Here is a 144,179-nt window from a genome sequence, read left to right as displayed (position 1 = left end):
TGTCCGATTGGGAGTATTCCTTAATTTTCAGCATGTACTCCCTAGCATTGTTTGTTCTGGGCATTGATGGCTTAACATTTTCAGCCACTGTCATCCTCATTAAGTTCAAACTTAGCCTGTTAGACCGCTCCCAAGCCTCATAATGGGACTTGTCAGCTTCAATACTGGTCTCTGTAATGGTTGTGCTGGCTTTTCAGATACTAATGCCAGATGCAAGTCTAAAACTCCTAATTGATAATGGATTTGTTCGGACCAATCAGCATAGTTCAATCCATTGAACTTAATCAACCCAGTGCCCATAGCAAACATGTTAAAAGAAGCTGCAACATTATACATATACTCATATGTTAATACCTTGAGTAAACATAAATGGATTCAAACAAATAACAATCTTAAATTATGCATTTAAAATTACCTTTGGGTAATATTTAAAAGCATAGCTTTAATCAATAATGATGCCAAGAAGAAAAATACTTTAACAAACTTTCATTGAGGTGGAGCAACTTGCGATCATTTATGAAAGTTAGAGAGAAGCACGCCCGTGCTTCACTATGGCAGGCCTAGTGCTTCACTCTGGAAGTCAAGGCACGCCTGTGCTCATTGCAGCACGCCCCGTGCTTCTCTCTAGAAGTCAGGGCACGCCCGTGCTCAATGCAGCACGCCCCGTGCTTCTCTGTGGAAGTCAGTTACGTTTTTTTTTTTCTTTTTTTATTCCTTTCAACTTTTCAATGATGCTCCATACAATATGCATGTTATCTTTGGATATACATTCATATTAATTAGTACAACGATGAGTCTATTTAATGCCATTGATTATAATTAATGTTCTACCTTTGGGTAACCTAACAAGTTATAATCAATGATCTCAATTGTTCAATTTTAACTTTCATGTCATTTAACGGCATCACACAAACATGAACAATTGAAAGCTGCATAATCAATGTCTAAACTAATCCAAACAAGGCCACTTTAGGGACTAACAAGTTTTCCATTCGTTAAACATTGATTTATGCAAAACTTTTATGAGATTGAATTAAGATCTCAAAACTTTAACAACATAACACAATAAGATGTCATAACCTTGCTTTATAAATAACAGCAGAATAATTTAAAAGTATAAAGAAAACAAACAGTTTCTAATCCCAATAATTTTGGCTTCGTTTATACCAGATTAATCAACTTCACAATACGAAATCAATTTCCATTAATTAAGCCAAATAAAAGACTATCAAAAAAATCTAGAACAGAAACAGGCTCTGATACAACATGTTGAATAAACTTTAATATAGCCTAGATCTTATAGTTCATAGAATTTGTTCAATAAGAATACACAATAAGCGGAAGCGTACCTTGATCCATAACAGCAGATCTATGTTATGGATTACCTCGTTGTGGCAATTTGATTCTCACTGTAACAGTAGATCTATGTTTCTTCACTCTGGCCTTTTGTCCGTAAGTGCTCTCTTAATGGTTAAAGAATTATCAACAGCTCGAAAGTTTTCTTTTCACGCTCTCTCAAACAACCTATCACCGTATGTGTTTGAGGTAGCCGTCACACTCTCTTAACTTACGCTGTTGATTTCTTTAATCTTTTATAAGGCAGAGGAAGGGTATTAAAGCCCTAACGGGTCCTTATCCATTAAGCCCAATAACCATCATCTTGGGCCACCTTAATTAGAACCAACCCTTTAATCACATGGGCCACTCAGATTATTAAAATAATCTAACAGATGACATAAACGAAGTGGTTACAAGGGGTTGGATTAAAGGCAGAACAGGGTCTGTGTTAGACAAAATTTGACATTGCACTCAGGTACTATCAACTTGGGGTCGATTCCATCACAGAGAAATAAGAGAGAAGAAACTTCTTCTTCGACACTTGTTGGGTGAGAATCAAGAATCGTGGGCCTATCTGAGGTGGATCGGTTACAATTAGAATGAGAATTAACATTAGAGCAAGAAGAGATTGAGAAACATCAACAATCGAAAAGTTTCTGGTTACATTTTGGTGATCGTAACATTTCATGGCGTTATCAAGGGAAGATGTAGAATTAATAGAATCCATGGTTTGCAGGAAGTGTAGTTGAGGTCGGTGATGTTATTTGGTTAGTTGGCAGACAAGTCAGTGCTGAGGATAATCATTTTCTGTTATAGCCATTTACAAATGAGGAATTCAAGTTGGCATTATTTAAAATGAATGTGAATAAATCTTCAGGCCCTGATAGACTGATTCTGGGTTTTTCCCAACAATTTTGGCATGTGGTGAGGGATGATGTAAGCAATAATTGTAGACAATGGCTTACTGAAGGTATTTTTCCAAATACTCTTTCTTATACTCTAATTGTGTTTATTCTAAAAATTCACAATCCTGAATATTTGAAAGATTTTAGACCCATAGCCTTGTTTAATGTTTTGTATTAGATCATGTCTAAGGCTCTGGCTAATCGGCTAAAAAAAATGTTTTCCCGAATTGTGTCCTCTAGTTAGTCGGCTTTTGCTAAGTAGATTGATCCAGGATAATGTTCTAGTAGCCTTTGAAATCCTTCATAATCTTAAGAGGAAAACAAAAGGTAACTTAGGGGTGGTAGCTCTTAAAATAGATATATCCAAAGCTTATGACCGAGTTAAATGGCAGTTCATTCATGTTGTGATGAAGGGGTTGGGTTTTCATGTTAAATGGGTAAACTGGATGATGCTTTGTATTTCTAGTGTCAAATATTTTGTGCTTTGTAATGGTGAACCGGTGGGGCCTATTATTCTTGAGCGAGTAAGGGGATCCCCTATCTTTCTATCATTATATCCTATGTGCAGAAGGTCTATCTCTTCTTTTTTTCTAAAGCTTGAAAGGCGGGGTCATATCCATGGTTGTAGAGTGGGTAGCAGGTGGCCAAGGGTTTGCCACCTTCTTTTTTCAGATGACTCCATTTTCTTTTTCAAAGCAACATATAAGGAGGATAGTAATATTTAAAATAGAGAAAATTATAATTATACTCATATGTTTAACTAAATTTATTACTCTAGCTTTGTATTTTAGAAATACACTACTATGCACCCATGATTTAGGTTCATTACACTAGCATGTGTTTTCGTCCAATTTTTGCATTTTCAAATGTTAAAATCCTATGAAATGACAATGTCAATCCTAAATAAAAAAACAAAATAAAAAACAACTTAGTTAGGAGGGAAGTGGCAACACAAACTGCCTCTCATTATTATCTATCATTTTAAAAGAAAAAAGAAAATTCAGAGAAAACGCAAGAAATTTTCATGGATTAGAGGAAGTAGTTGATAGCAAAAGGGGTATTCTTGACATTTATTTCATTCTCTCTCATTGGATTGTTAATAGTTTATTGACTTGCACTTTAAAAATAAAAAAAAAAGGATGGAAGCATATGTCAGTTTAACAGACCTAAACCATGGGTGTATAGTAGTGTATTTTCTAAAATGTAAGAGTAGAGTAGTTAATTTATTTAAAACATATGGGTACGGTTATTTTTTCCTTAAAAATATTCTTAGGAAATATGAGCAAGCTTCTAGTTAGGCAGTCAACTTTTAGAAGTCGGGAATTATGTTTAGCCGTAATGTGTCTGACAATATTAAGACCTCAGTTTCGAAAGTGTTGGGTGTCCATAATCTTGTTAGTAATGGAAAATATCTGGGATTGCCTTCTATGATAGGACAAAAAAAGAAGCAGATTTTTAGTTTCTTGAAAGATAAGCTTTGAAGTCATATTAATTGTTGGAATAATAGATTTTTATCTAGATCGGAAAAAAATTCTCTTGAAGTCGGTGGCTTAGACCATTCCTTCTTATTGTATGAGCATTTTCTCGTTACATGTTACCTTATATAACGAATTCAACATATTATAAATGCTTTCTAGTGGGAATCCAAAGGGGGTAAGGGTAAAGGAATTCATTGGTTATCATGGAATTGAATGTGTCAAAGCAAGTGGGATTGAGATAAAGGGTTTAGGGATCTTTGTTGTTTTAACATAGCTATGCTAGGAAATCTAGGGTGGTGATTAATTTCAAAGCCCGAAACTCTTTTGTTTCGTATTCTTAAAGCTAAATATTTTCCGGGTGTAGATTTTTATCGGCAGCTTCACTTGAAGAAGTGTATTGTTTTCTAAGAATATGTTAAAACAGGGAGTGCGGTGGAGGGTAGGTGATGGAGAGAAAATTTTAGTTAGATTTGATCCATGGCTTCCTAAGCACGAAAATTTTCGGGTTGAGGATGGCTTACACTTTATAGATGAGATCATGAGGGTAAGAGATCTGTTAAGGGAGAATAAAAGGAGTTTGGGATTTGGACAAAATTATAGAGCTTTTAGTGTTTATGATACAAGGGCGATTTTTAAAATTCCTTTGGGTTTGACTCTTAGAGAAGATTGCTTGATTTGGCAATATGAGAGGAGAGGGATTTATAGTGTTAAAACTGAGTATTTTTTGTATCTTCGAGTTTATGGTAAGGGGGGAGAGGATGGAGGGTAAGTGGTGGCATAAGTTAGTGAAATTTGAGTATACCCGCAAAAATTAAAGAACTTCTTTAGAGGGCTCTTAGGGGTATCCTATCCACAAGGGTCAAGAAGTTGTTTAGTAGAGGGGTGACGATCGAAAAGAGATGCTGTTATTATGATCTTGAGGAGGACGTTGATTATGTCCTTTGGAAATGCCATAAAGCGGAGGAACTTTGGAGAAATAATGGTTTTACTCGAGCTAAAAATGTTGTGTCTTTTAAAACCTTCTTTGTACAAGTATTAATGATGCATCCCAATAATAGGGCAAACCAAGTTGCTGTTCTTGTATGGGGATTGTGGGAGGCTCGAAACAAAATGGTCTAACACGACTCGTTCTTTTCCATCTCTTAGCTGACTCGGTGTCGAGTATCCTTTATGATTAGCGGCAGTAGGAGCTCATACCACCAATGATCGGGTTAACCAAATTGCAATTGCGACAAATCGACAAGTTCAAGGTGTTGTAATTGACATTTAGAGTGCAATTGGACCCTAAAAATAAATTAGGTGTAATTACGACTAGGTTGATAAGTTTAGGGTGCCCAGGGTACAAAAGTTGATTTAGAGTGAAATTATAACTGTTTAAAAAGTTCGGGATAAAATTGAAGGTTAGACCAATGAAATTATGTATTCTGCAATCATATTTATTTTATTTAAATATAAACTTACAATTATTTAGATAATTAATTTCTCTCCTCTAGTATAAAATAGAAACAATTAAGACAAGAAAATTAAAAAAATTAATTAAGATGCATCCAATCGTTATTTGAATTAAATACCCATCAATTGTCATATTTTTCCTTGCCTTATCACATGAGAAATTTATTGTTTGTGGAAAGATTTATTTACATTCAAAATTCAAAATATATATTATTTAGTAACAAAAATGGATATAAATGAGAGTATAAATATTTCATCATTAAAAAAATGAAATAATAATAATAACAATAATAAATAAGTTAGTCCCAAAAAGATAATCCACTTTCTATTTTCACAGATTAAAAAAGCAGCAAGTATTATGGTTAAAAGATAATTTTATGTATATAACTTTTTTATTATGCCCATCTTAAATAATACATGAGTAATTATTATATTAAAATAATAAGAATTAATGAAAGTTATTAAAAATAAGATAAAATTTAATAAGGGTAAATTTAAGGATTAACTACAATAAAAAAAGAAAAGTTGGCTATATTTTGAGACAAAATACAAAAAAAAAGATAAAATATTTTTTTAGTACGGATGAAGTATATACTTTTAGGGTTTTACTTTGAACTTAAATTAATTATGGTAAGATTTTAAATTAATGGTAATCTATTTAATTTCTTTAAAGAAAAAGAAAGAAAAATAGACAAGCAACTAACGCCGTTAGAAGCTTCTGGTATATGCGTCTTAGTTTACGTATGCAAGTGCGAGTCCCACGACGTAGAAGAGGATGAAATGCAAAGTCTAAAAGGCCGCTTCTAGATCTTCTCTTTTCCCAATTTTAATTTTGACTTTTTTTTTACATATGGAAGGTTTAATCTTTAATAGACCAAAATAATAATTTGAGCTAGATAAATGGAACCCTGTTTTCATTTTAATAAAATTCACTAAACTAATAATATTTTTTTTTGACTTTTTTCTGTAAAATTAGCTGTTAATTTATGTGTTATCTGTTTGAATAGCTTTTTATAAAATGCTAAAAAATTAAATGTTACATAGTTTAAATTTTTATAAAATGCTATTTTAACCTCTAAAAGATGGTATAAACGCTATGTTACTGAATAATGTATAATTTTTAAATTTTGACTTCAAAAACTGTTACTGAACACAACCTTAATTGACTAATTAAAGATTAATATTAATTACTGTACATAATTATGAATGCTAATGGTAATGCAGGAGATTTGCTTTGTTGAGAGAATATATTATGAGATCTGGACTCCGCCAGACATGAGGTAAGGGTTGACATATCTACAATAGTATACATTCTTATTATTAATTATTGTTTGATTTGTAGGATTATTTATTTTTATTTGCTTTAATCAATGATAGCTTGTGACAGCAAATATTCACGGATTCTAAACAAATTCCATTCATTTATTTTTTATTCTTACAACAACAAATTAAGCTAAAGATGCAGCCACCACCAGCTTCCTCTCTCTCTCTCTCTCTCTCTCTCCCTCTCTCTCATGCAATTAAAGATATTCCTTTCAGTCTTGTTTGTTTATTATTCCTTTTTAGGATGTATTTATAAAATTTTTAAATTTATACATTTAAACAATTGCTTTTTCCATAATAATTTTTATGATTGTTCATTAAATAAAGGACTTTTATTAATATCTTAATGAATTAAGGGTAAAAAATATAAAATAATTTTTATTGACTAAATTCTTAATATGCGTGTTTTGTCAAATCATGTGAACATTTTGAGACAGAGGAAGTATTATGTTTTTATATATACTACTGATATCCGGACCTTATTACCAGAGACTGCCTAATCCGGCTCAGAGTTTAGTCACAGTTAAGATTTTTCATCCCTTTTTGCAGGTGTGTTTAGTGCGAATCGAACCTGAGAGCTCCGTAGAAGGTAAATATTTTTTTTATACGTAAAGAGCGAGAAAAATATCAAAATAATAAAGAAAATCTGCACTATTTTTCTTTAACTTATAAACATTAAAATCTTTTCATAAATTTGGGTGCGTTAATTTTTTTCCTATTATTTTCTTTAATCTAGTATTTTATTTCTCCCTTTCCAAATGAAGGGAATAAAGTTCTTAATGCGTATAAGGGGCCATCATCCCACCATTTTTAAAGAATAAAGAGGTATTATGATTTGAAAAAATATTTTATGGCCATGATCGTTCATGTGTTGCCCATCAATCTTTTCAAATATAAGGACCAACAATAACAATTATATTAAAAAGAGACCATAATTTTAACATTAAAAGAAGTCTATACAAAAATAAAAAAGATAAGACTTCTTAACTTAATATCTTAAACATCCTTATGCTCAAAAACAAAAATATCTTTAAAACATCCTTAAAAGTCAGAAGGAACATATTACACATATTTGTATATTAGCAACATACCTCCCTTAAGTATCTATTACATGATAATCCCTCCATCTACAAATATAAGTTTTTTAAAGTTTTTGCACCGTGATTAAGGAATCAATTAATTCTTTTATAATATAATAAAAAGCTTATTAATTCGATTAAATTACCCTTTATTTAACATCATTAATCATTAATGTGTTTAATATATGTAAAGCTAAAATCGAAAAAAAAATCATTAATTACTCTTTAATATTCTCAAAATAATTTCTATTTGCACACAAAAAAAAAAAAAAAAGAAGAAAAAAATTATAATGATCCCCTACCTTAAAATTCTAAAATTAACTACTTTGTCCACGTGTTTTATAAAATACACTACATTGTCCTCCTATTTTAGTCCCGTTACACAATAATGCACTTTCGTCCTACTTAGTTCATTTTGGATGTTAACTGGGAAGGAAAGGACACAAAAACCCTCGTAAAATTGTAAGAAAAAGAAAAATGTTTGGGCGAATTGGTTGGACAGTGAGAGAGTAACAAAAATTTTGGTCATTATGTTTATGAACATATATTTGAAAATGTTCAAGAGTTGATGTAAATGAGGGAAATTAAAAATTTCACACTACAAGTTATAATTTGGAAAAGTTTGAATTTTAAGAGTTAACGCCAATATCTATCCCATTCCTTCCTTTTTCGACTGCAAATCCCCAAATTAATGTGCCATTGAGAGTCTCATTGCATGAGTTGGCTCTCTTTCAATTAATTGACCAATTAAAATTGATATCTTAATTCATGTGCAAAACCAGTTTTTTCTATATAAATAGAATAAAGGGAGTACTCTAAAGGATTTGTATTTGTGAACAGAGAGAATATATGACTTGTGATATTGCAAAGTATTCATACTATTAAAACCTATGCATAAATTATAATGTAATTTAGCAAAAACTATAACTTGGACACTACTAAAACCCAACCATTTTTATATATGTCTTTGGAGAACTTGAAGCTTATGGGTCTGTTCGGCAATACTAGCTAGTTGTTAGCTGTTTTAGTAGCTGTTAGCAGTTTTAGTAGCCGTTAGCTATTTTAGTAGCTGTTAGCTAGTAGATGTTAGCAGCTAGCTATTAGCTATTTAAATAGTGGTTGAAAGCGAAAGTGTTCGATGAAAACAGCTGTTTGATTGACAATAAATTTAAAATGACAAAAAAGGAGATTGAAATATTCACGTAGAATTTTCAATTAAAAATTCATTATAAAAAATAATTTTACTATACATAAATTTTCAAAATTTAAGGGAGTAAAAATTGAAAAGTTCACTATTTTATAAATAAAATGGAAAATTTTTAATATTTTAAAGGATTGACATTTTTAATTTTTAATATTTGTTTGAGTTTAGATACAAATATATAAATAATATATTTTTTTTCTTTTACAACCAAATATAAAGATAATAAAACAAGTACTGTAATAACAGAATAATTTTATATTAATTAAGGATAAGGATAAGATTGTAAAAAAAATTTTAGTAAAAAAAAAGTGAAACACTACATATTAGATAAGATAACATTTTAAAAAACACCCATAAACCTCGGAAAGCTTACTTTGCATTTCACTATTTAAAGAGTTAGTGCGGAATACGGTCTTAATCGCTTTTCCAAGGCATATTTCCCACTATTATTCCACGCTGATGGGAAGAAAGTGCGAGCAATCAAGGATTTACAATAATTTTCCAACACTAACTATCGCCTATTGCGACATCCAACTTTGACAAACTAACGCAACCTCATTATTAGCTTTTTGGAAATTTGAAGAATCATAAAAACCTTTCGTACCTTTTTCTAAATAACATTTTTCTTTCTTTCAAAAGAGCATTCGGTTCAGGTCAACTTTAACAATGGCATTTTTCTTTTGAGTTTTTCCATAAAAATTAAATCAAATTAAAAAAATAAATTGTTCAGAGGCATATATTATTAATCGAAACCAAACCGATCATTAAAAATTAAATTGGATCAAATCAAACTATTATTTTATATTATTTACTAAATATTTATCTTTCCTAATAGCAAATAGTTATAAACTTAACCCAACTTTGATGACTTTTCATTTCACCTATCACTATTACGATTATTTTTCCACTGATTGCTATATGGAGGAAAACTTTAGTTAGTTCAGACACGAAAGTTTAAACAGTTAAAAAAAATTTCTTTTATAATAAAATAAATTATTCAAATATAGCAAAACAATTGAATAAAAATATTAAACATCTCACCTCACTGACTTATGCGCTATTTTTATATAATTTAAAATTAGTGTTAGAATCCGCGCGATACCTGAAGTAATATTAGAGGATGAAATAATATTTATAACATTATTTTAAAATAACAAAATTGTATAATAAAAGAATCCTGAAATGCATTACAAAATTGTATCTTATTAAGATATGCTAAAAAAAAGTTGCAATGCTAAGATGTATCTTCTTAAGTATCATACGAAACCTTTTATCAAAGTACGCAATAGTAAAAGTCATGCATGGTATGACCTAATGATGTCCAAATGCATTCGCATGTCAGATTCGACATAAATTCATCTAACATACAACACGATTAGAGTCAACACGAACACAACACGAAAATTAGGCAAGTGATATAAACACGATACGTTTAACCCGCCTAATATTGTAAACAGTTTAAGTGGGTCGTGTTGGCCTATTACAACTCGTGTAACTCTTTTAATATCATAACCAAGTTAAGTAGGTCGTGTTGACCTGTATACGACCTACTTAACCTCCTTATAAAATTTTTAAATTTTAACCTATTTAACTCCAACCATATTTAAAAATAAATTTTCATACATAAAATGCATAAATTCTTCGAGATTCATAACTAAAATAAAAAATAATATAATAATAAAATATAAATAGATTTTAGTTGGAGTATTTATGTCTAACACAAAAATTACTTCTTTACTTTCAAATAAACGGATCACTCGACTAACCTGCGTGTCAACCCATGACACAACATGTTTATATTCGTCTCATAAACGAGTGATTCGTTTATGAAATGAACCTATTTAATTACAACTCTAACACATTTATTTCACATGTCAGACGAATCGTATTCATGTCTCATGACCCATTTTGACACTCGTAGTATGACTTGCATAAAAAATGCATACACACTATTAATTTATTTTTCAATAGTGATAATAATTTTAAATTTTTAACTAATTATATTGAAATAAGAAATTAAGTACTTTTTATTTGATATTTATGATTTATTATAAATGATTGTTTATTTATTTCAAATATTAATGTATTATACTTACTTAGATCGTGTGGATGTTCTACTTTTTTAAAAATTATCGTATCGCATGCGTTCCCTTATCTTATGTCTTGTGTCCGTGCAACCTAACTCCTAGTATATGAGATTACTCCATATACCAAACTAATCAACCAAGGTTTTTTTTTTATTACGAAGAAAAAATAAAGTGTTTCTTTAAATTTGTTTTTGTGTCTTTTCTTTATTAACAAATGATTAGAAAAAGTAAGAAGGAACTATTTTTTTTCCGAAAAATTTATGTTATTTTTTTAGATATAAAAGAAAAATAAAATTAATAGAGAAAAGAAAATGCAGAGAGTAAAGAGTTAGGGTTAGAAGTCAATTTCTTCCAATGATCAATTTTCGTTGACGCGTAACTCTAAACAAGAGAGATAGTTTATTGGATTAAAAAAAACTCATGAACAGGGAACAAGAAAAATTAGATCTGGCTAATTCATTGAATACTAATATTTTTTGGAACTAAATTTAAGAAAAAATAAGAAAGAACTAATTTTTTTTCGAAAAAAACTTACGCTATTTTTTTGGATAAGAAAAAAATAAAAATAAATTTTTCTCTATAAATTTATTTTTATCGTTTTTTATTTTCCTTCTAATTTGATGAGAAAATTATCGGAATTATTTTCCCATATATTCCTTTCTTATTTTGAAATAAAATAGTTTTTGTTTATTAATATTAGTTTTCTTTTCTTTTCTTTTTCCTCCTACATGACATTATCTGAAAATATAAAACAACTTATCTTCTTACCATTGATGTCATTACAACTTATCTTCTTACAATTAGAGTAAAGAGTTGAGATTAAAAGTCATTTCATGATCAATTTTCGTCAAAGCTAAAAGGGAGGGAGAATTTATTAGATTAAAAAACTCACGAACAGGGAATAGAAAAATTATGTCTGGCCAATTCATTAAATACTGACATTTTTCGGAATTAAATTTAAGAAAAAATAAGAAAAAACTAAAATTTCTTTCGGAGTAACTTTTTAGATATAAAAGAAAAATAAAATTAATTTTTTTCTATAAATTTATTTTTATGACCTTTAATTTTTTTGTAGAAAAAATTATGGGAATTCTCTTCCCTTATATTCCTTTCTTATTTTCAAATAAAATAATTTTTGATTATTAATATTAGTTTTCTTTTCTTTTCTTTTATCCTCTTATATGATATTATCTGAAAATATAAAATAATTTATTTTCTTACAATTATGCTAAATAACTGCTCTCCTTACACTTGACAATTTGAGAGATTTACATTTAGTTGTCATTTAAGATGGATCTCTCTTCTTTCATATATTATATATATTATATAGGTTATATCTTAAAATGATCTATTTATAATTTGTATATTCATTATGCATTTTGTTCCGCATGTAAGACACTGTTGATATATATATATATATATATATATATATATTAAAATAATATATATTTTACTATATGAACTAATAGTTTTTACACAAATATATAATCAAAATAATGAGGTACCTTATGATTCTTAATTTATTTTAATTATTTTTTTTTACAATTAAGTTAAACCTGTTATGATTTTTTTTACTTAGCTTAGATTTGATTTACAAATTAAAACACATACTATTTGAATTTAATAAAAAATAAAAAAGATTACTTTTTGCCATTAAAATTAAAATAGAACTAATAATATAAAATATTAAAATGAATCAAGCAGAAACGAATCCTTTCTGTTTCATATTTGGATTTTTCTGAACTATATTTAGTCTAAAGTTAAATTTGGATTAAACAGGATATCTAATAAAAATTTAGAAGTCAACTTGCATGTTTAACCTGAGGAAAAAAAAAGTTTAATAAAATTAGAATGATTAAAAGGATAAAATTGAAATAAGATATACCTAAATTTAAGTTGACATATATTACATGTGTTCTATATTACTTGTCACATTTAGAATTTCACGCCTCTTAAAAAAAGATTAAATTTATCTAAATTATAATAAATTATTGAGTGAATTAACTATATCACCTTTAATTTAATACTAATTTTTTAAAAATAACATTAAATTAAAGTAATAATTATTAATAATATATAAATGATAAATATGAAAAAAATTTTATTATTTTTTAAGATAATAAATGATTTTAAAATAAAATTTTTTCAAATATCACGGCTATTATGACGGGAGACCGTATAACATTAGAGAAATGACTTGGTGACGTGTTAGTCCAAACCAATTTTGCGTTTTCTTTTGTTTTATGAAGAAAAGTAAGAAAAGTCTATCAGAACGACATGTGTCCCTCTCCAAACCAAATGGCAAGTGCACTTACAATTACAATTTAAGTCGGTGTTCCGATTTCTGTATTCTTGACCAGTGTCCATTCCCCATACTGAAAATTCGGTCAATATTCCAATTCCATTTAGCTTTTAGTCAATCAAAATTAAATTTCGCTTCGTATTCATTTATTTTGGTAAAATAATTTATAGATAAATATTTTTATAATTTTTTGTTATCTCAAGCGTTTAGAAAAATAAGTTGATGGAATAATTTTTTCTGTCAAAAGAAAATTAAGTCATTTTAAAAAAAAATAATTTCTCATTTTTTAAAGAGTAAAATATTTTTTAAACTCCTATAAATTTATATTTTTTAATTTATTAATTATTACAGTCACTACTACCAGTTACTATTTACCACCGATCATTTTCGTTGGTCACTAGCGGCTAGAACCATCAGCCAACGACGACTGTCATAATTTACATTTTTTTGCATTATTCTCATATTTAAAAATAAAAATTTTTAAATTATTAAATTTCTATTATTGTATAATATTTTTTATATTCTTATGAGACAAATACTTTAATATTTTTAACTAATTTTCAATATTACAACAAAATAATATAAAATAAATCATTTAAAAAATATTTTTCAATAAATTATTTTCCTGTAAATTATTTTACAGAAATAAGTGGAGCATCAATTCCTTACCATTTACAAGTTATGACTCACCAATGAATTAATAACTCAATTTTTCATTTTCATTTGGGAAAATTATTAGTATTTATAAAAATACAAATTTTTCTCTCTATTTTTTTTTACTTCCATAACACTGATATATTTTTTACTATCATTTTTTTTATATTTTTTCCACAAAATATAATGATATGTTAATTAATTATGACAAAATAGTCAATAATATGCTGAAAAATTAATTAATTTTGTTAAATACAAAAATAAAATAGTAATTATGTAATGAGAAAGTACAAAAAAATTGACAGAAATATAAAATAAAACAACATGGGTAAAAATTAAAGATAAAACTATATATGGTTTAAAATACATGAGGATGTTACATATTAGGGCAAAATATTAATATAAAATCATAAATTTTCCTTTTTTCATGGAGCAGCCCTTGTGCAGGGCATTGGGAGCAGTGTATTTTCTAACGAGTGCCATCATTACTGCATTTACTAAAGAATATCAAAATTAAGAATAAAAAACCAGAGAGATGCCAGTTTGAGTTCTTGTTGACAAACTGTGGCGTTCCCTTACATAGACAGACACTCGTTACTTGGACAATCCTCCTCTTGATTTCAACATTATTGATATTATTTTTCAATTTTCACCACAGTTGTTCAATTTAATTTTTGTTGTCTTTTGAGCGTTTGCTCCCCTTACATTTAAAAAAAAAAAAAGTGAAAAAGAAAGAGTTATTTTTTTAATTGTAATTGCCATTATTCAAGTGATAGATCAACACCATTTCTACTTTAAAATAAACAAAAAATATTTTAAAATAGAAAACAAATCCTGTTGCTGAAGATGGTAGAGAAAAAATGAGAAAAATATCCCATTATATTTAAATTTGAAAAATTATTCTATTGAATACTCGAATTTGTAAAATTACATCGATTAAATATCTATAAATAGTCAAAAATGTGAAGTTATTATTCAAAATATTATACTTCTTCTATTCCACTTTAATTGCAACATTTGATCTTGTCACAAATATTAAGAAAATGATTGAAATATATTGATTTTCTAAATATATTATAAAATGTATAAATTAACTTCTTAAAATTAAAAACTTCGCTATTAAATTTTGGTGCAAAACACCTACCACTTTCGTTTCATAATATTTGTCAAATTTGAAAAAATAATTTGTTCTAAAATACTTATCACATTTGTAGTTTGAATGACTAATAAATTTTTTTTTTTCATATTCACCCTTTGCATATAATCAATAATTATTACTTTAATTTAATACTTTCTTAGAGAATTAGTATTAATTTAAGGGTAATATAGTCAATTTACTCAATAATTTATTGTAACTTAGATAAATTTAATATTTTTTTAAGGGGCCTAAAATTTCGTGAAATTTCAAATAAGATAAGTATTACAGAACACAGGGAGTAATAAATAAGGAAAAATAAAAAAAAAATTAATATATTTTCAAAATCCTAAATGAATGTTTAAAGTGGAACATATAAAATACATATTTATTGCTATTAAAGTGAAATGGAGGGAGTTCTAATTATACATCAAATGAAATATTTTACATGTAAATACTAAAACACCAAAAAAAACTTTTACTGCTGATATGAAGAGTGATGCAATATGATCAAAATTCATAATTTTAAGGATGTCTTCGTAAAATTTAAATTGGTAGAAGTAAAATTTGACATATTAAAAGGTTATATTTAAAATAGGACATATCTAAACGGATTTGACATAACATTAGAGAATTGACAAGGATTACATGCATGGGTTCATACGCGACTTGATCACCAATTTTGTGTTTGTTTGTTTTTGTTTTTTATAGACAAAAGTCATTAATGACACATCTCTCTCTCTCTCTCTCTCTCTCTCTCACCAAGTGCCTTACAATTTATATTGGTCTTTTGATTTATTATATTTTAATAGGATTAATTATATGTGGTATCTGAACATTTCAAATTTTTTATAGACAACAGTCATTCGCCACTACAGATAGAAGTCGGCAGATTTTCGTGGGTCTCCGATCTGTAAAAACTCATTTAAAACGGGTTTGGGTATTTGATTAAATGGGTCAAGTATTACATCGAAGATAAGATGTTGATGAGAATGAGGTCTTAGGGAAAGTAACGACAATGAGGTGTTAAATGACGGCAATCTGGTCTTTTCTACGTTAAAAGTCATAAGTAACCCATGTTATCTGACCAAGCTGAAGTATATTTATTTTTTATTAGTTAAATAGCAAACAAACAATTAATGCACACACATGGATATTCTATAAAAAGTTTTATTTATATTTATAAATAAATTTTATATATGTTTAATTCATTTATTCCAAATGAATAATATGCTTTATTCAAATTAATCATTCACAATCAGATATTAATCTAATGGTGATAGATCTCCGTCTCGCTAATGACATGGGCTAAAAAGAGATTAAAACTATGGACCAGAATTTTGAGAGAAATGGGCTCTTTGGGCCCAATCACCGTTAAAGCACACATAAATCAAGTCATTTCAGTTTTATTCACATTTCACCGTTTTAACAAGGCAAAATGAAAACTTTGGTGATTAAACTTTTCGGTTTTTTTTATTTTGGTGTCTCGCTGAAATCTTTTGCAGTCGAGTGTCTGTACCTATTAAAATGTGCAATTAAGTGGTTGTGGCCGGTTTGGGTAGCCGGAAAGCTGAGTCACTCAATGTGGGATCTGTTTTTAATGTGTTGGCAGCTTATGTGGATGTGTTTAATCCACTTCATCCATTTTGTCATATAATCTTCCACTTTTGCCTTTATTTACACAGCTACCATAGTTGAAGGGATTTGTTCCTCAATCGGAGATTTCTGCATGATCAACCACATGTAAGTTTCTTTCTCATTGCAAAAAGGCACTCCTTTTATAGAAAAAAAAAAAAAAATCAATTCTCTAAGCAATGTCGTGGCTCATCTTTGTATTTTTCTTCGTCAATATAATAATAATAATAATAATAATAATAATAATAATAATAATTGTCAGTGTGTAAATAAATCTACATTCCATTGAAGAATTATTGCTTGATGACTGCATACCTTTCAGTAATAAAGGTAGTGAAAAAAATTTATTCCTTCAACAAAATATTGCCATATCTACAAAAAGATTACCATCCTCATAGAAAAGCAAAACAATCAGTTGTGGCAACCCTCTGAATTTCACACCGCTTTGAATGGGAAGAACAACAATGTTATTTGGAACATTTTTTCATAAAAGCTATTGCATTCATAAATCACAGTTCTCATACTAAAAATGAAGTCACAGGCTTATCTTTAGAATAATGAGAAATTTCAAAAATAAACTAAACTAACACTAGAGGACCACCATGATAGTTAATAAAGAGATGGATATCTTCGTTTGGGGTGGTGTCCAAACTTGGAGAGTTAGGGTTTTAGAGGCTTTGGGTGGCGAAGGTTTTTAGAGGAGATTGAAATTGAAAGAGGTGAGGATTTAGAGAGACAGAGAGAGAAGAACGGGTCTGAGAAAGAAAGTTCCAGGAGAAGGAGAAGAGAGCAATAACATGTCTATGTGGTGTTTGGGTAATTAATGGAGGGCTAAAGGGGAGATTATATGACAAAAAGGGGTGGAGTGAACTAAATATGTCCACATAACCTGCCAGCACATTAAAAATCGGTCTTAATTGCATATTTTAACAAGTAGAGGCACTTGATTGCAACTATTTTCGATGACACACTAAAATAGAAAAAAAATGAGAAGATCAAGTCACTGTCCGATCGGCTCATCCTGATTTAAAACACCTTGATAGGGAGTACGACCCCTGAGCACTGACAGGAAACACTGCCTCCTAGAGGAGAGACGCTGGCAGAGTCAATATGTAGATATCATACTTAATAGGATACTGTCATGGAGGATTGAATCTGAATCAAGCAGGCAGATGATCAACGTTTTTATCATCAGCCCACCACCTCAGGTGATAGCAACAATTCATTAATGGCTTCCTGACTCTCAAAAAAAAAAAAAAAAAAAAACTAACCATTGATTGGCTCAGTGAAAATGAACTTTGTATCTCAAGCGAATTTTACCAATAGTGCTCTCATTTCGAGTATGGAATGCGTATTTCAGACCAATAAATATACAAATAAAAGAAACTCCTCTAAAAAGAAAGCAAAGTTAATATTAAATTTCAATAATAGTATGACCCTAAGATTATCTTAAATGAAATCAAGGTTATATATGTTAAAAAAGAAAAGTAAATTCCTATTCCATCAAGTATTAAGGGTAAACCGAACTAATTTAAATAAAATAAATAAAAGCTTTTATAACAAACAGTAAATCGATTAATTTTTCAAAATGAACTGAATTAATTTGGTTTAATTTTTAAAAATTTGTCATTTACTTCAAAATTTAGTCTTATCTAAAATTGAACTGAAATTATCAAAAAACCGAACACAACTGAACGTATGAATGAACTGAAATAAATTCCTAAATTAAGGTGGTTCAGTTTGGTATTTCATTAAAAACTGAATAGTATTTGTTGAAGGCTATGTTCGACAACAGCTTTTTATGTAACCAATCAAAATGCTATTTTTTTTTTATGGTTATAGCATTTGAACTAAATTTTAGAGGTTAAGGTAGCGTTCGGTGAAAAGTTAATTTATGTAATGTTTAATTTTTTAGCGTTTCATAAAAAGCTACTAAAACAGCTAATAGTTAAACGCTACTAAAACAGTTAATAACTATCAAAATAGCTAATTTTGTCCAATAGATCAGAAATCAATAGTATATAGTATATGAGTGTGAGTTCCTAATTTCTATCAAGTAATAAAATATCATCAAATGGGAGACAACCACATTTACTCAACCAAATGTTTCCTTCCTTAATTATCTATCTTCCCTATATAGATAAAGAACTTCACTGATTTTAAAACTAACTAGCTAGAGTGCACATTTTTGGGTCAATGTTTGTAGAGTAGTTGAGACACGAAAGACTAGCTAACCAAAATAGATGAAATACTCTTATATAAGGTAGTTAGGGTTTTGTACGCCATCTTAGCTCATGCAATATGCCCCTTCCATCATAAAAGGCCCAAATTATATATACTTAATTATTCTAATTACACATATCTCCACTACGTTTCTCAAATTTTACATCCCTAATTTTCAACCATTGATTTAAAGTGATCCAACGATTCCTGTTCTTATAATTCTACCTACCTTGTATTATAAAGACTATCCATCCACTTCTTGTACATTTAGCACTGCTCATATATAATCTTCCTCATGCAAGCACTGCAGTTTACCTACCAGATATAAACTCCATCACAGATGCATAAAAAGAGAAAGTTTTAGGAATAATAATATATATATTAGGGGAAAAAGGTAAATTTTTCTATCTTTCTTTTGTTAAAGAAACCCTAAAATAAAAGAAAACATATAAGATGCTGAGGTATGATGATTTGGGTCTAATCTTCTGTTGGAAGATGCTGCAGTTAACCGTAGCTATCATTTGAAGTTCATATTCATCATTTCTTTAGTTTTTCTTGCTTAAGTTTGTTTGGTTGAAAAGGGAGATATCTTTATCGGTAGGTAATTACAGGTGAAATCATAGATTTAACGCTCAAATCTTTTTCATATTTCAGTATTTTTTTTTTCAGTATAAGAATAACGGATTCATTCTAGAGTTCATAATTGCCGCTACTTATAAATATTTTTCTATATATCAAACTCTGACTTTATAGAAAGTGCATTATCGTTTTAGTATATTTTAGATAAATAAAATTGTGTGCTTTGTAATGGATATTAGTATACATACGTATGTTTGTCTTGTTTGTTAATAATTATATAGCATATGGCTTTAACCAATAATTGTTTGCAGGTAAATATTACATCATGAATGTATTTCAAAGCCTCATAGAAAGACTAAGGCCTCTTGTGGGTTTGAAAGGCTGGGATTATTGTGTTCTTTGGATATTTAGTGATGACCAAAGGTTAGAAAAATACTAATTTATATTATAAATTACATAATCAAATTCTCTCTCTTATTTTTTTTTTTCAATTTTTTTTGTAGGTTTCTCGAATGGATGGAGTGTTGCTGTGGTGGAACTGAGGACATAAAAAATGGTGGAGATGAAGTTCAATTTCCTCTTTCTTCTTCTTGTTGTAGGGATTTAATCTTTCAACACCAAAGAACTAAATCTTGTGAACTTCTTGCACAACTGCCCACTTCAATCCCATTAGACTCTGGGTATAAGTTTTGTATATTAATTTATTCTCCGTTTAACCTTCCTTAACTATTAGTTATTAGTTTATCATTACATGAAGACTGCTTTGTATTTGTTCTCTCTATCTCTTTTAATAGGATTCATGCACAGACCTTGATATCAAACCAACCCAGATGGCTAAATTTTTCTAGTTGTTCAGATTCAAGTGTTCTTGAAGTGAGTGAGTTTAATTTCCTTTAATTCTTTCTATATAAATAAATTACAATCCCTAATTTTCAAATTAATATTAATTATTATTAATTCAGGGAACAGTTGGAACTAGGGCTTTGATACCAGTTCCTGGAGGACTATTAGAGCTGTTTGTTACTAAACAAGTAAAGTGACAACCCTTTTCAATGATCAATACAAATATTAGGTTTTCTTTAATTAATTAAAGTTCAAAAATGATCTTTACATGATAAATATAAAATTATTTATTAACTAATTATTGTTTTAATTACAGGTATCTGAAGATCAACAATTAATAGATTTTGTAACATCTCAATGTAGCATTATAAGGGAGCAAGAAGCCATTATAAACTCAACCAACATGGAAGCAAGTTTTGCAAATAATATGAACATGAACAGTGAACAACAATCTTCGAAACCATTTCTAGCTGTTGATCAAGATCATGATCATCACCATCACCCTCAAATTAATCAATTCCAGCTGGCACATCAAGCATTAGAGGATTTGAATAACTTAGCATATGATATCTCCGGAAACCGAGTCCCTCTATGCAGTCCTCCAATGAATTTCTTGCAGCAATTTAATTATAATGAGGATAATAAGAACTACAAGACTAAAAATTGTGATGATACTTTCTTCGAAGGCGCTGTTCATGGAGTTGAAGATATTCAGAAATCAGTAATAAGTGATAGTAATAATAAAGAAGAGAAGCAATGGGATGATAAAGAGTGTATTAAACAGGAGAAAGGGAAATCGGATTCGATGGACTGTAATTATGATGAACTTGATGACGAAAATGATGCTAAATATATGAGAAGAACAGGAAGAAAACCTGAAGCTAAAAATCTTCATGCTGAAAGAAAGAGAAGGAAAAGGCTTAATGGGAGACTCTATGATCTACGTGCCTTGGTTCCCAAAATTTCTAATGTAATTATGTCTTCTTCTACCTTTTAATTATTGATGTTTTTATGTATATTTATGTGTAATGTTGTGTTTTTGTGATCAGCTGAACAAGGCTGCCATACTTGGAGATGCAATTGAATTTGTGAAGGAGTTGCAGCAGCAAGAAAAAGAACTGCAAGATGAGCTTAAAGAGCATTCAGATGATGAAGATGGCAAAAATGGGAATCAAAGCAATATTCCATCAGAAACTCTAAGCCAAAATGGAGGTCTTGGAAATGGGTTTCAGGCGGGAGCATCAGAAGTTAGCTGCCCAAAATTGAATCAGCAAAAGTCAGAAAATTTTCATGATAAGGGACAACAAATGGAGGTAATTAATTAGATAAATCCCATGTTTAATAACTCATTTCTTAATTAATTAATTAATTAGTTAATGAAACAATTGCAGGTCCAAGTAGAAGTGGCTCAAATAGATGGAAATGAGTTCTTTGTAAAGGTATTTTGTGAGCATAAGGCAGGTGGGTTTGTGAGATTAATGGAGGCATTGGATTCTCTTGGCTTAGAAGTTACCAACGTCAATGTAACAAGCTGCAGAGGCCTTGTCTCAAATGTTTTCAAAGTAGAGGTTAGAGCTTTAAGCCGTTCCTTGTCCTGCACATGTATGTATCAAATTGAGTTTAATTATCTTTGATTTATTTATTTATTTATTTTTTTTTGGCAGAAGAAGGATAGTGAAATGGTTCAAGCAGATTATGTGAGGAACTCTTTGTTAGAGCTAACAAGAGACCATCCAAGAGGATGGCCAGCTTCAGATAATGGTAACGGCATGGACTATCACCACCACCACCATCACCACCTCCACAATGGCCATGTCACTTCCAATCACCACCACCTCCACAACCTTCATGGTTGAGTATAATTAATTTCGGAACAAGTTTCTGTTACATTTTAATTACTAACGTTGTTGCTACTTTAATTAATTATATTTTCTATTTAATATATGGACAAGATAACCATATTTCAATATATAATTATTAATTAATTAGGCTCAAAGGAGATACTATATATATATATATATATATATGCATGTGATCAACTTAAAATTTGGTGGATTTCCTCAAAATAAATAAATAACTTAAAGGTTGGTGATAGAATTTTTATTTTTAGCATGGATACTAAATTCAAGAGACAAACTTAATGCAGTGCATAGAAGCTAGTTAACCCATGATATTATTTTATTGCAAAATAAAAGAAAAAAAATCTCAATTTTTTTTTTTTTTTGTATTACCCCATTGTTAATTTGGAATTTGGAACAGATGAATTCCATGAAATTTTATAGAATTCATTTAAAAGTCTATATTTTTGTGTTTGAAATGAAAAAAAAATATAGATTTCAATTCTATGGAATTGAACATAACTATACTAAATTCCATAAAAATAGTTGGAATTTCTAAATGAATTTCACAAAACTAAGCCATCCAACTTTTTATGACAAAATTACCAATTTTTTTCTACAAAGTCAATTTTTCAATTTTTTACTTATTTAATTTATTTATTTTATCAAATTTGACCAAAATCATTTAAAATTTTTATTTTTTCAGAAAAATAATTTCTTATTATTGTATTTTTTAAATATTTTTCATCTTTTATTTTAATAGTTTTTTATTATTAAGGAGAGAGATTCAAGTTATATATATTACTAAATTAAATGCAATAATTTTATTAATATTATTTTTATTTTATATATTTATTTTTAATAAAAATATGAAAATTATATAGCACAACATAAATATAATTGATATTTATTATTTATTTTTGTGAAATTATTATTTTAAGGGTACTTTAGTAAACAAGAGCAATTGAATTTTTCCATTATAAATTTATTCCATACATAGTTATGTGGAATTCAATTGAATTATCTGTTTTAAATTAATCATGAAAATTCATTCACAAATGAATTATATTAGAATTTATTTACAAATAAATTTCATAATTTTGAATTCATTCATACCAAACGGAGTGTATAACCATTGAACTATAACTAAATCACTACAAAAAAATCGCCAATTTGCGACCGCCTAAAATCGGTCGCAATTTTGCAACCGAATTGCAACCTATAGACAAACAGTCGCTAATTGTAGCGCTAAAAATTCCCGCGAGTTTGTTTTTCAGTTTGCGACAAGTGTACTATGGATTTGCGACCGATTTTGCGACCGATTTGCGACAACGTTTTTTCCGTCGCAAAATTGCGCGCTTCAAAATTAGGAATAAGTTCTGAGACCGATTTGCGACCGACAGGTTGAGTCGCAAATCGGTCGCAATTTTATTGCGAAGTAAAACGACGTCGCTGAGTTAAAAAATTGCGACCGATATTAATGAGATTTGCGACCGACCAGTCGGTCGCAAATTTTAGGGCTTTAAACGCTAGACGCCCTCCCTCTTCTTTCTTCTTCTTTCTTTCTTCTTCTCCTCCTCTCCTCTCCTCTGTTCGCAGCGCCGCTCAAGTCCTTCCTGACGCCGCTGGTGATTTTATCGGCAATTTCTCTATTCATGCCATAGGGCGGGCCAGTCAGATTCATGGTCTCAGGGGTTTTTGTGATTTAGGCAACTAGGGCTTGCACGAATCTACTGGTAGCAGTGGCTGATGGAGGAGAAGAACATCGTGGATTGATTGCGTACGCTTGTTTCTTGATTTACACTCTGTTTTCGTTGCTTGTTATATTTTAGTGAGAATAACGTATGACGGTAAAATTGATATTGCATTTTTTTGGATTTTGTAGTTCAAAGATATTGTAGTTTGGATTTGTTTTTTCGCTGTTGCAGGTCATCTTGAATCTAATGGACGTTGACGTAATTTTTGTGGTCAAATGGTATATATAGAGATGATTATACCTGTAAATTGACATAGTAATGTGTTTAGATTGAATTTTTCTTTCTCTTGACACTGGTATTAAGTTGTGAAATTACTGTGTGAGGAACAACAATTTTAAAGAGTACTAGAAGCAGATGTTGATTGTTTATGCTTTAGTGGTTTGAAATTTTTTTATTTTTTACATTCGGGTAATTCTGCAAGGTGGAGTTATTAACTAACTGAATAAATGCTTCAATTCACTATTTTTATAAATTATGTGATGAACTGCTCTCCTTACTGGAAGAATGCTGTGTTTGGTTCATGCTAGGCAGGGTTTTTGTCAAGCGTCTGCGTTTGTATGAATGATTTATTTTGCTTAATTTTCATGACGTGGAGCAGCAAAAAAATTAGATGTGTAACTTTTATCCAATAGACCATTGCAAGGTTGCCCGTCGGTGTACTGAATACTGTTCCTTGTTTTAACTCGCTAAGTGAGCTTATAAGCTCAGGAATCTGAGACATGTTGGATGCCAAATTTGGGGATGCCTTACTTATATTTTGCGCATATGTGCTTATAATTTGCCTTAATTGTACAATCACAGATCACAAAATACTGTAATGAGTTTTGCATGTTAATATTCTGTGAAGGAAAATGCTCTATGCATGATATTTTAGTCCAAATACTGGTGCTGATGTGCACAATTTGTTTACCTAGGAATGCTCATTGATCGATATGTATGGAGTTAAGGTCATTTTCATTTCTGGTTGATTTTGCTTCTTCCTCGCCGCCTTGTTTGCATGATTGAGCTTCTATCTTTAGCTTGCCATATATGGCCTTGCATAAGTTGCCTTCTTTTCTGATAGTAAATGCCTGTCTTTATACAATTTCCTTGTTTATATTTGTTTAAGTGTAAGTTTATTGGCCTTTAGGCTTGTTTTGATAGTAAGATTTCCTGGATTTTATAATAATATTTATTTTTTTAAAATTTTTTTTAATTTTGCGACCGATTTGCGACTGACTTGCAACAGAATTTTCTGCGACCAATTTGCGACCGCTTTTTCCAACTGAAAAAACGACCAAAATTTGCGACCGATTTTTTTCGATTTTGATCGGTCGCTAATTTGCGACTAACGAAAAATCAGTCGCAAAATATTTTGCGACGAGCATATTTGCGACCGATATTTGTCGGTCGCAAATTGGTCGCTAATTGAATTTAGCGACCGATTGGTCGGTAGCAAAATGCCGTTTTTTTTGTAGTGAATCCTACCCGCTTTAATTCTAGATTTATGTCTCATTCTATTCTATAACCAAACAAATAGCTAAAAAATGTTTTAATTAAAATAAAATTCACAATTATTTACTAATAAACATATTCACAATTTTTATTATTAACTAATAAAAATTAATGTAACAAAATCATTTGATCAAGATTAATTAGTTTGCAGCATTGATTGATAAAATTACAAGGAGTGGCCATATTTGATAAAAACGTTAAAGTTGAGGCTTTTTTCTTTAATATACATGGATATATGACTTGGTGCTGACATTGGATGTTGTAGTGCATACTTGTGAGAGATAATTATCACATTAGCATGAAATTGATGAAAGACAAATGGAGGCTAGAATTGATACAAAAAATTAAATACGCGGTATTGATTTATAAAATTAAAAGAACCGGCTAGAATTGATAAAAATGTTAAAGTTCAGGCTTTTTTTTGTCTGGCCTAAAATTAAATAGGACTAGTTATATACTCCCTCTGTTTAAAAAGATAGTCGATATTTCCTTTTTGGTTTGTTCCAAAATATAGTCTACTTTCATTTTTTGCATTATATTTAATCCTTGAATTGTCTATTATACATTTATTAAAGTTTATCTTATTCTTAATAACCTTCATTAATTCTTACTTATTATTTCAATATAATAATTGCTCATGTATTATTTAAGATGCGCATAATAGGAAAGTTATATAAATAAAATTGTCTTTTAACCATTATAATTACTACTTTCTTAATCTGTGTGAAAATAGAAAGTGGACTACTCCCTCTGTCCCAAAATATAAATGTTTTTGAGTGATAATTTTGTCCCAAAATATAACTTTAAATATTTTAAGAAATAATAAATGATGTTTTTCCATTTTTACCCTGATTTACATTAGATAGAATAACTACATTCACAAGTGACTCTTGGTTTTAAGATAGAGGGTAATTTAGTCAAATTACTCTTGACTTTTTTATATTTTAGGAGAATTAATTGCTTCCTTAATCTCCACGTAAAAACTTTAAACGACTTATATTTTGGGACAAAATGAGTATCTTTTTTGGATGGAAGGAGTATACAATACTATTTCATCCGTACCATTTTAATAGCAACAAATGGACATTTTAGTTTGTTCCACTTTAAATGCTTATTTAGGATTTTAAGGATGTATTAATTATTTTTTTCAATTTTATCCATATTTATTAAGTGTTTTATAGCAAAATTGACGATAAGTTTTTAATTTTAAAAAGGTCAATTTAGATATTTTATTATATATTTTTAAAAAATTAATATGTTCAATCATTTTTTTAATACTTATGAAAAGATCAAATATTGTTATTAAAATGAAAAATGAATCTAGCAAAACCAAAACGATTTTGTTTCATAGTTGGACTTTCTAAGTTATATTTAGTCTAAAGTTCAATTTGAATTAAACAGGATATCTAATAAAAATTTAAGAGCAAAATTGAATGTTTAACCTGAGGAAAAAAAAAGTTTAATAAAATTAGAAGGATTAAAAGGGTAAAATTGAAAAAGATACATCTAAATGAAAGTTGACATAGATAACATAACGTTAGAGAAATGACAAATTAGTGACTTGTCTTGGTCCAAACACAACACACCAATTTTGCGTTTTCTTGTTTTTTTTTTTTACGAAGAAAAGTCTATAGAATGCCATGTGTCCCTCTCCAAACCAAATGCCGTTACAATTTAAGTCGGTGCTTTGATTTCTATAGTCTTGACCAGCGTTCATTATCCAGACTGAAAATTCGGTCAATATTCCAATTTTTAAATTTCATTCTGTTTCTCAGCATTTATAAAAGTTAGGACTCACGAATGACTTAATGGGTTTGGTGGGCAAAAATTTAATTATTTTTATAATTACTAACTGTTAAATTTTTATAAAATATTAAAAATTAAATATTATATGAGTTAATTTTTTATCAAATGCTATATAAACTTTTAAAAGCTAATTCAAATGCTATGTTAATCAACACTATAAAAAAATAATATTTAACCTTTTGACTACTTAAAAAGCCATTACCAAATACAGCCAATAACTTAATCTTCTATTTTCTTTCAGAAGAATTATTATTATTTTTAAAAATAATTTCTTTTTCTTATTTTTTTCTTCTATAGCACTGTTATACCTTCATGTCAATTTTTTTTTATTTTTTTCCATAAAATATAATAACACGTTAATTAATTTTGACAAAATAGTTAATAATACAGTGAAAAATTAATTAATTTTGCTAAAATACAGAAACAAAATAGTAATTATGTAACGAGATAGTGCAAAATGATTGACAAAGGTATAAAATAACATAACAGAGGCAAAAACTATACATTGTTAAAAATAAATGAGATGTTATATATTAGAGCAAAATATTAATATAAAATTATAATTTTCCTTTCTCATTTTAGGGAAAATAATTATTTCGTTCTTGAGGTTTTACAAAATTAATTAACTCATTCTTGTATTTTTGTGTATTAGTTATTTAGTCCTCGAGATTTGATTCTGTCACATTAAATGGTCATTCCGTCCAATTTTAATAATTTTTGCCTTTAAATATCTAGTAAAAGACTAAAATATCCTTATAAAGCGCTATCTTTCGTCCTTTTCTTCTTCACCTCTCCAAGTCCCCATTCCTGCAACTATAGAAACTCAAATAATAAATAAATTTAAACAAGTTGAAAGATTGGGTTAATAAATGGTTAAATTAAAAATCATTCATATGAAAGATATAACTCTCTTCCACGAAATCATATAGACATATTTATGTTAGATTATTTAATAATCTATATGTGACTCATGTAATTAAAGGACTGGTTCTAATTAAGGTGACCCAAGATGATGATTATTAGGTTTAATGGATAAGAGCTAGTTAGGGTTTTAATCTCATTCCTCTGCCTTATAAAAGTAAAAGAAATCGACAGCTTAGGGTGAACACAGAAAAGAAAACAAAATAGAGAGTGTGACGGCTGCCTCAAACAGATACAGCGATAGCTTGTTTGAGAGAGCTCATAAAAGAAACTCCCATAGCTATTGATTATTCTCTGACCATTGAGAGAAAACTTACAGACAAAAGGCCAGAGGAAGAAACGCAGATCTGCTGTTACGGTGAGAATCGAATTGCCGCAACGAGGTAACCCATAACATAGATATGTGGTTATGGATCAAGGTACGCTTCCGATTATTGTATATTCTAGTCAAATAAATTCTATGAACAATAGATCTGGGCTATATTAAAGATTGTTTAACATGTGGTATCAGAGCCTATACCTGTTCTAGATTTGTTTGATAGTGTTTTATTTGGCTTAATTAATGAAAATTAATTTCGTATTGTGAAGTTGATTTTTCTGATATAAGCGAAGCCAAAAATTATAGGAATTGAAAAACTGTTTGTTTTCTTTATACTCTATAACTGATTAGGCTGTTATTTATAGAGAATGGTTATGACCTATTATTGGGTTATGTCGTTAAAGTTTTGATATCTTAATTCAATCTCATAAAAGTTTTGCATAAATCAATGTTTAATGAATGGAAAACTTGTTAGTCATCAAAGTGGTCTTATTTTGATTAGTTTAGACATTAATTATGCAGCTTTCAATTGTTCATGATTGTGTGATGCCTTAAATGACATAAAAGTTAAAATTGAACAATTCAAATCATTGATTATAATTTGTTAGGTTACCCAAAGATAGACCATTAATTATAATCAATGGCATTAAATAGACTTATCATTGGACTAATTAATATGAATGTATATCCAAAGATAACATGCATATTGTATGGAGCATTATTGAATAGTTGAAAGGAATAAAAAAAAAAAACGTAACTGGATTTCAGAATGGAGCACTGGCGTGCTGCAATGAGCACGAGCGTGCTATGGACTTCCAGAGAGAAGCACGGGGCGTGCTGTAATGTAGCACGGACGTGCTTCTCTCTGACTTGCATAAAGGCTCACAAGTTGCTCCACAATGAAAGTCTATTAAAGTATTTTTCTTCTTGGCATTATTATTGATGAAAGCTATGCATTTAAATATTACCCAAAGGTGAATCTAGATGCATAATTAAAGTTGTTATTTGTTTGAATCCATTTTATGTTTACTCAAAGCATTAACGTACGAGTATATGTGTAATGTTGCAGTTTCCTTTAACATGTTTGCTATGGGCACTTTGTTGACTAAGTTCAATGGATTGAACTATGCTGATTGGTGCGAACAAATCCATTATCAGTTAAGAGTTCTGGACTTGGATCTAACATTAGTCTCTGAAAAGCTAGCAGCCATTACAGAGACTAGCACTGAAGCTGACAAGTCTCATTATGAGGCTTGGGAGTGGTCTAACAGGCTAAGCTTGAACTTAATAAGGATGACAACGAATGAAAATGTTAAGCCATCAATGCCCAGAACAGATAATGCGAGAGAGTATATGCTGAAAATTAAGGAATACTCCCAATCGGACATAGCTGACAAGTCCATCGTAGGATCCTTGATGAATGAGCTGACGACCAAGAAGTTTGATTGGTCACAATCCATTCATGATCATGTGACTGGCATGCAAAATTTGGCAGCCAAACTAAAATCAATGGGAATAGATGTGAGTGAATCCTTTTTAGTTCAATTTATTATTAACTCACTTCCTCTTGAGTTTGGTCAGTTCCAGGTGAATTACAACACCCTTAAGGAAAAATAGAACATTCAGGAAATCAAGGCCATGTTGATACAAGAGGAAGGGAGATTAACGAAATTGAAGGAATACTCTATCAATATCACATTTCATAATGGAGCTAGTAGTAGCAATAACAAATCACGGAAGAAAGGCAAGAAAAGGAATAGTGCCCCAATGAAGGTTAATGAGGGCCAAATCCAAAAGGATTTGAAGTGCTACTTCTATAAGAAGAATGTTCACTTCAAGAAGGACTGTCCTAAAAGGAAGATTTGGTTTGAAAAGAAAGGTATACTTTATGTTTCAGTATGTTTTGAATCAAATCTTATTGAAGTGCCTAATAATACCTGGTGGTTAGATTCAGGTGCAACTACTCGTCTGTCTCATATTATACAGGGATTTCTTTCGATCCAACCCATAAACGAAACTGAAAAGTTCCTATTCATGGGAAACAGAATGAAGGCACGAATAGAAGGAATTTGGACTTATAGATTGATCCTGGACACTGGTTGTTATTTGGATCTTGAAAAGTGTCTCTATGTTCTTGAATGTGCTAGAAATCTAGTTTCTGTTGGGAGGTTGGATAATGTTGGTTTCAGTTTTAAGATTTGTAATGATGTTTTTTCATTATACAAACTTAAGTACTATTATGGTTCTGGTACTTTGATTGATGGTTTGTATCGATTTAATCTTGATGCTGAATTTATTGAATCCCTGTTTAATGTTGAACACAATATAGGTATTAAATGTAGTGCACATAATGAATGTTCTGCTTTCTTGTGGCATCAAAGGTTAGGTCACATATCAAAAGAAAGGATTTTGAGGTTAGTGAAAGGTGGAATCTTACCTCAATTGGATTTCACTGACTGGGATGTGTGTATAGATTGCATTAAAGGTAAGCAAACTAAGCACACATTAAAGAATCCAGCCACAAGAAGCAGCGAATTGCTTGAACTTATACACACTGATATATGTGGTCCTTTTGATGTTCCCTCTTGGGGTGGTGAAAAATATTTTATTACCTTTATCGATGATTTCTCACGGTACGGTTATGTATATTTGCTGCATGAAAAGTCTCAATCAGTGGATATCCTTGAGATATTCATTAATGAGGTAGAAAGGCAGTTAAATAGAAAAGTTAAAGTGGTGAGATCTGATAGAGGTGGTGAATATTATAGTAAATTTAATGAAAATGGACAATGTCCAGGTCCATTTGCAAAGTTCCTTGAAAGTCATGGCATTTGTGTGCAATACACAATGCCAAGTACACCTCAACAGAATGGTGTAGTTGAAAGGCGGAATCGTACTCTTATGGAAATGGTTAGGAGTATGCTAAATAATTGCACTGTACCTTTATCATTATGGATGCATGCATTAAAGACTGCAGCATATTTACTTAATAGGGTTCCTAGTAAGGCAATTCCTAAGACCCCTTATGAACTGTGGACGGGAAGGAAACCTAGTCTGAGGCATCTTCATGTTTGGGGTTGCCCAGCGGAAGTAAGGATATATAATCCATATGAAAAGAAGCTTAATGCTAGAACGGTTAGTGGATTTTTCATAGGATATCCTGAAAAGTCAAAAGGGTACAGATTTTATTGTCCTAACCATAGTACGAGAATTGTTGAGTCTGGTAATTCTCGGTTTATTGAAAATGGCCAAATTAGTGGGAGCAGTAAACCACATAAGGTGAATGTACAAAAGATTCAGATTGAAAATCCAACTCAGATGGATTTTCCTAATGTCTCTTCTTCGGTTTTTGTTCCACTTGTTGTATCATGGTTTAACAACATGATTGAACAACAATGCAACATTCCGAACCCATAAAATGACCATACAAATGATGAACTAGCAAATAATGAACAATTCACGAACGATCAAGTTGTTTCACAAAAAATAGCATTACGGAGGTCATAAAGGCAAAGAAGGCCAGCTATTTCTAGTGATTATGTGGTTTACTCACTTGAGCATGAATGTGAATTGAGCATTGATAAGGATCCAGTCTCTTTCCAGAAAGCCATGGAATGTGATAATTCTGAAAAGTGGTTTAATGGCATGAAGGAAGAAATGCAATCAATGAGTGATAATCAAGTCTGGGATTTAGTCGAGTTGCCTGAGGGGTCCAAACAAGTTGGTTGTAAATGGGTTTTTAAGACCAAACGGGACTCTAAGGGTAACATTGATTTTGAAGAGACCTTTTCTCCAGTTTCCAAAAAGGACTCTTTAAGAATTATTTTAGCTTTGGTGGCTCATTATGATCTAGAGCTTCACTAAATGGATGTAAAGACAACTTTTCTTAATGGTGACTTAGAGGAGGAAGTATATATGGACCAACCAGAGGGGTTTGTGGTCACAGGAAAGGAAAACTTGGTGTGTAAGTTAAAGAAGTCAATATATGGACTGAAGCAAGCTTCCCGTCAATGGTATCTTAAGTTCAATAATACCATCACTTCATATGGTTTTATAGAAGACACTGTTGATCGGTGTATTTATATGAAGGTCAGCGGGAGCAAGCTCATTATGTTAGTCCTATATACTGATGACATTCTTCTTGCTGCGAATGATGTTGGGTTGTTGCATGATGTAAAGGGTTTTCTCTCTGTGAACTTTGAAATGAAAGATATGGTAGACGCATCCTTTATGATTGGAATAGAAATATTTCGTGATAGATCACAAGGACTGTTAGGATTGTCTCAAAGAGCTTACATTGATAAGGTATTAGAGAGATTCAGAATGGAAAAATGCTCCACAGGAATAGTTTCAATTCAAAAAGGAGATAGGTTCAGCGAAATGCAATGTCCTAAAAATGATTTGGAACGTAAAGAGATGGAGTCTATTCCATATGCGTCGGTGGTTGGGAGCTTAATGTATGTTCAGACATGTACTCAACTGGATATTAGTTTCGCCGTACGAATGTTAGGGCGATATCAAAGAAATCTCGGGATGGACCATTGGAAAGCTGCAAAGAAAGTACTTAGATATTTACAAGGCACTAAGGATCATATACTCACTTATAGAAAGTCCAGCCATCTAGAAGTGGTGGGATACTCGGATTCAGACTATGCCGGTTGTGTAGATTCGAGAAAGTCTACATTTGGCTACTTGTTTCTTCTAGCTGGAGGAGCAGTATCATGGAAAAGTGGAAAGCAGTCTGTCATTGCTACTTTCACTATGGAGGCTGAATTTGTGGCATGTTTTGAGGCCACTGTTCATGCATTGTGGTTGCGGAACTTTGTCTCAGGTCTAGGCATTGTCGACAGTATAGCTAGACCGTTGAGAATTTACTGTGATAATTCCGCAGCTGTCTTTTTCTCTAAGAATGACAGGTACTCTAAGAGTGCAAAGCACATGGATTTAAAGTACCTATCTGTGAAAGAAGAAGTGCAAAAACACAAAGTGTCAATTGAGCATATCGGTACTGATCTGATGATAGCGGATCCGCTAACTAAAGGCTTACCGCCTAAAATCTGCACTGACCATGTTGATAGGATGGGCGTTATAGATAAGTCCTTGTTAGCATGATGTTTAAACTTGTATATATATATACATATGGTTGTTTTGCTCATATTATTGTGATACTTGGGAATTCAATTAAAGATGTGTTTTTGCTTATTTATGTGTTATCCACATTATAGATGTATACAATGATGGTTTGAGTGAGATAACAATAACACCTGATTGTGACAATGTATTGTTTGTTGAAAGGTTTCTTTATTAAAGTTTTATGAATTAAAGTGGTCTGTGATATATGGAAGGAATCATGTCGATTAATAACTTGTGACCGCCATAATCCAATCATCTTAATTCTAATTAAAGTAAACATGATAGATTCAAGAAATGCACATGGGCCAAGTGGGAGATTGTTAGATTATTTAATAATCTATATGTGGCCCATGTGATTAAAGGGCTGGTTATACTTAAAGTGGCCCAAGATGATAGTTATTGGGCTTAATGGATAAGAGTCAGTTAGGGTTTTAATACCCTTCCTTTGCCTTATAAAAGTAAAAGGAATCGACAGCTTAGGGTGAACATAGAAAAGAAAATAAAATAGAGAGTGTGACGGCTGCCTCAAGCACATACGGTGATAGCTTGTTTGAGAGAGCTCATAAAAGAAATTCCCATAGCTGTCTGACCATTGAGAGAAAACTTACGGACAAAAGGCCAGAGAAAGAAATGTAGATCTGATGTTATGGTGAGAATCGAATTGCCGCAACGAGGTAACCCATAACATAGATATGCGGTTATGGATCAAGGTACGCTTCTGATTATTGTATATTCTAGTCAAACAAATTCTATGAATAATAGATCTGGGCTATATTAAAGATTATTTAACAATTTACTCATATTTATATATAATGTACATGGGCAAATATAATATACATTTGCTGAGATGATTCAAATCTCAAATTGAGGAAACCCAATGGCATTTGAGATAGAAATTGAAAACAATATATGATTTCCAAATATGGAACAAAACCAACGTCAAAGATAATGTCTGCTCAATGAATGAAAGTACAAAGAGATATGTGAAAAAGCGAGGGATTTGGAGGTGAAAAAATGGAACAGGTAACTCAAAGGACTCACCTGACCCACTTCGTTCCCCTTTCCTCCTCCGTCAAGATCTGAACCTAAAATCAACTGCATCGACTACCACCGGCTTCAAGCTCCTTCATCTTGACCACCACCGGCTATTGCTGTTGTTTCGCCGAAGCAAACCTTTGAAAAAAATAGTGTAGTTTCAGAAGTGGGATTTAAGAGAGATGTCGTTAAAACAATATTTTTGAAAAAAGTAATGGTTGGAGAGATGCTGTGAGATACAACAACTTTAAATGGTTGGAGAGATGTATGGAGATACAACAATAATAATTTTTTTAAATTTATTTATTTATTTATTTAAGTTTGTGTAGTTGCAGAAGTGGGGATTTTAGAGAGATGAAGATGAAGAAGGATAGTGTTTAAATTTTTGTCTTATCGTAAGGGTATTTTTGTTATATCATAAGGGTATTTTAGTCTTTTAATAGATATTTATTAAAATTGGCCGGAATGACCATTTAATACGACGGAATCAATTCTCAAAGACTAAATATCTGATATATAAAAATACGAGGATAAATTAATTAATTTAGTAAAATCTCAGTAACCAAATAATTACTTTTCCTTCATTTTATAGTCAACTTGGACGGTCGGCCCTTTTGCAGGGCATTGGGAGCGGTGTATTTTCTACGGAAATCGGCAGTTGAGCTTGCACCCAATATTCAATTTCCTCATTTTTTATCTTTTTTTTTTATAAACCATCGGTATTTGGACCCCATTGTTAAGGACCACTTAATCCGGTTCGGAGTTTATTCACAGTTTAAGCTCCTCACCCCTCCCTACAAGGGCATTTAGTGGGTATCGAATCCGAGACTTCTTTCCACGTATTCAGCCTACGTTACCAACATAGTCACAACCTGTAGGTTCATTTTTCATATTTTTTTATTTCAAAAACTCGTTAAATCGCAGCAATCAGACCAATTTACTCATTTTTTGACTTGGGTCTTGCGTGTAAATAACAGCACAAGAGGCGTGTGGCACAATTATCTTAAGCTAAGAAAAAAAAATTTAAAAAGGCTTATAGTAACCCCTCAGCTTTGGTACTGACATCACGAATACCAAGCAATGATTTCTCGCATCACCAAGAAAAAGAGATCAAAGAAGAAGAACAAACTGAAAACTGGCATAATTGCTCTCAATATATCGTCCTCAACGAAGATTTATCCAATCGAACTCTTAGAATTTTTTTCAGCTAGAGCCTCTTACAATTTTCCCGCTAGAGGGTTGTGATAAATCTAGCAAATCTACCACTCATTTTTTATTTTTCATTCTCTTCTAATTTCTGTGAATTTATGGGTCATGTTTATGAAGTATAATTTATGTACTTGATTTACTAATAGTTTTCTTCTTTGTTTTTTTGTTAGCATCTCTATTTCTTGAGTGCATAGTCATGTTTGTATATAAAGAGTGAAGGTTTAATAATGGAAAACACAGAAATAAGACAAAGTTTCTTTATAAACAAAGGGAATATTGAAAGTGAAAGAAAAGAAATATTGATGTAAAGGTGATATTTCATTCATAAGAATCCTTTACATTTATAGTGATGAAATGAACTGAAAATAGAAATTGACGCAAACACGACGCCACAATAGCAGCAACTGAAGTAGTGCTTGATAGCACGAAAAAAAAAAACTGCAGATTCCTAAAGACTCTATCTAAAACTTTTAGGAAAATAAATAAGTAAAAGACACATGACAAGCACGTGAGTTTGAAGTAACAGAAGCAAAAAACTAATACTCCTCCTTGCTTTTGTTACTGCAAACTCCAATTTTCTGCCGTAGAAGCTCAAACTTGTTAACTGGAAGAGATTTTGTGAACAGGTCTGCTATTTGATCTTCAGTTTTGCAGTAAACCAGAGTTGCTCCTCCATTTTCTTGTATCTCTCTCAAGAAGAACAGTTTGATGTTGAAATGCTTTATTTTTCCATGAAAAACTGGATTGTTAGAGATTGCAATTATTGCTTGATTGTCAACAAAAATCTCAACACCACTTTTCTGCTCCATATTCAGATCACACATAAGCTTCTTTATCCATAAAACTTGATTGACTGCTGCTGTTGCTGCAATAAACTCAGCTTCTGCAGTAGATTGTGCAACAATCTCTTGCTTCTTTGAGCACCAAGAGAAGAAACCTGAACCAAAACTGAAACAATAGCCTAATGTACTTTCATGTCATCAACAGAGCCAGCCCAATCACTATTCGAGAATCCACATAGTTTGAAATCATAACTTTTTCCAAACTTGACACCATAACTGATTGTACCTTTAATATACCTTAAACACTCTCTTTGCTGCAATTAAATGTAACTCACTAGCACAATGCATAAAGCGGGATAAGAGATTTACAACAAATAAAATGTCAGGTCTGGTGGCAGTAAGGTACATAAGGCATCCAACCAAGCTTCTGTAGTAGCCTTCATCAACTTTCTCGGTTCCATCTCCTTTGCTCAGCTTCTCCTTTTGATTCATGGGTGTAACAACAGCTTTGCATTCCTCCATTTGGAATTTCTTCAGAATTTCTTTGGCATATTTCTTCTAACAAATGAATACTTCATTCTGGCTTTGTGTAATTTCCATTCCAAGAAAATAGTTCATGAGACCAAGATCTGTCATTTCAAAAACCTGCTCCATTTCTTGTTTGAATTTTTCAATCAGCAAGGCATTATTTCCTGTCACCAAGATATCATCAACATAAAGAGAAACTATAAGAACATTATTGTCCTTATGTTTAATATAAAGAGTTGCCTCTGATAAGCTTTTTTTGAAGCCTAAGCTTTGTAGATAATCATCTATCTTGCTGTACCAGGCCCTGGGTGCCTGTTTCAAACCATAAAGAGCCTTTTTGAGCAAGTAGACTTTATCTTCTTCACCTTGCATGATAAAACCAGCAGGCTGCTCCACATATATTTCTTCCTGCAGAACACCATTTAAAAATGCAGATTTGACATCTAATTGAAATACTTTCCAACCTTTTTGAGTGGCAATGGCTAGAAGCATTCTGATTGTGTCCAATCGAGCCACAGGAGCAAAGGTGTCTGAGTAATCAACACCAAAAATCTGGGCATAACCCTTAACAACAAGTCTAGCCTTGTAACATCCTACTGAATCGAATCGTTGCATATACATGAGTCGAGTCGGGTTGAACTAGAAACCGGTTAACGCCAGAGTGGGGTAAAATGGGATGTACCATAAATAAGTAAAAGAAGTGGACTTACTTGAATGAAACAAAAAGATCAAAGTATAAGGAGTAGGACTTACTTGCACTAAAATAGAAAGTTTAGGTATTAAAACGTAACATATGGAAAATTTAGGTACTATTTGGTAATTTTTAACACACAATCAAAGATATATTTGGACTACACGAGACTTCCATTTCAGTTTGCTTTCTTCATTTTCTTCATCTTCATCTTCATCGTCTTCTTCTTCATCTCCATCTTTCTCTTCATCTCCTCTTATCTTTCTCTTCATCTCCTTCCTTTCTCCATCACTTTTCATGTGATTTAAACACTAAATTCAACCTAGAACTCTATCCAAGTAAGTAGCCTTTCTTAAATTTCATACTTTTGTGATATTTTAGATGATTTATAAGAGTTATGATGTATAGGAGAGGGGAGCTCAAAGTTGGAGGAAAAGGAAGCTAATAAGAAGATTTAAAGCTCTTTTGGTTGAAGGTTTGATATCTCTTTTAGTTTTTCACATTTTCTTGCATGAACACTTTTGTAGTGTGTGGATAAAGCAAAGATATGTTGCTGAATGTTGAATTAGAGGTCTGTAAATGGTGATAAAGCATGGGATGAATTGAATGAATGAAGTAGACATTGAATTCATGCTGAACCAGGTTTGTTGGATCACTGACCAGTAACTTAACCCTGATTTTGACTCTATTTAACGATGGAATTAGGGAGTGTTATAGAAGAGTTATTTGTTCCTCTATGTTTTAGCTGTCCATGAGTTTTTGAATCACCTAAATTGGAGTTATAAATTGAGAGATATGACCAAAATAGTACAGACTAGGCAGGCTGGAAACCACCAGTTTGGGCGGACTGGACGTTGCTCATTTAGGTAAATATTTGACTACCTTACCAACGTCATTAAGAGATGTGGTAGAAGAAAAATTTGTACCCTAATGTGTTAGCTAACCATAGAATTTAGAATCACTTAAATTTGAGTTATAAATTGAGATCTGTGACCAAAATAGTATAACCTGTGCAGGCTGGAACCCAACAGCAGGGCAGACTGACAGTTACTACTTGAGCTCAATGTTTGACTACCTTACCAACGTAATTAAGAGATGTGGTAGAAGACAAATTTGTAGCCTAATGTGTTAGCTAACCATAGAATGTAGAATCACCTAAATTGGAGTTATAAATTGAGAGATATGACCAAAATAGTATAAACTGGGCAGGCTGGAAACCAACAGCAGGGCAGACTGGCAGTTGCTACTTGAGCTCAATATGTGACTACCTTGCCAACGTAATTAAGAGAATTCACCAAACTCAGCAGGTATAGTGACCGGATAGTGGCTACAGAGGTAGAGAGGTGTAAAAAGTTTCAGGAGGGCCTGAATGATGAGATTCAGATGGGAGTGGTAGCTTCCAGATTTAGAGAGTTCTCAGCTTTGGTAGAGGCAGCTCAGGAGATAGAGCGAATTCAGGCCAGTCAGCGTACCAGACGCCAGCGGTCTCAGCAGAAGAGAGATCAGACTCAGAGTGCACCCAGTACATATCAGTCGGAGAGCAAGAGATTCAGAGGTGGTAGTACTTCAGCTGGTCCTAGGCATCCTTTTAGCCACGGCACAGCTAGGGGTGCTCATGCGCCAGCGGCATCAGTTGTGGCTAGTTCTGCCGGTGGTGGTCGAGGTTCAGGCAGAGGAGCTGGTAGAGGCACCAGTAGAGGCACAGGGTCCGATGGTTATACTTTTCCACCTTGTGAGCATTGTGGCAGACGACATGGTGGAGATTGTTGGATGGTGACAGGTAGATGCATGATATGTGGCACATCAGACCATCAGAAGAAGGACTGTCCTAAGAGGGCAGAAGTTTCTACACAGTTCATAGCAGGCAGAGGTAGAGGTCGGAGTAGAGTCGAGAGCTCCGGAGGGCAGAGACAGCAGTCAGAGACTGTGGACAGACCTGATACCAGAATTCCAACCAGGGTCTATGCTATGCGAGCCAAGGAAGATGAGGAAGCTCCAGATGTCATAGTCGGTGCGTTTTCTTTATTTGATCATACAGTTTATGCTTTAATTGATCTTGGATCATCACATTCATACATTAGCGTACCTAAACACTGGGTTAAAGGGTTAGCAATTGAGCATGTGAGTCAGGGTATTTTGGTTACTAATCCATTAGGAGATACAGTAAAAACTCATATAGTAGTCAAAGGGTGTCCAGTTGTTATTCATGGAAAGGAGTTTCCAGGAGATCTTATGGAGTTGCCATTCAAAGAATTTGATGTTATTCTGGGTATGGATTGGCTCTCCAGACATCAGGCTATAGTTGATTGTGCAAAGAAAAGGGTGACATTATATACAGCAGCAGGAGAAGAGATTACAGTCGTCGGGAAGCGGCGAGATTTTCTGGGTAATGTGATATCAGCCATGGCAGCAAAGAGATTAATTCAGAAGGGTTGTGAAGCATACTTGGTTTGTGCATTGAAAGCAGAGAAAGAAAAGTTAAAAGTACAAGACATACCAACAGTGTGTGATTATCCAGACGTATTTCCAGAAGAGTTACCAGGGTTACCACCAAAGAGGGAAGTGAAGTTTACCATAGATGTCTATCCTGGAGTAGCGCCAGTATCAATTGCACCTTACAGAATGGCACCAGTAGAGCTAAAAGAGTTAAAGATTCAACTGCAGGAGTTATTAGACAAAGGCTTTATCAGACCCAGTGTATCACCTTGGGGAGCACCGGTGTTATTCGTTAAGAAGAAAGATGGATCACTCAGACTGTGTGTTGATTACAGACAGCTGAACAAGCTGACAATCAAGAATAAGTATCCATTGCCTCGCATCGACGATTTGTTTGATCAGCTAAAGGGTGCAGGCATGTTTTCTAAGATCGATCTCAGGTCAGGATACCATCAGTTGCGGATAAAGGAAGAAGATATCTCTAAGACAGCATTCAGGACCTGATATGGTCACTATGAATTTTTAGTAATGCCATTCGGTCTCACTAATGCACCGGCGGTTTTCATGGATCTTATGAACCGTGTGTTTCATTCATATCTGGATCAGTTCATGGTGGTGTTTATAGATGACATTTTGGTCTACTCTAGAGACAGGGTTGAACATGATAAACATTTGCGGATTGTACTTCAGACACTGAGGGATAAACAGCTGTATGCCAAGCTCAGTAAATGTGAATTTTGGCTAGAAGAAGTTTCTTTCTTAGGACATGTGGTGTCATCAGAGGGTATCAGAGTGGATCCTAAGAAGATCGAAGCTATTATTGATTGGAGACCACCCAGGAATGTTACAGAAGTTCGAAGTTTTCTGGGTTTAGCCGGCTATTACAGAAAGTTCGTAAAGGGATTCTCCATCATTGCATCACCTTTAACAAGATTATTGAAGAAAGAGGTTGTATTCCAATGGGATGATAGGTGTCAGCAGAGTTTTGAAACTTTGAAGAAAATGTTGACTGAAGCACCAGTGTTGACCCAACCAGTGTCAGGTAAAGAATTTGAGATTTACAGTGATGCCTCTCATACTGGGTTAGGATGTGTACTCATGCAAGACAGTAAAGTGGTAGCTTATGTCTCCAGACAATTGAAGCCACATGAATTGAATTATCCAACCCATGATTTAGAACTGGCAGCCATTATTCTAGCGTTCAAAGTATGGAGGCATTATCTATACGGTGAAAAATGTTACATTTACACTGATCATCAGAGTTTAAAGTATTTACCGACACAGAAAGACTTGAATTCAAGACAACGGAAGTGGATGCAGATTCTGGCTAATTATGATTACGTCATTAATTACCATCTGGGTAAAGCTAATGTGGTAGCTGATGCCCTTAGTCGAAAACCATTGTATGCTTTGAGAGCAATGAGAATCAGCATGGAGTTGCAACGGCAGGGAGCTATTCTAGCACAGATGCAAGTACAACCATCTTGGGCTCAGGAAGTTGCAGAAGCACAGAAGAAAGATGAGCAAATAGCAATCTGGGTTAAACAAGTACAGGAAGACCATGGTGGGAAATTCAAATTGGATAACAGTGGAGTATTGTTCTATGAAGACAGAGTTGTTGTACCACAAGGGGAAATCAGACAGAAGATTCTGCATGAAGCTCATAACAGTCCATATACAATGCATCCAGGCAGTACTAAGATGTATCAAGATTTGAAGAAAGGCTATTGGTGGCCGGGCATGAAGAAAGACATTGGCAATTTTGTAACAAGATGTTTGACATGTCAACAAGTAAAAGCAGAACATCAATTGCCAGCTGGGTTGCTTCATCCAATAACAGTGCCAACATGGAAATGGGATCAGATCACGATGGATTTTGTTACCGGATTACCTCAGACGCAGCGGAAGCATGATGCAGTATGGGTAATTGTTGATAGATTAACCAAGTCTGCGCACTTTCTACCAGTTAGGATGGACTATTCTCTGGACAAGTTAGCAGAAATTTATGTTAGAGAAATAGTTCGACTACATGGAGTTCCATCATCCATTATATCTGATCGTGATCCAAGGTTTACAACTGCTGTAGTTCATCTGTGGAAGACTCAGTCTTCAGGGTAGCTACTCATTTTGATATTTTGATTCTGTCTATCCTTATCATGGCATGTACAGGGCACACAGTTGGGCCCATTTCATTTTGAAAATTAGTATCATGTCTTGTAAATATTAAGTACATATCTATATTTTCCTAATGTAAAAAGTAACAGCTTGACATCATATTCAGCATACAACATGATATTAGCATGAAAGGACATAGGTTTAACCAGATTGTAGCATCTCAGCTCGGTTCATTTGAGTTAACGGGTGGACTGGGAAGGGATGTTGCAAGCCTTGTGTTTATTGATGGAGCTATCTGCATTTAATTTTGTTCTGAACACCCACTTCACTCCTATGATTTTTCTGTCAGCAGGTTTGTCGACTAACTCCCATGTTTTATTCTTTTGAATCATCGACATCTCCTCCTCCATTGCTTTTTTCCATTTTGGATCTCTAAGAGCTTCTTCATGTCCTGCCGGCTCATAGACTGCCATATTACAACTTTGATAAATTTCAGAGAGTGACCTGGTTCCTCTAACTGGTGAATCATCAATGTTTTCCTCTAGCCATTTGTCTTTCAACTGCTTTTCGGAAAGAAGTCCTGGTGAGTCATTCCAATCCCATTGCTCCTCTTCATTAAAGTGAACATCTCTGGTAATAGTCATCTTTCCAGTTTGTGGATGATAGACTTTGTAAGCTTTGGAGACTAAGCTGTAACCGACAAAAATACCAGGAATGGCTTTTTTGTCTAGTTTGTCACGCTTATTCTGTGGAACATGAACAAAACAAAAACTTCCGAACACTTTAAGAAATTTCAATGAAGGCTTAAAACCATACCAGGCCTCAAATGGTGTTTGATCCTTCAATGCCTTGCTTGGAAGTCGATTTTGAAGAAATACGGCTGTGTTGGCAGCCTCTGCCCAAAAAACTTTAGGCAAATTCTTCTCATGCAATAAACATCTCACCATCTCCATCACATATATGTTCCTCCTCTCACTGACTCCGTTTTGTTGCGGCGTGTAAGGTGCTGTGAATTGATGTTCAATGCCAGCTTCTTCACACAAGGAATTAAATTGAGAAGAGGTGTATTCCGTCCCATTATCAGACCTTACAGCTTGAATTTTGCAGCCACTTTGGTTCTCCACCATATTTTTGAACTTCCAGAAAACTTCAGCCACTTCTGACTTGTATTTCAAGAAGAAAATCCAACACATTCTTGTAAAATCATCAATAAACAGAATAAAGTAGAGGCTACCTTGGAGAGATGGAGTTCTTTGTGGTCCAGCAACATCTGTATGAATTAATTGTAACTTCTGTGAAGTTCTCCAGGTTGATTTTGGAAAGGGCAATCTGGTTTGTTTACCAAATTGACAAGCATCGCAGTTTGGCAATTGTTCAGTAAGCATCGGCAAGTCTCTTATCATATCTTTCTTTTTCATCTCCAACATGCGTTGAATATGACAATGGCCAAGTCTCTTATGCCAAATCTCGGTGATGTTAGTTTCTGCAGAAAAGACAGCTTGCTCCTCTGCTGTTGGATCGAAAAAAAAACTTCTACCCCGTATTTTAACTCGCAGAACCTGCTCCCCTTTTGCATCATAAATGGCACAATATCGATCTTCAAATGTTACTTTGAATCCTTTTTCAACAAGTTGGCCCACACTCAACAAATTTTGGTCAATGTCAGGCACAAAAAGAACATCAGAAATTATTTTTATACCTGACGTTGTTGTAATTACAATGGTTCCTTTCCCTTTTGTTGGAATATAGACACCATTTCCAATTCTAACTTTAGTGATCTTAGTAGGATTCAATTCCTTAAATAGAGTTATGTCATAACTCATGTGGTTTGTACAACCACTGTCGATCAACCAACTTTCAGATGTGCACTTGGTGGAAAAACATGTTGCCACAAAAATTTGATCTTCTTCATCCTGATCAACAACTTGGGCATTAGCTTCTTGATTCTTGCTTTTGCAAATTATAGCTTCATGTCCAAGCTGATTGCATTTCTTACTTTGGCATCTGGTCTTCTCCAACATTTGAATGGTGCATGACCTGTTTTGCCACACTGTTTGCAAGGAGGATATTCTTTTGAGCCTCCACCTTTGCCACGATTGTGATTAGCTATGATTTGCTCATCATTTGAACCAGCTTGCTTTCTCTGAAAGTCCTTTTCTTCATGATGTCTGACTGGGAGAGCTCCCTCAACAAAACCATTCTGCCTCATAGATCTCCTCTGTTCCTGAGCCTGAAACGAGTTTAATAACTCTACCAAGGTGATTGTGGATAAATCCCTTGTATTCTCCAAAGTGGTAATGGATGCTTCATATTTTTTAGGAGCAGTAACTAAAATTTTTTGAACAATTCTCGAATCGTCAAAAGTAGTGCCAAGTAACCTTACTTTATTGACAATATCGAGCAGCCTTTCAGAGTATTCTTTGGCTGTCTCTGACTCCTTCATTCTTTGCAATTCAAACTCTCTTATGTAATTGAGAGCTTTCATACCACGAATCCTATCATCACCGGCATACTCCTCCTTCAAATAATCCCAAACTTGCTTAGCTGTTTTGAGAGACATAATTCTGGTGAAAATAGTGTTTGAAACAGCGGAAAACAAACAATTTTTCGCCTTTGATTTTCTGGTTTTCCTCTCCTTATGGTTTTTGATCTGGGCCATGGTGGGATTTGCAGGCAGCGGAACAACTTCATAATCCTCTTCCACAGCTTCCCAAAGATCAAGAGCATCCAAGTGGGCTTCCATTCTGATTGCCCAAATTTCATAGTTTTCTCCGTCAAAGATGATTGGAGCATTTGGAGAAAAATTCCCTTCAGATTCCATCACACAAGTCCCTTAAGAATAGGGCTCTGATACCAGTTGAAGGTTTAATAATGGAAAACACAGAAATAAGACAAAGTTTCTTTATAAACAAAGGGAATACTGAAAGTGAAAGAAAAGAAATATTGATGTAAAGGTGATATTTCATTCATAAGAATCCTTTACATTTATAGTGATGAACTGAACTGAAAATAGAAATTGACGCAAACACGACGCCACAATAGCAGCAACTGAAGTAGTGCTTGATAGCACGAAAAAAAAAAAACTGCAGATTCCTAAAGACTCTATCTAAAACTTTTAGGAAAATAAATAAATAAAAGACACATGACAAGCACGTGAGTTTGAAGTAACAGAAGCAAAAAACTAATAAAGAGATATCTAGTTAGTTAAAATGAGCCATGAAATATAATCAAGCCCAATATCTTGACAATGATGCTGAGTACCACTTATCTATTGTCTTTTCAAATTATCTTTGCTTTATGATTTATTTTTTCTTTTTCCTTTTTTTTTTTTTACTGGCATTTTGTACGGTCATCATGTTTGAACTATTGTTTGCCAGGACATGATATTAAAAGATGATGCATTTGGCTATGGGAGATGGTGGAAGTAAACCTTTGTTCTACTTACTACCCGTCCCATCTTATTCTCTTCCTGCATTGGGTATCTAGATTACCAAACAATTTTTTGTTTTTCTAGGAAGGACCATTGGTGCTATTGACCAACTCTTTAAAAGGAGATGATCTTATGAAAATTATATGAATAGGTATGGAGCTGACATGGGTAATGGAAGAGCAGGTTTGGAAGAAGAACATTTAAAAGTCGAGGTTAACGTGAGTTTTTTTATTGATTGAGAGAATAATATTTTTTTTTTTCTTTGACCGCGTGGAGTTCATTGCTTGGCCCAAGCTAAAAAATAAGTAATTGGATCCAACTGTTACGATTTAATGAGTTTTTTTTTTTTTTTTTTTGGCCAAAAAGGTGGAAAATGGGTAAATTGAATATTGGGTACAAGTTCAAATGGGCAATTTGAGCATTTTTCCTATTTTCTAATGAGTGGCATCATTGCATTTATTAAAGAATATAAAAAAAAATTAAGTATTTGACATATTAAGAATAAAAAACAGAGAGACTCCAGTTTGAGTTCTTGGTTGACAAACTGTAGCTTTTCCCTTGTATAGACAGACACTCTTTTTTTTTTATCAGTAAATTTAATTTATTTTATTAATATGCAGGAAAAAACTTAATTTATCTAGACAACTAATCCAAGTCAATAGGCTTCCCAATACACCCAAACTTAATCTGAAAAAGTTAAGTGAAAAAAACCTAGAAGAAATATATAATAATAGATCAAAAAGCATAAATAATAGTGTTTCTTCTTGAGATAAGAATAAAAACAACTAGATCAACATCCCAATGGAAAAGCACAAAAGCTATAAACTTAAACCCATGCCACAAAAGGTTCCACAGCATCAATACCCTTTTTAGCTAAATAATTTGCAAATTGATTGCATTCTCTGTTTACATGCTTAAAATCACTTTGACAAAAGAATATATTACAGATCAAACTTATTAAAACAAATCCACTATTGCCAAGATCGTTTATCTATCTGAGAAACCCACAAAATGACATTTTAGAGTCAGATTCAATAATTTAAGGTAGCGAATTATAGTTAGAATAACAAAATAACTCAATTGCCTTCAAAATTACTAATAGTTCAGCTTCAGTGTGTAAAAATTCCCACCTATTGATAGAAAATATAACTAACCAAGCCAAGAGAATTTCTCAAAACCCCACCAATACTAGCTGGACCTAGTTTTCCTCTCGCAGCCCCATCAACGTTAAACTTCAGAACATTTCGGGTGGACAATTCCAAAACCTAAGCAAAAATAAAACTCTTCCACTTCTGTTATGCATATTACTCTTACATACCAAGATAGAAAAGAAAAACTAGTCATAGAGGCTAAAAGGCAAAGAGGGAAATTTTACTTTAAAAATCTCAAAACTTCTAAATTTAATATCATCAATTTCCTTTTCTTTCTGATACCCGAAATCAATAGTATATAGTACATGAGTATAAGTTCCTATTTTCCGTCAGCTAATAAAATATCATCAAATGGAGACAACCAAATTTACTCAACAAAGTATTTCCTTCCTTAATTATCTATCTTCTCTACATAGATAAAGAACTTTACAGATTTTAAAACTAATTAGCTAGAGTGCACATTTTTGGCTTAATGTTTGTAGAGTAGTTGAGACACGAAAGACTAGTCAACCAAAATAGATGAAATACTCTTATATAAGGTAGTTAGGGTTTTGCACGCCATCTTAGCTCATGCAATATGCCCCTTCCATCATAAAAGGCCACAAATTATATATATTAATTATTCTAATTACACATATCTCCACTTACGTTCTCAAGTTTTACATCCCTAATTTTCAACCGTTGGTTTGAAATGATCCAACGATTCCTCTTCTTATAATTCTGCCTACCTTGTGTTATAAAGACTATCCATGCACTTCTTGTACATTTAGCACTGCTCATATATAATCTTCCTCATGCAAGCACTGCAGTTCACCTACCAGATATAAACTCCATCACAGATATATAACAAGAGAGAGTTTTACGAAAAATAATAATAATAATAATATATATATATATATATATATATATACACACATCAGAGGAAAAAGGTAAATTTTTCTTTGTTTCTTTTGTTAAAGAAACCCTAAAATAAAAGAAAACATATAAAATGCTGAGGTATGATGATTTGGGTCTAATCTTCTGTTGTAAGATGCTGCAGTTAACCGTATCTATCATTTGAAGTTCATATTCATCATTTCTTTAGTTTTTCTTGCTTAAGTTTGTTTGGTTGAAAAGGGAGATATCTTTATCGGTAGGTAATTACCGGTGAATTCATATGTTTAACGTTCAAATCCTTCTCATATTTCAGTATTCTTTTTCAGTATAAGAATAACGGATTCATTCTAGAGTTCACAATTGCCGCTTCTTATAAATATTTTTCCATATATCAAACTCTGACTTTATAGAAAGTGCATGATCGTTTTAGTATATTTTGGATAAATAAAATTGTGTGCTTTGTAATGGATATTAGTATACATACGTATGTTTGTCTTGTTTGTTAATAATTATATAGCATATGGCTTTAACCAATAATTGTTTGCAGGTAAATATGACATCATGAATGTACTTCAAAGCCTCATAGAAAGACTAAGGCCTCTTGTGGGTTTGAAAGGCTGGGATTATTGTGTTCTTTGGATATTTAGTGATGACCAAAGGTTAGAAAAATACTAATTTATATTATAAATTGCATAATCAAATTCTCTCTCTTATTTTTTTTTTTTCAATTTTTTTGTAGGTTTCTCGAATGGATGGAGTGTTGCTGTGGTGGAACTGAGGACATACAAAATGGTGGAGATGACGTTCAATTTCCTCTTTCTTCTTCTTGTTGTAGGGATTTAATCTTTCAACACCAAAGAACTAAATCTTGTGAACTTCTTGCACAACTGCCCACTTCAATCCCATTAGACTCTGGGTATAAGTTTTGTATATTAATTTATTCTCTGTTTAACCTTCCTTAACTATTAGTTATTAGTTTATCATTACATGAAGACTGCTTTGTATTTGTTCTCTCTATCTCTTTTAATAGATTCATGCACAGACCTTGATATCAAACCAACCCAGATGGCTAAATTTTTCTAGTTGTTCAGATTCAAGTGTTCCTGAAATGAGTGAGTTTAATTTCCTTTAATTCTTTCTATATAAATAAATTACAATCCCTAATTTTCAAATTAATGTTAATTATTATTAATAATTCAGGGAACAGTTGGAACTAGGGCTTTGATACCAGTTCCTGGAGGACTATTAGAGCTGTTTGTTACTAAACAAGTAAAGTGACAACCCTTTTTCATGATCAATACAAATATTAGGTTTTCTTTAATTAATTAGAGTACAAAAATGATCTTGACATGATAAATATAAAATTATTTATTAGCTAATTATTGTTTTAATTACAGGTATCTGAAGATCAACAATTAATAGATTTTGTAACATCTCAATGTAGCATTATAAGGGAGCAAGAAGCCATTATAAACTAAACCAACATGGAAGCAAGTTTTGCAATTAATATGAACATGATCAGTGAACAACAATCTTCGAAACCATTTCTAGCTGTTGATCAAGATCATGATCATCACCATCACCCTCAAATTAATCAATTCCAGGCACATCAAGCATTAGAGAATTTGAATAACTTAGCATATGATATCTCCGGAAACCGAGTCCCTCTATGCAGTCCTCCAATGAATTTCTTGCAGCAATTTAATTATAATGAGGATAATAAGAACTACAAGACTAAAAATGGTGATGATACTTTCTTCGAAGGCGCGGTTGATGGAGTTGAAGATATTCAGAAATCAGTAATAAGTGATAGTAATAATAAAGAAGAGAAGCAATGGGATGATAAAGAGTGTATTAAACAGGAGAAAGGGAAATCGGATTCGATGGACTGTAATTATGATGAACTTGATGACGAAAATGATGCTAAATATATGAGAAGGACAGGAAGAAAACCTGAAACTAAAAATCTTCATGCTGAAAGAAAGAGAAGGAAAAGGCTTAAAGAGAGACTCTATGATCTACGTGCCTTGGTCCCCAAAATTTCTAATGTAATTATGTCTTCTTCTACCTTTTAATTATTGATGTTTATATGTATATTTATGTGTAATGTTGTGTTTTTATGATCAGCTGAACAAGGCTGCCATACTTGGAGATGCAATTGAATTTGTGAAGGAGTTGCAGCAGCAAGAAAAAGAACTGCAAGATGAGCTTAAAGAGCATTCAGATGATGAAGGTGGCAAAAATGGGAATCAAAACAATATTCCATCGGAAACTCTAAGTCAAAATGGAGGTCTTGGAAATGGGTTTCAGGCGGGAGCATCAGAAGTTAGCTGCCCAAAATTGAATCAGCAAAAGTCAGAAAATTTTCATGATAAGGGACAACAAATGGAGGTAATTAATTAGATAAATCCCATGTTTAATAACTCATTTCTTAATTAAATTATTAATTTGTTAATGAAACAATTGCAGGTCCAAGTAGAAGTGGCTCAAATAGATGGAAATGAGTTCTTTGTAAAGGTATTTTGTGAGCATAAGGCAGGTGGGTTTGTGAGATTAATGGAGGCTTTGGATTCTTTTGGCTTAGAAGTTACCAACGTCAATGTAACAACCTGCAGAGGCCTTGTCTCAAATGTTTTCAAAGTAGAGGTTAGAGCTTTAAGCCATTCCTTGTCCTGCACATGTATGTATCAATTTGAGTTTAATTATCTTCGAATTTTTCTTTTTTTTTTTTTTTTTTTTTTTTTTTTGGGCAGGAGGACAGTGAAACGGTTCAAGCAGATTATGTGAGGAACTCTTTGCTAGAGCTAACAAGAGACCATCCAAGAGGATGGCCAGCTTCAGATAATGGTAACGGCATGGACTATCACCACCACCACCACCACCACCACCACCATCACCACCTCCACAATGCCATGTCACTTCCAATCACCACCACCTCCACAACCTTCATGGTTAAGTATAGCTAGAATAGATAACATGGTAGAATTTTTATTTTTAAATATCATTACTAAATTCAAGAGATAAACTTAGTATAGTGCAAAATAAAATAAAATAAAATGAGATTATTTTATTGCAAAATAAAATAAAATAAAATCTCAACTTAATTTGATTCTCATTCAATAACCAAACAAACTAAGTAGCTAAAAATGATTTTAATTAGGATAAAATCACAACAATTAACTAATAAACATACTCATATTTAAGTTTAGATAAAATAGATTCACCCATCGATCAGAATCGATATAATATTAATATAAATTAAAAAAAAATAATTGAAAACTTTTATACATCAAAAGAATTCATAAAAAGATATAATAATCTTCTAGAACTATAAAATAGACATTCAATTGCTAAAAAATGACAAAAGAAATACAAGTTCTAGATAACAAAATAACAAAAAAAATTTCAAGAATACAATTTGAATAAAATTCCAAATGCAACAAGGCAATAAATATTCCATGGGTCCAAGGCATGCTTTGTAGTAGAAGAGGTTGGTGGTGGAATTGGTTCACCATTTGAAGTAGAAATGGATTGTCTTTTAACATCAATCTCAAATCTCATTCCTCCAAGACAATGCCCATCTACATTGCAAATGAACCAATACTTCTTTTGTTGGGTGAGTTTTATTTCATCATTTCCACTCTCATATTTTGCTATAACTCCACTGCTTGTATCACATGATCTATATGTCTTCTCCATTACCTCATACACATTGTGTTGTCCCTTCACATACTTGAAAACTACATATTCACAATACACACACATGATTAATAATAATAATAATAATAATAATAATAATAATAATAAGGAAGCATGGTCTAGAGTTGATTAATGTTAATTTGCAATTCATGGAGACATTATGGCTTTGATGCTTAACATATGTAACCTCAATTTTTTTATAATGGACCAATTTTTAGTTATTGTAATATTCATTTTCTCCAACATAGGCAGATAAATCATCTACATATAAATATGATCATAACATCAATTAAATTATCGTTTGCCAATTTTGTTAAGAAAAGGGAAAATGAGCTATCCTCTTTATATATTTTAAAAATCTATTGACAGCTACCGGTTGAAGAATTAAACATTAATAGTTAGAAATATTGATTTTTAGTATTTCAATTAAATTTTAAACTATCAATTGCTAGATTTTGAATAAATTTGCACTAATTTTAGATTTAGCAAATACTTCTAAATTGAAATTCGTTCGAAAGCCAAATACTAAATGATTGGTTTTCAATCACTTGACCTAATTTTTTCGATCAAATTTCATGAAATAGTGAAATATTTTGACTAGATTAATGCATAACCATCAAACCAATACCCTCCATACTAAATCATAATTGAGCAATTTATTCAGAAAAAAAACACTTGAAGAAGAAATAAATTAAGCAAAAAGAAGATGATAACATACCAAGAACATCGCCAACACTAAAATTATATTTGTGTGACCATGAACCAAAATTTGAATCAGAAGTCCAGCCTTCTTCATCACCAACTGTATAAACTACTTCAGATCTAACATGGATGAACAAGAACAACATATTCACTATAATAATAGTAATATATTTCAAGATCTTGGTCTCTCCCATTTGTAATATCTTTTAGTTACAATACAAAGCAAATGATATTAGTGAAACAGTAGAGATGATGGCTGTTTTATAGTACTTTAATTTTTAATTGATTATATTTAATTAGTTGTAGATGGCAGCTAAATTAGTATGCTTTATTATATAATAATTAAGCTTATCTGGGTTTATATACTATGTTTAACATACTTGTAATTTTGTTATGTTGGAAAGAAAATAAAAAATAAAAAAATAATTAATGTGCAAGTGGGGTAAAAGTATGACTTGTAATAATTAAAAATAAAGAAATATAATGCAAATTCTCAACTTTTGATTCTTGCACGCATGTTATGTAATCCTCAAGCAAACAAAGATGATGAGATAACTACCAAATTAGAATAAAGCAGCACACTTTGAATTATTATCAACTTAGGAATGAAGCTATCAGATTATGAAGTTTAAAGGTTAATTCTTTGTCAACCGTTTGATGAATAATTTAGTGATTTTAATTGTATGTCTAATCTATAATAATATACAAAATATTTTTTTAAGCCAAGAATTTACCTTTGAATAAAAATAAGTCCGGACAATAATCAAATTAAATTGAATTGATTAGTTGAATTCAATTTTGAAAAAAAGAATCGATTTCTTCTGAGTTTAATAGAAAAAATTAAGAAATAGTTTGATATTACTCAAATATTGAATAAATCCCAAAAATCAAACTTATTTAATTTAAAAAGATCAAATCCGATCTATTCAGTTTCATTTTTTAATAAAAAAATTCTGATTTAATTATTGCATTTTTTATATTTTGTTTTTCTTATTTAAATATAATTTAGTGTATAAATTGCTTAGATCTATTAGTTATATTAGAATTTTGAATAAAAATTTCACTTTTGAGACTTGATTATATGTAATTTTCGAAGTAGTAATTATTACTGAAAATTTAAATTTATAGATTAATTGACTTAACAAATATTTTTTTTTATAATATTTCATTATTTAAAAAAATTAGTCCAATGTATCTCAGTAAGAAAAAATAGTCCAATGAGTTTTTTTTTAAGACCACATATATGTAATTTCAAAGAAATATTAGTGAAAATATAATAAATATTATATTTTTTTTTAAATCTCTTAAATTAGAAAAAAAATCAAAATATGATTTGAATTCAAATTGACCAAATACATAGATTGCTCTCTCAACTTTAATAAATTAACCTTATGACACCCTCAACTTTACAGACACTAATTATGTACCTAGAGTAAGAAATTTTGTACCAATTAAACACCTTAAATGTTGACAACCGCATATGTATTACAATTTTGACTCATCCAACGAACTATTGTTTAAAATTTTGGTGGGCCCCTTGAAGCCAAGTGCGTAATGTAATATGCTTGGGCATGATGTTTAATTCTGTTCAAATTAGTGGATAAAGGGAGAACTGAAAATATGATCTTCACTAAGGAGGACCCAAAATGTCGATTTTTTCCAAGTTTCTTTCTTTCTTTTCTTTTTCAGAATAATTCATTAAAAAAAATTATAGATTTGAGCATACATTTCATGATTGCATCAAAATAAATAAATTAAGTAATAATTTTTTGGCCTTTGCTTGCCCATATATAAGCATAAAAAAACAATAAATATTTATCAAAATTTTAAATTTGAAAATATTAACAACAATTATTTATCAAGTTAACAACAGAAGAGGATAGCTTTCTCACTAACAAACCACATCCGTTTCAAATATTATATGCCTGAAAAAGCTTTTCATTTATAGCATTTCAAATATTTAAAAGAATTGTAGTATTTGAATTTAAGACAAGGCAACAGAGCTCGCTAACAATTTGGTCGATGACGGCTGGAGATGAGGAATGGAGGACTGAGAGATGGCTTCTCTTCCACGATCTGATTCCTAGTAAGGTCGGCGGCACGAGCGTGCTGGATGATACGGGCGTGCTTGGACTTCCAGGGACTAGCACGAGCGTGCTGGGTATGACACGGACGTGTCGGCACTCGAAACCGAACTGGACTCGTCGGCTTCGGCACGGCCGTGTTTGACTTGGCATGGGCGTGCTTGGACTTCCAGAGGCTAGCACAGGCGTGCTCGTGCTTCTTAGGCTTGGGCGTATCTCGCGCCCTGGACTTCTAGAGGTTGGCACGGGCGTGCTAGATATGGCATGGTCGTGCCGCGATCATATATTGAAGTGCAAATTGCTCTGCATCAACTGGAGCTGATTGAAGAGAGAGAAAATAATGCATTATTTTCCTGAAAATATGCTTTATTTTTGCTCAGTGGGATTGCTCTTTTAGACACAAAGAAAAAGAGGGAGAGAGAAGGGGCTTTTGGATGGGGTTCGGTGGATACGAGGAGAGAATGGAGAGCCACATAAAGATTTTGAGCTAGAGAGATGAAGCTTTGCAAAGGATGTTATTTTTTTTATTTTTAAAATTGCTAATGTGTAAAAAATATGGGTTTTATTCTCGTTTACTTATCCTACTTAGCTTCTTTGTAATACACGCGCGATTGTTAGTATGGGATTAGTGTAAAATTTTTTACTTCAAGTATATAATTGGTCCTTGCAAAGTTGGGGATGCCGTAAAATTAATTGCAAAATTCAGGGAGCATTACATGTATTTGACCAGTTGTCCCTAAAAATTCAGCTTGCTAAGTTTTCTTTAGATGTTTCTCTTTGAATAGAGGAAATTCCTTCTTCTATTGATCCTTTTGTTTTGTTGGATTATCCCCTTCGATAAAATCACTTTTTTCTTCTAAAAAGAAATGGCGGATTATGTAAAAAAAAATTAATAATAAATACAACCAATACGCCGTCGTGTCAGCTGTCTCCGACTCCAAGACTGTTGAGTTCCCTGCATTTCACTGCTAGCAATTGACTTGTCAAAAACCCTTCAAAAAACCCTAAACAACCTTAAAAGCCCTTTCTACAGTTTCTTCCAAAATCGAACCCATCAATCGAAATGGCAGGAGGCCGATTCAGAGAACTCTTAAAGAAGTACGGAAAAGTAGCTTTAGGCGTCCACTTCTCTGTCTCTGGCGCCTCAATCACCGGCCTTTACATTGCCATCAAGAACAACGTCGACGTCGAATCGCTTTTGGATAAGTGGCATCTTCCTGGAATCTCATCCTCCAAAGATGAAAACCCACAACCCCAAGACCCGGAATTTAAATCCCATGATTTTGAAGAGAGGGATGAATCCAAATCAATGCCGGAGGAGAAGAAGAGAAATCGCACGGCTGAGCTTGCTGCATCCACTGGTGGTGCCCTTGCTCTTGCTGTGCTGTGTAACAAGGCGCTTTTTCCGATTCGGGTGCCCATAACAATTGCGCTTACGCCTCCAGTGGCTAGGTTCTTGGCTAGGAGGAAGATTATCAAGAACAGTGTATGATTTTTGCTGTTATTATTATTTAAATTTTTAGTTCTTCTTTTAAAGACATCCTATTTGAGCATCTCTGTTTTTCTTGCTGGTTGCCTTGATGGTGTCGAATGAAACAGAGAGGGAGACAGGAAATTGGAATCACATATGGTTTATCATCTCTAGTGATAGTAATAAATACTTTAATTTTTTGTTTTTTTGTCATGATAGGACACAGATTCAATAATATGGATTCTTTTTTCCCTATGCATCTTTGTTGTGTTTGATTATTGAAGTTTGTTGAATCATATGATAATTGGGAACTATTAATATCCATTGGAGTTGGATTGCAAGAAATTGAACTTTTGATTTCTTATAAGTGTAAATACTCAAATTTTGTTTCTCCTTTTTATGTTGAGAAAATTAGAGGAATATTAGAACTGCCATTTTGACAGTTAAGGTATCATCTTCCCTCATCACTAACTGGGTTGGTTGGTTTTTTTTAATTTATTGAATATTTGACATGCTATTTTGAAGATTTTCTTTTTACACTTTGAACTGATGATCTTAAAGTACATCTTTTTCTACAAATTGAATTATATGATAATTGATGATGCTACTATAGATAAAATGATGAACAAGTTGTTGTTTGTTAAGTTTGAATTTGATGGTTGGTTGCTTTTGAGCTTGAGCGAAATAGTAGAATAATCAGAGATATTGTCATTAGTTATTTAATCAGATCCCCCAAGAGGTTGAAAAAAGTGCTATCTATAGTTAGGGGTGTGGCTTGAATTATAATGTGGTCATAGGAAGCAAAATCAATTTTCATGTTAGTGATAATTATTCATTTCTTATTGTTGATATCCATGAAGCCAATTATCACATCTGAATTGAATGAAGATTTGAGGAAATATTTCCAATGGATTCATGATTTCTTCCTGGTCTGTTGGATGATAAAGTTCCAATATTGTTCATCTGCTACTTAATAACTTATAAATAGCACTATTTCTTATGGAGGTCCTTGAAAAGTGATTCTTCAATCTTTGATGATTATGTAAGTGCAGTAAAATCTTTAGGTAGAACAAGACGCTTCTCTAGATATGTGATATGCATAAAATACTTTTCATCTTTCTTTGTTCTCATCAACAATAATTTGCACTGTTTTTCTTACTTAGGATAACACAAGTCTCTATAGGCTGATAAAATTGCTTAGTGAATTAATCTTCTTTTGGCATACAGAAAGGTAGACTTTTTTCTTTGGGTGCTGTCTATTGTCATTCTCATTTCAAAATTAACTTAATAGATGGAACGTTTTTGTCTTTTCAACCAGTATTTCCTCCCCAAAACCATGAATATATTACTCGTACATTTGTACTAAATCTCATTTCATCAAAATTTATTATGTCATTGGTTGCTTCTTGTATTTCCTTCATTACATGCATTGTGCAGCTGTCCAAGTTATTGATAATGCCTGCAATATGCTTCTGCATTTGTTCTGATTTGTGGGAATATTTTTTAGATATGTTGTCCTTTCCTTTCTTTTTTTCTTTCCTTCATTACTTCATGTGAAATCAAAGAGACTAAAACATATTCCTACTCTATATGCTTTTCATCTTGAATCTGTGAAAAATTCCTTTTCTATGCCTAAATGACCAAAAAAGAAGCCCTGAATTTTGGCTATTTTTGCAATTCTAGTCTATTTTTTTAATTTTGGCAATGGTGGTGTGAATTTATTTTTCATTGCAATTATAGCTTCCGTTTTATAAGTTGCTGGCATAGCCGTTAGTGATGTCTATTTTTTGACACATCAGCGCCACATTAACAAGAAAAAAAGAGGGTAAACAAAAGCTTTGAAAATTTTTGTAATTTTAGCGATTCTTTTAATTTTAGCAATTGATGCCATGATTTTTTATTTTGGCAATTTTTTAGACGTCACAATGAAAAAATGAGTTTGCTGCACCTATTGCCATAATAAAACAAAATTGACTAAAATTGCCAAAATAAAAAAAAAAAAATTTTATTTTTTTGGGTCATTTAAGCTGTTTATGTCTATTGCTTGCACTTTTTCTTTTTTTATTACAGTAGAAGAGACTTAATGAACACTGAATAAATGCTATTGTGTTGTGAGAAATAAAGCAAGAATTTAATAAGCACTTCAATTGGATTAAAAACAGAGGGTAACATTTTTATTTTTTTATTTTTATTGAAAAAACATTTATTTAAAGTAGTATACAGTAGAAACTCTTTAATAGTTAAAGGAAAAATTTTAATAATAAAAGTAAATACCTATGTTTGTCAGAAACAGAAGTATAAGTTCTTAAATTAATTTGGCTTTTTTTTTTTTATTTGTATGTAATTAAAAATATTTTTTATTTTTGTCCATTTAACCCAATCTTTGTTTAAAAAAATAAAAAATAGTTTATTTTTATGTATTTTAACTCGATCTACATTTTTCTGTAAATCTGTAAAATCAAAATAACTTTTATGTTTGGTACAAGGTAAAAATATGAGTTTTAATCCATTTATACAGATAGAGATGCCACAAAAAGGAGAGAAAAAAGGATAGGTAGAATTATTAAAATTTATTTTTTATGTATTAATGATAAATTTTTACTTTTTATTTGGTTCATGTGAAATTAATCTGTTCATGGTAACATATACATAATTAAAATATCCTTCTGTTTTCACTTCATTCTTCAGCTTATTTCTTCCTGCAAAACCAGGCTAAAGACTGGCAACAGAAACATAATTACAAACCAATAATGCTGAATTGAAGAATATAGAAACTAATTTTTGAACACTTCTATCATTTGAATGTTCGTTAAATACAACAAAAAAGAGCAGAAATTTGAAGAAAGCAATCTTCATTGATATTTTTCCCAACAAAATGCAATCTGAAATCAATCCAAATTCCGGTCTGTCTTCCAAATCCCATAGGGAAGTACCAAAAAATTGTCAACAAGTTAGCAGCCAAATTCCACGGGAAAAGAAGAAAAAGAAATCCCAATTGGTTGTGTTAGACAACAAAATGATCATTTTAGGAGAAAGGAGAAACCGAAGAAACCCCAGACTCTAAAATTAATGACACAAAAATGTCTCATCCGAAGTTATTATAACAAGAAAATCAGACAAAACAAAGAGCCTTTACAATTTACAAGTATCTGGGGGTTGGAAGTAATCGCAATGAATAAAAAATGACTGACCTTGTTGGATTGACGAATATGTGAAGCAGGACTGGCTTTTTGGAACTTGTGTTACGATTGAAGTAGATGCTTAAAATCGTGACAATCGGCTCCAACTTCATTCAATGCCAAGTATAGCTTTGGCACAATCTTAGCTAACATTAGCTTGAAACCAACCGAAGTTAAATTGGAATTGTCAATATTGCTTACAGTGGCTTCTTTAGTAAGAGAGCCAATTAAACTGCCTTTCATATATGCATCACAGGCCTTAAGAATGTAGTATCCGCGCCTTCTGAAATGCTCCTTCACAAGCTCTTCAAAATCCTAACAGTTATCATCAAAATCCTAACAGTTAGCAACACTATGTAAAAAGAAAAAGTCACAGGATAGTGAATTAAGGATTAAGATATCCCAAGTAAATAAGTAAAAAGTTCTCATTAGTATGTATAATGTTCACACCCATTAAAGTCAGAATCTAGTTTCTAAAAAAAATATCAAAAGCCATATGTTATTATTGAAAATCAGCAAAATACTACCATAGAACTAGTTCTTAGATACTAATGTCAATAACAAATGTTCTTCAACCAATATGATAACTTCATCTGTTGCAACTATAGATAGAAAAGGTGCCATCATTGACAAAATAAAAGTTATTTTAATAAAATAAACTCCTGAGATGGATCTAAATTGTCAAAAAAATACATTATTATCATCCGTGCATCATCAATCTTGTAATTCAAGAGCATCCACAGCCCCTCATGCGCTCAATTTATTCCAAATAAAAGAAGAGGCAAATTGGAATTCCTATTAAGCCAAATAACACTTTAAAATAGTGCAGCATTTGAATGTTCAAGAAATGCCATGATGAAGGTGGATGAAAAGGTGAGGAACAAAAGAAATAAACCTAAATGCGCAACAACTTGTTTGGGAAAACAGCAGTCAAAAATAAATAAATAAAAAATTATTCATTTAATTCATGTTAACCTCCCTCACAAAAGCGAGAAGATATCTTGGTGCAGCCAGTATTTTTCTATTCAAAGAGATTTCACCCAAAAGAATGGTACCGCAAGCAGGAGTATGCCAAAAACACATTAGCCAACCATCAACACAATCAAATACAACAACAGCGAGATACGTCCAATGCATAAAAGGGAAAGCGACTCGAGTGGATGAGATTGCAAAGAGAACTCATATTTGCAGGGATTGTACATAAAGACTCATGAAAACTGCCATTAAAGCATAATTTATTAATAAGATATTTCATTTGGTTCAATTGAAAGCAACAAAGATAACTCAGAAATAAAGTTTCAGTTAGCATATGAAAGCTGATAAGCTATAGCATTAATGGACTATATTCGTAGTTGTCAAATTGAGAATCAAATCGAGAATTGGTATCCTTATTTTTTGAATCAAGAATTGAATTGTAAGATTTGGTAAGTCAATTTAAAATTATTAATTTTATTAAAACATATTAAAAATTCAATTGCAAATCATAAAATAAAAGAGAATTTAATGACTTATGTTGTGTTAGTATCTGATTGTAATTTCAGAGTCTAACTGTAATTGAAAATTAGTTTGGGCATTAACTGTAAATATTTTGTTGCCTTGTGATGTAGCAGATATTGAATTGCAATAGTCCACCAATGCAAACATGGACAGATTAGTCAGTTCTTAGCTAATAATATCTGTTCAGATTCTTTCTCTCTTTAAGTTTGGGTGTTACTCGCTCTCTTAGTATCTCTTTTCTTCTCCCTTCTCTCTCCTTTTTTTCTTCTTTTTCTGCTATACTCTACCTGTCTCTCAGTAAACAAACACAGGTTAGGCATCGCATGCATAGGCAGAGCTACGTGTAATGGAAGGGAGCAAATTGCTCCCCTCTCTCTTCTTTTTTTTCAAAAAAAAAAAAAAAAAAAAAAAAAAAAAAAAAAAAAGAAAGAAAGAAAGAAAGAAAAAAAGAAACTTTTGCACAATCTTCTTCTAACTAATTTTATACTATTTTGCACAGCTACTTCCGGATCCTAGCTCCAGCCCTGATTGCATGGAGCGAATTTTTCTTTTTTCTTTTATTTTTTCCCAATGATTTCTGAACCACGTGAATCGACTGATTCATTGCTATGCCTACAATTCGCCTCTGATTCAATCAAGTAGCCTACGATTTATGTACAATTTCGATTCACCCATAAGATTTGAATCATTCAGCATAAAAATTGACTTGAATCAAACAATCTGAATCGTGAATCATACGATCTAGTAACACTATACTATATCATTCACCTATGTTGTGGTCCCAACATGTTAGAGGTCATAAAAAAAACTAAGAATCTAGAATGGAATATTTTAAGGAGAGAAATAAACATAATAACAAAACAAGAACGTGAAATTTAATAATACCTTGGGGGGCCTTCGCATCAGATACATCATTGTTTTGCAATTTAGTAAAAAGGTATTTTCATTATATGACAGTGAATTCTTCTCTCCTTCAGCCGATCCAACCTGCTTATCATATCCAGCTTCATTAAAATATGGCTTAGAATTGAGCACTAACCCCTGAAGTGAAACTAGAACTTGAAGGATGCTAGAAGACACTGGATCCCAAACTTCATTGCCTCTGCCAGTCCAGGTATTTAGAAGGCTAAGGCACACCTTGCCCTCCTCATACAAATTTGGGTTTATTCGCCAACCACCAGAATGGTAATATGCAGACTGCAGAATATAATGGATAAAGACAGAGAAGAAATAGAATTATTAAATCTTTCTATGTCAAAGATGTTGCATCTGAAGCATTCAATGTCTGGATTATGGTTCAAAACCAAATATCAATTATCAGTTATCAGTATCAGTATGTCTCACCGGTGGAACATCAGGATACTCTGGTGGAAGGTGAAAATCGAAACAAAAGAGTCCATCTTGATAGGGTGTTCCATATGCCCCAACAATTACCGCTCTTAAGAGATCCATTCGATCTTCATATACACGTACATAAATCCCATCTGGTAAACTTGCAAGTGTTAATGCCAAGTTCATATTTTTTTTTTCATCAATGTTACAAAACTCACGACAAATAATATACTGAAAATCCTCTTACCAGGCAAGTTGTTCTGAAGAATGTTCCAATCTTGCTGAACCTTCTTGAGCCACTTCCTTGCTTTGTTATTCTGCTAGTTCAATTAATAATAAAATAATCAAAAACTATACCGAAGTTGCAAGATAAACAATTAGAGATAAAGCCAATAAGTTTGTACATGAGTGAGCAATGGATCTCTGTAGTAATAGAGATTTATAGTTGTGCTGGTATGAAATTTTTTTAAAAAAAAAAAAAAGTTATGTTGGTATGATATTTCTCAGTATATTCGAAAAGTATGTGCCAAAATTAATGAACTCATATTAGGAGTTCTTATGATATCAATAAAAGTCTCCTAATTAAGTCTGTTACGTTTAGAGGAAAAACAAAACTAAATTGTAGCACTGCTGCACTGGCAGAAGTTATCACCATATTTTATATAAAAGACAATACATACCTGCCCGTCTGAACCAAGAAAATAATGGTCCAGAGGATCTTTAGTTATGTCAAAACGTTTGAAACTGCACGTGTCACCTTCAAAACATGTTGGAATATCTGATTTATCTGTGCTCAAATTGTATAAAGTTTCTGCTCCATTCGATGATACTGGCACCTCTGTGTCCAGGACAGCAAGATCCTCTCCATCACCATGTGTACTTAACAGACCACCATTATCAATGACATTAGATTTCTGAGAACCAGACTCATCACCAGAATCCCTTTCCTCGGAAATATGCATTATTCCTCGACTCTGATGTTCATTTTCACCTCTGGATTCAGAAAAATCTGGATGTACATTTTTTCGTGCCCTTGAGAAGATTCCTGTGGCTAATCTAGTAACAAAGTCGAGTGCAGCTAAAGGAATAGAAAGTGCAGGATTCCTTCTAGAATTATTATTCTCCTCACTCTCTTCAGCCTCATAGTTGACATCAGTTGCATTTTGCGGCCCAACTCCCTGAACAACGAAGACTTGCTTCATTTACTTGGAGAAAAAAGTGCACATCTATTACTACCACAGATAATCCTTTTTATTATATTATGCATTCATCTACAAAAAGACCAATCATCAGATAATCCTTTTTCCAAGACAGGGGAAACCAAATTCTATTCCTTATGTAATGAGTTTATCTAACCCATATACTTTCAATATTAATTAAATGCATATTATCTTAATTGCATCATTAAAATCCAGGGGACATATGTCAGTTTATAAAATGCCAACACAATCTCATTTTACAATCCTATGTTGATGAATCATGTCCTGCCAAGGACATACTACAAGTTACAAGAAACCCACAGATCAAGGTTGCTGGTTGCCCTTATAGCAATTGACATTTTACTCATTCTGAATTTAATAGAAGTTATGCCACAGTTTCAAACAGAAACAAACCTCTTGAATCTCAAGAGCATCCATCTCATCATCATTTACCGTTTCCCAACTAGCTGCATCATCACTTACTTCACTCCCAGCTGCAATTGAGTCATCATCATCATCATCTCGACCAACAACAAAGATTGCTTGAGGTCCAACCTTATTACAAACCAGAGAATCCATTAATCAGATTAGCAACAAGTTTAAGACAACCATTTCATGCTTTTAATGCTGAAATTTAAGTCGAAGAACCTAAAAGGAAAACTAAATGCAATTCAAAATCATAACATTACTCCAGTTTGAGAAGCTTATTAGATGCCAAAGTTTCTGTCCATACTCCATCCCCCATTCCGATCCACTCATAATAAATAAAAAAGATAAGGATAAAGACTCAACTGTTTGATAACCAATTAGACATCCAATGCATCTCTACACTGATGTTTTTAAGCAAACTATGAGAATGCAGGTAGCAAAAGATAAATAATGGCATTATAAGCACACATACAAAAGCCAAGAGGGCAGGAGGGAAAAAGAAGAGGCATTAAGCATACCGTTGAAACCATCCCATCAGCCCATGTGACTTCGATATCACCATTTCTAAGACCAGTTATATTTCCAACCCAAGTGAGATCTGAAAAGTCCACACAAGCTTCACCCTTGGAAACATCCTCTTCTTTCTTGCATCCTGAGCGTCTTTTTACACTTTTATTCTCAAGTGGTGCAGTTTTCTGCTTTAGTTCCCCTGCAGACTCACTATCAGAAGTTGATACAGCAGCTGGAGATAATCGCACAACTACATCCCCATAGGAATAATCATAATCTGGATGTCCCTCCAGCTCATACACGCTAACAATTTCCTCTTTGTCAAACTCACGAGGATCTTCTGCCCTGGCAACTGGCTTTAACCACCTCACACAAGCTGTTCGCTCTTTTGCATTAACACTTTTCACAACCCCAACACGTCTAGCTTCAGAAGCATTATCGTTATCATCCGAGGCCTTCTCCACCACATACTGTTCCGCAACGAATTCATGATCGCCAGGACTATCAATTGGTATCAAAGTTGTTGATTCCATCCCACGTCCTATGGTTCCATCCTGCCATGCCACATCAACCCTTGTTCTTGTATCAACAATCAGAACAGCTCTCTCAAAGTTTTCTTCTTTCTTTCGAACCTTCTTTTCTCTCCTAATTACTACTTTACGTATCTTCTTGCGATGAAGAGGCCAAGTTTCATGGACAGGGTCCTTTGAAACTGATGTTGAACTAACAAAAAAGCTAGATTCTAGTGAAGAATTACTTCCAATATTTTTTCCATTATTTCCATCTGGGACAACTGCTGGGTCAATATCCATGGATTCATTATTCTCATCTGATTCCTCTGGAGCAACCTCTTCTGAATCACATCCATTTCCCACTTGGCTAGCATCTGATTCACTTTTGCTTGAATCGTGAAGCCCTAACTTTGACAAACCTTTGTGCAAGGTGATTGAAGACGATTGCCTGATAGCAGGTGGAAGGAGACACCAATCACCGACTTGCCAATTTGCATGCGAAAAACAAGACAACAATTTCAAGTCCTTTGGACTCTGCTCCTCAATAGGGGTAGTTGAAGAATCAGGCCCATAGCCAGCAGATGCTATCCAATAGATGAACACTGATCCAGCAGTGACTTTAGCAACAGTACCTTCCAGCCGATTAGCTTTCCATGAGCCTGATAGCCACCGAACATTCCTCAGAACCGATGATGAGCTTGCCCTCACACGCTGCCCTGGGTAGTAAGGAGTATGCTCGTCTTCATCAAAGATACTCTTGGAAATTGGTTTGAGACGCAGTGGCTCTGCCCCATTTACTTTGCAAACAGAACCATCATCAATTAGCACAGTCACATTATCTAAAACATCATCAACTCTACCCAACCAGGGACCACGCACCACATAATCACCAATAGCAAACTCCCTTACCCGCTTCAACACTCTGGATGATACATCCTTTATAATAGATCCACCAGGGACTAACAAATCAACAGATATATTGACATCTAGCACAACACCCACTTGCCCAGTCGGATCAGAAGCCGAAGCAACATAATCCCCATGTAAGAATCCCCGATCAACAACTTTTATATCATTAACATGCTGGATTTGTTCTGTGTCATCCATCCAAAGTACTCGGACCTGGTCAGCCTGAAGTGCTTCATTCTTATGGTTACCATTAACTTTGTTCCTGCTACCGTCAGCATCACCATCACCATCACCATCACCATCACCTACTTCATCTTCGTCTTCATCTTCATCATCCTCATCTTCCTCATCTTCATCATCCTCATCATCAGTTATGCTGCTATCTGAATCTGAGTCACCGGCAACTTCATTCACTATCCCAATTACCCCACTCTTTTTATGTCTCACAATATCTTGTCTATAAATATATGGTACATTATGCAAGTTTGTAGCAACCTCACTCAGTTTGTTAACTTCATTGTTTTCACTATCTACATCAAAATCACGAGCCAACCCTCGATTTTGTTCACTTCCCATCTGAAAGCACGAAAGAAAATATGGAAAAATTATTCACAATGTTTATCAACAAGGCAAATTCGTCTGAATAAAGAATTAATTATGTTCTTATCATTAGTCAGCAAGTACTGAGAGCACTATGCCACATTTTACACACATCCATGAGAAAAGAATTAATTTTTTACCCCGTTCATTAGAAAAAACGAAACAAAGCACAAACTTTGACATAACCTACAATTGGTCAGCTGCCCTAAAGATGCAATACAAGGTGCATGCTTATTAGAGGGGGAGAGACAGAAAGGAAGGCAGGGAGTCATCAAGTCTTGTTAATGATTCCACAAAAAATGAAATACGTAAACACAATCTGAACCAAGTACTTCTAAGGAACAGGGCATGAGTTGTTCCCAGCCATCTTAAAACTCAATTTCAATAAAAACCCAGAAAAAGAAAAACTAATAACCAAATTACAAATTTGAAACTAAAACAAATGAAACACCTAAATGTCAAGACAAGCACAAACCAACATGAAATGCATATATTTATTAACATAAGGCCAGAACACAAACTCACAATCCAAAACACGCCCAAATTTCACCCACCAATAAAACATCATTCAATCACTTAAAGCCACTAAAAACATCAATCCGATTTAAAAAAGAAAAAAGAAAAAGAACAACAACGAGAAACAAAAGCATATCGCCACTAATAATTTTAAAAAAAAAAAAAAACAACCAACCAAACTAAAGCAACTCCAAATTTACAATACAAAATCAGCTCAAACTCCAGGTGAAGTTACCTCAATTGATTAAACCTCCAAGTTAAATGCAAAAACAATATAAAATAATAAACATTTAAAAAATTCAGCTGTAAAGAGGAAGAAGAAGAAGAAAAGGAAGATAGAAATGAATTTCAAATGATAATAAGATTATGAGAAGATCTGTAACAAAAACTACCTTTTGAAACGAATTAGATTGTTGAACAGATTTGTGTCGTTTGATTTTTGAAAATAAATAAAAACAAATAGAACGGCTATTGCCTCTTGCTTGCCGCTGTATTATATACTTATATGATCGCCGATGGAGAAATAAAAGAATATTGATAATGCAAAAATGAAGAGAGACAAGGGAGCTGGAATCTGGAAGCAGTGTTGAAGGGTATATTTGTAATTTAAGAAGCTGTCTCCTGTGCCTGTCGTTTTGGTTGCGATTATCTTCGTCTCGCGTGTTTTAACTGAGTTCAGAATTTTGATTACCAAAAACACTTTGCTAATCCTATTATTAGTGGCCCGTTGATGTGCTTACCAATTGCCAATTCGATTTTCCAAAGTGTCAATATGATTCTGTTTTTTTCAAAACAGAAATTGTTTTTTGGTAAATAAAAATAAAAATAAATAAACAAATATTTGTTTGCTTAAATTTTATAACCATGAACAGTCTTTCCAATTCTCAATTTTGTTTCTTGTCTTGGTAACATTTAATTTTGTTAATGATAAGTGTAATTATTTTTTTATTTGTGGCAATCATAGTTAAATATGAAAACGCTAAATACATAATTTAACCCTTGACCAAAAAAAATTACGACACTCTGAATTTTAAAATTGACCTTCTCAATATTAATTTTTATAATAATTCTATACATCCTTACAATAATGTTTTAGATTTTTGACTTTTATATATAAAACATTAATTTGTTACGTGGTTTAATATAATTTTTGCAATAATATTTTTTATATTTTTCAACTATTAATAAATATTTTATGGATATAATTTTATAAGTTAAGATATTTAATAGGTCAAATGAAATATCTAACAGATCCAATTTTATAAATTGAAATATTAAATAAATTAAAATAAAAATTAAGGGTGTAATAAATTTTTTTATAAAAAGCACATAGGGTGAATTTATATATTAAGCAATATTAAAAGGATAATAATAAAATTCTTGAATTACTAAAAATATCAAAACTAAATAATATTGTTAATAATTTAAATATTATCAATTTTTAATTGACTTTTTTAAATTTATTCATTCATGTCATAACTTCCCTCCCTTTGCTTAAAATATGTTTATTAAAACATTTTACGAATAAATTATGTTTCACTATATAACTAATTTTACTAAAAATAAAAATAAAAATATTAGTTTGCATTTTCCTCAAGACTGAATAAGATGGTTGAGTACTGGAGTCCACCAAACAAAGAATAATGGCGAGTTGTATAGAGTTGAAGCAAAGATATGTTTTTTTTTTTCCCCAAATATGCAAATCGTTTTCTACTTTTTTTCACACAGGGATTGTTGGGACAATCTCTTCTAAGGAAGTTGGATAACTAAGCAAATCACAGCTTATAAATGTAAAGTTATGGAGTCAAATTCTACTTCAATAAAAGTATATTAACTTGAACCAATCACATAAATTGAACTCGAATTTAATTCGATAAGAGTATATTATTAAGTTCGAATTTAACTCGAGCTTGATTCATTTATATATTTTTAAAAAAAAAATTCTCTTTACATATTCGAGTTTGAATTTAAGATCAAATTTATTCATTTATTAAATAAATTCAATAAATAGATTTTAACTCGACCCTTATCCTTTAAATTTGGTGAATGAGCTCGAAGAAATTTTTTTAAATTGAACTTGAAATTATTCACAAAAAGACTTGATTGATATTATATAAGTGTATATTTTGGAATATTATGGTTCTCTTACTCATATAGTTGTTCATCTCAACTGCATAATTATACATTATCTGCTTCTTTTTATTTTTCATTACATGTTATTTTGGATATATTTAATGGAAGATGCAAGGGAAGCCCGATTTTAGGACTCTTGGCTTTGCCATTGCCTCAAGTTGGAAAGTCACACTTCTTCTCATCTTCAGATAGGTCTTTCAGGCAATATAAAATGTACGACTGTTTGAAGGGTGCAAGACCATGGGGAGATATTGGCCCTCAGTTGTTATCTTATGTTTCTCTCATGGATTACAAATCTTTAACTTTTACCTTTATTTTATCTCCATTTATGTACATGCATCTACCCTACTTATTTTATTTTATCCCCGCTTATGCGTCTGCGTAGATTTTTATATGCAGTCTTGAGGAACTACTTTTCTAGAATCGATTTCCATAAGCATAATTAAGTAAAAATGAAAGTGCAAGCATTTCAATAAAATTGAACCCTTAGAAGGAGAGACAGATAAAATAAAAGTGTTCCATGAGAAAAAAAAAAAAAAAAATTGGCGAGTCAGTGAGTAAAGAGTCTCCAAAAGAAGAGGAACCCTAGACCAATAAGATAAAGGTAAGGGGAATGGTTCTACACTAGGAAAAAGATACCCTTGCGGCCTTGCTCTTCCCCACTTATTCCATTTGACTTCCCTTCTCGAGGGGAGGCTTGGGCCGATTGGAAGAATGCAAAGCTTGGGCCGATTGGAAGGTATTTTGAGTAAATCTCAGTTAAGCCTTTTTTTTTTTTTTTTTTTTTTGCTCGTGTCATATCAGGAGTCTATTAGTTAAACTATGGGTTTAAATTATAAAATATCCTCAATTATGTGACTTGTTGCAAAATCACCTTAAATCGATTTTTGTATTTTAGACACTTTCATTTGAAAATTTAAATATATTGACACTCTAATTTAAAAATTAAACTACAAAAAAAACTAAAGTGATATTAATATGAGACAGATTGATTTATATGGGTTAATTGAACCCAATGAACCAAAAAACTCAACGTTTTGCTCCTCTTTCTCCTGACTCAAAAATCTATCTCTTGCAAATAAATGATTCATCTTCTAAAATCCCACAATTACTGCGCTTTTAAACTCTCTTTCTCAGTTTAAGGACGTCATTATTGTTTGTTCTTTGTATTATAAATTTGATATACATGGGCTGAGCAAGCTTTTCTATTATTCAGTTTAAATATCAATCTGTGGCAGCAACGAATGCTAGCATGAAGAAGTCAAGATTGTTTACACAAATAGCTAAATTCGTCAAATCAAATATATTATCATTTTCGAGTAGAATTTGTCATTTGGCTCTCTTTATTTTCAATTTTTACTTCCAAAATGATGCAGCTTGTAGAAAAGTTTGGTAGTGACCCTAAGTATAGTGGTAACTGACAACTAAGTTAGAAAAACCGAAAAAACAAATCCTTCAGAACCCGCCAATCAAAAGCCAGAAAACCTCATATATGCATCAAACAACAACCTAAACACTTGAAAGTGCATCGCTTTCAACTTTTTGGGATTAGAAGAGTAGAGTCCATGAGCCCCTTTGTCACGACCCGTTTCCATGGACCGGACCGGCACTAGGGCCCAGGTAAGCTTAAGGCCCCCGAGGCCCGTAGTAAGCCTGAAACACTAAAATTTACTATTCCAATATAAATTTCAACTATTCAGCCCATATTACTAAATAAATAAACCTCAAGATTTTATTACATCTCGGCTCAAATTTATCTTCTACAAAATTCCACAGTTCGGCCCTAATTAACAATACATCACATCTTAATATGGGCTCACATAATTATATCGTCTATGTTAATACACGACTAATTGTACACAAATTCTACAACTGCGGAGTCACTAACTATTTTGTATACATAGCTTTTTATACATATAATTACATAGTAAAATAATTATGGAACTAGGAAAACTTCTTAATAGCCCTGTGGCGAAGAAATATAGCTTAAACCGTATTAAAGAGAAACTTACTTCCTGAAAAATTCAAACAAGACAAGTGAGTTTTCTAAGGAGTAATAATTATTGCACAACACACGCAGTCACACAAATGTGTAAACATATCAATCTAGTCATCCGACTAGTTATATGCTCACGCAGCCAGTCACTCAAATGGCATATCACCAGCACTCACAATCATAAACATCTTCATATAATCACATCACGTGGAAATTGGTCTGCGGCGTCACCGAAACCCCCGATGAGCCGTCCTCCCACATGGCCCATCCTCTCACGTGTGCACAAGGGAGCCGATCCCCCATTCTGGCCGACCGGTCTAATCCTCACTTGACCAGCCCTCTCATTGTTTTTCCATTCTCTCTTTTCTTTTCCATACCAACAGGTGGCTACCCGGTCGTCTCCATCAAATCTAGATCATCAGGCGCTCACAACAGGAGGCCACCCTGCGGGCTGCGATCAAATCTAGATTATCAGGTGCGCCCAATAAAGAAGCCAACCTGTGGTTTTACATATCATATAGATCACAACGGTAGGTGCACACGGGGGCGCCGATCTCCCATTTACCCGGCCGACGGTCCAGTTTCATAATTTATCATAATCAGGATCCATGCTTAATCGACCGTCCTCACAAACCCATGGTGACCCACTTCATCCCAATTCCACACAAACAAAGCACAACAATATCACAACACAATTAATCAAACATTGCAATCAAATGCAGACATATTAATCAATTAGACATCGTAATGCAATGCTCAATTAAACATCCAAAATCAATGCAAATAAATAAATAGTATTAACAAGAAACAACAATAATAAAATAAATAGCAATAATAACAATAATAATGAAAATAAATAAATATGTAAATAATTAAATGAATAATAAAGATAATAAAATAATTAGAGCACTCTATTTAATATTTATTAAGTTATAGAATTAATCTAAATAAACTTATTAATTATCTTATTACTTAAAACTAGTCTAAGTTCTATCGAAATTTCGGCAGCACCTCCCCTAAAAATTGAACTATCTACCTGCTCAAATATCACAATATTATATATATTTATCAATCAATGCACACAGCCCATCCGTCGGGCAATCAACCAAGTCGAGTTTCCATCCTCCATTAATAGCAATATCACCATTCAACCATAACTCGCAAATTAAAAATAACCTTCACTTGTTCCAAACATATTACCAATCATTCTTGTTCAAGGTATAAACATCATATTTAATTGTTATTAAAACTCTATATTAGTCACTAAACTGATGCATACTTTAAGTAACCCAACTCACAACTTAAACATATAATTAAGGCCCATCAATTTTTCTGTCTTTGACATGAAAATACAACTTCTAGATATAGCTAAGCGTTTTATATTTGAATTGTTAATTTAGCAAGCACATTGTTATCAAGCGGTAACCGACATAAGAGTATTAAATATATCAATACATACATATATCTGTTTCCATGCCGATTATATAAAATGGTACGAAGTATTTGAAATAGCTGCTGCCCACCAAAAATAATATAGTTTCCTAAACTTAAGCTTATACCGCATCAAGAACCTGGTTTACGACTTCACATACTCATCCGGCCAAAACACTACAATTCAAGAAATCAACTCAATAAATTGTTGCTCGCTCAAGGACTTCAAAGTTTTCTATTTAATACCCATGATATATCCATTGGTTTTGCACATTTCTTAATAAAATTCAGTTTATAACTCATTCAAAATGGAAACAAGTTAATAATTCCTTCATAGGATAACAAGGGCTTGAACATATAGCTAACTAGCTATCTTCAACCTAAAGAATGCTTAATTCTTCACAAGGATTTATAATAAATGTAATAATGTAACCTTCGATATAGGAATCACTTTATATACCAATTCAAAAGCAAAAATTCGAAATTCCTAATCACATTCAGCTAAACAGTAGCTAGATATATATAAATTTCTGCAATAGCCTAAGTATTAGCAATAATAATTGCAGTCATAATCATGCTACACTCATTCTTAAACTATAATCAAAGAATTCATGAAAATATACTGAAACAGGGTCAAAAATCAATTTACCTAGCTATAGAATGTGTGGAAAATTGAATATTTCCGGTTAAAATGACCGAAAATAGCTCGAATGCTCAAAACCGATACTGTTGGTGCGAACCTGGATGGAACTGACGAGGACTGTGGCCGACAAAGCTATTAGCGTCATTAGGAAGGTCTAATCGGCCGGTCTTTGGTTGATCTTGCCGGAGAATCGAAGAGAGGAGCTGCAGGAGACTGTGCCGATCGGAATAGCACAGCTCTCCTTTGCTGCGCCAGCGGAAACAGAGAGAAAAGGAAACTGGAGGTGGAGGAGTGGTGGTCGAAGGTGGAGGAGTGGTGGTTGAAGGCGCTGGTCTCAGGTGATTGGAAAAACGAGAGAGGGAAGGAGGAGGGGGGGTCGCGCGCTGGTGCTGGCGCAAGGAAGAAGAAGAAAAAAAAGAAAAAAAAAGAAAAAAAGAAAAAGAAAGAAAAAAAATCTTAGGGCTTCTAGACCATTCCGGTTCGATTCGAACCGGTTTGGTCTAATTTCAATGATTCGGCTCGACTTGCTTGGTTTTCGAGTTTTCGAATTGGTTTACGGGTCCAGTTTAGCAATAATAAAATACTAGCTGATATAATTTCATTGGTTGAAATAAAAAAATTAGTTTTTAAATGAAAATTCTACGAAATTAAATTTTCGGGTCGTTTCAATCTCCCCCCTTATAAAAATTCGTCCTCGAATTTTAGAGATGAGCAAGAAATAGGAATGCAACTAGAAAAGAAAGCATGTAAGGATATTTAACAAACAAATTATCATTTGATTGACATCCACGAATAAATGAATGAAAGGTTTCATTATAACTCAAAATGTATTCATTCAACCATCTATTACATTTATTCACTTGATTAAAACTCACAGGAAACTTAAGTCTATTACTATAACCTCGAATTTCTATTGCCAACAATCCTATTTAGTGCCACTTGGCTGAAGTTTACGAGAAACTTAAGCTTATTGTCTAATTCTCCAATTACTATCTTCAGACAGCTACTGAAATCTCTTTAGAAAATCGCTCTTAAATAAAATCTTACAATAAAACTGGATTTAACAAGAAAATATATAGTTTTTTTTTTTTTTTTTTTTTTTATGTATATATAATTTCATATGAAAATTTAAACTTTCACTAGGCATTTCTTCAGGAAAACTTAACACATAGCTTTCAAACACAAAACAATTGAAATTTAATTTATTTATAATAATAAGAATTAACTCGTTCAATTCACATGTGTTATTTAATAAAACCCTTATAAATCAAAACTTTTTGAAAACTGGTTGCTTTCCTTCAAAACTTTAGGCAAAATCGTTTGCAATCTCCGCTATCTATTATATCACAGGCCGCTTCGAAATAATTGTTTTTGTTTCTCATCTATGCAAATTCGATTGTCCCTATAATATCTTTACTATAGATTAGTTCATCTGATATACAGCTCCTAAATCACTGCATCCCTTAGCTATCTCAATCCTATAAAAATTTTCACTCCTTCCACTTAACCATCAATTTCTCTTTCCAACGCTTATTCCTTATGTCACCTTAATACTCATCACGAAAATTTAACTTTCATAATAATATCTCTTAGTAATTCGTACTTCCATTCACAACCTACATCTCATTTGATAACCTTCCATTCTACTAATGTTGTCTATTAATTCGTTAAGGATAAGAGAGTATTCTTATTAATTATTTTGTCTACTAATCATCATTAATCGCGATCTATCTAATCACCAATAATTCAACTTAATATTTATTACCTATCTTAAATATTCACCTTTATCTAATACCTATCAACACAGATTTTTCAATTAAATTTCATTAATTCCCAACCTAATAATACCTTACCATCCACATATTACATTAAGTTGATCTCAATAACTCCTCATCGTCCAGTTTATATTTACTATTAACCTCTCACTTCCTGTTCATGGCCTAGATTAGAATTTACAACCCACGGTTCTAACATTTTAATTAGAACCTTAATTAAACAAAAGTTCAATTCTCTACGTGGAATTATTAACTCAAGATTCGCATCTACTTATCACTACCTTACGTCAATTTCATATTCAACTTACCTATTTTATCTATCTTTAGTCAATCAATCTTTCCCTTATTCAAGTCTAGTAAGGTATTTATAAGTTCCTTAAATTTTATCTACCACTTACTCCTAATATATATATTACAATTACCTATTATGTCTTACCCTTAAACTGTCCAAGTTCATTTCTATTGTTCTCTTTCTCGCTTATACATTAAACAATCACATACTCCAAATGTAATCCCCACTTAACTTCTATACCAAAATCGGCTACCCGACATTTCCAGCGTTCATGTTCTCAGCTTGACTACTAACTGTCTATTAGTTAATATCATCATCACCACTTGTCTTATTCTTCTTTTCCAAATCTTCCTTAAAATTTTATTATTCTCGCAATCATTTCATTTTTATGATCTAATCCAATTGGCCCCATGATATAAATGGACAGCTTTCAAAAATAATTTTCTATATAAATAATCAATTTCAAATTATTTATCATAACACAATTAGAATTTAAAATAAATAAAAAAAAATGGGGTTTTAAATTTAAAATGTCAGGTAAATAAAATGAAGACAAAAATAAAAAGGTTTATACTAAAGAGATTCAGTAGCTGTATTAAAAACTAGACACAGATTTCTACTTACCTCAAAGTTATTATTTATGTTCATGAATCTACCATACCAATGAAGATCCTATTTATTCTCTACACTATCCTACTCACTGACAGGGATAGAGTTCACATGAAAAGTAGTGTACTGGGTGATCAGGCCAATCCACTACCATCAGGTATTACTCTATTCCCTAGCTTAAGGGTTGATAATTGCTTTAGCCCCTACAGGTATTGTGATGGGTTCATCCTACTATCCATTACTTTCACTCTAATCCTCAATTAGTTCTTCTATAGTTTATAGATTTTTACACAATAGGTGTGGGTTTTCCCACCTCATAGGGTCTAGTGCGTCCACCATCCCTAAAGAGGGGAATCACAAAGTTCCCTTCCTTATGTTGGTTACGGCCGATCCCAACATAAAGAAATTTCCTATACTCCGCAGTTGTGTCCTAGAACCCTAACCTAAGCTCTGATACCAACTTTGTCACGACCCGTTTCCATGGACCGGACCGGCACTAGGGCCCAGGTAAGCTTAAGGCCCCCGAGGCCCGTAGTAAGCCTGAAACACTAAAATTTACTATTCCAATATAAATTTCAACTATTCAGCCCATATTACTAAATAAATAAACCTCAAGATTTTATTACATCTCGGCTCAAATTTATCTTCTACAAAATTCCACAGTTCGGCCCTAATTAACAATACATCACATCTTAATATGGGCTCACATAATTATATCGTCTATGTTAATACACGACTAATTGTACACAAATTCTACAACTGCGGAGTCACTAACTATTTTGTATACATAGCTTTTTATACATATAATTACATAGTAAAATAATTATGGAACTAGGAAAACTTCTTAATAGCCCTGTGGCGAAGAAATATAGCTTAAACCGTATTAAAGAGAAACTTACTTCCTGAAAAATTCAAACAAGACAAGTGAGTTTTCTAAGGAGTAATAATTATTGCACAACACACGCAGTCACACAAATGTGTAAACATATCAATCTAGTCATCCGACTAGTTATATGCTCACGCAGCCAGTCACTCAAATGGCATATCACCAGCACTCACAATCATAAACATCTTCATATAATCACATCACGTGGAAATTGGTCTGCGGCGTCACCGAAACCCCCGATGAGCCGTCCTCCCACATGGCCCATCCTCTCACGTGTGCACAAGGGAGCCGATCCCCCATTCTGGCCGACCGGTCTAATCCTCACTTGACCAGCCCTCTCATTGTTTTTCCATTCTCTCTTTTCTTTTCCATACCAACAGGTGGCTACCCGGTCGTCTCCATCAAATCTAGATCATCAGGCGCTCACAACAGGAGGCCACCCTGCGGGCTGCGATCAAATCTAGATTATCAGGTGCGCCCAATAAAGAAGCCAACCTGTGGTTTTACATATCATATAGATCACAACGGTAGGTGCACACGGGGGCGCCGATCTCCCATTTACCCGGCCGACGGTCCAGTTTCATAATTTATCATAATCAGGATCCATGCTTAATCGACCGTCCTCACAAACCCATGGTGACCCACTTCATCCCAATTCCACACAAACAAAGCACAACAATATCACAACACAATTAATCAAACATTGCAATCAAATGCAGACATATTAATCAATTAGACATCGTAATGCAATGCTCAATTAAACATCCAAAATCAATGCAAATAAATAAATAGTATTAACAAGAAACAACAATAATAAAATAAATAGCAATAATAACAATAATAATGAAAATAAATAAATATGTAAATAATTAAATGAATAATAAAGATAATAAAATAATTAGAGCACTCTATTTAATATTTATTAAGTTATAGAATTAATCTAAATAAACTTATTAATTATCTTATTACTTAAAACTAGTCTAAGTTCTATCGAAATTTCGGCAGCACCTCCCCTAAAAATTGAACTATCTACCTGCTCAAATATCACAATATTATATATATTTATCAATCAATGCACACAGCCCATCCGTCGGGCAATCAACCAAGTCGAGTTTCCATCCTCCATTAATAGCAATATCACCATTCAACCATAACTCGCAAATTAAAAATAACCTTCACTTGTTCCAAACATATTACCAATCATTCTTGTTCAAGGTATAAACATCATATTTAATTGTTATTAAAACTCTATATTAGTCACTAAACTGATGCATACTTTAAGTAACCCAACTCACAACTTAAACATATAATTAAGGCCCATCAATTTTTCTGTCTTTGACATGAAAATACAACTTCTAGATATAGCTAAGCGTTTTATATTTGAATTGTTAATTTAGCAAGCACATTGTTATCAAGCGGTAACCGACATAAGAGTATTAAATATATCAATACATACATATATCTGTTTCCATGCCGATTATATAAAATGGTACGAAGTATTTGAAATAGCTGCTGCCCACCAAAAATAATATAGTTTCCTAAACTTAAGCTTATACCGCATCAAGAACCTGGTTTACGACTTCACATACTCATCCGGCCAAAACACTACAATTCAAGAAATCAACTCAATAAATTGTTGCTCGCTCAAGGACTTCAAAGTTTTCTATTTAATACCCATGATATATCCATTGGTTTTGCACATTTCTTAATAAAATTCAGTTTATAACTCATTCAAAATGGAAACAAGTTAATAATTCCTTCATAGGATAACAAGGGCTTGAACATATAGCTAACTAGCTATCTTCAACCTAAAGAATGCTTAATTCTTCACAAGGATTTATAATAAATGTAATAATGTAACCTTCGATATAGGAATCACTTTATATACCAATTCAAAAGCAAAAATTCGAAATTCCTAATCACATTCAGCTAAACAGTAGCTAGATATATATAAATTTCTGCAATAGCCTAAGTATTAGCAATAATAATTGCAGTCATAATCATGCTACACTCATTCTTAAACTATAATCAAAGAATTCATGAAAATATACTGAAACAGGGTCAAAAATCAATTTACCTAGCTATAGAATGTGTGGAAAATTGAATATTTCCGGTTAAAATGACCGAAAATAGCTCGAATGCTCAAAACCGATACTGTTGGTGCGAACCTGGATGGAACTGACGAGGACTGTGGCCGACAAAGCTATTAGCGTCATTAGGAAGGTCTAATCGGCCGGTCTTTGGTTGATCTTGCCGGAGAATCGAAGAGAGGAGCTGCAGGAGACTGTGCCGATCGGAATAGCACAGCTCTCCTTTGCTGCGCCAGCGGAAACAGAGAGAAAAGGAAACTGGAGGTGGAGGAGTGGTGGTCGAAGGTGGAGGAGTGGTGGTTGAAGGCGCTGGTCTCAGGTGATTGGAAAAACGAGAGAGGGAAGGAGGAGGGGGGGTCGCGCGCTGGTGCTGGCGCAAGGAAGAAGAAGAAAAAAAAGAAAAAAAAAGAAAAAAAGAAAAAGAAAGAAAAAAAATCTTAGGGCTTCTAGACCATTCCGGTTCGATTCGAACCGGTTTGGTCTAATTTCAATGATTCGGCTCGACTTGCTTGGTTTTCGAGTTTTCGAATTGGTTTACGGGTCCAGTTTAGCAATAATAAAATACTAGCTGATATAATTTCATTGGTTGAAATAAAAAAATTAGTTTTTAAATGAAAATTCTACGAAATTAAATTTTCGGGTCGTTTCACCCTTTAGAGATAGAGGCGAGCAGCAAGCAGCCCCTTGTCTAGGGTTCCAAACCTTTCTTACTAATCAATCATAAAAAAGGGGAAAGCCAAAACCTACTCCTAATAGGATGAATCGTTCGTTTAAGAGAGATTTTTTGGTCAAGAAAAAGGAAGCAAATTGGCAAGTTTTTAGTTCATTGGTTTAAGCTAACTCAAGGTAAATTAGTAAGTTTTACACTAAATATCACTTCAGTCATTTTTATAGTTTAATTTTTAAATTAAGGTACCAATATATCTAAGTTTTCAAATGGGGTGTCCCAGATACAAAAGTCGTTTTTTAGGGTGATTTTACAATAAATCACATAATTGGAAGTATTTTTGTAATTTAATTTTAAACTATATATATTTTAACTTTAAGTAATGAACTATTTGACTTTAATTTTTACGATAATGATTACTTATTTGAAAATTTTTAATTCATAATTTTCAAAATTAGGAAGACTCCATTATCTTTATTTTTTTTTTTTACACTAAATTTTTCTTGTTTTTATGAGGTAGATTTGAAATGAGTTTAGGTAGTAGGAAGAGAACTCTAAATGAATTTAGGATGGATTCATGTAATTTTCATTTATTTCTTAATATATTTGGGGACTTAAATTGATAATTGGGTGCAATTCGAGCAGTTAATTTCTAGTTAATACCCGACTACTACCAAAGTTAGCAATCAGTTAGGTAGCACATCAACTGCCAAAGTTAGTTTTTTCTAGCCAACAGGAGAAAATGTTTCCTTTATTGATTGTTTTTAGGGATCATCGTTTGGTTAATTTGAGTATCATTTTTAAACAACGTAAATTAATCGATTTTTTTTATTTAACTGAATTTAATTAAATTAATTTTTTAATGGAACGTAATCGAATTATTTTGGTTGAATTAATTTTGATCGTTAACAGAACTAAATTTATGATTAATCGATTTTAACTGAAATAAAAATTAATCAAAATTATTAATCACTGTTCAGTTAAAATAAAAACTGAAATATTTGCAATCTTTAATTTTATTATTTATTAAAATAATGTAGTTTTGAGAGTCAGCTAATTTGATTAATTCAATTAATTAATTTTTAACTGAATCTTTAATTAATCAATAAAAATTTAATTTTTTTAACTAAAGATTTATTTACTGAAACGAATTGTTCGAATTGGCCAAAATGAATGTTGAATGTAATTGTTTTATTTTCGCTTATTATTGCGTTATTAGATTAATAAAGTTTTTCTTTTCATTTGAAAAAAAAAAAAAAAAAAAGAAGAAGGAAAAACTAATTTCCTCAGCTTTTTCAGTTAGCTTAGCTAGATAGCTTATTTGATCGAAAGACAAAAATACCCCCGTCTAATATTACAAATTACAAATCATGTCCTTATTCCTAAAAGCATCTGTTCTCGGTATCTCGCTCTCCATTCTCCATCCACCGTCGAGCCTTGCCGCCGCTTGAGCTTCAATTTGGCTCCGATCTGTAAGTTTCTTCGCTCCTTATTTTCCTTTCTTTTGTTTCTTGCAGCCTCTGCAATGGAAGGCAGGGCATGTGTTTTTTTATTTTTTTTCTCTTCGTTTTTCATTTTCTAGGCTTTCTGTTTTTGTTATCTTTTTGCATTGACATGATGAATTAACTTGAACCATTTTCGATTTTGGATTCTTTTTGGGTCTTTCGTGACTACCCATTTCCCATTTGCTCTTGATCTACTTGAGCTTTATGATTTTTCATCCATCTTACCAGCTTTGATGCTTGAAATTCTTTTTACAATTTGTTCACTTGTGGATTCTGTACATGCTGCAATGAAATTTGGATTATGAAAATGGTAAAATTTCTTCTTTTAGTTGAATCCAAGCTGCTAGGATGGTGAATTTGTTTGATATTTTTAACAGGTTTATGATGGTGAAATTTTAAAATACTGGTTAACTAATTAGTCGAATTTCTACTCCTTGATGATCCTTGTTATTTCTTGATTTCCTTCTCTTCCATTTAGAATTTATGATGGGTTTTGTATAAAGCAATGGCCCAGATCTTCAACTTGGAAAATTAGATAGTTTGCAATGATGAATTGATCAGATAGATGATTTCAATTATTTTTGCTCTGCTTAACTTTGCTTCTTGTTAGCAAATTTGAGAGAAAGCATGAATTATATCTGCAAATCTAGCGCATTGATTCTTGCTATATTAAAATCTAATACCTTTCAATACTTGGATGTGTATTTCCTAATAACTGTTTCCTTTCTTTATCCCATATTATGTAGTTCTCTCTTTGTAATTTTGTTGCTGAAAATATGTAAAACAAGAAAAGGAAAGACGAGTAATTGAGCTTGAATCATCTTGATGGGTTTGTTACTAGTATTCGTTGACGAATGATAAATTAATGTATTGAGCCTAGCATGTTGGAAATATTGCACATCAGGTGAAATTTAGTGATGCAGATTAAAGAATGAAGAGTAGTTTGCTCATGAAACATTGTAATAGCCTGAAGTATACCAATTTGGGGCTCAGTTCCATCAGCAACTTGGTTTTGTTTGTGTGTGAATCTATTCAATATGAAAAAGATGAGATGATAGGTAGTGAAGATAATCAAGAAGGGAAAGAGGTAGAATATTCATTTAGGTCAAGGTGGAGTTCAAAAATATGCAATTTATGGCTAATATGCGTGAAGAAATTGCGAGCCAATTACCTTAATTTTATATTTGATTATGTAGCAAACTAAAGTTGATTCACTTTAATTTTTATATTTTACTACATAGTGAACTGAAGTTGATGTACTTTAATTTTATATTTTATTCTACAGCGTTTGTAGTTATTGTGAATATTACTTTTAATTTTAATTTATAATATTCATCTTTAAATTAAAATTATATTTTATATAAATAATTAAATCATTTACAATAATTTAAAGTTAGTTAATTTTACTCTTAAGTATTTGGAAGGTCAAACATGTAAAACAATGCATTCATTCAGATGATTCAGAAAGCTCATTTACCAAACAATCTTAATTCTTCAACAATAAGCTTTTCATAATACTCCTTAATCACTCAGCTCATACGTTGTTGATTTAGATTCAACATTCAGAAATTAGCGCAAAGGAACGAGCCTTAAGTTAGAGAGAGGATAAAGAGAAATATAGAGATTCTGCTTCAGTTGATCAGCTTCAGTGGTTAAATCAAACAACAAAGATGATCGTGTGCGTTGCGGTTGTAGGGCATCAGGTATGCCTCTTAGAATTTTCCATCTTCTTTACTCAATCATCTAATTATTTTGCTATTGTTTAACCAAAATCTGATGAAATCGAAATGTGTAGAACAATCCGCTATACATTCAGAGCTTCACGGAGGCAGATGATGCTCTTAAGCTCCATCACATTGTCCATTGCTCTCTCGACGTGGTGGATGAACGAGGTACATTCATGGACCTTTTCAATTTTGATGATTAGTGGTGTAATTAATTTAATCATGCAGGTTCTTACTTATTTGATTGTATAATTGTCAAATGTCGTGTTTGTTTTGGTTCTAGAATTTGTTTGGTAATCTGTAATGGAATGAAATGTCTGTATTTTCATTTTTAAGTTGAAAGGGGGTTTAGGATTGTTAATTCACATGATTTACATTTTTGGGTGGGTTTTCAAAACTGTAAATCTGATTATTAGAAGTGGAATGCAATTACAGTGAATAATCCGAAAAAATCCGGGCCAACGCTGAATGAGACATTTCTTGGATTGCTTTATCCAACCGAGAATTATAAAGTGTAAGCAGTTCTTGTGGTTGTTTATGCCAAATAGTAGTTGATACTGTTCCAAGGTATGCTGCTATATTGGCAGGTCTGCATATCCTGATATAATGTTTTGTTTTCAGGTATGGCTATTTGACTAACACAAAGGTGAAATTCATTTTGGTTACAACAGATTTAGATGTCAGAGATGCAGATGTGAGAAATGTAAGGATCAATGTGCTAATTTCTTGTAGGACCTTGGTCAGAATTTTGCATAGAATGAGTATGTTCTATTTGTTCTGTTTGTTGATTGCTTACATGGGCATTGCAGTTAGTACATCAATTTCCATCTGCTATTTGTGGCAATATTTTGTTTTTTAATTAATTTTTATGTGATAAAGTATATGATGCTAGTATGGCTAGAGTATCGCTTAAATTCAAACAAGTGAACTTGTGAAGAGCTGATATTATGTGTGTTCAAATGTCTAACCAACCAAATTATAGAAAATAAGTATGTTTCCTTTTCATTTGAAGTAAATAATGGGCCTGTTTAAGTAAACGTAATGCAGATAAAGAATGCAAAATAGTCACTGAGAGAATCTTGGTATGGATGCAGTTTAGATGATTGAATTCCCTGTATCCATGGATAAAGAATGCAAAATAGTCACTGAGAGAATCTTGGTATGGATGCAGTTTAGATGATTGAATTCCCTGTATCCATGGATAATATTATACCTGTGCAGGAGCTACTAGTTTGTTCTTCATGATACTCTTTTTCATACTGCAGCGCACTGATTAGTCAAAAGTAAATGTCATTGCAACTTTGCTTTACATGTTAACATTCTTGTTGCATCTTTTTATGGACACGTAACTTTTTTTTATTTACAGATAGTGTGGTAATGGGAATTGGTTACTAATTACTACACTAGTCTTTTTGACATATTTGTCTAATTCCCTGGACACACACAAACACATATAGTTATACATCATATCATAATTATCGGAAGGGTGTGGATTCTTTCTATAATTGATGAATGGGTCGATACAAACAAGGGCAACTTTCTCCTTTCATACAAATCAAAAGAAAAGAAAAGAAAAGAAGTAACAGCAAGGAAAGGAGAGCCTTGTCAATCTTCTTAAAGATTATCCTTAGTGTAGGGTGTTGTAAATAGAAAATTTGTTCCTCTTTAATTTTTAATTTATTGATTTATATCTCCCGTGGCTAACAGTTAAATGAGTCTTAATTGCAGATATTTACACATTCTAACTATCTGCTTGTACTTGGAGTCATCATTGGCAAATGAATGTTAAAGAGTGTCAAATGACGGCTTTTTTAGTTGAGAAGGGAAACCGAACTGCAAGAACTAGTTGATTGAGGCCATATGCATATTCTTTTTTGCCATCTTCTTACAAAATTGTGTTGTTGCCATAAAACATTGAATTGGTGACATAAATTACTTGACATTTGTTGCTTGAAATGAGTTTTTCCCCAACTTTTTATTATGTAACCTTTTGGTGAAATTATTGTAGTTTTTCCGGAAGTTCCATGCCGCATATGTAGATGCAGTTTCAAACCCATTTCACGTGCCGGGCAAAAAGATCACTTCCAAAACTTTTGCAGAAAGGGTGAGCAACATTGTCAAATCATTTGGCTTGAGCTCAACTAGTTGAATGCTGCCATTGTAAATTTAACATTTCAAATTTAAAATGAAACTGGTTGATGTTTACTTTTCTTCCCATTAGCTTATTATTCCCATTGTCTTCTTCACATTGTAAATCAACTAATATTGTACCATTTTAAAGACTTGGTTCTTAGTTTTACAAAATACCAAACAAGTGATTTACCCCTCCTTATAGACATGGTTCTTTTATTGTGCATATGATTTTCATGTGTCGTATTTCTGCCCCTTGAATGGAAGGCAATTTCTGCCCCTTCATGTGTCTTATGTCCGATGTAATCTCAGTGCAGTAGAAATGGCAGCACAGAAGCTTGCAACATTTTGCATTTTATAACAAATACGAAAGTATATACGACGTAAGAGACTCTGTCAGTTTTGAGATTGAAATTGATTTTTATTAGAAGCATAATTCTAGATGCTGCTTGGAAAAAAACATATTTTTAGAGACATTAAACATGCTTTTGTTTCGCAGAAAATAATCTATTTTTGGAAAAATGTTGAAAATTAATTGGAAGGTATCAATATTTTAAATTTATAGACAATATAATTTCATATTTTATTTAATCTATTGTTTATATGAGAAAAAATATATAAAAAAATGGTAATTTCTGTTAGTTGCTTGACAGCTATGATGTGACTATCAGTAAGTGTTGGATTAATTATATTTATATATATTTCTTTAATATAAAGTTTCAGGAACTGAAAAATAACTTTGAAAAATGAAATTCATTTGTTTTTTTAAAATAGTTTAATGGTCTTTTACTTTTAAAAAAATATGTTCCAAAAAAAAAAAAAAAAAAAAATCTGCGAAGTAAACAGCCTAAAAATGATTTTGGACGTTAAGGAAAATGTTCAAAATAAATTAAATTTAATTTAAAACGTTGACAAAGAGCACGCCCCTAAGAACGTTTAGAAATTACAGTTGCAGACGTGTGCATATAACACGAGCCAAATCAGCTTAGAAAAACATCTGCCAAATCAAACTCATTGATTTAGCAAAAAGCAAAGCATGATTTTAGATTTTAAAGCCATTATGGAATATCTATCATTATCAGTTATGGAAAATACAACAAACATCCTGAAGCAAAAGAAACAGGAAAACTATTGCAATAAAATCAGGCAACGAAAAGGAATTCAATGGAAGAAATTCCATTCCATAATATGATCCTGAGTAGTCGAACAGAGGTCGCTTGGATATGGGACAGAATCCTAAATCAGAATATAAAAATTCGATGCAGAAGATAAATGTCAAAATATTCTTGTAGGGAGTTCTTGAAGGAAGTTGTGCAGCTGGACCGGAGTGCACATCCCAAGGTGAAAACGGCTGAAATTTTGCAGATGCAAAATTAAAATTCATCATCATCCTCCTCAGCTATGTGCTTCGCAAGCTCCTGTTCTTGCTGTTGTCTCTCCCTTCTCTTCTCAGCACTTTCTTTCTCCTTGTGGGAATTTGGAGGAAACATAAGTGCACGCACTGCTTCGTTATGCATATTGAGGCAGAAAGCAATCCTTGAGTTAAATTCAATTTGAGGCTCATTTGTGGAGTAAATATCCCCTGTTTCCTTTGATACCATCCAACCATTGGCATGATCCAGAGTTGCATCAATTGCGCCATCTCGTATTGCCTTCGCTACAATACTCTCAGCATCAGCAACAGGGTTTGAGGAATCCAATCTTAACTTCTTGGCCACATCAGCCAATGAAATACGGGAATAAGAAATACTGATGTTGCGAAGTCCGGTCCTTATCACATTGTGTCGCAGTCTAACAATTAAATTGTAAGTCCTGTCTGAACTGAAAGTGGTGGAGAACTTCTCTGCAACAGATTTAAAGAGCTCCAGATCTCCTATTCGAACAGCCTGAAAAACACATGATAAATGCTTAAGACTCAGGTCCCAGTGTAATAATTTTACAGCCAAGCTATCTTGCTGGCACAGGAGAGCAAGACAGTCGCGGATTGGGGGGGAGAAGAGCAAAGTTCCACATAAGTCATAACATAGTAATTGCCACAACAATCGAGAAATACAAGCTTCCCCCTGTACTTGTTTTTAGTCCAAAATGAGAAGCATAAACCTTGACCAACAAATTCAAAAACCTTATTCTCAATTTTATAAATTAAATCAAGCAAATTAATTTGATCAGTCTGTACTCACATTTGTCAACTCAAAGTAAGGCCTCAGAGCATTCTCCATGCCTTTCTGCATAAAAACAGTTCTCTCAGGGATTTCTCCTAGCAACAATCTGACAATAATTGCCCATTTGTTGCATTGAACTCGAAAACCAAGGGCTGCAACAGGTGCTTTCCGAGCAGCTTGAAGAAGGGACTCTTTTGCATCGGTGTACTCCAACTGAATAGTCCTAATTTTTCCCAAGTAAAAGAGGTACCGACAGAACTGCAATAAAGATTGTCAAATCTTAGAATGCACTGGACATGACTAATACGCCAAAATGCCAGCTCCCTAAAATTAACTTCATTTTGCAAGATATTTGATAATAAGTATCTAGTCATCAAGAAAATACGTAGTTCCATTGCACCATTTCCATATGATTCAATATTTTCATTAATTCACCTCCTAAAAATAAGGGTGCTAATTTTGTCTACATTCCAACAATCAACATGACATTTAAAATCTTAAGGACAATGCTAAAGATGCATCATCTCTGAAGCATGTGCGAGCCTTGAATTTTAAAGGTCAGCAAGCTTGAGAAGAAAGGGGCACTATTTGAAATATTGGTATATAATGTCGGTATCCAGCGAATGTTACTTTCAGTGCCCGTAGAAGTAGATACTGATTCTAACTTTTGATCACAAAAATGGAACATGTTAAGTTACTAAGGCACACTTGGTCAAGCAACCATACTCAACATTCATGTGCAACTCAATACATAGAAAAAGATGATTGTTGAATTTAGAAAGTAAAAGAGATGCCTGCTGATTCGAGTGAGCTTCAAATCGTGGGGCTTTAGACCTCAGCTTCTCTGCTTGATCATATAAATTGTAGTGGAGATAGTTGCGAAGTAGAAGGTTGAGAAGTGTTTCCTGCATCAAAACATTGTCATTATCCTAGTAAAGATACAGCAAAATAGACACAATGTAGCTACAGTAACAGAAACTTTACCTGACCAAGCTCATCATGGCGCAGTGTTGCAATGCGATGAAGAGCAAGGAGGTTGCTGTTGATGAAACAAAAAGTACCCAAGTTAAAAAATGAATTAAATCATTTTCAAAGATAGTTAATTACCATAGAATCGGCAGCCAAAACAAACCAACGCCTGTTTAGCAGATAAAACTAATGAATATAATGGTAAACATATCTCACCCTCTGATTTCAGAGAGATCACCAGTGAGTTCATAGCTAAGGGAGTAATAAAAGTAGAGCCTGGATGCTAGGACATCAACTGTCCTCCTATTCACGTTCTTCAGCCTGGCTATGCTTGCTGATGAACAAGCTTTAGCCTACAATAAGAGTTGATTAGCATAAGGTGGTTTCAACACCAAAACCAGAGAGGGGAGTAAGGCGTGACACTTGATTACTTGTGTTCAGCAGTACCTCATTATATTTCTTCTGATCAATCAAATATATTAGCACCAGCAAGTAGCAGTATATCTCTAGTTCTGGTAACGGATGTTTCACAAGAGCTGGAGTCACAGATGTTGCAGTATCAACCTCCATTTCATGTTCATCCTCCTGTCAGCAATGCGAAACAGTTAGAAGTGCCAATTACACCAAACTAAGAAGCCTTTCATACTTCAGTCTTAAGACATCTCTAAATAAGACACAACCTTCTACCAATAGCCAAACACAAAGAAATTTTGTTTTGGCACCTTAACACTTGCTAAGTTCAAAAACAAATGACCATTAACATTATCCATCTAACACAATCAAATTTTGTGTAGAAACTCAGCCCAACACAGAACAATGCAATTCAATGATATCTTCTGCCTCCTGTATTTAACACAGGAAGTCAAATCGAACATCTGGCAATTTGAAAAAGCACGAATGAGAACCCAAAACCCAACTGGGTTTCAATAAAAAAACAAAAATTACCTTAGGGAGATAGGAGACTAGCCGATTATGAGGCTCGGATCCAGGACTAAGAGCAAAATTAAGGAATGCAGAGAGCACTTGAGCCTTGAGCTTTCTCCTTAAGGCCATCGTCAAGCGAACAGCACGAACAATCCGCCTTACCTCTCGGGCATAGGCACCAGTCTCAATCAGTGACGCAATCTCTTTCAAATCTACAAAACAAACAAAATAAATCAAAACAAAATCTCAAATCCCCAATCTCAAAATCTAAGCAACAAAATCAAGAATGGAAAAAACACCCAACAATAGACTTACGGTGGAGAGTAGAAGGAGAAGAAGAGGTAGTAGAATTGCTAGGAGCTGGCTGCTCCTTCATCTCGACGTCTTGAGTCATAGTGAAATCTAGGGTTAACTTAAGCAAAAGAAATAGGGTATGTTAATTGAGGTTAAAATTGAGATTTTTAAAGAAAAAGAGAAAACAAGTGCAAGATTGAGTGAAGAAGTGAGTGAAAAATTTACCTTAAATTGTGAAAGATAGTGATTTGATCTGAGGAATGGAGGAGACGAAGAAACCCAAGGTGTTTTTAGTCCAGACTCGGACCTGCTTTTCTTTCCCTGCAAGTCTAGCAAAGATATCGAGAGAAAGAACGAGGGAAAGAATAAGGTGAAACGGTGTCACCTCAATGTGCTAGACCTAGACGGCGAGTTCGGAATGGATTTTTTTTTTTTTTTTTTTTTTTTCACTAATTGAAACTTTTTTTTAACGAGAAAAGGTACTCGAATATGGATTTTTTTGTGAAATTTTGCATTTTTTTTAAATACTAATTGAACTTGTTAATACCCAAAAATAATAATAATTAAATAAAAATGGTTTAAAATAATAAAATATTAAAGAGAATCTCAATTCTCAAATAATGAACGAAGAAATTTTAATTTAATTGGAAAAAATAGTAAACATAACAGTAAGGCAATAATAATAAAATCGGAAAATTTTAATATGAAAATAGAGGGATTATAAAATGAAAATAGAAATTTTATTACCTATAAAAAGTAGAAAGATTATAGAAAAAGACGTTTAAAGAGTAACAAGCTAAGAAATCACAAAGGCAGCTCTTCTCTACTATTGTGATCAAAATGACTTGAACTTAAGACATTCTTCTTTTTATTAGGAGACTAACCAAATCACTACCTGATTGACAACGTTAAATAGTCGAAATCTATAAAATAGACAAATTAATAAGATATTTTTTGATTCGTTGGGAGGTTTAATAGGTCAAAATAACACTATGGAATTATGGATGATCTAAACTTGAGATTTTTCATTTTTCGTATAAGTGAGAAGACCAATAAAATTATATGTAATTGACAATTGAAAAATATTTGATAACAAGATAAATAATTTTTCTACCTAGTTCTTGTACATTATTGTAATGAAACAAGTAAGTTTTATAAAATAATTGACAAAATCTTTAATAGTTGAACAACAATATTCTTGATAAGGTTTGTAATTAGTATCAAAACTGAGGTGAGGACTTTTATTTTTTTGACGACTCAAAGTGTTTATGTATTATTAATGTCAAACTAAAAGACATCATCATCAATTAAAGTTACAGAGACAATACCACGCTTTAATGAATCAATCATAGAAATAGATGTCCTTGCTAGCATATGAGCAGCCTAATTCGCTGATTTTTCTAACAAACTTCACATCTATAGTAGCAATACTTGAAAGGGACATTCTACAATCCGCAATCAAAAATCCAACAATAAGAATCATCATTGCGTAAAACATTAACTGCCAGAAGACAATCACTCTCAAGCTCAATTCTTCTATGAGTAAAATCTTCTTTAAACTAACTTAATACTTCCCTTAGCCCAAGTAACTCAGCAATGAACAAACTTGACACATCCTGGAAATGACTTAAACGATCTCCGAAGCTAAGATCATGCTCATCACAAACTAACCAGTCCAATTCTTATTTTGTGTGACTCGTTATTCCAAATTGCGTCAATATTAAACTTAACAATGAAATGTCGATAGAAGAATGTAAATAGCTCAAAGATGAGATTATAAGACGCTTAGTCAAAAGAGAGATTCAATCTCAGGTAGTTAAAACACCAATTTCTTTTTTTCCCTCTTATTGCTGTGACCGCGCGTACCCTCATCCAACCCCAGATTAATATGATATTGTCCGTTTTGGGTCAAACCCTCACGGATTTGTTTTTGGATATTTCTCAAAAGGTCTCATACTAATGGGTTGGATTTGAACCATTATATTTTGATTTCTCTTCTCACATTTATTCGATGTGGGACTTGGGAGGATATCCCAACAGTAATGTTACGTAAATCGTGGGTTAGCTTCCTGCACCACATTTCCGAAACATTGTACCCAAATGCGTATCGAGATACTAAAATTAGCGAATCGATTATCATAGGATATTTAGAGTCAAAATTCTAATTAAATACCTTTCAATTTTAGACTTTTAATTATAGTAGTTAATTACTTGGCATATTTACTAGATTTTTAAATTCACTAAATAGTAAAACAATTAATATATTAAACAATTATCCTCTTTGATAGGATTTTAATTACAAAATAGTAAAATACATAGGCTACTAAATAGTAACATACCTAGAATATAAAACATTATCCTATTTATTAGGTTTTACTACAGAGTAAAATAGCTATCCTATGTAGTATATAATATCTAGTAAGATTTTTTAAAATTTTTATATATATATGCACAAATGATTATCCTATTTAAAGGTTTTAAATTAATTAAATAAGACAATATATAATATATAAATAATTAGCCTATTTAGTAATGTTTAAGTCTTACTAAATAATAAATCAGATAGAGTTTTAAATTTACTAAATTGTAAACTACCTCATATCATACTTGAAAATTTTTAAACCCCTATTGCTTTTCTTTTTTTTTTTTTCATGATTTTTTCTTCTTTTCCTTCTAAATTTAACAAACTGCCATGGCTTTTGGAAAGAGGAGGAAGGAAGTTGATCAATTCACCTAAGATGTTCAAATTATTGGAGATGATTCAAGTGGAGAAGAAGAAATAGCAAAAAAACAAGAGCCTCCAAAACAAACTAATTCAAATTTGAAATTGAAACCATTATTAAGTGAGATCAATTATATTATTGATGAAAAAATAAAAACTTCAGGAGGATCAAAAGTACGACATGAAATCATTATAAACGTCAATTTTACCAGTTCTGATACTCGCGTTTATTACCGGTTTTCGGTGCTCCTCTTGGAAAGAAAGCGGAAAATCAATGATGTACTGCGATGATGAGGGACCAACCAACATACAAGAGATTAAGAAGAAAAGTTCAAGAATTTGAAAGGGTTGGAGTTTCATCTTCTTTGAGAAATGCAACACTCATAAAATTATCTACCAAAACTATTAACGAATCTTTTCAAATAATGGAGAGAGATATAGTTGGTATGAAAATTATGAAAGACTTGTGTGCTAATGATATTCTATTTAATGTTTGAAGAAATCCTCAATTTCATAAAATGATATGCACAGTTAATAGAGGTCTTAAGGATTACAAAGCTCCATCTTATGATAAGGCAAGAACTGCTTTTTTAGAAGAATGTAAAATGAGTGTTGAAAAGGATTTAATTCATATAAAAGATACTTGGTTCACTCAAGGTGCTTCAATTGTTAGTGATAGATGGACAAATTGTAAAAATCAGAGTTTAATAAATGTTATTGCAGCAAATAATCGAGGATCTATGTTTTTATACGCGGAGGACTTTTCAGGAGTTACAAAAACAAGAAAGGAAATTATTTGAATTTTTATTAAAAATTATTGATGGAATAGGTCTTAATAATGTTATTCAAGTTGTAACTGATAATGCTACTCGTTGTAAACTTGTTGGAAAAGAAATTAAAAAGGTGCATAAGCATATATATATATTTTTTTATCACCTTGTATTGTTCATACATTGAATCCTGTTTTGAAAGATTTTATAAAAGCATTTGATTCATAGTGCTTATTCTTATATTCATAGTGCCAAAAGAAACAAACTAAATTCTTCTAGAGCTGATAAGTTAGTTTTTATTCATTCAAACTTATGCTTGTAATTTCATTTTATGGAAAACTACAATCATGGCCCTTACAAAAAAAATGGGATATTGAGTCAAAAGAAACATATATAGATGGCTCTAGTATTAGATTAGAGAAGTTGAGGTGGAAATCATTAGAGGATGAGTATGCTGAGAAGTGAGAACTTAAATAACTTTAGAAAATAAGATATTGAAATTTCAAATATTTATATTTTTCTTTAACTTGCATTTATTTGGTAGACATTAATTCGGCATTTTGAATTTTAAATTACATTTAAGTCTTTTATGAAATTTCAAATTATCTAATTAGAGTTACTTAATTTTTTTGTATATATTATTCTTAATATGTCTATGGGGGTGTGTGTGTGTGTCAAGAGAGAGAGAGATACTTTAAGCTTAATAAAATAATTATTTGTGATTATGTTATTTATCATGCATATAATTCAAAGCGAATTCAATAAAAATTTTTACCGTATTACTTTTCCATATAATATACCCCATATCATAAATTTAAAAAGTGTCATACTCAGTATTTATACTCGTACTTCATATTACGGCATACCATATTTTAAGTAACACTAGTTTGAAGATCTTGACTAAAAAGGAGAGGTTTGCTTAGTCTTCAATAGTATGTATTGGCCTAGAGAAGTGACAAAAAGCATTGATTAATGTAACAGCAGGAGGAGCTGGTATACCCAAAGCATAAAGGAAAAGAGTCTTGTCGACAGCTAAAGAAAGTGAGATATGCCAAACTCCGATGACTTTTAGCCTAGCAAACTCCTAAATCAAGTCACCTTATTATAATCCATTGGTGATCACCATATAAATAAATAAGTTTCAAATAAAATAATTCCTCGTTGATATGGGAAATGTAGTTAACCTCATCATTCTTGATGTAACACTTAAATTGGAATTAAAAAAAGAAAAATTTAGCTAAGTTCCTAGTATCCTTCTAGGCCTAAGAGAGAGGATTGTACTGAAGTTAGGTTTAATAAACTTAGGCTTCTACATTGGGGATAAGAAGTATGAGAGAGAAATTTATAAAGAATTTTTCATTGTAGATATTTCGTTAGCCTATAATGTGATCTTTGGACAACCTATTCTTAATAGTTATGGGACACACATTAACATAACTTTGTTCTGCCCTAAACTTCTAACTCAAAGTGGTATAGTTGTACCTCATGGGTGTCAAGAATAGGCTTAGGCATGCTATTAGAATGTACCAAGGCATAATTAAGATGAACTTGCCCATAAGAATGCTTGAAAACCTAAATAAAAAATAGCCCATGAACCTGTGGACTCAGTTTAAATCATTAATATTGGTGAAAGAAGGCGCATTCCAATGGTAGAATGCTTTAAAAAGTCAAGATAAACAAACTGTCATCAAAACTTTGACAAAGAGATTTAAATATTCACATGGGCACCTGAGAGGGTCATAGTTATACATTTGTCCATAATGACTCATATACTAAATATCAATCCATCAATTAATCCAATATAATAAAAAAAGAAAACTTGCTTTAGAATAAATTCAAGTCATTCAAAAAGAAGTTAAAAAAGTTCTTTGAAGCGGTGTGAATTCGAGAAGTGTAGTACCTAACATAGATAGCCAATGTAGTGTTAGTAAAAAAATCCAATGTCTAGTAGCAAATGTATGTCGATTTCATAGACTTGAACAAGCGTGCCCTAGAGATTATTATCCATTGTCGTTCATTGATAGCTGATAGATTCTATAGCAAGGTACACAATCTGCTCTCTACTAGATTCTATATACATGTATCATCAGATCATGATGGACTCTAAGGATGTAGAAAGATGGGTATATTGCTATGAAGTCATAACATTCAGCTTCAAGAATATAGGTGCGAGTCATAAAAAATGGTTAATGAAATGTTCAAAGATTTTAATTGGTAAATTAAGACAAGTTTATGTTAATGACGTGATAACTAAAAACAGAAACACCTTAGACCATGCAGGAGATATCTTCCAAGTTTTCAACATTCTAGATAAAGCCAGGATGAAGCTCGATCTTGAAAATTGCACTTTTGGGGTTGAAGCATGAAGGTTTCTCGGGTATATGATCTTACAAAGAGGAACCAAAGCTAACCTAGAAAAGATAGAAGCAATCTTGAATATTTCTTCTCCCAGGTTGATTCATAAAGTTCAAAACTCAATGGAAAAATCACAGCTCTCTAGAGATTTATCTCTTCTTCAATAAAAAGATGTCTTCCTTTCTTTTTAGCCTTAAAAATGAGACAATCTTTCACATGCGGGGCAAGATTGTAAGTAAGCATTGAGCTAAAGGACTTTCTGAACAAACCTTCATTATTAGACGTGCCAAAGTTAAAAGAAGTTTTATACTTCTATCTAGCTGTAACCAAAGAAACAGTTAGCTTAGTCCTCATTAGAGAGGAAAAAAAAGGAATAGTTTCTTATCTACTATGCAAGTCAAATGGTCACGAAAGGTGAGTTAAATTATTAACCTGTTGAATAGACCATTTTTACGGTCGTTATATCAACAAAGAAGTTATGTCCCTACTTTGAATCTCGTACTATTGAAGTTCGAACTAACTATCTCTTAATCGAAGTACTACACCAACAGGACAACTCGTAAAGACTCACTAACTGGACAGTCAAATTGGGAGCATTTGATGTACACTATGTGCCAAGAATGAATCTTAAAACCTAAGCACTTGGCAACTAACACCACCAACAAGAAACTATAATAGGGCCTCAACCTAGGAAAGCCAGGATCAATGACACAATTAGCGCAGTAGGAGCAATGCAATCAAACTCTCCTTCAACAATACTAATGATATAGTAGAATATGAAGCACTTATACTAGCCTTACAAAATTTTCAAGAAAACTCAAGCCACGGATATCACAATTGATTCAAACTCTTAGTAAGCGGTGAACCAATTACAAAAAAAGTTTCTGGTCAGAAATCCAAACTTGAAAAAATACGAGTCATCAATTTCACAGTTCATAGCATCTAAAATTAGAGGTGGAAAATTGAAATAATTTAGATCTTTAAGGAAGATAATTCTATAGTAGATAACTTAGTCAAAAAAAGCACATCAGATGAATAACATTAAAATCAACTCATCTTTTTTAAGGACATCACAGCTTTAACTACATTATGTCAACATCTCTCTTATTGATAGTGCAAACACTTTGTTCACCCTCGTATATTATATTTAATCAATATAGATCTGCCAGATCATTTAGAAAATATATTGTTTATAGATTGGATGAAAAAAAAAAAAGAAATATTATTTTTTTTGTGAAGTGTAAGCACGACTGTATGATAGAGTGAAATAAATTGGGATCCGCATTTAAGAGAAAGTAAAATTGATCGGTGTTGGCTTAACCCAATTTAACAATAGCATTTAATGTAGTATTTAATATTTTGACTCGTTAAAACACTTCAACAATAATAGGAGCATCTAGAAGTTAAGGAAGTAGATCAGGTAACATTATTCAAATAACATTTAACTAACAATGAGCATACTTTGGTGGAATTGAACAAACCAACTAAATCAAACCGGTTTGATTCAATTTGAATTTAAACATATTCGGTTTAGTTTTAGTTTTGTTAGATTTTTTCTCAGTCCAATGCCGTTTTCATTTTGCCCAAAAAATTAGTTGAAAATCGCCGAAAAATAGCTGGAGTCAACTTGTCCAAAAAATAAGGAATCTTAACCTTATTTCTGCATATGACGTAAAACAAACCTTGCTATTTCCATTATCAGTGATCAAATCAGTTCTCTGAGCTATCTCGTCTACGAATCCAAAAGGGAAAAGGTAATATGCTTAGTTGCATAAGAAGTTGAAATCTCGCTTCAATGTTGTGTTGGTTGCATTGCATAGAATATCTTTTTGATTGACAAGAAATGCCAGTGAAACGCATGTATTACTAATTTTCTTGTATTATTACGATACAGATACTAATTTTCTTGTGGCTTACAGGAATGATATAGTGAATATGGAATTAGAAAGGTTTCCAGAAGAAGAAGTAGGGTTTAAGGAGAAGCTATGGAGAGAAAGCAAGAAGATGTGGATAGTAACTGGTCCTGCCATTTTCACCAGATTTTCTACATTGGCTCTACTGAATTGGCTGCTTATTCCCTTCTCTTCACTGTTTTTTTGAGATTTGCTAATGGCATTCTAGTATGTACATGTCCATCTTCACCACTATTTTATTTTTGTTTTATTTTAATTTGCCCCAAGCCACTGGTCTGATGGTGCTGTGCCTGAAGAATTATAATGGTTCATATATATCTCTAAAAGAACTTGTTGTATTATTGAATGTGCAGTTGGGCATGGCTAGTGCACTAGAACTCTCTGTGGGCAATACTATGGGGCCAAAAAATATCACATGCTAGGAATATATCTTCAAAGGTCATGGATTGTCTTGCTTCTTCCAATGTTTGTCTTGGCAGCTCCAATACTAAGAGGTCTAGGGCAAGACCCAAAGCTTGCAAAAGTAGCAGGACATATTTCTCTTTGGCTAACACCAGTCATGTTCTCCTTCATTATATCCTTCACTTGCCAAATGTTTCTGCAAGCACAAAGCATGAACATGATTATTACATACCTAGCAGTCTTTTTGCTTGGGCTCCATATCCTTCTTTCATGGCTATTAACTGTTAAATACAAGTTTCGAATTCCAGGAGCAATGGCATCCACAATTTTAGCTTATTGGGTACCAAATTTAGGACAGCTTATGTATGTTACTTGTGGAGGTTGTAGCAAAACATGAAAAGGTTTCTCTGTTTTAGCTTTCAGAGATCTTTCCCCTGTTATCAAGCTTTCTTTGTCTTCTGGTGCTATGCTTTGGTAGGGTTTTAGGACTCTTTTAGTCATTTAAATAATTTAATTGAGTAAAACAGATTAACATGGTTTAACTTTTTGACAGTCTTGAGGTTTGGTATAACACTGTTCTGATTCTTTTAATCGGACATACGCAAAATGCTGAGGTCTCTATTGATGCTCTTTCTATATGGTAACAATTCTTTATTTAATTTTAAGAATTAAATTTATACCAACATACTCTTAACAATCTTGAGGATTGGATTTCAGCATAACAGTAAATATACTCTTTCTTTTAATGTCCACTTTTCTTTTCAAATTAATTCTTCTTATTCTTGCTCTTCTTTGCAGCCTCAACATCAATGGATGGGAAATGATGATATCCCTTGGTTTCTTGGCTGCTGCAAGGTGCTATGTATAATAATAATACCACCTTTAACTTAATTAACAAATTTTTCTTCTGGATACACTAATACTGATATTGTTTTGACTGGTGATTTTAAATATATTCCTAGTGTTCGGGTGTCGAATGAACTTGGAAGAGGGAATTCAAATGCTGCAAAGTTCTCAATAGTGATGATAGTTGCTACATCATGTATCCTTGGCTTTGTTCTATTTGTTTTATTCCTGTTCCTAAGAGGAAAGCTAGCTTACATATTCACTAAAAGTCCTCAGGTAGCCGATGCAGTTGCTAGTCTTTCGCCGCTTTTTGCTTTCTCTATTCTTGTGAATAGCATACAACCAGTTCTCTCTAGTAATTTATATTTTGAATTCTTGCATGGTTTTCTTTTTCTTCGAATTAGAAAATTAAAGACAATACTTATTGTTTTGTAGGGGTTACTGTTGGAGCTGGACGGCAGAAAACTGTAGCATATGTTAACATTGCCTGCTATTACTTGATCGGAATTCCAGTTGGAGCTGTTCTTGGGTATATTATGAATATATAGGTGAATGTGAATTTATATTTTCTTGCTTTCTTCTTCTTCCTCTTATCATTGATGTTTCTGATATATGAAGTAAATGTTTTTCTAGTTTTATTGTCAGCAAAAATTCGTTTTGCACTTTGCAGGGTGTCTGGTTTGGAATGTTGTTTGGCACACTAACTCAAACCATAGCTCTAATCATAATCACCTGTAAGACTGACTGGGAAAAACAGGTACTATAGGTTGCCTCTAATGGACTTCCTTAACATCATTTTCTGTATTTTGACCATTCGAAGCATTAGTTTCTTATGCAGGTATACGTTGCTCGTAACCGGATTAATAAGTGGTATGTTGCAGATTCTGAATAGAACACACAAGATTTCTGATACTTATATGTATCTAATAAAAGAGCAATACCTACAAAATAATGGACATTATTATTTTCTTATAGTAATGAGCAATAAAACAAGAGCCATAGACATCCTATCCATGGCTAATGAAAATCAAGAAATATAGAGTTTTCCACAATCAAAATCAGATCTCTTCAAAAACAAACCAGCAAGATATTTAACCATAATTCTGTCTCTCAAGAAGTTCAATATTTTCCCCTCACTTTGTTGTATAAATCCAACCAAATAAGATGTGGCTATGAGCTGAAAGCTTCTCCACCTCCTCTCTTGTGCATATTTTTTCAACCCAATTTCAATCCTTTTATATTCTTCTTTTTCTTTTTCTTCACTCTCTACATTCACTTGTTTCATAAACGCCTCACCAAGGCATCTAGCCAAGACAACTCCATCTTCTAAAGCAGAACAACCACCTTGACCGATATCCGGAGTCATAGGATGGAGAGCATCTCCAGCTACACAAACATTGCCTTTGTTTATATTTCCCCATACCAATTCCCATGGATGTCTATATGTTAATGGAGAAGATAATATATCATCTAAATTAGTGGCTTCTACTACAGCTCTGAAGTCCTCACTAGCTGCATTTTCAAGTTTGCTAAGAACAAATTGTTTCATTTTGGCAGGGTTGTCACCTTCACTTTTGTCTACAAGAAACAAAGAATGAGAATTTGCATAATTTAGCAAAAGTTTCATATTAGTGAAAAGATAATTGACTAATTGAAGGAATTACAATCCAAATTCTCATGTTTTAACATGTTACAGTTGTATGTTTTTCTAGATTTTAAAATGCATAATCAATTCATCCTTACCTGACTTAGGGGAAGTCCAAGTGAAAAACCAATATATAGTTGTATCATCACAAGGGAGGAGACCTGAACGAAATCCATTACCAAAAAACTGCAAGAACTTGGGACCATACCCATGGCCTCCCTTAAAATTTGCATAGCCCCTCATAGCTGACCGCCCCGCAAAAGCTGGCTTTTTTAATCCTAGCCAGTTTGCCACCATTGAATTGACCCCATCACATCCAATTAGGACCTTTACAAATTCACAGACAGCATTAGATTTTGAAAATATTATCAGTAACTAATATTATCATGAACTTGCGGAATATTAGTACCTTGGTTTTGATGATAGTGCCATCAATAAGATGGAGGAGCTTAAAATAGCCTGATTCCTCAATAGAAACCACTTTGGATGAGAACTTTATGGTATCATTTGGGAGTTGTTGTGCAAGGGTTTCGAGCAGCAATTTCCTTTTCATACACCGAACTTCATGGTCTCCACTGCACATTACAGCATCCAATTTAGCTGACAATTAAGACTGTGCGGGACTTAATTTTAATTGACACTGAAACTAGTGTACTTACTGCTTCCCTTCGGCTTTAAAGGATAATTCTTGACCCCTTTGGCCAGTGACTGTGGAGGTGGGAACTAGTCTGCAATAATATATTAGTTTCATGCAAATAAGCATTTATATGATATCCAATTGGGAAATCTAGAAATACCAGAGAGAAGATAGTTCAAATTCATTAATGGTAATTACCCTTCAATCTCCACATGTTTTTCCCTGAGAGAATCAGCAACACCAATAGCTTCCAATGCTTTCCAAGCATTTGTCCATGTTGTGAATGCAAATCCAGTCACCCTCAAATTAGCTGATGCCTCCAACACTAAGCTTTCAATTCCAAGTCTATTACAAGCATTCGAGCGTACATTAGTAAGGTAGTACAATGTTTAACGTCTTGTCTTGTACGTAGAACAAAAGGTTAAGAATTCAAATTTAGTTGAAATTTCGGATTCATACCTGTGAAGCCCCAAAGAAGTGGCAAGTCCAGCTATTCCAGCTCCTATAATCACAACATCTTTAGCTACTTCCATTATATTTTTTGCTTATCTTACTGAAAAAAAATTTAGGATTGCTGGTTATTTGTTACTTTTATGAAAATTTGAAGTACAAACACTCACATATATACATGGCCATGAAAGAACAATAGCGATTGGGATCTTCGCCTCGTGTTGGAGATCATGACGAAAGGAATGACAACAATCAGACCAATGATCGGAGCAAATACGTCATAGCTGTACACGATTTTGGAACGTAACGTTTTGGAGTTTACATGATCTGTTATATAGGGTTAAATATTTTCCGATCCCGAAATTATGATCAAATTAACACTTAAATCCCTTAACGTTTGAATAATTATTTTGAAGAACCTAAATAAAGCTGCCGTTATATTGTGAGATCCTTCCATCCAAATTCTTATCTTTTTTCCGTTTATATGGACTGAAAAGCGAACAATTACTCAAACGTGAGGACATAAGTATTAATTTGGTCATAATTTAAAAATCCAAAAATATTTAACCCCTACTTAATATTCGTTTTTCAGCTCATATAAACGGAAAAATGTAGAAATTTGAATGAAAGGACCTCACATGGAAGGATCTCACAATGTAACGACAACATTATTCAGGTCTTTCAAAATAATACTCAAATGTTGAGGGATCTAAGTCTTAATTTAGTCATAATTTAGAGACTCGAAAATATAACCTTGTTATATATAAGAAAGTATAAAATATAAAATACTAGTTTTTTTTTTTTTGAAAACTATATTTAATATACACGTTTTTACTCGTTGTATATCCTCATGATTTAAATTTTTTAAAAATTTTTATTTAGATATAATATTGTAAATGGTTTTTCTTAATAAATAGTAATAAATCATTAATGAATTTTAATTTTTTTATAAGAATTTAGCATTAAAAATAATAATTTATTGATTATTAATCACGGAAAAGATGAAATAATAGAAACAAATAAGCCACAATATATTTATGTCATAATAATGATTTTTGAGACGGAAATAAAGATCAAATAATATATATATATATATATATATATTTTGGTGCATAAACGGCGGCTAAGCCCAAAAAGTGAAAAAACTAACTAGAATTAACACAAACATCAAATAATATCATGCATCAGCAAAGAGAATAATCCCACACGAGGTTGATCCAAAATCTGTGTCCCAAATTGAATAGACTAAGATCAAATAATATTAGTAGCGTCAGGTAATCAACAAAATTAAAAAAAAAAAAAAAATTAATATTCCATTTTCAGTTTTTTTTTTTTTTTTTAAGCATCGGAGAATGAAGAATTAAAATCTGTATCTATTGTTAAGTCGTATATGCACCTTCCTGCTAGACTATGACTTGGTGTGCAGACGCTATAGGTTATACTATCTATTCAAAATTTTAAAGTTTTCATACAAATAAATTAAAAAGAAAAACATGTTACTTTAGTCTTATTGCACCCTCAATTTCTATTTTAACAAATTAAACACTTTAACTAATAAAATTATGCATATTAAATACTTTAATTTTTAAATTTATTTTATTAAACAATTCAACTTATAAAATTAGATCAATTAAGTATTCATTAAAAAGTTTAAATTTATAAAAATTATTATTCCAAATGTCACGCTACCTATATATCAAGCAGATATTTTACAGATAAAAACCAAAATTCTAAAAAATTATTAATATTAGTGTTGAAAAATGTATAATATTACTAAAATTTATAAATTTAAATATACAATAGCTCATTCGTAAAGTTCAAAGTACTATAAAATTAAAATTATAAAATCTAAGAGTTGATTTATGTATTTAGCTAAAAACTAATTAGATACAACTTCAATGAGACGAATGATCTGAGCAAATACGTCATGGTCCATGCGATGGCTTTTGTGTTTTTGTTGTTAATGTAGGCAATTTAATAAAATACTATGGTGGCTTTTGTGTTTTTGTTGTTAGTGTATGTAATTTTATAAAATATTAGGTCTTTTATGACGTGCGTTCCACATTAATTTTACTCATTACATAATTATTTTTATACTCATTTAATTTTATTATTTATGTAATATTAAAATATAAATAAGATAGTTTGTTTTTAACATATCTTACGATATAACATCTAATCGAAAATAAAAGGGAAAATTATTATTTAGTCTCTCAGGTTTTACATAATTATCCAACTAATCCCAAGTATTGCGCAAATATCTAACTAGTCCCTCAGATTTAACTCCGTCTAATTAAAAGGTCCTTCCGTCCGAAAAGTTGATTTTTTTCCATTAAAATCAGTACAAAACAAAGGCAGACATTTTATAATGACGAAGAATGCCCTTACTGAACTGTGCATGACTATCAACAAGGTTTTGGATTGTTTTGATTGGCACCGGCTGGTCGTTTTTGAAGCCATTCCTGCAAGAGAAGGAGAAGAAGGTGTTGATGATTGTTATTCCACTTCAGGTCTTGGCTAATGTAGCTTCTGTGGTGATTGGTGAGACTGGGCCTTTTATTAAAGATTGTGTTACCTGGAATCAGGTGTTTTTGTTAGTGGATATTATCTGTTGTTGCGCGATTATTTTCCCTATTGTGTGGTCGATCCGGTCTTTGAGAGAGACCTCGAAGACTGATGGGCAAGCTACAAGGAATTTGGCCAAATTGCAACTGTTTAGACAATTTTACATTGTTGTTATTGGGTACTTGTATTTCACAAGGATTGTGGTTTTTGCTCTTAAGACTATTGCGGCTTACAAATACCAGTTGGTTAGTAATGCCGCGGAGGAGACAGCTAGTCTGCTGTTTTTGTGCAGTGATGTTTTATATGTTTAGGCCTTTGGAGAAGAATGAGTATTTTATTCTTGATGAGGAGGAAGAGGAGGCTGCAGAGATGGCTCTGAAGGATGAAGAATTTGAGCTTTGAAAGGGAAACCCACTGAGATACAACTTTTCTTGTTGCAATGTAATATTTCCCCGGTGTTTTTTAGCTGATAGAATCATATGGTTCGCTCTGATATCTCCCTTCCTGCTCTTATTTTGCATTTACTTTGATTTTATTTTGTATTAAGTTTCGGTTCAACTCTTACAACAAGTTTAATATTAATTGTGTAGTGGCTAAAATATTGATCAGTGGATTTTTCATGTCTTAACCCGTTAACTAGTTCATCATATAGTAGTCCAAATCCTGTGCATGACTATCAGCCAGGGAGGGGTGTTTTAGTTTTTTAGTCTTCAATTAATGAAAAAAAAAAAACTTTTCAGACGGAAGGACCTTTTAATTAGACGGAGTTAAACCTGAGGGACTAGTTAGATATTTGCGCAAAACTTTGGATTAGTTGGATAATTATGTAAAACCTGAGGGACTAAATAATAATTTTTCCAAAATAAAATAATGTTTTTACTTCTCCCTTTAATAAAAAAAAATATAATTGTCATTAATTATTATATAAAATAACTAAAAATTGGCATTGAACATATTGTAAAATATTTTATAATTTGGCGATACTATGTCATTAATCTAATAAATCAAGATTTGCTCTGTGTATTCACAATATAAAATATAAATTTGATCTTTGCATCAACTATTTTTGTTATAAGAAGTTAAGCTAAAATTTTTTCAATAACATGTAAATTTTAAACTCCATGTCATTACACAAAATCCCAAAATAAATTGCTTAAAGTTATCAACTTTATATAGAGTGGAAGATTCTTTGTCGATTTTATAGATAGATATAAATGAGATTAAATTTAAAAATTCTAAAGTCTTATATATTTATTTAAAAACTATTTGAAAAAATTAAAATCTCAAAGGTCTACTTATCTTTATATCTATTTTAAAAATTATTTTAAAAAAGTATATATCTAATTAAATTATAGAAAAATTAAATAAAATTTGATAAATTAAAAAAAATCAAATATTGAATAAAAAGAGAGCTCTTGAATTTTCTCTTTATTTCATCTTTAATATAGAAAAGCTGAAAATAAAAATAATAGCAAATATGCGAATTAACTTTTTTTTTTCATTAATTCAAACTTCTATAGCCTATTTTTTTCAAAAAAATTTCATTAGACTAAAAAAGAAAAAAATTTCTTATTTAATATATTAGTCAAATGCTATAATTCTATACTTCTATTATTTTTGTTAAATTAGAATTATACAAACTTTTCAAATACAATAATTTGTAAAATAATCCAAATAAATATATACCATCCTCTCCAAAAAAATCAAAGAGAAAGAATATATTTATTAATTTTATTGTATTTACTAATAGACTCTAACAGTAATGTCATAGTCCTGACCTGGTTAGTATTGTCCGCTTTGGCGTAGTCTCCGGATGGCCCGGATGCCCCTACATCGCACGGCTTTGTCCCTTGGGCCAGGGGTCACCCATTCTGCTAGCCCAAAAGCGCGCTAACCAAGTTAGAGACTACCCCTCTTATGTATAGATCGTTTACCTCGTCCATAGCCGATGTGGGATTCGCCTAAGGTGATGCCCCCTGATGTCCAGGATGTCACATTCACCCCCCTAAGGGACTCAGCGTCCTCGCTGAGGTTTGCCCCACCACCAGCCAGAGGGCACGAGGCCGGCTCTGATACCAATTGTCATAGCCCTGACCTGATTAGTATTGTCCGCTTTCGCGTAGTCTCCGGATGGCCCGGATGCCCCTACATCGCACGGCTTTGTCCCTTGGGCCAGGGGTCACCCACTCTGTCAGCCCAAAAGCGCGCTAACCAAGTTAGAGACTACCCGTCTTATGTATAGATCGTTTACCTCGTCCATAGCCGACGTGGGATTCGCCTAAGGTGATGCCCCCTGATGTCCAGGATGTCACAAGTAAAGTGTTTAACCATATTTTAAAAAATTTAGAACATAATAAATTAAAAAAATTAAGTTATATTTTCAATACTTAAATTAATGTTTTTGATTCACTTTCTACAAAACAATATTATGTGAAAACTTATAATTAAAAATATCAAAATCTGTTAATTATAAAAAATTATTGGATGCAAGATTAAATAGAGGATATAAATATAAATATTTCTCGAATTAAAATATATAATATTCATTGATATGTGATTAATATAAGATTTTTTGGTAATAATATTTTTTATATATAAAATATTCATTTGATATATGATTAATATAACTTTTAGAAGAATAATTCTTAGATTTTTCAACTATCGAGTAATGTTTATAAATTTAATTTTATAAATTGAAGTATTTAATAAATCAAGTCGAAGTGTTTAATAGATGTAATTTTATAAATTTAAATGATCAATTGATTAAAATAAAAGTTGAAAGTGTCACAAGATTTTTCATTATAAGTATATGCATAATTTATGTATTTGACCATAAATAAAAGGGTCAAACTTTGGTAATTAATAGTGATCAATCTGTCTTTTCTTAAAACATATATAAAAAATAACCTTTTCTTTTAGGTATAAAAAATTTTAAAAAAAATCAAAGAAATTCTTTAAAAAAACAAATAAAAGAACCTTATATGGAGATTTTACATTTCATGAGCCCAAAAGAAAAATTTTACTCAAGAAAATTGGGTGAATAACTAGTTTAGGGAACTGACACTTCATTTCTAGTTGTCACGACCCGTTTCTGTGGGCCGGACCGGCACTAGGGCCCAGGTAAGCTTAAGGCCCCCGAGGCCCGTAGTAAGCCTAAATTATCCAATCTGTCTACCTAGCTTTCTCAATTTTATCAAAACAGTAAGCCCATATTCAAACATCAAACATCTGGCCCAATCTCAAATAACACATAATATATAATCGGGGCCTATTCACAATAAATTATAATGGACTTACTGGTTTACCTGCGGTTAATTGCATAATATTTAATTTATAGCGTAGTGCTAATCATAAAGCCCGATTAAAATACACAACCCTATAACTGCGGAGTTCAATAATAAACTGATAATAGAATAATTTATACATCCGAAATTAAATAACAGAAATATAAGGTTTACATTTATAACTCTGCGGAGAAGATTGCAGAGCCTCAGTCGAATCAGCTGCTTCCTAGTACCTGGGAGGTTTGTTTGGAGGGGGTGAGTTTTGCAACTCAGTGAATAATAATAAATAATACACATCACAAACAGTCACACATATGCACCCTAAAAGACTGAATGTACACACAACAGTCAATCATATGGCATCATATCAGCACCCACAAACATTATCACCTTCAAATAATCACATCACGTGGAAATTAGTCAGTGGAGTCACCGAACCCCCGATGAGCCGTCCTCCCACATGGCTCATCCTCTCACATGTGCACCAGGGAGCCGATCCCCCATACTGGCCGACCGGTCTAATCCTCACTTGACCAGCCCTCTCATTATTTTTCTATCCTCTCTTTTCTTTTTTTTTTTTTTTTTTTTTTTTTTTTTCATACCAACAGGAGGCAACCCGGTGGTCTCCATCCAATCTAGATCATCAAGCGCTCACAACAGGAGGCCACCCTGCGGGCTGCGATCAAATCTAGACTGTCCGGTGCGCAACGACGAGAAGCCAACCCGTGGTTAACGGTAACGATAACGGTAGGTGCACACGGGGGCGCCGATCTCCCATTTACCCGGCTAACGGTAATCATATTGGATCCATAAAACGGTACGGTCTCACAGTCCCATGGTGACCCACTTCATCCCAATTCCACACAAACAAATCACAATATATGCACAGCACAATTATTCAAACAATTCTTTCAACGTACTACACCAAATACATCCAAATATACAATTATGCAACATAAAATAAATATGAGCTTTAATATATATATATATATATATATATATATATATATATATATATATATGTAAGGTTTGTAAAAAAAAAGCTATGCAAATGCATGTTGATATGCATTATTTATTATTACTCACAGTGATGGAGAGCGAAATTCTAGTTTTGATGCTGTCCTGGAGGAGCACTAGATAGACCCGGGCGATCTAAGAAATTACAAGAACGACACAAAAAGAATAATTCTATCAGACAAAATATTCATTCACCACTCTTAAAAATTTTATTTTATATCCTAACTTCTCTACATAATTAAATTTTGAGATATAAGTTCTTTTCTATAATAATTTATTTCCTTCTAACTTGTATTTTATTTCCTACCGAAATTTATTTATTTTTCTACCGAAATTTCTTTTATGTTCTACCGAAATTTCGGCAGCATCTCCTCTAAAAATTGAACTATCCACCTGTTAAAATATCAACAATTTCACAAATATTCAATCTATACGGCCCATCCGTCGGGCAATTAATCAACAACATTTTCCATCCTCCATCAATCTCAACATCACCACACAATTAAAATTATATATTATAATAACATTATATCTAAACTACCTTAATTAAATCAACACTAAAATTATAAAGCTGTTAACTACTCATAATTACCAAATTAAATTAACCAAATTAATTAACTATAAATAATAAAATTGACTTAATTAACTAACATTACTAACATTAACTTAACTAAACTAATTGGCCACAAGTAACAAAACTAACTTCATTAACTAATATTACTAAATTAATTAACTTCAAATAATAACATTAATTTAATTGACTAATATTACTAACACTATCTTGACTAAATAAACAAGCTACAACAATTAACTACAACTAACTTAACTAATTAATTACTAACACTAATTACTAACACTAACACTAACACTAACTAAATTAACTACAAACCATTACTTATTCACTAGAACTAACTTAACTAAATAAATCAATTAATTTCATTGTCTAATACTAATTTAATTAACTAATATTTCATTACCTAAATAACATTAACTAACACAATTAACTAAATTAACTAAATAACATCAACACAGTTAACGTTAATTAATTAATTATTGCTAGATCGGAATTCTTACGCGTGTCGGGTTAAAAAGCAGTGACTGCCGGTGGTCGAACTCGACTGGCAGTGGCGGAGAGAGGTGAAGACGACCGATCGACGTGCTGGAAAGACGGCAGAGCTGCTGTGACGCCGGCAGAGGCCCGATCTGCAATGGCAGCGACGGCTTGACAAGCTGTGCTGCTGCTGTAGGCGCAACAGAGGAGCAGCAACGCGATCTGGCCGAGGAGACGAGGAGCTGCTGCGTTGCCGAGCTGCAGTAGGGGCGGTGGCGGAGTGGCAGTGGCGCGCGGCTCTGCTGCGTTGCCTCTGTCTCGCCAAGAACGCAGGCACAAGGAAAGAAAAAAGAAAGAAAGAAAGAAAAAGGAAGAAAGGAAAGAAGAAGAAGAAGAGGGAGAGGGAGTGGCGGCAGTGGCGCTGTGGTGGCAGTGGCGATGGAGTGGAGGTGAGCTGGTGAGGGGGAGTGAGTTTAGCGTTGGAGATAAAAGAAAAAGAGAATTTTCTAGATGGTTTGGGTCGAACCGGTTTGATTCGGTTCGATTCGGCTCAAATCATCGATTTCAACTGGTTTTCGGCTTTTTCAATCGGTTTTCGATCCGGTTTCTCACAGTATGCGCACTAAAATATTAATATTAATTTCCAGGCTGTCGGTTTATTAAATTTAATTGGATAATTTTTCGAAAATAAAAATTCGGGTTATTTCAGTCTTCCCCCCTTATAAAAATTCGTCCTCGAATTTTAAAAGTAGCAAGAAATTAGGATGCAACAATTGTTTATGGCAATAGAGGTTGTGCTTCTCACACAATATTGCAATGGCTAATACTTGTTCATCCCTAAAATTTAGATATCTACCTTATCACCATAGTTAATTTAAACTTGAGTTGTGCTACATCTACAAGCCATCAAATCAAGTAAAATATTCATAACCCAAGGCACAAATTCAACACTAGTATTCATCTTTACACTTAAGAATTTAAGTTCTTCATAACCTCTGCTCCAGGGTTATTAATCTCATTAGCTATATGTTATGTAACTCGCCTCATTTATCTCTCATTAGCTATTATAGCTATTATAGGCAATGATAATCACTCAATTAGACGCCCAAGTATTAAATCGTATGATACACGAATCCACAAATTCAAATTTACTACGATCCCAATTTAGAATACTTATTTCAAAATTCAAAACCTACATGCTGATTCATCTATTTTCCATCAATTCCAAATATTAATATCATTGCTCCAATAATCATGGAAGAAGTTTATGATCCAATTAAAGAGAACAAATTCTTGCCACTACTACAAGCTTATTTCAAACAAAATCATGACACTTCTCTAGCTAATTGCTATCAACTGATAGGAGATCCTGGCTTCTATCCCAAGCACATCACCTATTTAACAACTTAACCATTTCCCAACGAAGGATAGATATACAATCTCTTTTCAAATCCTACTAATGAGAATCCCATAAAAGCAAATAGTACTTCAACTATATAGAGAATTTTAAATTCACAATCAAGTCCCTCTTTTAGTTATTAACTTCTCTATTCCTCTTTCCAATTTGTCATACCATACCATTTCTTAATTAATTATGACCAGAACTTATGCAACTAACCATGTTAACTATTGCCATGCCAGATAATTTTTAATTTATTTTCCTAAATTTGCAAATGTCATTCTATTATACCCAATTCCATAAAGAAATCCAGCCTACACACATTTTTTTTTTTTTTTTTACAAGCTTAATCGTGATATAATATTCTCCAAACCGATTTACATATTTCTTCTGTCTTTAATCAATCCTTTAGATCTAAGTTTACGTATCTAGAAATCAAGAATCTTAAACAAGTAATGCCTTTTGCTCTAGCTAATTAAGAGATTAAGAATGTTAAACCCATAATTCAACTCCTGATTAGACTATGTCCTTTGTTTTATGTTTATTCTTAATCCCATGAATACCTAAGAATATTCAGATAATAATATCATTGGGTTATTCTTTCTCTCCAAGTTTGTCTATCACCTCCAAATTCGTAAAATTTATACCTAATACAATCTAGGACTATCCTCAACCATAATTATGTTCTCTCTATATTCTTTACTCCAAACAAGGTTAATTCTTCATTGAATCCTTCAACATCAGAGTTGCAATGTACCATTCCTCGAATGGACCTAACTAATTAAGCATTCCCTTAAACCATAAGATTTGTCACAAACTGCCATTTATAACACAATTTTATTCATTCAATCATAATTTCCACCAATTGCTAAGAAATTCAGAATAGCTTTACATTGACTCCAAATCATATATGAATGACTCTCATCCTAATTGATATCTCAATCATTCCATGAGCAAATTTTAAATTAATAAATTACCAGATTAACACACTTAAGTTGGTCTTCAAGTATAGTGAAGATGTAATCTTAGACCATCTTGTTAACACATCCGATAATCTTATAATTCATGTTTTCATTTTTTTGAATACTTGTATGTATTCTTCTCCCTAAAATTTATCCCAAATTCACTTGTTTATTCTTACACAAATCTCAATATTCCAAATGAGCAGTAAATTAAAACCCAGTTAGTTCATTGATATATAAAATACTCCAGATACCCTTCTGTTCCCTAGAGGCGTAATTATATTTCCCTTTCTCCATCCAATAAACTAAGTAACTTACAAAAATGCACTAAGTAATAGGAATTTCTTATTCTAACTACTTTGCATCAAGACATTACATTTATAAGCTCAATATATGGATTCAATTAATATAACTCATAAAACTATTTTCTAACTACATATTCTAAACTAATTATTCTAAAACATCTTTTAATTTTCTAAACTTTCATAAATCTTAAATTTATTTACCGCATCAAATTACTATTCATGATCATTTAAATTCTTAATATCCACCTTATCTCTATTCTCCATGAAATATAACAAGAAACTTTTCAATTACACAAATATTATTCTCCTCTATTCTTTATATTCAAATTATGTTCAAATTATATTCAACCTATAATTTTCCTAATATAATTATCACCCCAATATAATAGCGTTTTAATCCCAAAACCACTAATTGCCTTTGTTATCTTTTACTTTTATTTTATTATACTTGGTCCATAGACTTAGTCTGACTTATTAAACATCCTACATGTACTAGGATCTAAATTATATCTTGTCTAATACACTCACTAGATACTAAACTTTCACCGTATTAATTCCTAGATTATACTAACTATCCTTTAATTATATATACCACCCTCGTAATTCTATAAACGATTCAACCTCATTGCCCCACTTATCATTTTTCTACCAGACATTCCTTTATATTCTTGAATGTCCTTAAGATTAGGTTCATAACTCTTTCATTACTTGTAAATACTCCTATTAACTATTAGTCAATCTTTTTATCAATTCTTGATCAATTTGTCTTAAAATTTATTCTCGTATAAGCATAGTGAGATCAACGCGAACCACAATTTTTCCTACACTCGTGAAATCCCAAAATATATAAAAAAATCTTTATCTTAGATCCTCCGATGTATCATTATTCCTATTTGCATCAAATCTTCTAACAGTTATCTTTAATTTGTCAAACCTCTAAATACTAGCTATCTTCATTTAAATCACGTTAATTCATACTCCTCACCTTTATGTATTTGATTCTTTTCTTAATATTCATTCAGTAACAGGACTAGATCCATTCTTACTTATCTAATTCATTAGTATAACATCAATTCAATAATTGGACAATTATCTCTCCATGTCCGATGTCATTTATCAATACACTTAATCATCATAGCCCACTATTTACATAACATAATTACCTTAATTCCCTTATAGAGTCGTTCCTCGGATCATAGAATCTCCCATTAAACAAAAATCATTGTTTGTAATTTACATACTATCGAGTGGACAACAACTATTTTAAACATCAAAATACTAAATACCATTAGATTTAATTCTTACTTATACCATATTAAACCATAAGATGCCACAAGCCACAGAATATCCACCACTAAGTATATCAAGATTAGAGTAATTTATCTTTTACTAAGAATCACAATTTATTTTTCTAATAACCACAATAATTTATATTATTCCCTATATTCATACACTTGAAAAGAAATAGCTGATGAATGCTACAATACACTATACTCCACTATGCAGTAATTCCTTCTCATAATTAAAAATCACTTGGTATAATAATTCCACCAATATTATTCTTTACGAAAAACACTCATCACCAATTATTATAGCAAATCACACCAAATCCTTCAATATTCAAACCTTATAAAAACCATGTATGTACTTATACTAATTACTATGTCTATTCCATCCAGAAAAATATTTACCTCAATAATTATAATAAATTCCACTAACCAACATCATATAAATTTCATCAAATACATATATTAATTCAAGGCACCAATTAAATAGATTCTAATGTCCTCAAATTCGAATCGTTTAGTTCTCTTATTAAATAAAACTAGCAACTAAGTCTCAATTCTGCAGGCACACATATACACACACTCATGCATTTTTTTGTCTGTATTCTACATTCAACACATATTAAATAAAATAGCACACTTATAGTATTTGACTTCAACTTATTAATCATATGTAACTTATCTTCTTACATACTTAAATCATATAAGAATATTATTTATTCCATAGAAGGATTTTTTTTTTTTTTTTTTTTTTTTATCATCCCCTTAGCATCATTAACTAAATCACATCTCTAAAGAACAAGGATACAAATTTAATTATATGAAACAACTTGACTTTAACCTAACTACGAATAACGCTGAAGGGGAAAGCAAGGAAGACAATATCAAGACATGACAGGAATTACTCCGCAGTTACATCTAAACTTATAAAATTATGCTCTGATACCACCTTTGTCACGACCCGTTTCTGTGGGCCGGACCGGCACTAGGGCCCAGGTAAGCTTAAGGCCCCCGAGGCCCGTAGTAAGCCTAAATTATCCAATCTGTCTACCTAGCTTTCTCAATTTTATCAAAACAGTAAGCCCATATTCAAACATCAAACATCTGGCCCAATCTCAAATAACACATAATATATAATCGGGGCCTATTCACAATAAATTATAATGGACTTACTGGTTTACCTGCGGTTAATTGCATAATATTTAATTTATAGCGTAGTGCTAATCATAAAGCCCGATTAAAATACACAACCCTATAACTGCGGAGTTCAATAATAAACTGATAATAGAATAATTTATACATCCGAAATTAAATAACAGAAATATAAGGTTTACATTTATAACTCTGCGGAGAAGATTGCAGAGCCTCAGTCGAATCAGCTGCTTCCTAGTACCTGGGAGGTTTGTTTGGAGGGGGTGAGTTTTGCAACTCAGTGAATAATAATAAATAATACACATCACAAACAGTCACACATATGCACCCTAAAAGACTGAATGTACACACAACAGTCAATCATATGGCATCATATCAGCACCCACAAACATTATCACCTTCAAATAATCACATCACGTGGAAATTAGTCAGTGGAGTCACCGAACCCCCGATGAGCCGTCCTCCCACATGGCTCATCCTCTCACATGTGCACCAGGGAGCCGATCCCCCATACTGGCCGACCGGTCTAATCCTCACTTGACCAGCCCTCTCATTATTTTTCTATCCTCTCTTTTCTTTTTTTTTTTTTTTTTTTTTTTTTTTTTTCATACCAACAGGAGGCAACCCGGTGGTCTCCATCCAATCTAGATCATCAAGCGCTCACAACAGGAGGCCACCCTGCGGGCTGCGATCAAATCTAGACTGTCCGGTGCGCAACGACGAGAAGCCAACCCGTGGTTAACGGTAACGATAACGGTAGGTGCACACGGGGGCGCCGATCTCCCATTTACCCGGCTAACGGTAATCATATTGGATCCATAAAACGGTACGGTCTCACAGTCCCATGGTGACCCACTTCATCCCAATTCCACACAAACAAATCACAATATATGCACAGCACAATTATTCAAACAATTCTTTCAACGTACTACACCAAATACATCCAAATATACAATTATGCAACATAAAATAAATATGAGCTTTAATATATATATATATATATATATATATATATATGTAAGGTTTGTAAAAAAAAAGCTATGCAAATGCATGTTGATATGCATTATTTATTATTACTCACAGTGATGGAGAGCGAAATTCTAGTTTTGATGCTGTCCTGGAGGAGCACTAGATAGACCCGGGCGATCTAAGAAATTACAAGAACGACACAAAAAGAATAATTCTATCAGACAAAATATTCATTCACCACTCTTAAAAATTTTATTTTATATCCTAACTTCTCTACATAATTAAATTTTGAGATATAAGTTCTTTTCTATAATAATTTATTTCCTTCTAACTTGTATTTTATTTCCTACCGAAATTTATTTATTTTTCTACCGAAATTTCTTTTATGTTCTACCGAAATTTCGGCAGCATCTCCTCTAAAAATTGAACTATCCACCTGTTAAAATATCAACAATTTCACAAATATTCAATCTATACGGCCCATCCGTCGGGCAATTAATCAACAACATTTTCCATCCTCCATCAATCTCAACATCACCACACAATTAAAATTATATATTATAATAACATTATATCTAAACTACCTTAATTAAATCAACACTAAAATTATAAAGCTGTTAACTACTCATAATTACCAAATTAAATTAACCAAATTAATTAACTATAAATAATAAAATTGACTTAATTAACTAACATTACTAACATTAACTTAACTAAACTAATTGGCCACAAGTAACAAAACTAACTTCATTAACTAATATTACTAAATTAATTAACTTCAAATAATAACATTAATTTAATTGACTAATATTACTAACACTATCTTGACTAAATAAACAAGCTACAACAATTAACTACAACTAACTTAACTAATTAATTACTAACACTAATTACTAACACTAACACTAACACTAACTAAATTAACTACAAACCATTACTTATTCACTAGAACTAACTTAACTAAATAAATCAATTAATTTCATTGTCTAATACTAATTTAATTAACTAATATTTCATTACCTAAATAACATTAACTAACACAATTAACTAAATTAACTAAATAACATCAACACAGTTAACGTTAATTAATTAATTATTGCTAGATCGGAATTCTTACGCGTGTCGGGTTAAAAAGCAGTGACTGCCGGTGGTCGAACTCGACTGGCAGTGGCGGAGAGAGGTGAAGACGACCGATCGACGTGCTGGAAAGACGGCAGAGCTGCTGTGACGCCGGCAGAGGCCCGATCTGCAATGGCAGCGACGGCTTGACAAGCTGTGCTGCTGCTGTAGGCGCAACAGAGGAGCAGCAACGCGATCTGGCCGAGGAGACGAGGAGCTGCTGCGTTGCCGAGCTGCAGTAGGGGCGGTGGCGGAGTGGCAGTGGCGCGCGGCTCTGCTGCGTTGCCTCTGTCTCGCCAAGAACGCAGGCACAAGGAAAGAAAAAAGAAAGAAAGAAAGAAAAAGGAAGAAAGGAAAGAAGAAGAAGAAGAGGGAGAGGGAGTGGCGGCAGTGGCGCTGTGGTGGCAGTGGCGATGGAGTGGAGGTGAGCTGGTGAGGGGGAGTGAGTTTAGCGTTGGAGATAAAAGAAAAAGAGAATTTTCTAGATGGTTTGGGTCGAACCGGTTTGATTCGGTTCGATTCGGCTCAAATCATCGATTTCAACTGGTTTTCGGCTTTTTCAATCGGTTTTCGATCCGGTTTCTCACAGTATGCGCACTAAAATATTAATATTAATTTCCAGGCTGTCGGTTTATTAAATTTAATTGGATAATTTTTCGAAAATAAAAATTCGGGTTATTTCACTAGTAAAACAAGGAAACACCAAATGGAATAGACTTGTCTAGACTAGATCCGTAACTCTACGTATGGACCAAACGAATGAAAATAAGAATTTTTATTAAAATGAGAGTATTTATGATCATATACTGAGAAAAAAATAAAGTAGGAACAAGATTTAAAAAATTCTTATTTTTATTAGTTTGGTCCATAGTTTAGGCCATAGAACTAGTCTAAGCAAGTATTTTCCGAACGAAACAACTAACTATGATACCTTCTCAATGAACTTCTGGAAGTTACCACAAGTACAATGAGGAAGAGGCCTGTAAATCCTCAATTCTTTCCAAATAGCAATCAACTCAATGAAACAGGAATCTATTGACTTTGTTCCTTGTGTGGTTATACAAAGCTAATGTTGAAAGTGATAAATCTTAGCACCTTCAGTTCTAAAAATCATTACCTCAAGCAGGGGCAAAGCTAGATTTTATAATTTGAGGGTGCCAAAATAATTTTTTTAAGAGTTAGGGGACCAAAGTGAATAATTTTTTTTTTTTTTTTACTAAATTGTAAGGCAAAATAAAAAATCTAGAGTTTGGGGCCCAGCCCCCCTCTCAGTCTCCCATTGAGATGGAAGCGGGGCAGATACCCGTGAAAATTAAGCTACTCGTATCCATATCTATTTAAAATTTTACTATCCATATCTGTTTAAAATCCGTTTAAATATCCATTTAAGTACCTGTATCTAAACCTATTTAAATTTTTACTATCCGTACCCGTCTAAAATCCATTTAAAATACCTTATACGGGTAGGGTACTGTCATGATCCGATTCCACTGGCCGAACCGGCACTATCCAAATCTGAACTTATTTAAAATATAATTTTTATTGATAGTGGATAGGATACCCGTGGGTACCCAACGGCGGGTAGCATGTATCCAAAGACCTATACTTGTACCCTACCCGTATCCTTTACGAGTATTAATTTCACTATCCGTATCTGTCCTAAATCCATTTATAACTATCCAAATCCTATGTAAATGAACCGTAGCGAGGCGGATACCCTAAAATACATGCACTGCTTCCATCCCTAGTCCCCCTTCCCTAATGAGGAAGAGGAACGTATCTTTAATTCTTCCTAACAACAGTCAAAATAGTGAAATAGGTATTTACTGACTTTGTCCCTTCTGTCGTTGTGCAAAGCTAATGTTGAAGGTGGCACACCCTAGCATCTTCAGGTTGTGGAAATCGTTAATGTAGTTTATCATAAATTTGCTTAGCTTCTTCCAAATGCATAGACGCAAATTAGGGAGAAATCAACTTCAGTAGCTATGTCATTGCTAGATCATTGCATCTTATCCATAGTAGATAGAGAGGATCATTAGATGTTGGCTTAGTGATCCAGTATATTTTGAAGAATACTATATCGAACTTCTTATAATCTGGGTATGTATATAGGTAAAGTTTACAATCTAAAAGAAAAAGGGGTAAAGCTATTTGATCTGTAAAGTTTGGCTAGGCCGGACAAGCAACTAACTAAGTCAACTTAGTCAAAACTAATTACAATGCTCCCATATATATAGGCTTAGTTTGACTTTCACATAGATTAAGGAAAACTAGTTAATATAGTTAAACTGTTTTGTCTAGCTTTTTTTCTAAAATATTCCTCTATCCTTATTAAATGACGTATATACAATTAAGAATATAGATGTACATTAAATAAGCATATTAAGAAATTAAACAATAAATGGTTTTTTAAAAAAAGAAAATAGGACTACATTTTGGAACAAAAAAAGAAAAGAAAAATGAGCATATGTATATGGGACGGAGGATTAATAATTTAACTAGTGAAATTAATACAATCAAATACTAAGTAACTACAGTATCATACACTTGGAGCTACTTCTTGTATTGTATAGCTTGATAGCTCTCCCCCCTCATTTCTCTTCTCTATCTCTCTTCCCATCTCTCTTTGATTTTGCTTTTGGTTCTCTTAAAATTTTGCATTTGCTCTCTCATTGGCCAAAAGATAATGTCATAGCAATGCTTTAGATCTTCATTTTTATCACTTACAGAAGAAAGGTTTATAATGATAATATTATTTGCCAAATGCATATTTTGGACATTGTACATTTAAAAAAAAAAAAAAAAACTTGTGGCCCCTTATACTTTGCAGGGGTCCTATAAGGTACCTCTATTTATTTTTTTTTTTTCGTATTTAATAGGTACCTCTCCACACTGGGAGTGATGCGTGAGTGTCCACGCGAGTGTGAAGAGAGTGAAAGCTTGTTCAATTGCCATGTTGTCACCTCTTCCCATTCCTTCTCAATAATCGACCATAATGCCGAAGGAGATGGTGGAACAAAAGAATCCCAGAAGTCCCAGCTTGATGACTGAGATGGTAGAGGTAGTGGCGGTGGTGGAGGCAGAGGAGGGAAGTGGTGGTGATGGTAAAACATGTGTACCTCTTTCTTGCTTTGCACCTTGAAACCATTTTTTCTCTTTCTAATCTTGAATAACAACAACTCATTTTCTTAATTTTCTAGTTTAGCTTTCTTTTTCTAATAGATCAAGTTTTGCTCTTTTTTGATTTTGTGCTCTAGAGATGATTAAAGTAAATTAAAATGCTTTTAGAAAGCAAAAGAAGATTTGTTAAAATTTTCTTTCTCCCAATTTGATGGGTTTTAGAAGCAGAAGAGGAAGACAAAAGAGGAGGAGGAGGAGATGGCGCGCAGCGGCGGTGGAGGGAGTCGGTGTAACACCCTAACACCATGTATCCAATAATAATAGTACTGAGATGTTACAAAACATATCATGTAGATCCATTAACAGAAATATAAGTCACACCATATGTTTAACAATAAAAATCACTATTAGAAAATTTCTTACTTTTCCCAACAGTCATATATAAATATATACATGACAAAACATAATTTAAAGTTACTTAATACATGGTGGACGGTAAGGAGTTTTAAACTCTTACAAGCATATTTACAAACTGAGGAGGTGATATATGCAAACACAACTGATCCCGACCTTTGTTTCATTTCTGTCAGTCTGAACAAATGGAATTCTGACTGCTAATGCCTCCTAAGGCCAAAATTTGGTAAAATATTAGCATTTTTTATGAGATGCCACTCAGTGAGTTAAAATCATCATAAATGATTATTTGAAATAACATAGCATATCATGAGCATTTCAAATAAAGCACATAGTGCACTCCCAATAATCCAAGCATCTCTAACTCTTCGGGCCACCAATGCTTGGCATTAACAATTAACAGACAATAATAGCCATTCATCAAGTCATTCACAACAATTGTGTGCAGGTATCACATCATTCCTATTGACAGAATTTTAGATCATAGTCATTCAAGGCATCACAGATACGACGCCACATAGATATATTTCAGAAATATGATGTAGATGATTGTCAGATTATTTATGTTGTGACCTGTCAAACCAAACTTGCCCCAGGTATCAGATAACATATTTCAGATATCAGATTTAGCTGGCCAACTTTCAGATCAGATATTTTGAGCACGCAGCTCCAGATAAAAGATTTATCAGCACGCAGCTCTAGATAACAGATTTATGAGCACACAGTTTCAAATACAGATTTATGAGCACGCAGCTCTAGATATAAATAGATTCACGAGTTGGTAATGACATTCATAACTTTTATCTCAGATGCAGATATGATAGAATTGCATTCACAGATTAGGCTCATTAGCCTCAGAGTAACACATACATTTTTGCTTAACCTACCCCTTTTGAGAATGAATCATATGCTTTGCATTCACAGGTTAGGCTCATTGGCCTCAGAATAACACATTCCTTTTGCTTACTTGCCTCTTTTCAAACAAATCATTTCTTTTTCAAATCATAATACCAAGTATTGAATGATATCATAACTGATATATCAAACAAAACATTCGTCACATACAAATAACCATCATAAGCTTTTACTCATAGTATACAGTGCAATAGTGTTAAGGCCTGGAAGAGCCTCCTCCTTCACCTTCTTCTAGGATCCTTTTACCTATATGGATAAGCAAACACCTTAATACTCATTTAGACATTTAATCAAACATTCAGTGTGCATGACTTAAATACTTAACATTTTTATTCCTATTTATATTTTTGAACTCCCGGAGAATTCCATGTATTCTTTAATAATCATTAAACAATCCTATAATCTCAATTTAATCAATTACTCATCAATTAACATTATTAAAATTCACCATAATATCACCATTTAATGAATTTTTCTTAAGCTCTTTAAACTTCCATAATCATATAAATATGGTAACTTTAATTTAAACGCCATTCTTTTCAAACTATCACTTGATAACATCATTAGAATGCTTAATCAACTAATTAAACTCATCAATTCAAAGCGAAATGATCATTTTCAGGGTCATTTTGAGTTGGCAGAATTTATATCTTTCGCCGTAGGTGAGATTCTCTCAATTCGATCAAATTAAAGCTTAAATCATGGTTTATATAATCAATACTAACTAATTAACACTTTAAATCATGTTTATTTCACTTATTAGCATCAAAATCAATCTCCCCTTCAAAATCTCTCCCTAGCTCAAACTTCTCCAAATCATGAAAATAACATAAACTAAATAGAGATTAAGTTACCTTAGATGATTTTCAACAAAAACCCTTTGAAATTCAAGTTGAAACCTTAAGCTTTTAAGCTTTTCTTCTTCTTCTTCTTCGTCTTCCTCTCCTATGCTTCGACCTCTCTCTCTTTCTTTCTATTGGTTTTGTTTCTTTAATTTTTGTTAAGTAGTAATGTCCTTAAAAGCTAATAGGTCATGTGCACATCACGTGACTTCCTATCTTTTTCTAACTCCTTAATGTTTTAGTTATTCATGTTTTTATCCATACTTGTTATCATAACTTCCTTTTATAATAATCAACTCCATAATCCTCCATTAACACTTAATTAATCTCTTTTAGGCCTTAGTTACACATCTTAGATAATTTAACACCAAGTCATTAAGTACTTAATCAAAACACTAATTGAGGTACTTCTCGTGCTAACTTATCATCACTGATAACTGTTATTTTTATAGTATTTTTAATATAGTTTTTATCAAGATTTTTAGTATTTTTAATTACTTTAATTAGTTTTTATTTACTGTATTTATGTTTTTGTTCAAAACTTCCTCAAGATCAAGTGAAATATGATTCAAGAAAGCTTTAAACAAAAACATAAATAAAACTAAATAAAATTAATTAAAAATACCAAAAATCCTAATAAAAACTATACTAAAAATACTATAAAAATAACTCCTATCAATCGCTATAACTTGAGCACATTTAACCTTCTTCTAATTAATCTCCATAATCATTTTGTAATTTCATAAACTTATAATTTTCTGATTAACAATCTTTTACTAGCATATTAAGGCAATCTTAATCAACTTAATCATTAAAATAAACATAATTCTCCATAACAATCTCACTATTCCTGCTTGAGTTAACTCATTATTAAATACCATATATAGGTGTACTGAGATGCTTTAAAGAACACACACACGCGCGCGCACACACACACACACACACAGATATATATATACACTTTCTAAGTTCAAGATAGAGTGTTAAGCTTTCTGGGTTTAGAGCTTATTCAGATTTATGCATTTACATGTTCACATTATTATCAGATGCTTATGTGCATGGTCATGCTTAGGCATACCATTGCCCAATATTATCACAAGCAAATTGTAAATGCATATATATATATATATATATATATATATATATATATATATATATATTCATGTTACATGTGTCATGTTCATAAATACATACGTATGATCATGATATGGTGTTTCAGGTCCAGGATGTTATAGGAGGAGCTAGCGACCTCAGCGTCGATAGCGACAGTGGTGGAGGGAGGAGGATATATATATATATATATATATATATATATATATATATATATATATATATATATATATTTTCATGTTACATGTGTCATGTTCATAAATACATACGTATGATCATGATATGGTGTTTCAGGTCCAGGATGTTATAGGAGGAGCTAGCGACCTCAGCGTCGGTAGCGACAGTGGTGGAGGGAGGAGGAGATGGCGGCGTCAGCAGTGGCAGCGTCAATGGTGGAGGAGGAGGAATAGGAAAGTAGCAGTTTCTTACTTCTTCAGCAGTAATTGATAGAGAGAGAAAGAGGGAGGGACAATGCCCATAGGAATATTTTTGACCAAATGTAAAATATTAGTTAGGTGCTGCTAAAAAAGAGGAAATTACTTAGTAATCATTTTATTATTATTATTATTATTAGATTATTTATATTTTTATCATTTTTTTTTGAACAACTATATTTGTAATCATTATATTTGTTGTTTCTAAAAAATAAAAGTAAAGGTGGTAATGCGTTTTATGTAAAAGAAAAATAATATATATATATATATATATATATATATATATATATATATATATATATATATATATAGCATTATTTATATGTAAATAAAAATAATATTAAACAAATAAGGAAGTAAATGAATAAAATATTGAAGTAAGTAAATATTGAGGTGATGTGATGTCCCACCATGATATCTTGCTGGCCTGCTGGCCTCACTGATCTTCCACCGACAAATATTATTGCGCGTCTGTTAATATTGTCAACACCCATATGTAAAGTCAAGCATTTGGTCCACATCACATGCAAAGAAAATATTTGCTATTGAATATAATAGGGCAAATTGCATATTTTAAACCTTGTATTTTTTAAAAAATTTTTTTTTGGCTTTTTACATTTTGTGATGGTCTCATAAAACACTAAGATCGCTAACTCTTAGTGCTCCACAATTACTAAATTCTACAGTTATTTACCGAATTTCTAATCAATGTGTTCGTATTTCAATCTAACATTATTGCATTCAGTGGGCTTTATTGCCACACCATGTAACCCACCTCTTCATGGGTTGACTGTTGACTTTGGAAGATAAATACATGTGAGTTCTCTAATCTTTCTTAATTCGACAAGAAGCCGCAATCTGATCCTAGTCACGGTGATAGTTGTTTCTTCTAGGTTTTCAAATTTCAGTCCAAAACTATGCCTCAGATCTACTTCACTCGTAAACCAGCAGATAATCGAACAGAAATTTTTTTTGCAGAGATGCCAAGAACAAACAAGAGCTCATCTCCTATACCACTAAATGAAGTAGGTGAGAGCTCTTCTTTTTCAGCTGATTTCATTTCATTATATGAAAGTCTCCCTGATCATCTCATGTCCTGCTTAGACTATTTTGCTATACTTACCAAGAGATGTCCTGTGAGGAAGGATAAAATGGTTCGGCTTTTAATGGCTGAATTAATACCAGAAAAAGAAGGGGAAAACTTAGATAATGTAGCTAAACTCATTATTGAGGAGTTTATTGATCTAGGCACGCTAGAAAAATCAGACAATTGGCATGAAATTCGAGTTACTAAGCCATATAGCAAATTATGTGTTGTTGAGGTAGATGAAATGGAATTTTTAGCTAAAGCTGCTAATTTACCTGTACGGGCTATAATAGAAGATGATGGGAAGAACATTCCTCCTGACTTTGGAACTCTTCGAGTTCGTTCTCTATTTTTGATTACTGTAGATAGACGTTATTTTTCTTTTAATTCTACTCGAACTCGAGGCCTTCCCCTTCCTATATTGTAACCATTTGCAAGTTGCAGCATCTATTGGTGTTAAATGTGGATGGCATGATAGAGAGATTACCTGAAGAAGTGGGTGATTTGGTTCACTTAAGATATTTAGGTTTGACTTGGTCAAATCTGGATGAACTTCCACCCACATTAGCCAATCTTCAAAACCTACAAACTTTGGATATAACCGGCAGTAGATGGCTGACCAAATTGCCAATACAAGTCTTGAATATTCAACAGTTGAGACACCTCATAATGTCCCATACCTTGAATAATGGCGAAATTCGAGTTCCAAGTGGGATTGGAACATTGAAAAATCTTCATGCTTTAGACGGTGTATATGCTGGAGGAGGCATTGCCAGCGAATTAAGCTCCTTAATCCAATTGCAACAGCTCGGTGTTAGGCGTGTGTCTGAAGATCATGCCACTGAACTATCTGCAGCCATTACGAAGATGGAAAATCTTGTCTCCTTGTCACTTGAAGCAGAGGGATGCTATAACGAATCATTTCTTCCAGAGTTGGAATCATTGTCCCCTCCACTTTCTATTCAAGTACTCGCATTACGTGGTGGCCTTGTCGAAATGCCCATTTGGCTTGCTGCCATGGAAAACCTGACTGAGTTATCTTTAGCTAATTCCAATCTATTAGAGAACCCAAGCCTTGCTCTGCAATTTCTTCCCAAATTAAAGGTTCTTTATCTATTGAAGGCTTATAATGAAATAAAATGCATTGGCAAAGAGTTCTGTGAGGCAGGTGGGTTTCCAAAGCTTGAAACTCTTGTGATTGCTTCAGAATATTTCCTAGTAGAGTGGACAGAAATAGTTGATGGGGCTTTTCCAAGTTTAAGATGTCTTGAATTTCGTAACTGTATGAAGTTGAGATTTCTTCCTGAAGGCTTACAGAATATTTCTACTCTTGAAGAATTGGTTTTGTTTAATACTCATAAAGACCTTCCTAGCCGGTTACTGAGCGAAGAGAGATACAAGATCAAGAATATTTTACATCTCTACTGCTAAAGGGAAATGGGAGGTTGGTACACCAAACCAATCCATAAAAGTTGTTTTTAAAAAAAAAAAATTATTACTTTTTTTGTTTTGTTTTATTTTATTTTCAATGAATACAGAAATTTTTTTTGACAATTAAAAGTTTATTTTTGATTGGTTTATTAGTTAATGAGTGGGTCCCTTACAGCGCATGTCGAGGAGTCTCCCCGGGATAGAAGTAACGTTTTGGGCACTAAATACAAATCTGACAAGGCAAGCTTTATTCTATTATCAGTAACAACGCCCTTTCTCAATTCTGAAAGATGTGAACTTCCTCAAGAATTTTTATTCTTAAAGATGTGTTGTAGTGTCCATTGGAATACTAGGAAACATGAAGATATTCCATAACAACCAGATGAAACCGAGCTTCATTTATTATGTCTTGTAAATATTTAATTTGGGGTTAATTATATTTGAGGTGTTTAAATTTTTCTAAGTTTTATTATTTTAATGTTTGAATTATGGTTCTGAAAATGGGATCTATTGGTTCGATTAGTTTAATGGAAAATCAAAGTATGATTTAATCCATATTGAATAATAAAAATGTGGGTTTTAAAATCGATGAAAATCACTGAACCGAATCAGTGGTTCAATTTAAAATCTTCTTTAATATATGGGCTTCTTTAAAATCATCTGGCCTATTGATTTGATAACTTTTAAGTCTTTTTATTTTTAAGCCTAAAATCCTATTTTTTAACCAAAACAACTAAATCGCACAATTTCAAAGTTTAATGTGAAAAATAATATTATATTTTAAGCTAATTAATTAAAATTTTTCGTTTAATATAAAATTTTTCACATTAAATTGTTCGGCAAATTTAGTTGTTCTAGTAGCTGTTGGTTGTTTCTAATAGTTAGCTGTTAGCTTTCAACTGTTTAAATGGCGGTTTAAAACGAAAATGTTGGGTAAAAATAACTATTTGATTGACAATTAAATTTAAAATGACAAAAATAAACATTGTAATATTCACTTAGAATTTTCACTTATAGCTATAAAATTAAACTCATATAAAAAAGTATTCTCAAAAAAGAAAAAAAAAACTCATTATAAAAAAAATGATGATTTCACCAAACCTAAATTCTCAAAATTTTCAAAATTTCAAGAAGCAAAAATTGAAAAGTTCACAATTTTATAAATAAAATTACTTTTAATATTTTAGGGTATCAATATTTTAATTTTTAATAATTTTCTTGAGTTCAAATGCAAATATATAAACAAATATTTTTTTTACTATCAATCATAAACAAGCCAAGTATAAAAAGTACTAAAAAGAATAATGTGATAAAGAAGAATTTTAAATTAATAAACGATAGGGTTGTAAAAAAATTTATGAAAAAGAACCTAAAAAGACATAATAATGTGATAAAGAAGGATTTTACATTAATAAAGGATAGGATTGTAAAAAAAATTCTCTGAAAAAAAAACTAAAACACTAAATGTCAGGTTCTATCCATTGGTGACTGAAAATAATAATATAGAGAAATAATGTTTTGAATAAATCAAAATTTTAACTAATACAAAACACTAAAATTGCGCTAGACTACAGAATTATTAATAATTAATTGGATATATTACTAAGGCTCTTCGTTCCTCCTTGCAGGTAGGTTTAATAGAGATCGAATTTAATAGTTCTTCTCACGTGGGTTGCCACCGTATGTTGCCATTGTATATTGTTTTCTATTATTCTTTTTTTTCATTAAGAAAGTTCTAAGTGGAAAACGTAAATGATTCCAAATAATTTTCTAATCTAAAGTAGTAAAAGTTTAAAGAAAATTAAGTTGTTTTTGAGAGACATTAAATCATTCCTCAACATTAAATATTTAAGGGACTTTGTCATATGACATGTTTCTATGGATCGGATGCGGTACTAGCATAAACATTGATTGATACAAGATAATGATATAGTTTAAACAACTTCATTACTTCATCAATTCAAAATTTACGACTTCCATCATATTCTCAGAACATCCTATCCACATATGGCTAATGAAAATCAAGAAATATAGAGTTTTCCACAATCAAAATCAGATCTCTTCAAAAACAAACCAGCAAGATATTTAACCATAATTCTGTCTCTCAGGAAGTTCAATATTTTCCCATCACTTTCTTGTATAAATCCAACCAAATAAGATGTGGCTATGAGCTGAAAGCTTCTCCACCTCCTCTCTTGTGCATATTTTTTCAACCCAATTTCAATCCTTTTATATTCTTCTTTTTCTTTCTCTTCATTCTCTACATTCACTTGTTTCATCAATGCCTCACCAAGGCATCTAGCCAAGACAACTCCATCTTCTAAAGCAGCACAGCCACCTTGACCGATGTCCGGAGTCATAGGATGGAGAGCATCCCCAGCTACAGAAACATTTCCTTTGCTTATGTTTGCCCATATCAATTCCCATGGATGTCTATATCTTAATGGAGAAGATGATATATCATCTAAATTAGTGGCTTCTACTACAGCTCTCAAGTGATCACTAGCCGCATTTTCAAGTCCGCTAAGAACAAATTGCTTCATTTTGTCTGGGTTGTCATCTTGATTTTTGTCTGCAAGAAACCATGAATGAGATTCATATATAATCCGATATTTTTTTTGATTAATTTAGCTTTGGTAGTTCATTACCTGAGTTAGAAGGAGTCCAAGTAAAAAACCAATATATAGTTGTATCATCACAAGGAAGGAGACCTGAACGAATTCCATTACCAAAAAACTGCAAGAACTTGGGACCATACCCATGGCTTCCCTTAAATTTTGCATAGCCCCTGATAGCTGACCTCCCAGTAAAAGCTGGCTTTTTTAATCCTAGCCAGTTTGCCACCACTGAATTGACCCCATCACATCCGATTAGTACCTTTCATTGACAAATTCAGAGAAAATATTACATTTTGTGTACAAAATGCACCCTGACACAGTTGACAAGCAATATTTATCGTTTATTACCTTGGTTTTGATGATAGAGCCATCAATAAGATGGACCAGCTTAAAGTAGCCTGATTCCTCAATAGAAACTACTTTGGATGAGTACTTTATGGTATCATTTGGGAGTTCTTGCACAAGAGTTTCTAGCAACAATTTCCTTTTCACACATCGAACTTCATGATCTCCACTGCACGATCCAACATCCAGTTAGGTGACAATTAAGTCTTTTTGGGATTTAGTTTCATTAATGCAAAATGAAATAATAGAGCAAATTAATGCTAACTTGAATACTTACTGCTTCCCTTTGGCTTTAAAGCAGATTTCTGCTCCCCTTTGGCCTGTGATTGTAGAGGTGGCAACTACTCTGCAATCATATATGGTATAGTTACAAATAACCATGGGAGTTTAATGACTAATATTGAAACATAATAAGGAACTTAAACAATAATGTATAAAATAAGCCGGAAAAATGGTATATTACCCATCAATTCCCACATGTTTTTCCCGGAGAAAATCACCAACACCAATAGCATCTAATGCCTTCCAAGCATTAGTCCATGTCGTTAATGCAAAACCAGTCACTCTCAAATTAGCTGATGATTCCAACACTAAGCTTTCAATTCCAAGCCTATTACAAGCAATCAACCGTATGTTTGAGTCCTATCTCGTAATACAGAAGATTAGGGATTCAAATTTTCTGCTATTGATTGAAATTTCTAAGTTCAAATTTCATGTAAGAAAAGAGAGAGACTCTTATTCTTCAGCTCATATAGCGATATAAACTAGTTTGGAAGTAAAATTTAGGCATACCTGTGAAGCCCCAAAGAAGTGGTGAGTCCAGCTATTCCAGCTCCTACAATCACAACATCTTTAGCTACTTCCATGATACCCTTCTTATTCAATTCAGACTGTAATTCTTACTATATAAAGATATGGGATAATCTTTATTTATTTATTTTTTTATGAAATTTTGAAGGGTAGTAATTGGGATGAGAAGAACAAATTGGAATCTTTGGCCTCAGATAAGAGATGATGACGAAAGGAATGACCTCAATAAGATGAATGATTGCAGAAAATATACAATTAGTCCAAGCTTTCATATTTTTTAACGTTACTGAACAAAATTTTCAAACATGTGGTCATATTTTCAAGTTTATTATAGTTATTATTAATTAAAAAATGTATAAAATAAAATTTACCATCGGAATTGATATGCGCAGAAAGAACTAACATCCTTTAACCAAGATTCAACAATGGTAGATTCACAGTTATCTGGTGCGACGCTAAAAAAAAACAAAAAAAAAAAAAGTCCAGCTCAATGCACTTAGAACATATATGATTTATTAGAAAATATATAAAAATATAATTTAATATTATAAAATATTTGATGTAATAGATAGTTGAAGGGGGGGGGGGGGGGTCAAACTTTGGTACCTATCATCATCAGCGTTTTCTCATAATATTCATTTTATTTTATGTTAAATTTTTTTTTAAAAATCACATTTAGGTTTCAATGAGATAAAATTAAAGAAAAAAGGTTATTTTATATTTCATAAGCCCAAAAGAAAAATTTTACTAAAGGAAATTGGGTGGGCTAGGAAGTAGGAACTGAGAAAGGTTAAAAATATTATTAATAAATTTTACTTTTCCACCTTAAAAAAACTAAATCATACTTGTCCTAGTAAAAATAAAAATGGTATTTCAGGATGCTAGTCATATTTCAAAAAAAATTATAATAAATAACCACTCAATACATAATTTAATTCTGAAATTTTAATAAAGAAAAAGAAATTTGTAGCACGCTCATCTTTATTTTGCAATAATCTCACATCTCTCTATATTAAAAACAATAATTTTTAAGATTTTTGTCCTTTATCAAAATATTGATTTGATATGGGATGAATATAACTTTTGAATAATATTTTTATATTTTTTAGCTATCCAATAAGTGTTTAATTAATTTAATTTTATAAGTTAACGTGTTTAATAGGTCAAATAAAATGTTTCATATATCTAATTTAAAAAATTTATGTGTTTCATGAGTCAAAATAAAAATTGAGAGGATCATAAAGTTTTTCTTAAAAAGTGCAAGGGGTGAATTTATATTTTGAGCCAATAAACAACTATACGACGAAAATATTAATTATGTCACAATTGTTTTGATGATTATAATCTAGAATCTACATTTGTCTATCTATAATTTGTCTATATTACATGAGATTTCTGATAACGCTCTTAATGAAATTTGAATATTCGAAAATAATATCTATCATAACCAATTAAAAATTATATTTTATTACTTGATTTGATATAATTTATTAAAATAACTTTTAGACAATACATAAGAATAATTAGGCATTTCAAAACTTTAAGTTTTATCTTTTTTAATAAATATATATATGAAAATGAGATATTTAAAAATTTTTATATTTTATTTTTCAAATTTACTTTTTAAATATTTGATTATGTTTTTACTATAATTTAAAATATTTTATATAGTAGATAGATAAAAAAGAAAAATGTATATTTTTTATAATATTCTTTTTTCTTTATGTTTATATAATTTGATTGGATATATTTTTTAAAAAATAAATTTTTAAATAAAATATACATAATTATGCCTTTCAAAATTTTAAAATTTTTTTTCTTTTTTAACCAAAATGAATATATGTATGTGGGACGACGAATAGTTGAAAATTTTAATTTTTATACATAATTAAGCCTTTCAAAATCTTTAAATTTTTAATTTTTAAAATTGAACGAATATAAATAACAAGTAAAAGTGAGCAACGATATAAAAAAATTAAACAAGTACAGTGAATATGTAAGGCACTTCGTAAAAAGACTAGTAATATATAAAAGTACTTATGGAGAAAAGAAAAATTAGGATTGAAAAAAATGTCCCTACTAAATCTATAGACCGACAAAAATATCATTAAAGATTTTAATTTTATTGGTTGAAAAATTAATCATAATCTTATTTTGATTGGTTACATTAATCGTCTATTTAAATTTAAATTCTATTATATAAATTAAGAAATTATATTATATATGTATATATTTAATATAGTAAGAATATAATATCATCAAAGATCAATTATGTTAATTTTATTGCTTGAACAAATAAAGGTAATTTAAATTTGATTGGTCGATAGATCTAAATTTTTTTTTTTTTTTGCTAGAAAGGGAGATACTTATTATTAAGCAATATCAGCTGACAAAACCTCCACAATACAAGGGGGAATCAAGTCCCAATTTTGGAAGCAAGCATAGAAACAAGCATGTTGAGTTAGAACATGTGCAGGCTTGTTGGCTTGCCTCGTTACCCAACCCAACGAGACATTAACAGCTTATTTTAAAGTTTCACGTATAGAAAAAATGAGAGGGGCCCAATCAGAAAAGTCCTCAGCACCAAAGTTAACAACATTCACAAGACCAAGGCAATCTGACTCAATTTGAATGTTATGGACGTGAAAATCTTTGAGCCAAGAAAGAACCTCACGAAGTCCAACGGCCTCTGCAATGTGAGGGGCCATTATGCCGGGTGGAAAACCATATACAACAACCATAGATGAGCCAACTTCGTCTCGTAACACAGTAACAAAGGAGGTTGAGTTCCTGCCTAGAAACAAACCAGCATCAATATTGCATTTCACATACCCTGCAGGTGGAGCACTCCACTAATGTGAGCTAGAATTACCGCAAAAGGCCCTATTGTCAGATTGAACCGAAACTGATCTTGAGCGTCACGCCACTGCCGAAGGAAAGAAGAAGCAGCTGTGACAATGGAGTAAGGTGAATTATAGGCATTATTCCATATGCGATTATTGCGATCAGTCCATAAAGAGTAGGCAAGAGTTGCAAATGATTGAAAATCACTTGTTGACAGAACCTGCAGTTGCTGAAAGAAAAATAAAACAATATCATCTACAATTGCACTGCCAACATCAAATCCTGCCAAAACCTAATACAAAGGAGCTTTGCTGCAACCAAATAGAGCATGAGGAATAGTTTCTACAGAAGCATAGAAAGGACATGTAGTAACTTGAAGAATGCCCCGCCGAGACAGCACAGACCTTGTGGGCAAAATACCCCGAGCTGCTCTCCAAAGAAAGTGGCGAATCTTGGGGTAAGGGGATATTGCCACAATCTAGCCCAAAAGGGAGAAGACGAGAGAGACTTAAGTTGAGCCAGTCATTACAAACTGATAACCCGATTTGACATAGTAGGCTCCATTTTTAAACCCATGCCAAACTAGCCATCTTCAGAGTCATAAAAAAAAAAAAAAAAAAAAAAAAAAAAAAAAAAAAAAAAAAAAAAAAAAAAACTGGGATAGCCAACACCTTAGCTGCATCCTGCAGAGAAAATAACCCACACACTAGATCCTCATTCCGCCTATTCTGGCTTACTTCACCTAAATACCATTATTGTCAAATCCTCAAAACCTTCTACCGGCAATGACTGGATATAAAAAGGATCGTCAGATGGAATCCATAGTATATATTACATCTAAACTCTATTGGATAAAAAATAAAAAATTATATTATATATTAATAAGGTATATATTAAATATGGTAAGAATACAGTATCTTTTAAGGATTTTAATTTTATTGATTGAAAACATAAAAATAATTTAATTTTGATTGGTTATATTAATGTTGTGTTTAAATATAAATTTTATTGGATAAACTAAAAAATTATATCATATACTAAATAAGATATAGTCTAATTGGTCTTCCTACCTCTCGTATAAGATGTAAGGCATGAGAGTTCTCGAGTTCGAGTCCTCTCCACCATAAAGGTTATTAACAATTTGAGGAACGAATTATTGGCGACAGCCCAAACAAGTCACTGAATGTGGGTGGGGGTGGGGGAAAAGAAATACGGAAGATTTTATAGATTACAAATAATTTGAATATGTTATGCCTTGAGATACCTATTTCTAGTGATTTAATGGGAAAATATTTTTGTACATATACTGAGTATTATGATTTTTAGAAGATTGCGAACCTGTTAGCAGAGTATATATATGCACAATAGGTTTGTGAAATTTATTTGGGGACCTAATCAGCTTTTCTTGACTTAGTTTTTAGTGAGCTAATTTATTGTTTCACATGTATAGTTTGAACAAGGAAGAAGTTCAAAGACGAAATACCGTTAATGTCCCATGGCCATTATAATGAATTTTCATTGTGTATTTTTTTTTTTTCACCAGTATCGAGACCTTGTTACCAGGGGCCGCCTAATCTGACTAGGGGCTTAGTTACAGTTAAAGCTCTACGCCCCATTCTACAAGTGTATTTAATAGGGATCGAACCAGAGAGCTCTTTCTATATGCCCAATTTGCTTTGCCAATTGAGCCATGACCCTAGATAATTTCCATTGAGGTTTAATATCTTTAAATTAATATTTCATTAAAAAATAATTTTAATCAATTTTATTTAACTTTCCAATACCTTCAAACTAAACAATGTTAGGTTATTAAACATTTATTTACCTTACCTTTATTCCAAATATAAAAAAATTATTCTCAATATATATATATATATATATATATATATATATATATAATTAATGGTTATCTTACATTACCGTACCTTTTTTTTTTTAGTAATAAAAAGAGGTAGACAAAAAACTATCTCAAAAAACTAATGTCATAAGCATCAACCCAAGAATCAAAAACAATAGAAGTAGGAGCACAATTCCACACATGGAAAAAGGATGAGATAGAATGACTTAACATCGCCAAATGATCCATGGCAAAATTACCTTCGACGAAGAACATGTTGCAAAAAACAACTCCAATTATGCAACAATTCCTAAATATCCAAAATAACTGCTGCCAAAGGATGAGATAAAGGCAAAACATAATCAAGCAACCGAACAACCTCAGAGTTGTTTGTCTCCACAATCAAAAAATGAAAAACCTTGCTCCCAAGCTAGTAGAAGACCAACCTGAATAGCCAAAAGTTCTTCGACTAAAATATTTGTAAAACCAACATTTAGAGAAAAATCTCCCACTATGAACCAAACACAATCCCAAAAGCAGACCACCATCTTTAGTTAAACCAAGTTTAGAAAGATTGCTTCCATCATAATTAAGCTTCATCCTGTTGCGTCTCGTTTGAGTTTCCGCAAGTATACAGATCGCAACGTAGTAATAAAAGATCGATCCCACGAGGAACGGATTGAGTTCACTTGCTACTTTATTCTTAATAATGTGTTTACAGAAATACAAATACAAAAGTGATTGATTTCTTTTTATGCTAAGGCTAGTATTTAACTAAATTAAAAGACAAGTGTATAGTCAAATACTTAGAAGAATTAATCATAAAGACAAGTGTGTAGTAAAATACGTAGAATAATTAATTGCGCACAGGATTTTCCCTTTTCTATTCAAAAGCTTGTAACATGCAATAAAGAATTCTTTAACCACATATGGTAAGTTGTAATTCAACTTCTCAGTATAGAATTATATTATCTATTATATGTATTTCTACATATAATAAAAACCTTATCTTGTTAAATATTAAACCTAATTCTTATTCTTTGATTATTTCAATAAGACAGATTTAACTTCAGCAGAAATAAGTGAAATGTGCATATGTAAACTCAATTCAATGAATTAAATCTCTTTGATCTTACTAAACTATTTCCTTCTGAAAATATAATTTAGTAACTTTGATTAAACAAAGACCAAAAGATAACTTAAAGAATTTTTTATTGAATACTACCAATTAAAAATTGCTGCTTTGCATAGAAGAGTTATGAAGAACAACATACAACAAGTCTATAAAACAAGAGAAAGAAGTAATCTAACTCAAGCCTCCGGAGGGCGTCACACCTCGAGGAACTTCTTGGTGTTCTTGGCTCAATCAATAACAAGTGACTTTCGTCAATGTTGCTCTAAGTACTACTAACACACTTCTCCTAATACAATCTAAGTGTTTTGTGAATCTAACTTTGAATAAGAATTAATTCTATATCTGTCTCCTTTCTTGCTTCATTTTGATTGCTATTTATAGAGGAGGAGAGTGATGGTGGTTTTGGTAGTGATTGGTTGGCCAAGAGGTGCTTGAGGTGACTTCTCTTGGGAAGAGTCCCGACCCTTGCATGAAAAGATATGTTTTTCTTATGAAAAGGCAGCAATTACGTCTCCTGGAACTCTCGACTCACGCTCACGCTTGTAAAGGTCGCGCTCGCGACTTCTTCTCCAGATGCTTCTGCCTTTCAGAAGTGATTCTCGCGCTCGCGCATCTTGAAGTCGCGCTCGCGACTTTCGCTGGCAAACCTTCTGCCTCTCAAAAGTGATTCTCGCGCACGTGCAGATGGAAGGCGCGCTCGCGACTTTTGCTCTAATTGTTTCTGACTCTCAAATCTGCTTGTCGAGCCCGCGTAGGTGGATGTCGCGCTTGCGACTTGCTTTTTCTAGGTGTGGGCTGCGCGCGCGTCCTCTGGTAGCGCTCGCGACTTGGGCGTTTTCCTTTGTTGCGACTTGCTTCGCGGCGTGAGGGCTGAATTATGGATTCTTTCCATTTTTTAACTTGTTTTGGCCCTATTTTTGTATAGAACAAATCTTTGCTCCAACTGTTTTCCTGAAATTTACTTTGAAACAAAAACAACACGAACAAACGTAAAATGTACAAAAACAATCATGCATTCATGCAATTTATATAAAAATAACATAACAAGATTTGCCCGTTTTGCGAGGCTATCAATTCCCCCCACACTTAGCTCTTTGCTTGTCCCTAAGCAAAATATTTATCCTTCTTTTTGAACTTCATGTTGATCATGTTTGTTTTTATTCGTTGATTTAGACTTCTTAAATAATCTACCAAAGATAAGAGATTTATGTATTTTATGAACCAAGTAGTGTAAATGAATATGACATGTAAAAATTTCAAAATAGCAAACAAAAATCTAAAGTATAAGAAATCTAGCCATTTTAAGATATGAGATAGGCAATCCTCCATCCTTAGAATGCAAAAATAGGAAGTAATTGTAACACCCGCCGCCCAGCCCCAAGAGACCAGACGGCGGATGCCACATTCGGTGCCGGAGACACCGTCCTAACATAACATATAAATCATAAAATCAGATTATGAATTAGAAGTGATTAAGTATTGACAAGTTTAGCGAGTAATGTTTTTTTAATTTGTTTTTGAAATATATATATATAACTTATGAAAACAATTTAGGAAAAATCCTACAACAAAACTGCAAGAGTTTCCCTTTAAAAACCGAGCTCACCAAACATGTGAATACAAAACACTCCCAATTTTAAACTCTAAACCCCCAGCAAACTCCAGTAATCACCATAGCAACACAACAACACTTCTATACCTTCATTACTATAGAAACCCTCAATAGCATTTTAATGACCATCAATTAAATGCATTCATTATATATATATATATATATATATATATATATATATATATATCAAGTCCTTATGTTCTTAATCATACCAACTATCTTAAACATATTTTATATCCAAACATTAAATAAAATCTCATGCTTATCTCCAAATATATACACCAAACTAATTTATCATTACATGCTTAAGTTATACTTCAAATAACATAATATCCGAAAATGTAATAATTATACATGCCATGATTCTTAAGTACATCAAACTAATTCTACCACTACTAAAATAGTCGCTTCTGGTCTGAAGCTACTCTTCTGATCTTCAAGTAGCAACCACGGACTTCAACCTGCGCGCGATAAAAATCAACGCACTGAGTATAAAACTCAGTGGTGCTCATACATGACAAACTTACCAATGTTGCACTGGCAACACACTTAAAATATAAATTTTTATCAAAAGAACATACATTTACATTTATAGCAAAAGAAATATCAAATAAACTTATAATTAATAACATAAATAATTTAATTCTTCCAAATCACAAATTCATTATTTGGACATTTATTATACCAATACACATACTATTTATTTTAAAACCATGTATCGAAATATCATGCCTTGAAAATTAATTTGAGAACATAATCATTTATTTCCAAACTAAGGTTTACTGAAATAATATAATCTTATTCATTTAAGTGCCTTGAAAATATTTTCCAAGGGCTCGCATATACTTAGGAGAAAGAGAAGCAGATAGGTTTTCATAACTTATTCATAATGGCCTTAGGTCGCCAACATTTTCATAACATATAGAGCGCGTCCGCCCTAACATAAAACACCCACGTGCCTAGCATATGATCATAGCTTCGTATCATAATGACATCAAATGCCGAGCATGCTCATCATACATAATAAAATCAAATCTCGCATCAAATTCACATCAAGTATATTAGAGCCCAAAATCCTTGTTTTAATTCTTAATTCATAATACTTCTCATAAAACTTGTCTTATTCTTTAGTCTTCTTAAATTCATAATGTAAGCTTACTTTAGAACATAAGTAACTCATGAAAATTAACATAGAAAATTTCTTATCATATGAAATCATACATGTAAGCTTACTTTTGAACTTAAGTGACTCATAAAAACTTCATACTTAAACATAATTACTTAATATAGGAACTTGCTTATAAATTCCTTTTCTTTTAAAACGTTCTTGAAGTCATAATGAAATTTATCATAAGAAACTTCTTATCATATAAAATCATACTTTCGTTATTCAAAATTCAAAGCACATACATCTTAAATACCCATTTTTTTAAAAAAAATCTAAACATATGAAGGTTATCAAAATAATTATACTTATGTCATAGATATATAGATAGCATACCATACAAAAAAAATAAGAATTAAGTAAGCCTTACCACCCTAGAGTGGTTTGGCCTCTTAATGAAAACCAAGGGGAGGAATTTCCTTCTCCAACCAAGCATACTAACATAACTCTTATGCACCAAGGTATCCATTTCTATCCTCATCATGCATTATCTAAACTAATTCCACACTTTATCCCAAAATTTCCAACAATTTTTCCCATTTATGTCCATTTAAACATATCCACAATAACACTTTTCAAACTTATATCTTATTTTTATCAAATAAATCCTCAAACATACAAATAATCAAGAGAACCTCATCACACATGATTCATACATACATTGAGCCAAATAAACCCATGATTCAAGGCATAGGAAATTTCCAGCATTAATATAATCTTGACCTTTGCAGGGTTTTTAAGACATAACTTGAGTTATAGGTCTCCAAATGGAACGAAATCAGATTCATTAGAAAGATAAGACAAAATTCTACAAATGTTATGAAGGGATCACAGCCCAGATCAATCTGCAAGGTAGCAAACAAAAGCTAGGAACACAGACCAACAGTCCAGACCTGATTCAGCAGAACCAAGTCCAATGTTTATTGAATTACTCCTTAACCAAACACTCAAATTAATTCAATCCAAAACCAGAGAAGTCTCAAGACACAGGGCAACAACTCTCATGAAGAACTCAGAACATAATCTTGCCATTATAGTGGTCAAAATGGGCAATCAATTCAGTGATGCATGTGGCCTGTCATAACACAGTCAGTTTGGGTGTTTCAGCCATAAGTTGAGCTATATATCTCCAAATTGGACACAAGAGGATGGGTTAAAAAGCTAAGAGAGAGACCTACAACTTTTATGAAGGACTAAGACACAAATGGAAACTAGAAAGGATCAAAAAATGGTCCTTAAACTCACTCAATAACCCGTTTTTCCCAAATTCAGCTTACTTTAACCATGAAAGGAACATGAACAACAAAGATACAAGGTAGAAATGTCTACCACAACATAAATACTCATCACATATCACCCAAGAGCATGTAATGGCAACCAAAATTCAACAAATCAATCATTTCATACAAAATCCCAAAATATCCACATAAGAGCATAAAGGCACAAAATCAAAAATTTGAGTAAGGTAAGTGTGTTTATGAACACTAACCTTAAAAATAAGCTTTAGCAAGCTTAAATTAAAACTTTCTAAGCTCTCACTTTGCCTTTACTCCATGGTAGAGGTTTCTCCAACCTTTGGCTCAAGTAGAGAATCTCCAAATTTCTTGAAATAATTCACCAAAAATCACTTCCCAAGCTTTAATCTCTAGGATTAATAACTTAAATCAAGTTGGTTGGGGTGAATTTGATGTGTTTAGTAAGGAAGAATTGAAGAAAATGAAGAAGAAGAAGAAGGAGGAGGAGGAGACGTGTAAGGGAAAAGAAGAAGAAAGAAAAAAGGGTTGCACAATAATTGATGGTTGACTTATATAAAGCAACAAGGGTATTTTAGTCTTTTCCCCTAATTGGATGGCTAGGATTAAGTCAAGTAATCTCATCTAATGGCTACAAATAATCTCCAAGTAAATTCCTTCAAAATATTATTTATCTTCATAAAATTCTCAAATTTAATCCTTAAAAATAATTCCTCAAATTTCCTCACTTAATATAACACTATAATTCACTATTCACTAATTATCTAAATTCTCCAAAAATATTCATTACTTATTTTCTATCCATAAAAATCATGTATGCATACTCCAAAAATATTAAATAAAATATGAAACATAGATAGTAATTTTTCTGGACCAAAATAATACCGACTCCCGGACCGCTGGTACTATTCACAGACCGGTAAAACTATTATTTTAGACATAGAAAAATTAGGGCGTTACAGTTCTACCCTCCTTAAAGAATTTCGTCCTCGAAATTCACCTGAATTAAATAATTTAATCTCATAATATTTTCCGACTCAATTTAATTCTTCCTTAATCGGCTCGCACTTACTATCCTTCGTTCTATACGTGATTCTCCCAAATGAACATCCATAATAGCAAATTTAACCATTCAATATTTAAAATTTTTTTTATCTCATAATTATAATGTAAACTTACAAACCAAATGAACATCCATAATAGCAAATTTAACCATTCAATATTTAAAATTTTTTTTATCTCATAATTATAATGTAAACTTACAAACCAATTAGATCCTTAATATCCTCTTTAATTCCCTTACAAGAAAAATCCATAAACGTCTCTTATTCTATTTAGCACTCAATCCAATGATCTATAAAACTCACATACCAAACATATCATCATATAAGATACATATCAAGGCATATACAATTTATAAAGTTCAAGTTCATGGAGTATCATACACTTAAATTCAATAACAAAGGTCTATACACATACATATAGTAAGATGATATTAATTTCATGTAAATATCACATTCAAAGATTTGCATAATGTAAATTCTCATAAAGCATGATGAGATTATATGAACATATCCTGAGATCATATAGCTTATTCTCATATCAGTGTTAATAACTTAATTCCAACATGATACTTAATCTCAAATACTTTCATACATATATACAGATATTCAAACATGCATACTTGCAAGTTCCACTCACGAAAAAATTAAACCAAAGGCTCAAATCGCAATACATAAAAGTAGTCATACACAATCACAAAGTTGTGCAAATCATGCAATGTGCCATATAGACTATCCCCACTTGACCATTTATCCATGATTTGGTAGTTCCATCCAATTAGAATTCACTAAGTCATAGCAATTGCACTTTTTGTTTTAATCATAGCTATCTCACATAAATCCATAACTCTTCTATGACTCGTAAATACTTCTATTAACTATTAACCAATCTTTTCTATCATAACAATGATCACTTATAAACTCTTGCTCATTTTGGCTTAGAATTTATTCTCATATAAACATAGTGAGATCAACACGAACCACAAATTTTTTCCATATTCATGAAATCTCAAATTATAGAAATTCTTGTCTTGTATATACTCTGATGCATCATTACTTCTATTTCCATCAAATCTTAATAACCATGATTCCGAATTTGTCAAAAACTCTAAATAATGACATAACTAGATCCATTCTTACTTATCTAATTTATTGATATAACATCAATTCAATAGTTGGACAACTATCTCTCCATGTCCGATGTCATTCATCAATTCACTTAACCATCATGGTCCAATATTTATATAACATAATTATATTAATTTCTTTACAGAAGTCATTTACTTTTTCCTCGGATCATAGAATCTCTCATTATACAAAAATCCTTATTTATAACTTACATAACATCTAGAGTTCAACAAATACTTTAAACATCAAAAGACTAAATCTCGTTGAATTTAATTCAGACTTATACCATATTAAACCATAAGGTGCCACAATTCATACAAGATCCACTACTAGACACATTAAGATTAAAGCAATTTATTTCTGACTAATAATCACAATTTACTTTTCTTATAACCATAGTAATTTATATTATCCTTGATGTATACTTTACTCTACCAAGTAGTAATTATTTCTCAGAAGGAGAAATCACTTCTCATATATGGCTTTAAATAATGTTTCATTCCACCAACATTATTTCTTATGAAAAATGCTCATCACCCCTTATTATAGCCAATCACATCAAATCATACATCATTTAAATCTTATAAATATCATTTATGAAAATACACCAATTAATAGTCATAATAAATTCTATCCAGAAAAATACACCAATTAATATATATATTCTATCCAGAAAAATGCTTATCTCAATAGTCGCAATAAATTCCATTAACAAAAATCATGGAAACTTCATCAATTGCATATACTAAAATCAATACTCCAAGTAAATAGATTCTAATGTCCTTGAATTCGAATCATTTAGTTCTCTTATTAGATAATACTAGCAACTCATTCTCAACATATTCCTTCCACAGGCACATATACACACATTCATGCATTTTATGTATGCATTTCACATTCAACAAGTATTAAATAAAAAAAATAGTATGCTTTCATCATTTAACTTCAACTTAACATTTATAATCTTAATCATGCATAACTTAACATATCTTCTTGCGCACACAACCATACAAGTTTACACTTCATTTTACATACTTAAATTATATATAAATTTTATTTTCATGTTTAATTCATCAACCACTATACTTCACAATTCATGAATCTATACAAATGAATTCATTTTCATTTATAAAACAATCTTTTCGTTTATCAAAACTTTATAAAACCATACTTGAAAATTTAATTTTGTTTTTTTTTATATCCAAAGTTTTCAAAAGAAGGGAAAATCCTTATAGCAAAATCATTTATCCATAAGCAATATATAAAAAAAAAATATGCATCTTATGGATACAAAATAAACAAACCTTTCTACACGTCAATCATGCTATCAATCTCATGGATACAAATCAATTTCGAAATTTAAATTCATATTTTCAAAAGGCAAATCTCAAAATATACTTATAACACTTAGAAATCATATCAACCAAGAAAAAGAACACAAATCCTTAACGCCTCAATAACATCTCATCTCCAATAACCACCACATCGAATCCCTATCCCTTATTCTCTAAGAATTTCCTCCAGAAGGATATAACCATTCATCATCAGTAGTAACCTTAATATATACTCCGCTTACCATGACACCATTCTCCAATGGCTGGTTGTTTCCAAATCAAACCAATATGGCATGTATTTAACTTAAATAACTCATACTCTCACTTCAAAACAGATAAATTTCTATGCTCTGATACACATATAGTCCTAGAACCGCCTCAACTTATGCTCTGATACCACTAAATGTAACACCCACCGCCCAGCCCTAAGAGACCCGACGGCGGATGCCACATTCGGTGCCGGAGACACCGTCCTAACATAACATATAAATCATAAAATCAGATTATGAATTAGAAGTGATTAAGTATTGACAAGTTTAGCGAGTAATGTTTTTTTAATTTGTTTTTGAAATATATATATATAACTTATGAAAACAATTTAGGAAAAATCCTACAACAAAACTGCAAGAGTTTCCCTTTAAAAACCGAGCTCGCCAAACATGTGAATACAAAACACTCCCAATTTTAAACTCTAAACCCCCAGCAAACTCCAGTAATCACCATAGCAACACAACAACACTTCTATACCTTCATAACTATAGAAACCCTCAATAGCATTTTAATGACCATCAATTAAATGCATTCATTATATATATATATCAAGTCCTTATGTTCTTAATCATACCAACTATCTTAAACATATTTTATATCCAAACATTAAATAAAATCTCATGCTTATCTCCAAATATATACACCAAACTAATTTATCATTACATGCTTAAGTTATACTTCAAATAACATAATATCCGAAAATGTAATAATTATACATGCCATGATTCTTAAGTACATCAAACTCATTCTACCACTACTAAAATAGTCGCTTCTGGTCTGAAGCTACTCTTCTGATCTTCAAGTAGCAACCACGGACTTCAACCTGCGCGCGATAAAAATCACCGCGCTGGGTATAAAACTCAGTGGTGCTCATACATGACAAACTTACCAATGTTGCACTGGCAACACACTTAAAATATAAATTTTTATCAAAAGAACATACATTTACATTTATAGCAAAAGAAATATCAAATAAACTTATAATTAATAACATAAATAATTTAATTCTTCCAAATCACAAATTCATTATTTGGACATTTATTATACCAATACACATACTATTTATTTTAAAACCATGTATCGAAATATCATGCCTTGAAAATTAATTTGAGAACATAATCATTTATTTCCAAACTAAGGTTTACTGAAATAATATAATCTTATTCATTTAAGTGCCTTGAAAATATTTTCCAAGGGCTCGCATACACTTAGGAGAAAGAGAAGCAGATAGGTTTTTATAACTTATTCATAATGGCCTTAGGTCGCCAACCTTTTCATAACATATAGAGCGCGTCCGCCCTAACATAAGACACCCACGTGCCTAGCATATGATCATAGCTTCGTATCATAATGGCATCAAATGCCGAGCATGCTCATCATACATAATAAAATCAAATCTCGCATCAAATTCACATCAAGTATATTAGAGCCCAAAATCCTTGTTTTAATTCTTAATTCATAATACTTCTCATAAAACTTGTCTTATTCTTTAGTCTTCTTAAATTCATAATGTAAGCTTACTTTAGAACATAAGTAACTCATGAAAATTAACATAGAAAATTTCTTATCATATGAAATCATACATGTAAGCTTACTTTTGAACTTAAGTGACTCATAAAAACTTCATACTTAAACATAATTACTTAATATAGGAACTTTCATATAAATTCCTTTTCTTTTAAAACGTTCTTGAAGTCATAATGAAATTTATCATAAGAAACTTCTTATCATATAAAATCATACTTTCGTTATTCAAAATTCAAAGCACATACATCTTAAATACCCATTTTTTTTAAAAAAATCTAAACATATGAAGGTTATCAAAATAATCATACTTATGTCATAGATATATAGATAGCATACCATACAAAAAAATAAGAATTAAGTAAGCCTTACCACCCTAGAGTGGTTTGGCCTCTTAATGAAAACCAAGGGGAG

The 144,179-nt window shown here is 32.3% G+C and overlaps 8 protein-coding genes, 2 long non-coding RNA genes and 4 pseudogenes across 16 annotated transcripts; 7 read left to right on the top strand and 7 right to left on the bottom strand.

Annotated features, from left to right (window-relative positions):
* The first annotated feature begins 19,079 nt into the window (after positions 1-19,079).
* AMS (basic helix-loop-helix (bHLH) DNA-binding superfamily protein) lies at positions 19,080-22,233 on the top strand. Of its 3 annotated transcripts, none has more exons than XM_089716945.1 (9): positions 19,080-19,209; positions 19,706-19,817; positions 19,898-20,074; positions 20,189-20,267; positions 20,357-20,425; positions 20,554-21,207; positions 21,287-21,550; positions 21,629-21,805; positions 21,902-22,233. In XM_089716945.1, exons 2-9 carry the CDS (start codon positions 19,720-19,722, stop codon positions 22,091-22,093), a joined length of 1,710 nt encoding a protein of 569 aa, XP_089573071.1. In that variant the 5' UTR covers positions 19,080-19,209; positions 19,706-19,719; the 3' UTR covers positions 22,094-22,233. The 3 variants fall into 3 exon arrangements, with proteins under 3 accessions (XP_089573071.1, XP_089573098.1, XP_089573116.1); XM_089716972.1 differs by lacking the exon at positions 19,080-19,209 and adding an exon at positions 19,245-19,412; XM_089716990.1 differs by lacking the exon at positions 19,080-19,209 and adding an exon at positions 19,245-19,426.
* A 25,655-nt stretch (positions 22,234-47,888) lies between these two features.
* Positions 47,889-50,867, top strand: LOC105641820 (transcription factor ABORTED MICROSPORES). Its single transcript, XM_089726325.1, is given in 10 exon segments — positions 47,889-48,014; positions 48,306-48,417; positions 48,498-48,675; positions 48,789-48,861; positions 48,954-49,027; positions 49,156-49,806; positions 49,886-50,149; positions 50,228-50,404; positions 50,512-50,665; positions 50,668-50,867. Coding segments are annotated over 9 exon segments (1,716 nt in total). The 5' UTR covers positions 47,889-48,014; positions 48,306-48,319; the 3' UTR covers positions 50,715-50,867.
* A 296-nt stretch (positions 50,868-51,163) lies between these two features.
* Positions 51,164-52,373, bottom strand: LOC105641821 (basic blue protein pseudogene; annotated as a pseudogene). The gene is made up of 2 exons (XR_016321177.1): positions 52,176-52,373; positions 51,164-51,498 (listed from the first exon to the last, which is right to left on the bottom strand). The product of XR_016321177.1 is annotated as a basic blue protein pseudogene (transcript).
* Positions 52,374-55,122: 2,749 nt separating this feature from the next.
* On the top strand, positions 55,123-55,969 carry LOC105641805 (transmembrane protein, putative (DUF1279)). Its single transcript, XM_012226421.4, has one exon. It carries the CDS (start codon positions 55,307-55,309, stop codon positions 55,733-55,735), a length of 429 nt encoding a protein of 142 aa, XP_012081811.1. The 5' UTR covers positions 55,123-55,306; the 3' UTR covers positions 55,736-55,969.
* A 2,479-nt stretch (positions 55,970-58,448) lies between these two features.
* UBC23 (ubiquitin-conjugating enzyme 23) lies at positions 58,449-67,061 on the bottom strand. The gene is made up of 8 exons (XM_012226422.3): positions 66,790-67,061; positions 63,869-65,857; positions 63,336-63,476; positions 62,403-62,900; positions 61,970-62,039; positions 61,735-61,874; positions 61,276-61,587; positions 58,449-59,208 (listed from the first exon to the last, which is right to left on the bottom strand). Exons 2-8 carry the CDS (start codon positions 65,855-65,857, stop codon positions 58,957-58,959), a joined length of 3,402 nt encoding a protein of 1,133 aa, XP_012081812.1. The 5' UTR covers positions 66,790-67,061; the 3' UTR covers positions 58,449-58,956.
* Positions 67,062-80,233: 13,172 nt separating this feature from the next.
* On the top strand, positions 80,234-84,484 carry LOC105641807 (SNARE-like superfamily protein). 2 transcript variants are annotated; one of them, XM_037636373.2, is made up of 6 exons: positions 80,234-80,391; positions 81,978-82,127; positions 82,220-82,316; positions 82,584-82,662; positions 82,770-82,909; positions 84,157-84,484. In XM_037636373.2, exons 2-6 carry the CDS (start codon positions 82,095-82,097, stop codon positions 84,291-84,293), a joined length of 486 nt encoding a protein of 161 aa, XP_037492301.1. In that variant the 5' UTR covers positions 80,234-80,391; positions 81,978-82,094; the 3' UTR covers positions 84,294-84,484. The 2 variants fall into 2 exon arrangements, with proteins under 2 accessions (XP_037492301.1, XP_012081813.1); XM_012226423.4 differs by having other exon boundaries at positions 80,235-80,391; positions 82,770-82,851.
* A 951-nt stretch (positions 84,485-85,435) lies between these two features.
* Positions 85,436-89,013, bottom strand: LOC105641808 (putative 26S proteasome non-ATPase regulatory subunit 3). Its single transcript, XM_012226425.4, has 9 exons — positions 88,853-89,013; positions 88,649-88,745; positions 88,355-88,545; positions 87,857-87,994; positions 87,626-87,762; positions 87,425-87,479; positions 87,235-87,345; positions 86,459-86,698; positions 85,436-86,164 (listed from the first exon to the last, which is right to left on the bottom strand). The coding sequence occupies exons 2-9, from the start codon at positions 88,725-88,727 to the stop codon at positions 85,652-85,654; spliced, it is 1,464 nt and encodes a 487-aa protein (XP_012081815.1). The 5' UTR covers positions 88,728-88,745; positions 88,853-89,013; the 3' UTR covers positions 85,436-85,651.
* Positions 89,014-96,397: 7,384 nt separating this feature from the next.
* On the top strand, positions 96,398-99,245 carry LOC105641823 (protein DETOXIFICATION 23-like; annotated as a pseudogene). The gene is made up of 7 exons (XR_016321481.1): positions 96,398-96,594; positions 96,741-97,263; positions 97,343-97,429; positions 97,588-97,644; positions 97,752-98,183; positions 98,306-98,392; positions 98,462-99,245. The product of XR_016321481.1 is annotated as a protein DETOXIFICATION 23-like (transcript).
* Positions 98,574-100,505, bottom strand: LOC105641824 (monooxygenase 2). The gene is made up of 6 exons (XM_012226435.4): positions 100,377-100,505; positions 100,116-100,262; positions 99,940-100,008; positions 99,690-99,855; positions 99,379-99,607; positions 98,574-99,213 (listed from the first exon to the last, which is right to left on the bottom strand). The coding sequence occupies exons 1-6, from the start codon at positions 100,448-100,450 to the stop codon at positions 98,663-98,665; spliced, it is 1,236 nt and encodes a 411-aa protein (XP_012081825.2). The 5' UTR covers positions 100,451-100,505; the 3' UTR covers positions 98,574-98,662.
* A 2,287-nt stretch (positions 100,506-102,792) lies between these two features.
* On the top strand, positions 102,793-103,536 carry LOC149499244 (protein CANDIDATE G PROTEIN-COUPLED RECEPTOR 7 pseudogene; annotated as a pseudogene).
* Positions 103,537-106,210: 2,674 nt separating this feature from the next.
* On the bottom strand, positions 106,211-108,761 carry LOC149499243 (uncharacterized). The gene is made up of 3 exons (XR_016322674.1): positions 108,308-108,761; positions 107,303-107,368; positions 106,211-106,449 (listed from the first exon to the last, which is right to left on the bottom strand). It is a non-coding gene; the product is annotated as an uncharacterized LOC149499243 (long non-coding RNA).
* Positions 108,762-113,390: 4,629 nt separating this feature from the next.
* Positions 113,391-115,928, bottom strand: LOC149499242 (uncharacterized). The gene is made up of 3 exons (XR_016322672.1): positions 115,475-115,928; positions 114,470-114,535; positions 113,391-113,629 (listed from the first exon to the last, which is right to left on the bottom strand). It is a non-coding gene; the product is annotated as an uncharacterized LOC149499242 (long non-coding RNA).
* Positions 115,929-122,983: 7,055 nt separating this feature from the next.
* On the top strand, positions 122,984-125,292 carry LOC105641809 (putative disease resistance protein At1g58400; annotated as a pseudogene). The gene is made up of 2 exons (XR_016320441.1): positions 122,984-124,842; positions 124,983-125,292. The product of XR_016320441.1 is annotated as a putative disease resistance protein At1g58400 (transcript).
* Positions 125,293-126,759: 1,467 nt separating this feature from the next.
* On the bottom strand, positions 126,760-128,799 carry LOC105641810 (monooxygenase 2). The gene is made up of 6 exons (XM_012226426.4): positions 128,585-128,799; positions 128,256-128,402; positions 128,070-128,138; positions 127,796-127,961; positions 127,478-127,706; positions 126,760-127,401 (listed from the first exon to the last, which is right to left on the bottom strand). Exons 1-6 carry the CDS (start codon positions 128,656-128,658, stop codon positions 126,851-126,853), a joined length of 1,236 nt encoding a protein of 411 aa, XP_012081816.2. The 5' UTR covers positions 128,659-128,799; the 3' UTR covers positions 126,760-126,850.
* Positions 128,800-144,179: the final 15,380 nt, after the last annotated feature.

Source organism: Jatropha curcas, chromosome 1 (assembly GCF_041381405.1).
Source record: "Jatropha curcas cultivar XTBG-Jc1 chromosome 1, XTBG_Jcur_1.0, whole genome shotgun sequence".
Lineage (NCBI taxonomy): Eukaryota > Viridiplantae > Streptophyta > Magnoliopsida > Malpighiales > Euphorbiaceae > Jatropha > Jatropha curcas.
Note: the sequence above shows the minus strand (reverse complement) of the source record. Positions and strands in the feature narration are given on the sequence as shown.

Bases quoted from the DNA above. Each gene is read 5' to 3' on its own strand.
- AMS (XM_089716945.1), top strand. From the start codon at position 19,720: ATGAATGTATTTCAAAGCCTCATAGAAAGACTAAGGCCTCTTGTGGGT. The intron at 20,426-20,553 runs GTAAAGTGACAA...TTTTAATTACAG, and splicing joins AGCTGTTTGTTACTAAACAA to GTATCTGAAGATCAACAATT. The intron at 21,806-21,901 runs GTTAGAGCTTTA...TTTTTTTGGCAG, and splicing joins CAAATGTTTTCAAAGTAGAG to AAGAAGGATAGTGAAATGGT.
- LOC105641805 (XM_012226421.4), top strand. From the start codon at position 55,307: ATGGCAGGAGGCCGATTCAGAGAACTCTTAAAGAAGTACGGAAAAGTA.
- UBC23 (XM_012226422.3), bottom strand. From the start codon at position 65,857: ATGGGAAGTGAACAAAATCGAGGGTTGGCTCGTGATTTTGATGTAGAT. The intron at 62,040-62,402 runs GTATGTATTGTC...TTGAACTAGCAG, and splicing joins TTCTTGGTTCAGACGGGCAG to AATAACAAAGCAAGGAAGTG. The intron at 59,209-61,275 runs GTATTATTAAAT...GATAACTGTTAG, and splicing joins TGATGCGAAGGCCCCCCAAG to GATTTTGAAGAGCTTGTGAA.
- LOC105641807 (XM_037636373.2), top strand. From the start codon at position 82,095: ATGATCGTGTGCGTTGCGGTTGTAGGGCATCAG. The intron at 82,317-82,583 runs GTACATTCATGG...ATGCAATTACAG, and splicing joins CGACGTGGTGGATGAACGAG to TGAATAATCCGAAAAAATCC. The intron at 82,910-84,156 runs GTATGTTCTATT...AAATTATTGTAG, and splicing joins CAGAATTTTGCATAGAATGA to TTTTTCCGGAAGTTCCATGC.
- LOC105641808 (XM_012226425.4), bottom strand. From the start codon at position 88,727: ATGACTCAAGACGTCGAGATGAAGGAGCAGCCAGCTCCTAGCAATTCT. The intron at 87,995-88,354 runs GTAATTTTTGTT...CATTGCTGACAG, and splicing joins TAGTCTCCTATCTCCCTAAG to GAGGATGAACATGAAATGGA. The intron at 87,480-87,625 runs GTGAGATATGTT...TTTCATCAACAG, and splicing joins GATCTCTCTGAAATCAGAGG to CAACCTCCTTGCTCTTCATC.
- LOC105641824 (XM_012226435.4), bottom strand. From the start codon at position 100,450: ATGGAAGTAGCTAAAGATGTTGTGATTATAGGAGCTGGAATAGCTGGA. The intron at 100,263-100,376 runs GTATGAATCCGA...TGCTTGTAATAG, and splicing joins ACTTCTTTGGGGCTTCACAG to ACTTGGAATTGAAAGCTTAG. The intron at 100,009-100,115 runs GTAATTACCATT...ATATTATTGCAG, and splicing joins AAACATGTGGAGATTGAAGG to ACTAGTTCCCACCTCCACAG.
- LOC105641810 (XM_012226426.4), bottom strand. From the start codon at position 128,658: ATGGAAGTAGCTAAAGATGTTGTGATTGTAGGAGCTGGAATAGCTGGA. The intron at 127,962-128,069 runs GTAAGTATTCAA...TGGATCGTGCAG, and splicing joins TTTAAAGCCAAAGGGAAGCA to TGGAGATCATGAAGTTCGAT. The intron at 127,707-127,795 runs GTAATAAACGAT...TGTCAATGAAAG, and splicing joins GCTCTATCATCAAAACCAAG to GTACTAATCGGATGTGATGG.